The 143,530-nt window shown below is 43.8% G+C and overlaps 9 protein-coding genes and 4 pseudogenes across 9 annotated transcripts; 4 read left to right on the forward strand and 9 right to left on the reverse strand.

Annotated features, from left to right (window-relative positions):
* Positions 1-17,988: 17,988 nt before the first annotated feature.
* Positions 17,989-18,918, reverse strand: LOC134471233 (olfactory receptor 7A17-like). The gene has a single exon (XM_063229302.1). The coding sequence runs from the start codon at positions 18,916-18,918 to the stop codon at positions 17,989-17,991; it is 930 nt and encodes a 309-aa protein (XP_063085372.1).
* An 8,379-nt stretch (positions 18,919-27,297) lies between these two features.
* On the forward strand, positions 27,298-30,552 carry LOC134471025 (olfactory receptor 7A17-like). The gene has a single exon (XM_063228534.1). It carries the CDS (start codon positions 29,079-29,081, stop codon positions 30,096-30,098), a length of 1,020 nt encoding a protein of 339 aa, XP_063084604.1. The 5' UTR covers positions 27,298-29,078; the 3' UTR covers positions 30,099-30,552.
* Positions 30,553-34,056: 3,504 nt separating this feature from the next.
* On the reverse strand, positions 34,057-40,640 carry LOC134471146 (olfactory receptor 7A17-like; annotated as a pseudogene).
* A 773-nt stretch (positions 40,641-41,413) lies between these two features.
* On the reverse strand, positions 41,414-42,343 carry LOC134471234 (olfactory receptor 7A10-like). The gene has a single exon (XM_063229303.1). The coding sequence runs from the start codon at positions 42,341-42,343 to the stop codon at positions 41,414-41,416; it is 930 nt and encodes a 309-aa protein (XP_063085373.1).
* Positions 42,344-58,286: 15,943 nt separating this feature from the next.
* Positions 58,287-59,337, forward strand: LOC134471235 (olfactory receptor 7A17-like). Its single transcript, XM_063229304.1, has one exon. The coding sequence runs from the start codon at positions 58,299-58,301 to the stop codon at positions 59,253-59,255; it is 957 nt and encodes a 318-aa protein (XP_063085374.1). The 5' UTR covers positions 58,287-58,298; the 3' UTR covers positions 59,256-59,337.
* Positions 59,338-63,243: 3,906 nt separating this feature from the next.
* Positions 63,244-65,057, reverse strand: LOC134471147 (olfactory receptor 7A10-like; annotated as a pseudogene).
* Positions 65,058-77,565: 12,508 nt separating this feature from the next.
* Positions 77,566-78,495, reverse strand: LOC134471236 (olfactory receptor 7A17-like). The gene has a single exon (XM_063229305.1). It carries the CDS (start codon positions 78,493-78,495, stop codon positions 77,566-77,568), a length of 930 nt encoding a protein of 309 aa, XP_063085375.1.
* An 8,379-nt stretch (positions 78,496-86,874) lies between these two features.
* Positions 86,875-90,129, forward strand: LOC134471026 (olfactory receptor 7A17-like). The gene has a single exon (XM_063228535.1). It carries the CDS (start codon positions 88,656-88,658, stop codon positions 89,673-89,675), a length of 1,020 nt encoding a protein of 339 aa, XP_063084605.1. The 5' UTR covers positions 86,875-88,655; the 3' UTR covers positions 89,676-90,129.
* A 3,504-nt stretch (positions 90,130-93,633) lies between these two features.
* On the reverse strand, positions 93,634-100,217 carry LOC134471148 (olfactory receptor 7A17-like; annotated as a pseudogene).
* Positions 100,218-100,990: 773 nt separating this feature from the next.
* LOC134471237 (olfactory receptor 7A10-like) lies at positions 100,991-101,920 on the reverse strand. The gene has a single exon (XM_063229306.1). The coding sequence runs from the start codon at positions 101,918-101,920 to the stop codon at positions 100,991-100,993; it is 930 nt and encodes a 309-aa protein (XP_063085376.1).
* Positions 101,921-117,876: 15,956 nt separating this feature from the next.
* On the forward strand, positions 117,877-118,915 carry LOC134471238 (olfactory receptor 7A17-like). Its single transcript, XM_063229308.1, has one exon. The coding sequence runs from the start codon at positions 117,877-117,879 to the stop codon at positions 118,831-118,833; it is 957 nt and encodes a 318-aa protein (XP_063085378.1). The 3' UTR covers positions 118,834-118,915.
* Positions 118,916-122,896: 3,981 nt separating this feature from the next.
* Positions 122,897-124,008, reverse strand: LOC134471149 (olfactory receptor 7A10-like; annotated as a pseudogene).
* A 13,136-nt stretch (positions 124,009-137,144) lies between these two features.
* On the reverse strand, positions 137,145-138,074 carry LOC134471239 (olfactory receptor 7A17-like). Its single transcript, XM_063229309.1, has one exon. It carries the CDS (start codon positions 138,072-138,074, stop codon positions 137,145-137,147), a length of 930 nt encoding a protein of 309 aa, XP_063085379.1.
* Positions 138,075-143,530: the final 5,456 nt, after the last annotated feature.

Raw genomic sequence — 143,530 nt, forward strand, 5'->3', positions numbered from 1 at the left:
GGCTTTCATAAAGGAATGGGCAGGAATAGGGGCTCTGGCTACCATGACTACATTTGCCGCATTCGGCAGTCTACTTCTGCTCTGTCGGATTCGCAGACAAAGGAATAGGGACAAAGTAATTATCAAGCAAGCATTGCTGGCCGTAGAATCTGGTCAAAGCCCTGCAGCATGGCTCGCCATGCTGTGACGCAGGTGTGGAGCAAAGCATCGCAGGGGGTGTCATCCTTGGCCAGGAGACACACCGGTCTCCAAGTCGATGAGCATGCGGGTTGGGCTCATAAAACAATACTCCCACCCCCTCCAAAAGAGCACCAACGAGTAGTGAGGCACTGTCATGACTGCAGCGTGACACCTCACGAGGGGCACCGACCCCTGGAGACCCTGCATCAGTTATAAAGAAAGGGGGAGATGTCGGGTGCAGGCGCTCAACACACCCCGCCCGGGACGATAAGACCACATCAGCTTCCGCAATGCGCTACGTCCCTCTCTAAATTAGCCAACCCGTGCGCACCTCGTGCTCACTCCATATTCGCCCCATGCTGACTCTGTGGCAACCCCTGATTGGCCACAGCTGGATATATTAGCCAGAGCCTGCGTCCCATTCCTGCCCTGCTTCCTCGTGGCAGCCTGTGATTGGTCACGGCCAAATATATAAACCAGAGCCTGCGTAAATAAAGCAGCAGTTAACTGTCACCCACAAGAGCATCTCCTGTCTCATTGGGGGGCTGCGCCGGTCAAGTTATTTTTTTTTTTATTTTGAAGAGAATAAAACCAAATGAGACAAAGCAGACAGAGTCAGTCAAAACAAAAGGATGGACATAGTACATGACTTAAAAAAAATACAATGGCTACCATGATACCTCTTGTTATCTTCAATAGAATTGCCCACATCGTCAGGCATAATAAAATTGAACAAAACAGTACAGAACAAAACCAATAAAAACAAAACATTGGAGACATTATAGGACTTCAAAAGAAGATTATAGTCAAACCAAAACGGGTATCATAGTGAATCTTTTTGTCTTCAAAGTAGTTGCCTACACCCTCAGACTTGATACTGTCAAACAGAACAGAATAGAGTAAAATCAGTCAAAACAAGACAGTGAAATCAATACAGGGCTTCAAATCAAGTTAATAGGAAATCAAAACTGGTTACCGTAGTATATCCTGCTATCTGGACTTGACTGTGCAAGATCCAGGCCAGACTGGGCTACACAGAGAGACCCTGTGGAATAACAAAAACAAAACAAAACAAAACAAAATAAAAGAAATGCACTGTGGTTTCCAAAAGCAATTTTCCCCACATCTAAACAATTTAAGAATATTTTAGGAAATGCACAGGGAACGCTCGTGACCTCAAAGTGCCCCGAGGAGAGACACAGCAGTGGGAGGAGGAGGAGAGGCACTGGACCACGGTGCCGGGGGGCTGAGCTCAGGCGTCCCCCAGGCCGGGTGACTGACCAGTAGCCACCTTTGGGAGGGTCAGCCGAGCGCAGAACCCAGAGCAGCTGTGGGTCAGGTGCTGAGTGCAAGTCGGCAGGACGCTCATGGACTGCTGGAGGCTGAGCACATCTTTTTGCCACCTCACAGCCAGAAAGCAGCCTGAACTTCAGAGGAACGGAAGGTGCAGGCGTGCTGGGGTTACCCGCTACCCCGCTGTGAAGCTGTGACTGGCTTTCGGGGTAATCAGCTCAGACCCAACTCTGTCTGCTCACATTGTCTAGCGCAGACAGGCCAGGAAGTGGACTTTTTCCTCTCTCTCTCTCTCTTGTTGCTGTTGCTTGTTTTGTTTCTTTTCTTTTTCTATGAGTGTGAACACTTTCTGGTTTTTGCTGCTGTTGTGTTGTGTTCCTGTTGGTATTTTTCCTCCTTCCTTGTCCTGCTGTCTTCTGCACCAAGTTCCCCAAGTTCCCATGACCTCCCTGGTCCTCCAGCCGTGCTTCTAACATTTCCTCTTCTCCTAGTTCTCCATATTTTCCCCCAACCCTTTTTACATTTTACCCCTGGAGAGCAAAACTGCCATTTTGAGGGCTTATGTATTGCATACGACTTTCTGATTCATCTCAGATTTTTTAATACAACCACAAATCTAATTCATGTGATGAAAGGTGGCAAATTAATAGCCACTGCGGCCTGTCATTTTTGAGACTGTTGGATGTCATTGGTGTTGGTCATTGTACACTTCAACTAAGTGACATAATTGTTGTATCAGTTGCTCTTCCTACTATAACAAGACTGAGATTTCCAAGGGTCATAAAAATGCTACAGGCCGGTGGTGAAGAACCAGGGGCGGGGCCAAATTGGCAGCGACTTCTCATCCCCAATAAATTAAAGAATTAGGATCGTGCAACCCTCTCAAAACACAAGAGTCCTCTACACCTGGAAGACACACCTGAGAAGCAGTCATGTCGTAAGGGTTGTAAGTACTGGCGATAAACCTATTTGCCACACCGATTTGCAAGGATCGACCAGGAAATAAACTAGAAAGTGAGAAGGCGACTAACAAGCTGTGACCCCAAACCTCCAGCTCCCCAGTGCAAACCCAGGGGGCAGTGTGGTGGGACAACCTAAAAGCCCCCTGCCTGGGCTCTCTGAAGAGGGAGCAGTGGAAGTGACCAGGCAGATGAACAAAGCTGCAGGAAAGCAATCACCAGAAATCGTGTTTCAGAGAACCACAAAGATGGCGGCCACAATGAAGGCCATAAGCACCTGCAGTTACAAGGTACAGGAGCTTAGGAAAACGACGGAAACCGTGAACACCCAAAATAGTAAATATGGAGTGTGTGAAAGAGAGTCAAACAGATACCAAGACAGCAGACATTCCATTGGAAGTGTGAGCAGTGGCATGAGCTAGTCCAAGAGCAAAATCTCAGACACAGACGGCAGGATTGAGGTTAGTGGTCACTAAAGGAGGGATTTCTTCAAGGTAGCAAGGAACTGTGCAGAGTCTCCAGTGTGCATGATGATGCCTACCTGAAAACTAAGGCTCACTATAGTTTTGTTTTGGAAGGTGTCTGATACCAACATTTTCCCTCTCGTGATTTTCATTTCTTCACGTAGTGCTTTCTTGACTTCTCTTCCCAATGATGTTGACCTTAACGTGAAACAAAAGCAAAGAAGTCACCACAATCCCAAATACCAAACTATACTGCAAAGCTACGGTGATAAAAACAGTGTGTTATTGGCACCAAAAATGTCATGAAACAGATTAATGAAATAGAATGTAAAATGCATTTTTAAAACCCCTAGGCACAACTTCTCAGTGGGAGATTTTTGTATTTGTTCAGTCTTGCATGCCTGTATCTGGTAACATGAGCAATTACTCTGAGGATAACAATAAGCAAGATAACAACCATGGCTAAACTCCTATCACTTTGTTTTGAAACCCTGTATTGTCATTGTGTTGCCTGTTGGTTGTTGTTGTTATTGTCACTTTGCTTTTGCTGGTGTTTTTCAATTTTTGCATCTTGATTTTTCTGTTTTTTTTTAAAATTTTTTAAATAAAAGATAATTTTAAGAAACCCGGGCACATTCAGTCATCTGATCTTAGCAAAGAGGCCAGAAGCGCAGGGAAAAAGTACTGGAAAAACTGGCTGTTTACACGCAGAAGATTGCAGCGAGGCCCATGTCTTGTATAAACTAAAATCAAATAGATTAAGTTCTAAAAGTTAAAACAGAAACATTTAAGCCACTGGAAGCTAACGTAGGTAAAAAGGATTGCAGACATAGGAAGAGGTAAGGACTGTTTGAATAAAGCCCAAATTGTACAAGAAATGACATCAACAATCAGAAACTAGAATCAGCATCAAATTAAATAGATTCTGTGCAGTGAGATAACTAGCCAACAGAGTGATGTGATGGTTGACAGGATGGCAAAAACATTTTGCCAGCCAGCTGTCAGACAAAGCACCAATAGCTGGGGTATATAAAGAAGTCAAAGAAGAAAACCTTCAAAATGAACGACTCAGTTAACAAAATGAGGGATGAAATGCACAGCCACTGCTCAGGACAAGCACAAATGGTGAATAAGCTCAGGAAAATAAAGACTTCAACCTCACTAGCCGTTGCAGAAATGCAAATCAAAACAAGCCGAAGTTCTGTCTTGCTCCAGGGAAATGGCCACCATCTAGAAATCAAATAATAACAATTGGTTAGTATGGCAAGGCTCCAGGGAGAAAGGGATCTTTCTATATTGTTAGGGAAAATGCACACTAGTGCCACCGCTATGGAAATCGGGGTGGACAGCTTAAAATAGGTAAAAGCAGAAATTCCACTCAGGTCTGCTATTCGCCTTGTTGGTATCCTAGAGACATCATATTGCAGTAACATATCTATACTCACGTTCATAGTAGTACAGTTCATAATCACCAAATTTTGACAGTAGCCCACAGTCCATCGGCGATTGATAAATAAAGAAAATGTGATATTTGTCTGCAGTGGAGTATTACTCTGCCATGAAGAAAGATAAAACTTCAGTTATTTGAAGAAAAATGGACCCGGATACCATAATGTTCAGTGAAATAAATCAGACACAGAAGCATAAATATTGGATGATTTCTCTTATCTAAAAAGCCCAAAATATAAACAAGGAACAACTTAAAATATGAAAAATAAGAAAAAGGGGCAGAGATCTTCAAAGGAAAGGGAACCAAAGGATGAAGTGAAGGTGAAGAGAGAGGAAGTAAAGGGGTACAAAGGGAATTAAGGTGAGTGATGTTTATGTAATGACACCCCACAAGGAATGGAAATAATTATGTACAGCAAAGTGCACTAATAAAAAATAAAAATTGAAAGACAATAAAAAGTAAATAAAGAAAAAAAGAAATAGAATCCAATGGCCAGAGGTAAAACACCTTCATATGTTAGGTTCCCTCATCAGGAAGCTGAGACAAGGACATGGAAGGAATTATAAACACACCTGAAACACTGTGGTCTCAAAGTTTCTTCCACAAACAATCTTAGTTTTCAAGTACAGCTTCACCCAGAGTTATAAAATTTAAGATTATTTTTAGTAAAAGCAAAAGAAATGCCTCTTAGCAGAGCATGTGTCATTTATGAGAAAACGTTCTTATTTAGGAGTTATTGCTTAAAAAGCTATGCACCATAAGAGAAAGGGGTATTTCCAGGTATTTGTGATCCACAGATGTCAATACTTTGGGAAAATTGCAAAATGACAAAGTCGGAGAACACCTGGTCCAATAGAATGCACCAAAAACAATCAACTCAGCATATTTAGCAAATAGATTGCATGGAGAAACTAACAATCAAAGAAATGTACACCTCAGGCTCAAAATGCAAGAACCCAGTCCCTGGTTCCCAATCCAGTTAAAGAAGTCAAGGTTCAGCCGCTGAGGTGCTGAGCTGTGCAACTATGGGCGTTTCTTCTGCTTCAGGACAATAGTCACTTTCACATTTCTCCCTCAAGGAGCCACTTCACAGGACTCTGCTCCACGCACTTGTTCCTGAGGCTGTGCACGCAGGAGCTCAGCTCTGCGATGAGTGTGAATTTTAGCAGAAGTGAGACCCACACACCAGCTTGTGCAGTAACATAGGAGTCAGCTGGGCGGTGGGAAACGCCTGACCTCCCCTGAGCGGAGGAACTGATGGTCTTGAAGTGAATGATTCCAGCAAGGGGAAGAGGAGCAGGTGTCGATGTCCGCTCCCGGCCGGCAGGAAAGACACACGACAAGGTCTGGCGGTGGTCAGGCTTTTCTTTATTCTCTCCTTATACAGTCTGCCCCGAAGCCTCTACCGGTCCGCTCTCCGCGACTCCTTCCGTGCTTCAGTCTGCCCCGAAGCCTCTACCGGTCCGCTCCCCGCGGCTCCTTTTGTGCTTCAGTCTCTCTCTCGAAGCCTCTACCGGTCCGCTCCCCGCGGCTCCTTTTGTGCTTCTCTCTCTCTCGGGGGTGGAGGCACTGGCTATATATAGGATTAATAGCTAGGCAGACTACCCTGTGAGGCGGGAACTTAGTGGGGTGATAAGAAACAGGTGCCACACAGGCGGGCTCGATGAGAGGGGCAATCCAGCCCAGGCTTTTGTACTTTCCCACAGGCCTCGCAATCACCGCGTCTGATGACTTGACAGTGCCACGGCTCCCAACATCTCCCCCTATTTTATTTTAAATGATGGCTACGCGCATCGCAGCCCGTCCTGGATAGAGTGCAGAGGCCTATGCCCCGAACTGAGGCCCACCGTAGGCCCTTAGCGTAGACCCTGGTCGGCCGTCCCAGGGTCCACCAAGGCCCTGAGGCCCTCGTCCTTTTTTCTAGGGCCAGGAATGAACCGGACGGAACCTGGTTGCACATAGGCATGCACTCATTTCTCTCCACGAATCCCCTCGGAGAGAAATTTATCTAACAATCCAGCGGCTTTCGAGCGGAACGGGGTAGGGCCTGGCTTAGGTTGAGTCGTGCTGGGGAGGCACGCTCTTACCCGTCATTGACTCACCCACCCTGCTACATGTTGTTGTCTAGGGAGGAGAATGTGGGAAGCCTGTCACTTTTAAACGCGGTCGTAGGCCATGCGAGCGAGCCATGCGTATACAAGGGTAGCACATAGGGGAGCAAGCCGTTCCAGGCCCCCAAAAAGGGATTGTCCTGCAGTTCTTTTAGGGCTCATCTTGTTGTTGGGTCTGCGGTTGGCCTCTGGTGGAACAGGCCTGATCTTCAGTCGAGGGACTTGTCGCGTCAACCTCTCTGGGACCCACATTGGTTCTCGTCCCGATTCCTGCGGAAAGACACAAACCGCGCCTCGGCTTCCTCTTTTGTATCTCTGCCCTCCTTGACGGACCCTTCTCGGTCGGGAGCTTCCTGACTGTGCCTGTTCAAACACCTCGCGTACTTCTACAAGTTCTTGAGAGCTCCCCCCGTAACTACCCTCACTCTTTAGGCACGTGTGTATCATTTCCCACAATGGACGAGCAGAGACTGAAGCTCTACCCTCCCGCTCTGCTAGGGAAAGGTCTCTGCCCAACTTTTCCCAGGAGGGCAGGTTTACATGCCCTGTAGGCAGAAACCAGGGAGCAAAGCTGTCAATCTCTGCAAGGAAATTTTCTAAAGTCTTACGCCCCACCTTGAGGTCCTTGGACTTTAGGAGTCTCCGAAGGACCAACACCAAGGCTGTGTATCTTTACTTGGCATGTTTCCCATTTTTAATATATCTTCTGTTATTTTTACTTCTATGTTTATGTTTTACACTCTTTTATTACCTTAAGTTCTGGTGTTATGTTTCATACTCACCGCGTGAGGCCCAAGAAACCCGCCACTTACGCGTGAGGTTGAGAGGAGTCTACAAACCCTGTAGGTGCGCGCCACCCAGGGCCCAGGCTTATCCTCTACTCACCTGTCCTGCAGCTGCAGCACTGTGTAGGAGAATGCAGTCCACCGCCGCGTCTCGGGGTTGATCAATCCCCGTGCGGGCCTCCAAATGTCGATGTCCGCTCCCGGCCGGCAGGAAAGACACACGACAAGGTCTGGCGGTGGTCAGGCTTTTCTTTATTCTCTCCTTATACAGTCTGCCCCGAAGCCTCTACCGGTCCGCTCTCCGCGACTCCTTCCGTGCTTCAGTCTGCCCCGAAGCCTCTACCGGTCCGCTCCCCGCGGCTCCTTTTGTGCTTCAGTCTCTCTCTCGAAGCCTCTACCGGTCCGCTCCCCGCGGCTCCTTTTGTGCTTCTCTCTCTCTCGGGGGTGGAGGCACTGGCTATATATAGGATTAATAGCTAGGCAGACTACCCTGTGAGGCGGGAACTTAGTGGGGTGATAAGAAACAGGTGCCACACAGGCGGGCTCGATGAGAGGGGCAATCCAGCCCAGGCTTTTGTACTTTCCCACAGGCCTCGCAATCACCGCGTCTGATGACTTGACAGTGCCACGGCTCCCAACAAGCAGGCAGCACCATTAAATAAATCTCCACCTCGTTATGGAGGATGTGAAGGCAGGCAGATGGCTCACCTGGCTAACTCACAGCAAAATGGGGGATTTCCAAATAAGCACAGAAGGGCCTCCCAGGGAGACCCACATCAGGCTTCTGACCTCCAGAAAAATGAGAAATAAATGATTGGAAGCAATTTAATGTCAATTTGTGATAGCATCAATAGGCATCAAATGCTGTGTAGCCATTACCAATAAAAATTATTTGGAAGAACCAAATTTTAGGCTTTCAAGTCAGTTTAGCCCTGATCGTGCAAGGGTGTTTTGTGCTGGCGGGCGCTATGCAAAATTTCCTGCTACAGAGAATTTCCCGTTTAATAAATATCCGTGTGCTTCTGCTCTAGACGCCTTGATACTGAACGAAAAAACATAATCCTCTGTTAACACTGGCAATGTCCGCTCCACTTTAAACTCTTACCTAAATTTCTACATTCTTTTCCATTTGTTTTCATTCATGATCTTTTAATTTTTATTCTCTTTCAAGTTTTCTCTCCCTGCAAAGGGTAGAATTGAACATGGTTCTGTGGATATATGTGGGAGGTGTGCCTATTTGGGTGAAAAAATGATTACAAACACACACAGGAGTTGGTGTTCCCTCTACTCACTACATACATTTTCTTAAGCTCAGGAAAACCATCTTACGTATTTCATTTATTTCTGGCAACATCTAAATTATATGCATTTTCCCCCACACCACCTTCCGAAAAGAAGTTAGCTGAGGCTCCAGGGTGTAAGCAAAAGAAGGGGAAAGCACCATTTTTAAGACAAAGTACTTAACGCTGAGTGGGAAATTAGTAGCAGTTAACGTTGCCTAGAAAGTCTTGGGGATGTGGCACAGGTCAGGCAGCTAGGAGGTGCCTAAGCAAACAGGACCTTAGACGGAGACAAACAGGGGTGGGAAATGTGTCCTCTTTTATCTCAATCTCCCCCTTTTTAAAAATTTATTTATTTTATTATTTTTTTAATTAAGGGGAAAATTTTGTAACTTTTTTGATTTCCTATTAACTAGATTTGAAGCCCTGTATTGCTCCCACCATCTTGTTTTGACTGATTTTACTCTCTTGCATTTTGTTTGATAGTATCAATTTTGAGGAGATAGGCAACTACTTTGAAGGCAATAAGATTCACTATGACGCCCATGCTGGTTTGACCATTGTCTTCTTTTGAAGTCTAGTAATGTCTCCAAAGTTTAGGTTTTATTGGGTTTGTTCTGTACTGTTTTGTTCAATTTTATTATACCTGATGATATAGACAACTCTTTTTAAGGTAGCAAGGGGCATTATGGTAACCATTGTTGATCACCTTGTATTCTGTTTTTACATCATGTACTATGCCCATCCTTTGTTTTCACTGACTGCTTTGTTTTGTCACATTTGGTTTTATTCTCTTCCAAAAAAAAAAACCTAATAAGAGCTGTGGGAGTAATAAAACCCAAAATGTGTAAATGTTATTGTAAAAAAGAGAAGAAAAGGAAGTGCTCTAAAGGACACAACTGCAGGTGTATTTACGTGTGTAAGATAGATGACCATATTACTGTTTTTGTTAGATCATTGAACACAACTGTTTGCAGTCTCACTGTTTGAATGTCCACTTTGTATGTTCAATTTTGTAAGCTGAACAACTATTTCTAGGATGACAATATGTAATCTATTAACTAGTGATTTCTTACTGTTTATTTTTGTTTGAAGTTCTGTATTACTTGTACCCTTTTACTGTTTTGTTTTCTTTCTTTAAATAAAATTTTTATAAAAGAGAGAAATGTAGGCAGCAGCAGGAAGGGGAAAAGGAAAGCAGAGACATTCCATCTGCATGAAAACTAGCTAAGGTTAGTGGGGAGCAGGCAGCAAGATGGCACACAGCTTCTCAGTCAGCTTCTGAGGAGCGCCAGCTTCTGAGAAAGTCTAAGAGAAGAAAACTCAGATGTTATTCTGAGGAAATCTAATCATGCGCTAGGGAAGTAGTTTGCAAAGAGACAAAGAAACCTCAGCCGCCTCTGGGAAGGCTGTGGGCTCACAGTACCTGGCCATAAGGCCTTGGGGGGACCCGCTGAGCTGCAGGCTGTGACCGCCCAGGGTGCCCCAGCCCTGTGAGACTGATTCCAGAGCCCCTGTGCCTGCAGCTTGTGCTGTGCGTCCATTCCTTGCTGCATCCGTGAACACCTTTCCCACAGGGACATGATGCTTTTGAAGGGAATGATTAAAGCAATTAAACGAACGCATAAAAATTACATCCATTGGGGCTGGGGATTTAGCTCAGCGGCATAAGTGCCTGCCTTGCAAGCAGGCAGTCGTGAGTTCAATCCCTGGTACCGATAAAAATAAAATAAAATAATAAAAAAAATTTAAAAATTACATTCAGCCATGGCCGACCATCTGAGGTTGTAATGCAACGTGGAAGTTTCTAATCAGAGAAATGCGTATCTACCTCCTCACATGCAAGTTATTCCTTTGTGGTGAAAGGTAAGTCTTTCTTCTAGATTCTTAAAAAATGGACAGCATGGTGTTATTGCCGAGCGTTGTGTCACAAGCAGCAGCAGACTATTAGAAAAGGGGACCAAGCCCGTTAAGTTTCCAGCAATTGTATTAAAAATCCGTTAAACTTTATTGGACACTTTCTCAGATGGGGCAAAAACCACACCATGCCGTGTGCTCACTTCCGTGTGGCTCTTCAGTTCAGCACACTGAGCTCTTTAAATCTGTATAATTATCCTTTGTCACTATTCTCTCACTATTCTAACCTAGTTAAAATTTTAAACATTGAGTGGTGAGGGTCACAGAGCCAGTTGCATTTAATAAAGATACAGCTATCTTCTCTAACCGGGTTAGAAAACAAATATGACTGTAGGAATAAAAAATATAATCAACAGTAATCAATTCTTCCTTCGATATAGTCCATAAAGTTAATCTTAGTGTAGAAACAAAGTAAACCGAGTGAGCCAGCAGAAGCCACAAGGGCCAGGAGGAAACCCAACAAGTTAACCCGAAAAGGAACGCTCCTGCACTGTTGGTGGGCGTGCAGACTGGTGCAACCACTGTGGAGGTCAGTCTGGAGATTGCTCAGAAACCTGGGATTGGAAGTGAAGTCCCATTCGACCCACCTATCCCACTTCTGGGCATATTTCCAGAACTGAAAACATCATACCACAGTGATATATGTGCACCTATGTTTATAGCAGCACCATTTGTAATAGCCAGATCTTAGAAACAAACTAAGTGTCCATCTACTGAGGGATGGATAAAAAAGTTGTATTTTTATACAATGGAGTACTACTCAGCTATAAAGAATGATCACACTGAGATATTTACAAATAAATGGATGCAACTTGAGACCATATTCATAAGTGAAATAAATCAAACTCACATGTATAAATACCGTATAGTCTCCCTTGTGTAAGAATGGTAAGAGTACTCAATATTTTATGGTAATCATGGTTTCCCATTATATTGTTTGAAGTCTTACAATGTTTTCATTCATTGGTTGGAATGGTTTTATTTGATCTTGTTATGTGTGATGGTATGAACAGCCACTTTGAAGAAAACAAGACATTATGGCAGCTTTGCTGTTTTAATATAATCTTGCTTTGAAGTCCTACCATGCTTTTGTTCTTCTGTTTCAATTGGTTCTATCATATTGTATCTTATTGGATTTTAATATGTGTGATAGTATAAACAAAATTATCATGGAAAATTAGATATTACTGTAGCCATTGTTCTTTTCCAGTTATTTAGTTCTGAATGCCCTGTAATACTTTCATTCTCTTGAATGGTTTATATACTATTTTGTTATGTTTGATATTATTGTGTGTGAAGGTATGCTCAACTATTTCAAAGAAAGAGACATTATGGTAGCGTCTGTTGATATCTGGTTGTCTTGTTGAAGAAGAGCTGTGTTGCTTGCATTGCTCTGTTCTGATTTGCTTTTTTGTGTTCTCTTTTGTTTTATTATCTTTAAAATAGAATTAAAAAAAAGAAGTTAACCTACCCGTCCCAACAACAAGGTAACACGAGGACTGGGATGCAAGAGGCTTGACCCCCTCCCACCAGGCAGGCAACTGGCTGAACACAGGAACACAGGTAGAGCTGACAGCAACCGAGGCACAAAAAGAGTTCGGTGCTTGTCTTGTTGGATTGACTTTCTAGGCCTACAGCCAATAGTCTGAGCATCTAGAGGATAACAGTATGCAAATAGCAGCCACGGGGGATTTCTTTCTGTCTTGTTTTTGAAATGCAATATTGTTTTCACTGTTGGTTCCATTCTCTTTTATTAGAATTCCTATTTTTTTTTCTGGAGTATGTTTTTCATAGTTATTTGTTTAAGGAGGTTTAAAAACCATTGTACTTTGGTCAGAAAAATAATAAGTGTATCTTATAAAGTTAAAAAAAAAACCCTTGATGTTTTGTTGGCTATTTCGTGACTGCGTTCGTCATTACCCTGCTATTCAGCTATTTGACATAACTATTGCAAGGTGACCGCAGTGAGATTGCACACCAGACGTGTGGGAAGGACACGCATGCGTGCACCGGAAGTTGCTGATTGAGTGACGTGGCTGGGCCGGAAGTCACACTCCCCTCTGGACCAGCAACAGAGCAAAGACTGAACTGATTCCTGGGGGTAAAAGAGATGTACAGGGCTCCGGATCTAGCTGAGTCATACAGTATTTGCAAGCGCACAGAAAGCTCTTGGTTTGATCATTGCCTACTGGTAAGGAAAAAAATGATACATATGCAAGATGATATGGATGAGACTAGATTTGGGGGGTGGGGTAATATTTTAATGTAGAGCTAGACATTCTGAACAACCTTGTCAACAAGATAAGTCAATGAAAGAAGACAGTGTATCAACCAAGATACCAATTCTCAAACCAAATCAATAAATTCTCTTCAAATGGACAACTCTTCACAATACACTGGGTAGGAACAGAATACAGAAAGAAAATAATTTTCCAAAGCAATAAACTTACTGATTTCAAAACTAAATTGGTCATATTAAAGGTCATTCCTGACTCTAAGGTCACATGGAATCAACCTATTTATTCAAATTTGTAGCTGACTTTAATTGCCAATATAATTGTCCTATACCAACAGTATAACCAAAGTAAAACCTTGGACTCTTTTATTAGCACATAAATGAAAAATAAGTCAATGTGACATGTTACCCTACAATACTTATTAATACAAAATCTGATTGTTCCATGGGAGAAATGAGAATTTCCAAACACTTCCTGTCCAAGGACGGGAACAAGTTTGGGGGAGTAATAAATGACAAAAAAAAACCTGAAATCACTAGAAAGAAGAGACAATCCAATAAAGTGACTTAAGTAAATTATTTAGAGAACTACATCAAAGAAGGGGAAATGGAAGACAGTAAAGGAAAAAACATCTTGTTGTACAATCTGATCAAAGAATCAAAATTCTGAATCCAAAATTTCGGCCCCGAAATGAGAAGCATTTCTACCGAGGCGGGCCAGCTGGTCCTCTGCTCGTTGCCCTCCCGAGAAGTCCTCTCAGCGCTCTCTTGATGTCTTCATTCCTCAGACTGTAGATGAAGGGGTTCAGCATGGGGGTGACCACGGTGTACATCAGCGAGGCTACTGCAGTAGAGCACCAGTCTTGGGTGACAGCAGAACTCAGGTACACGCCCAGCCCTAAGGTATATTTCTTCTTTAGCAAAATACAGTTACAGACTTTATCTGCAATCAAACAAATAGAGTTTGACCTCAGGGCTGTCTGCATTCTAGGCAAATACTCTGTCCCTCAGATCAGTCCTGGCTTTTTAATAAAACATCATGACCGTACATGACAATGAGGGGCGGAGTCACAGCACAGCATACATGTGCAGTATTTAATCAACAACATTGGAACACTGGGAAATCTTTTGTGTCGAGAAAGTTAGTGTCTTGTCTTCTAATTCCTTATTAGAATATGTGCAATTAAAAACCCAAGAGAGCACTTTGGAAGACCTTTAGTGTGATTCTTAAGATTATGAATATCATGTGGTAAAAATACACAGATACTTGGGTGAGCTGTAACCCCTGAATCATGCTGTGACACATAAACATGTCTTCCTCCTGTGAAATTGTGCTTGGTTCCCATTCATCAACAAACCCTATCTCCCCTCCCTTACCATTCCAGCAAACATTATTCTACCTCTGGCAGTGACTTTTTAATTTTTAAATTTTGATATGCGTGTCTTCATTCTTTGATATGGTTTTAATATTAGTGTGTGCTTGGAATGCATAATGATTACATTCATCTGCAGAAATTTATCCACCTACAATCAAATCCAGTCAGCTTATTTCCGTGTCCCCTTCCTGTCCTCCAGGCTCCCCTGATGCCCAGACACCACCCTATATCCACAGTGTCACCCTCATTTCTTATCATCTTTTATTTGCTATTCAGATCATATATATTTCAGATTTAACATGATATCTATATGGATAAATATAGTACACACTGATTGAAACAGTTGAAAAGATAATCTGAAACATGAATCAGAAAAGACACAGAATATAAAGTATTTTGCAGGTTATCAGTTCACGGTAAAATTGTCACACGCTTGTGGAAGCAGCAGAATGTGACGGGAAGTCTTCAAAAATCACACAAGGAACAGTCTCTAAATTTTTAGCTTGTTTTATATAAACAAATGACCTTAATGCAGATTAAATGTGTCTTAATCAAATCAAAAGGAATGAAGCCTTCCAGATCCTGGCTGAATGGAGGAATTGTATAAAAATGTATCAAATCATAGCAAGCCAAGGACAATCAAAAAGCACAGAATTGCATAAAGGAGCTGGAAATCCACGTGTTTAAGTGTGTGAAATGCTTTGCTGAGCAAAGATGCGGAATCTCACTTTATATTGCTTATTTAAAGCAAAGACTTGCAGGTGGATAATGTGAATTAGACCATTCTTCCAAAAGGAAGAGAGCATACAGGGCGCACTCTGATGGCTTCTCTGCTTCCCCTCACAGGGGCGTCTGTGACTTCGGCTCCCTGAGGGCAGGCGCCTGGGCTTCTCCTTCAGGCTCCTGCTGCGCTGTCTCTCGTCCTCCCTCTGGTCAGCAGCAAACCCCGGGGCACTGGGCGCACTGTTCACCGCTCCTGCCAGCAGCAGGAGTAAACAGAGCATAGTGGATAATCTCAGGGCTGTGGCTGGGTGGCTGGGAGACAGCAGCCAGGTCACCACCTGCTCCCGCTGGGCACACTGGCTCTCGGGGGACCTCGGGCCCAGCGCTCTGCCACCTTGTGCTGCAGCATCTGCTGAGCTCCCAGACACACCTGGATGCCATCACGGGAAAGGAGGTCCTGTGTCACCGTGCAGATGCCCCTTCACTGGGTACTGCTGGACACTCAGCTGTGAGGGAGGAAAGCCGGTGGGCAGGAGCTGGGCGTCAGTCTCCAGGCAGAGTTCAGATCTCAGTAACCGCCGTGTCCTTCTACGCAGGCTGCACAGCTGAGGGCCACCCGGGGGGCATTCGGGCACCCATATGGGCTCGGTGGCCCTATGTCCCTCTCCTTAACGGTGGTTTAGGCACCAGTAAATCTGCTTTCTATTCCCGTTCTCCGTTCTCCCTCCTGCCTTTCAGGAGTAAAACCTTTTAGCGCTTTATCTTTCCTATAAATTAGAGAGCTTTTATTTTTTTTTTATTTAAAGAAAGCCAGAAAAAAAACAAAATAGAAAAGAAGGATAGTACAATACAGAATTCAATAAAAAATTTTTAAAATTTAATACTAAGGAATCAGTAGTTGATACTGACATATTATCATCTTAGAAATTGTTTTTCAAGTTAAAAATCAAAGCATAAAAACTGGCCAAACATTCAGACATTGACAGTGTGAGTGTAAGTGTGTAAGATAGATGACCTTATGACTATTTTTGTCAGACCATTGAACAGAATGGTTTTTTAAAAAGTCCAGCACTGATGAGTTATTCTGATGAGGTCTCCTACTGAGATATCTGTTCTGATCACACTGCCTGGTATAAAAATCATGCCATGCCTGTGCCATAGCTCAGAGGGCCAGTACACACGCAGAGCTCCTGAACCGACCAGGAGGAGCCGCTGGGAGCCGCTCGTACTGCACAGCAGCTGAAGGCCTGGGCCGGTGACGGGGAGGGCTGGACACAAGGATCTTCTGCAAGGCTGACTGGGGGGGTTCTTGGGTGAATAAGGTTCTCTGTTTTCGTTCTATCAAATGCCCTTCCTCTTCTCGCAAAGGCCATCACAGCAGCACCAGAGAAGTGGAGGGAAGTGACGCTGAAGCCTGCACTCAGGCTGATGGTCATCAGGACACTGCTGGGCAGCCAGGGGACACGGAAGCAGAGCGTCCCAGGGCCTGGAGGCAGAGAGGGAGCAAAGAGGGGCCCAAGGAAGGAGCCCAGCCACCCCCTCCAGCTGGTGCTGTGGAAGGGGAGTCAGATGCTCCTGGCCTTTCTCTGTTCCTGTAAATCAGTTTCCAGTTTTAATACAATGGCACAAAATGGCTCTGCACAGCGGGGCAGACAGGGCACCCCGGAAATAGAGAAGAGGACATGGAAATAATCCCACGCCACTAAAGCCCTCCGGGTTCCTGGTGAAGATTGCAAAAGTGAACTTGGGAGAAAAGAGAGCCTTTGAACAGCTGCTGCGGGGCACACTGGAATTCACAGGCAGAAGCAACCACGTGTGGGGCTGGGGATTTAGATCAGCGACCTAAGTGCCTGCCTTGCAAGCGCAAGTCCTGAGTTTGATCCCTGTTACCGATTAAAAAGAATAAGAAGAAGAAACCATGTGTACTAAAATTATCTTTAAAATGTCAAAGACCTCAGTGTAAGACCGGAAGCTTTGAAATTAGTAGCAAAAATGTAGGAAAAGCCTTTCAGGTTATGAGCTCAGGGAGGGACGTCTCCAAAGAGTTCCAGCAGCACAAAAATATCAGCAAGAGTCAGCAAGTGGGAATCCATGAAATTAAAGGGTTTATGCACAGCCAAGACATGGCGGAAACATTCCACAAAACAGCACGCCGGCTACGCTGGTGAAAGAATACATAAAGATCCCCGAAAATTAACATCAAATCTAATAATGAACAGGCACTGAGCAGGACAAGTGCAAATGGGCAAGAACTGTACAGAATGTGGTTGATATTTTCGCTATTACAAAATGCAAATCTATAGTATGTTGAGGTTCATTTTACCCCCGTCATCATAGCAGAATCAAGAGCACACATGTGGGTGAAGAAGAAAATAATTTTATTTTAATCGGAGGGAACGTTCGGCAGCACATCTACTGTGAAAGTCAGTGCAGAGGTTCCAGAAAAACTACCACATGGCCGCCATGGGAACCAACGGCAAACATCCTCAGTGTATAATCAGAGCATGAAAATTATTCTGCTCCACAGGCACCCGTGTAACCGTGCTTGTCGGGGTGCCCAGTACCCAGGAATGGGACTAGCCAAGGCTCCAATCAGAAGACGTGATGTGGATGAAATGCATACTCAGGGAGGTCAGTGACAGACAGATGGACAGGGAGACACAAAGATTACACAGACAGACTGATGGCAGGTATACTGATTAGCTGACTGACATATAAAATGAATAAAATGATGTCATTTGGAGAAAAATGGGTGGAACAGGAGAGATTATGTTATGCAAACTAAACTGGACTCAGAAGAAAACTGTGTCATGTTTTCCTCTCCTCAATGGAACTGCAAATAGAAACGGATGACGTGAGAGGAGAAAGGAGACCAGGAGCGGAACAGGAATAGGAAGGAATCGGGGGGAAAGAGCGGGGTCAGGACATGGAGAGTAATAAGAACAGTAACGCAGAGCAAAGCACATCGCTGCTGGGACGATTGTGCAGAAGGAAATGCCTTACGGTGTGTAACTGATCTGCATTGATAAAGGTAATTAATTAAAACTTAGCTGCTTATATCTTCAGAAACATTGAAATCAGAGGAACGGGAATTCCAAGTAAACCAGGGCAATGGTGAGTTTCATTCTCAGCTGGGCAAAGCATCCCAGCCTGAGGCCCGAGGTTTGGGTCCCGTGATGGCAGACACCCCTCCAGCCTGAGACAGCAGATTCTTTCAGAGTTTTCTTCCAAAGAGTCTCAGCAGAGCCCTCTTGACATCTCTGTTCCTCAGGCTGTAGATGAAGGGGTTCAGCATGGGGGTGACCACGGTGTACATCACAGAGGCTGTGGCGCTCGCGTGTGAGCTGTGGGCTGAGACAGAACCGATGTACACGCCCAGGCCTGTGCCATACAATACAGAGACAGCCAAGAGGTGGGACGCACAGGTGGAGAGGGCTTTCTTCTTGCCCCCAGCTGAGGACAGCCCACGGATGGAGGAAGCAATCTTAGCATAAGAACAAAGGATGCCAGTGAGGCAAACCGTAGCCAGCAGCACGGGGGCGAAATACATCACGAGGTCATTCAGAAGGTTTTTGGAGCAGGCAATCTGGGCCACTTGATTGAGTTCACAGAAGAAGTGAGGGATTTGGGGGTCAGTAGAGAAAGACAGGTGCAGAGCCATTAAGCTTTGCAGCAAAGCATGCAGAACACTCAGAATCCAGGACCCCAGAATGAGGAAGCCACACCGCCAGGGGTTCAGAATGACCGTGTAGCGGAGGGGGTGACAGATGGCCACGAAGCGGTCGTAGGCCATGACAGCCAGGAGGAAGTTGTCCAGCTCTCCAAAGAGCAAGAAAAAGGACATCTGGGTGATGCAGCCTGCGTAGGTAATGAGCTGGCTGTGGGTCTGGATGTTCACCAGCATCTTGGGCACAGTGGTGGAGGTGAAGCCCACGTCCACAAAGGACAGGTTGGAGAGGAAGAAGTACATGGGCGTGTGCAGGTGGGGGTCGGAGACGATGGCCAGGAGGATGAGCAGGTTCCCGAGCACCGTGGTCAGGTACATGGAGAGGAAGAGCCCGTAGACCAGGGGCTGCAGCTCTGGGTCCTCTGAGAGTCCCAGAAGGAGAAATTCTGAAATTCTGGTGCTGTTTTCTGCTTCCATATGGTGGATGCAACTATCAGTGAAAAAGAAAAGTCACATAAGTCCTCTTTGAGCAAAAGGACATTACTAGTTTTGTCGAATTTCCACAAATTAAGTTTTGCAGTCTATAAATTGCAGTCATTGTATAACTTAAGGTCCCCTGGGGAAATTCCTCGTGCCATTCCTGATTGGAAATTTCTGTGCCTCTCTGAGGTTTCTCCCCTAAAATCGTGTCTTTTGTAGATTTCCTATGAAATTATTTCTCACAATTGAGAAATATATATGGGGCGATGACCATGTTGTATGAACTGTTTGGAAAATGATGAGCAGAAGCTGAAAACTAAAATTTCTACCTCCCAATGGTTGAGAAAGAATATATTCAAAAAAGAACATCATATATTATTGCTAGTTTTTGGTGAGGGATTGTGTAGACTTGCAAATGCATACTCACAGAAATCAACGTATAGAATATGTGTAACCGTTTAGATATCAATTATACCTCAATAAGTGAACCTCTGTTGGAAAACAGAGATGATCATGTAACATCCAATGGGATCAAGGCTCCATAAAGAAAATAAAAGTTTTGAAAGAGAGAACAGTCAGGAGATTGTATGTGTGTGCCTGTGTGTGTGGGTATTGGCACACACAAGTGTGAATATTATGCTGGGCATGGAATCCTGGACCTTATTCATGCTAACTACATTCTCTGCCCACAAGTGCAAGGCTGTGAGTTCAAACCCTGGTTCCAAAAAACCCAAGATCCCAATGCATGTGTTACCCTCAAGTCTACATTCTGATCATTCTCAATTAGCAAATGTTTCCTGCTGTTCTATATAAATTCTGTAGGGTAACACCCGGGAGTCTGCTCTCCTACACTGAAAAATATCCTCTGTGTGACTGATCCAGAGAGCACTAGGTCACACACACACACCTCACCTACACGGACTTTACCCTTAGATTTCATGACTCAGGTGAAGAGATTTCACATTCCTTGTTCACTTTTATGCTTGCACAACAGTGTGTAAATACATGTACTTCGTATAGAGTCGGATTTAAAGAAAATAAGAAGCTATCAGATAAAAGGTGTGGTGGGGAAGAGACTGAAACCAGGCTAGATAGAACAATCTGAGAGGTGTTAGTAAAAAATCAAAAGCAGCCTAACAAAGACTCGAAATAGGATGCGAGACAGGAATGATTTAATGACTTCAACAGGGAATAATAACTCAATTTACAAAGATCTATAAGAGATTAACATATAATTGAGGTAAAACATCTGCATATATCCTTTTAGACAGGGATGGAGTTCAGGTGCACAGAAGGCATACACGGGGCTCTGGTTCAATCTCCAGCATCACAAAAAAATAAACTCTTTCTAAATATGTATGTGTGAAATACATTCAAGAAAATAAAAGGCGATCTTCAGTCAGATGAATATAGTATGTTCTAAGTGATGACCAGAAATAATGTGCTTTGTAGAACTAGATCAGAAAAGATAAAATAATGTATATTCCCCAACATACTTACATACAAATTTTTAAAAACTACATGCAATAGTGAATGTGGATAATAACTGTAATTCTTATATCTGGAAAAAATGCCATCTGTTAATATCTCTTCATTCCTTTTGTGTAAGTATCTAGTTCATGTCTTGTACTCTGAGTAACAACTAGAAATAATGATACATGGCATATTAGTTATTGTCTTATGTTTTGTTATGAAATTTTGTTTTCTTATAAAGTAAGAAGAGAAAAGTCTAATTAAAAACAATACTCTGACCACATTGCATAAATGCAAAGAACTACATAGGCAATGTAAAAAAAACAATTATTGAAAACAATAACACAAATACATTCGGATGCACTGGTAAGAAAAAAATTGCAAGCAAACTTCATTACAGTAATACCCTTTTTAATCTATCAAAGGTTTTCATCTGCGTGTCTCCATGAGGGGAAATAACTGAAAATGTGTGCAGTACCTCCTGTACTGGTACTGCAAGGTCGTATATTCAGGAAATACTCGGGTCCAGAACTCTCCGATGTAAAGATGCTGCAAATGGAAACACACCCTACAGTGTGCATCATCAAGAAGAGGAGACACAGCCCACATCAGCGTCTGTCCCCTCACAGCTGAGGTCCTGTGTCTGTGCTCCAGGTTCGCAGAAACATATTCTCACAGTAACCTGGAGCCACTCTGGTCCTATTGCTTCCTCTTGTAGCTAAGTTTCCACTGTCCCTCAGCTGTGAGCTGTGGCAGTGCTGAGCTCCAGGGATGCCTCTGTGTTTACCATGTAACTGAACACTGAAGTTAACTGAGCAGGAAGAGTCTGCAGCATTGCCTGCTCTCTACCCTAAAGCAAATTCGCCCTGAAGTGAGCAAATTCAAGCAAGTCCCTCAAGCAAACTCTGCTAGCTTTCAGTCCCTCTGAGCCTTTCCTTCAGCACCCCCGGAATTCTTGGGGTCACCTGGATGGAATCTTTCAAAAAAAGGTCTCTGTGTAAGCACCTCGAACACAGGCTGGAGACTTGGTGATGGGAGCTCTATCCCAGACAGGACAGCAGCCTTAATGAAGCCTCAGACCCCAACCCAGGGCAATTTATTTAGAAAAGCACCTTGCCCAGCTCAGCACTGCACATTCTGAAAGACAATTAGTGCAGGACACATTCGCATCTCCCAGTAGATTCTCCCTCAGGCATTAGTCCCTCCCTCTTGCCTTTCCAAACCTTATGGGACTCTGCTCTCCACAGAAAATTTTTCCTGCTGATTCCTTGTTATACAGCTCAGATTAAAAATCCAGGGGAATCCAGGATCAGAATTCCTTCCCAGTAAAGCTGCACAAAGTACAAATATGTACTAATAAAATGAATAATATCTAAAAATCATCAAATAAATTATCTGACTCAGAAAATCCCAAAAAGAATGAAAGACAAATTGGGAACATAGGAAGATTCTGGGTCGCTTTACATATTCTGTATTTGGGTCAGTGTTCTGATTATGTGGAGAAATTTTCAGATCTGAAACTTCACTGAACCTTTGAAATGGTGCTTGGCCTGTGTATTTTCCAATTCATTTGTACTTTTAGCAAAGTTTCCTCTAGTATCTTCTCCCCACTATCCTTCACCCTTGAGAAACTGGTAACAAAAGCAAAATCCTTGGGCTCACCCCAGCACCTAGCAAGTGGACACAAATGAAATTAAAAGGCTATTTAAAGAAGTCATAGAAAAAAACTTTCCAAACATTGGGAAATGGATCTGGCATGCTTATAAGTGAGGCATATAGGACTTCACCTGGCCATAACCAAAGTAAATCTACATCCTGACATATAATAATCAAGATCCCAGAAATTCAGCCCAAGAACAGAATATTAAAAGCTGCTAGAGAAAAGAGACAGATCACCTATAAAGGAAAACCCATCAGAATCACGGCAGACTTGTCAGCACAAAGCATCCAGTCAAGGAGAGGTTGGAGGGAAGTGTTTCAAACCCTCAAAGAAAACAACTTCCAACCCAGATTGATGTACCTTGAAAAACTATCTTTCAAAGTTGATGGAAAAAAGATACTTCCATGATAAAGAACACCTGAAGGAATTCATGACTACCAAACCAACCCTACAGAGAGTGCTGAAGAATATTCTAGAGGGAGATAAAGCATGATTCAAGGAACAGCAGCAGAGGAGGATCCCTAGACAAGACAGGCAACTGAATGAAGGGAAAAGTGGGGGGCCAATAGCAGGAGGACAGCAGGGCAGAGGCAGACCAGTGTGTGCTGGTTGTAACCATTAATGTAGATGGCCTCAGATCAGCAATAAAAAGAAACACAGGGAGAGGGCATCAGGAATCAAGATCCATTGATATGCTCTATATAAGAAACACATCTAACTGGAAAGGAAATTCATAGACTGAAAATCAAAGGAGAGAAAACAATTGTTCCATGTGACAGGAGACCAAAACAAACAAACAAAAAAAAAACACAAACAAAAACCAAGAGTAACTTTCCCATTAACTACAGAATGCATAAGAAAGATATGGTATTATTAGGCAGTGGAAAGCTTCCCAGCAATAAAGTAGAATAATCTCAGGGCTCCTGTAGGTAAATGGACGCAACTGGAGATCATGTTCATGGCCAAAACAGTTCGAACTCACACGCGTGACCCCGAGCATAAGAAACAGAAGGAGGTGGTGGTATCCAAAAGCAAATGGAGGAAACCCCTGGGAGGGAAACGTGCAAACTACTGGTAATTTCTTACTGTCTTGTCTTGAACTCTTGCATTGTTTACACCATTTTGCTAGGTTTGGCTTTGTTCTGTCTTGTTTTGTTAGGCTTTACACTGTGTGATGGTAGGGGCAGCTATTTTAAATATAAAGGGATAAAGTACGGTAATCTTAGTTTCCTATTATTATGCTGTGAAGCCTGATAACACTTTCATTCATTTGTTTAATTGGTTTTATTCTGTTTTGTTTGATTTTTTTATGTGTGATGGTATGAACACCTATTCTGAAGAAAATGAGACATTTTGACAGCCACTGCTGATTTCCTGTCATCTTATTTCAAAGTCCTACCATGCTTTGTACTTTTGTTTTGATTGGTTCTATCTTGTTGTGTTTGATTTTATTATGTGTGACGGTATGGACAACTTTTAAGGAAAATGAGATATTGTAGTAACCATTGTTCATTTCCTGTTATCTGGTTTTGCAGTCCTGTAATGCTTTCATCCTTTTGAATGGTTTTATACTATTTTGTTTGCTATTATTGTGTGTGAAGGCATGGTCAACTATTTCAAAGAAACCAAAAGACATTATAGTAGCCACTGTTGGTGACCTGTTGTCTGGTTGTGAAGCTTGGTATTGCTTGCATTGTTCTGTTCTGATTTGTTTTCTTTTATTTTATTCTCTTTAAAATAAAAAAATGAGAATCTGCATTTAAACAAAATTCCCACACAAATCCTCTGCACACTGAACCTGGAAGAGTCTTGATTAGTACGGGATCTCCTGGGGTCCTTTCTCCTTCTGCTTGTGCTGGGCGTTGGTGGGGGACACTGTCCTGTGCTCTGTCCAATGCTGAGCAGCGTCCTTGGTCTCCACTCTCATGGCGCCAGATGGACCTCCCTCCAGGGGACAAGGGGGTTTCTCAAAGTATTCCCAAGTGTTCTTTGGAGAGAAAATCATTCTGGTCATGGAGCACAGTTTAGGGCATGAGAGCTGGGAATATCTGGAGAGGTTCCAATGAGAGCCCATCGGTTTACCATTTGTTACTTTTGACAGATCCACATAGACCCTGTAAGCCCAAGAGCTGCAAAGTTAGAAAAAGGTTCTTAGTGGTAGTGGCCACTAGAATGGACATTTATAAAACTTAAATGATGTCATGATCAATTGCATTATCAAGGAAGTGTGGCTAAAAGTCTGAAAATTGCTTATAATTGCCACACACTTGATAAGCGATTTTCTTCTCTACTGAATATGTTGTAAGCTGTGGAAGACATGAACTTGTCCTTGGGAAAAATGGAAGCTTCGGTGATGTCGGACAGGCTCCTTGATTTTAGACTTTGACTGGAACCCACACACAGGATTGGGACAAGATGTAACTTTAGACCTCTCAAAAGCGAGAGAGTTTACGGCAAAGGGGGAGTGAAGTCTGCATTCACCTCGATTTTACACCTGAGCTCTTGTCACAAAGCATCTTCAGAGAACATTTTCTGTGCGGAGCAGCATCCCACGGGGGTTGGAATGACTAGAGGGAATTTGCTGATGCCCAAGGGAGAATCTGCTGGGAGACAGGAACATCTCCTGCGCTGACCGTCTTGCAGAATGTGCAGCCCTGAGCGGGCAGGGTGCTTTTCTAAACGGATTGTCCTGGTTTGGGGATCTAGGCTTCACTTTTGTGTCTTTCTTGTCTGGGGCCAGAGCTTCAGTCTCCATCTCCAGGTCTCCAGCCTGTGTCCGAAGTAAAGGGTAATTGCTGACCTTTAAGAATAGGCGTGGAAGCTGAATTAAAAGTGGGATGGAAGAAATAAGGAGGCTCCAGTTTACTGTGAGAATATGTCCGGAGGTCCCTGCCATCCCTGGAGTGTAGACACAGGCCATCAGCTGTGCCGGGACAGAGTCTGACGTGTGCTGTGTCTCCTCGTGTTTATGATGGACACTGTAGGCTGTGTTTCTATTTGCAGCAGCTTTGCATCAGAGAGTTCTGGACCAGAGTTATCCTTGAAGATCCAACCTGGCAGTACCAGTACAGGAGGTACTGTCCACATTTTCAGTTATTTCCCTCATGTGAGAAGTCAGATGAGAACCTTTAGTAGATTAAAAAGGATATTGTAGTAATAAACTTTGCTGGAAGTTATTTTCTTGCTGCTGACTCTGAATGTATTTGTGGGTTTGTTAGCAATTCCCTGTATAGCAGACTGTCCATGTAAAATCTTCGCTTTTGCACAGTGAGGTGTGTGTGGGGGGGGGTGAGTACTCTTTTTAATGACGCTTCTGTTTTTATTTTATGAAAAACTAAAATTCATAACAAAATGATTTTAGGATAACAATAGTCAGTATACTACGTGCTATATTTTCAGTTATTCAGGGCAGAAGGTGTAAACCAAAGAGAGTCTTACAAAAAAAGGAACAAACAGAGAATACCACAACTACATTTCTCTACACATAGGAATTGGGGATTTTTACCACCTTCACTGTTTGCCATTTAGCTTTTAAATTTGTGTGTAAGTTGCTGGTGGAAATATATACATATTTGAATTTTTACAAGGCACATTATTCTGGTCATCACCTAGAAGACATTGCATTCATTTGAATAAAGCTTATGTTTGTTTCTGAAATACATTTAACACATACACAGAAAGAATTTAGCTATTGATTTTTGTGGTGTTGGAGATTGAATCAGAGCCTGTGTACCCCTGAAATACATCCGCCTAAAATGATATATGCAGATACTTTAACTCAGCTGTATGTTAGTTTCTTACAGGTCTTTGGTTACTGTGGTTCTTATCCATAACCATTTTGCATCTTTAATAGCAATGTTTTTACACTGCTCTGTGTGACCTGCTTTAGTCTCCCCGTCTCACTGTTTCTCTCATAGCTTCTCCTTTTCCTTAAATTTGCTTTGTACACAGCACCTGTATTCCTGGCACCCAGGAGTTACTTGTGGAAATACAAAACAGAACATGTGTGTAAAATTCTCTCATTTGAATCTAGAAGTGTAAAGGCAGAGCCACTCTGTGAGGGGATGGGTGTGTGTGCCCTGATGTCCTCCGGGCTTAATCACACTGAGGAAGGTTTTCAGTGTGAAGGAACAGACTCCAGGGTGCCACCACATAGAAGTTATGCAGAACACGGGGAAACACATGCTCTTTGGGAATGATCAGAATGCAGACTTCAGTGCAGCACATCGATGAGCATTTGCAAAAATAGAGACAGAGACAGAAAGAGAGCGAGACAGAGACATAGAGAGAGGAAGACAGACAGATCAAAACCCAAAGCCTCACAAGGACAGGGAGTAAATGCTGGAAGTAAAAATTCACAGATGGGATTCTTGAGTTACAATGGGACCAGATACACACGAGTCCTCCAGACAAACGCGGAACGGACAGAGGAGCTCTGTCTTCATTTCTTATGAAATGCTTAAAACCAGAAGCTCTTCGTCCGTTTTCTCTTCTGAATGGTTGGCTTATTCCTTTTGCCCACTTTTCTCCTGAGCTGTTCAGTCTGTAGACGCTGGACACTAAAAGCACAGTAGAACCGTTTCTCCTGGAAGCCTTTGTTGCTGCCCTTTGTCTCTGGTCCTGGGTTAAGGCGAGCGGGAAGGTTGCACAGCTGAGGAAGAGGCTTCCTGCTCCCGCCCTCCCAGGAGTCCCCTGAATCTTAACACCGTTTTAATCCCTCAGGTTCATTCCGTTCTGTGTGCTCTGTTGGTTGAGTGGATGTTTTATGCTTTTAAAATGTTTCTGTAGACAGAGGGCAAACCACAGCCCTCTGGAATGGAAAATGAATGGAAATTCATCTGATGGCAACAGCTTGCTGAATGTCTGTCCCTCTGTAATATGTAATATGTGCCCGGTGTGAGAAAACCGTGTTATTTACACAGGAGTCCTCACTGTGATTCCTGCATCTAAGCCTGATGTGCTCAGTGTGTGTGTGTGTGTGTGTGTGTGTGTGTGTGTGTGTGTGTGTGAACTAGTAACTCAGGAGTGAGTGCAGGCTTCCGAGGAGAGGGGCTGGTCCCCCCTTCACAACACAGAAGCCAGAACTGAAGGCAGCACAGGAGGTAACCAAGGGCGTATGTCAGAGCCTGGGGGATTTTGACTCTACCAATCAAAGCAAACATTACAGCAGCTGGAAAGAGAGCCGCCTCTTGTCCTGAACATTCAGCAGCAATAAGGCTGCACACTGTTCTGGGTGCCAGGAGTCAAAAGCAGGAGTTGGGTGCAGGAGTGAAGGCCTCAGGCACCCCAATAAACACCAGCACAGACCCACACCTGCGACCTTTTTCTCTCCCAGAGACGAGGTCTCGCTTGCAGCAGAGCTGGCCTCTCACCCTGGAATCAGTGACCTTTCCACTTCCACGTCCAGTGGAGGAGCAGACGCCTCTGCACACAGGTCAGTCCTCGTTCTGTGTCACAGGTGGCCCCTCTCACTCCCTGGTCACAGGGCTTCCTTGTTAGTGATGAGCTCCTGAGAGAAGCATCTTCTCCAGCGCCTTTGACCCTCTGCTCCTCCTGGGAGCAGTGCACAGCCCCCGAAGCCCTCCTGCTCCCCACCTGTCTTTCTGGGTGTTTCTGTGCAAATGTCACTTTGTCCCTGGTCTTCTGGGAATAATCAGCAAACACAGAACCCCACCAACTCTCCTTTCCATCTGTTTTCACCACATTTTCTACAATTGGATCTTGAAGCGTCCTGTAACCAACATGCATTACAGGGGTGATCCCCACGGTAGAGCTACTGGGAGGTGGTACAGTGGGTGGAGATGGGCTTCGGGAGAGGTCTTTATACTCCTAGGGGGGCACATCCTTGAAGGAGACTTCAGACCTGCAGCCCACTTTCCACTTTCTTTTCCCTCCTGCTCATGATGTGGTGTGGATATTCTCTCCCATTCACTCCTGCTGAGAATTCTGTGCTTCCCAGTGTTGTGGGGCCAGCGCGTCATTCAAAACCCTAGCCAGCATCATCTTCTCTCTTTACAAGCTGACTGTTCCTGGGAAAAGGTCAGGAAAACAGCACTTAGCATCATCAGACATAAGAGTTTTACAAAACTGTTTATACCCCGTCTATCATTTTACTGTAGAGATTTTGCTTTCCTTCATTGTTTTTTTAACCTTCTCTTATTTTGAAGGGAGTAAAATACAACAGGAAAAGACAGAATAAAGCCAATTGAGACAATGCAGTGAAATTGTTCCACAACTTTAGAGCAGGATACGGGGATAACAGGAATAGGTACCATAGTATATCTCCTTATCTTCACAATAGTTGTTCTTTCAATCAGGTACAACAAAATCATACCAAATACAGAACATTATAAAACCTATCAAAACAGAGTATTGAATAGAGCCATGCAATTAATCAAAACAAAGCAAAACACTGATAACAATATTTGCATTCAAAGAGATAATAGAAGGAAATCCCCCGTGTTTGCTGTATTGCATGTGGTCAACCTCCCAAGAGGTGCGCAGACCTCTGGCTCTTGTTTGCTAACCTGGCGGGGATGTTTGATTCTCAGCCCACACACCAGTAGGTTCACGGCTGCCTACCAGGGAGGCGAGCAGGTTCCTTTGTTTCCCAGCACCCTAAGTACCAACATAGTGTGGATCTTGGGAGACGCTGGCTGTTCTCTCCCTGGGGCATGCACCTCTTGCTGGAGCCATGGCTCCTTCATTGTTCATTGATTTTCGACACAATGCCTTGAACATGGGCCATTGTCAATTTATATTCCTCAAACATATGTTTTTTTCAATAAATTCTTACAATATTGACACTTTGCTCATGAGATAGAACTTCTTAATGAGACATTATACTGTAGCTGGAATCTGCTAAAGGGTAAAAATCTATGCAAAACACAGAAATTATTTTCCTGACTCTAGGAGATCTGGATGGAAGTGTAGCTCAGTAGCAAGAGCCCCTAACTTGCAAGTGAGAGGCCCTGAGTTCTACCCACCTTAGTGCAAAAAGGCTAACATTCATGTCAGGTGAGTCATGCATCCTTTGGTAATGCTGCTTTTCTCACTCCATTCTTATTTTGGAAGTTATACCCAAAGCATGGAACCAGGAAATGTTACGTGGCCTTCAGAATTTCTCCTTCTGGGACTCTCAGAGGACCCAGAGCTGCAGCCCCTCCTCTACGGGCTCTTCCTCTCCATGTACCTGACCACGGTGCTCGGGAACCTGCTCATCCTCCTGGCCATCGTCTCCGACCCCCACCTGCACACGCCCATGTACTTCTTCCTCTCCAACCTGTCCTCTGTGGATGTGGGCTTCACCTCCACCACTGTGCCCAAGATGCTGGTGAACACCCAGACCCACAGCCAGCTCATTTCCTACGCAGGCTGCATCACCCAGATGTACTTTTGGATGCTTTTTTCAGGGCTGGACATCTTTCTGCTGACGGTGATGGCCTATGACCGCTACGTGGCCATCTGCTACCCCCTGCACTACACGGTTATCATGCACCGCTGGCTCTGTTTGTTGTTGGTTCTAGCCTGCTGGATCATGGGTGTCCTGATTTCCCTGTTACACACCCTCATGGCTTTGCGTCTGTCCTTCTGCAGCCACTTGGAAATCCCACACTTCTTCTGTGAACTGGATCAGGTGGTCCACCGTGCCTGTTCTGACACCTTTCTCAATGACATGGCCATATATGTTACTGCAGTGCTGCTGGCTATCTGTCCCCTCGCTGGCATCCTGTTCTCTTACTCTAAGATAATTTCCTCCATACGTGCAGTTCCGTCAGCTCGGGGGAAGAACAAAGCGTTTTCCACCTGCACCTCTCACCTCTCGGTGGTCTCCCTGTTTTACTGCACGCTCCTGGGCGTGTACCTGAGTTCTGCTGTCACCCAAGACTGGCGCTCTACTGCAGTCCCCTCGCTGATGTACACCGTGGTCACCCCCATGCTGAACCCCTTCATCTACAGTCTGAGGAACGAAGACATCAAGAGAGCGCTGAGAGGACTTCTTGGGAGGGCAACGAGCAGAGGACCAGCTGGCCCACCTCGGTAGAAATGCTTCTCATTTCGGGCCTCAAATTTTGGAGTCAGAATTTTGATCCTTTGATCAGATTGTGCAAGACGTTTTTCCCTTTACCGCCTGTAATTTCCATTTCTTTGATGTAGTTCTCTAGATAATTTAATTAAATCACTTTATTAAGTGTTCTCTTCTTTCTAGTGCCTTTTATTACTCCCCCAAACTTGTTCCCCTTCTTGGATCGGAAGTGTTTGGAAATTCTCATGTCTGCCCTGGAACAAAGCAGACTGCTTATGAAAAATTGTTATACAATAGCGTATCATGTTCAATTTATATCTTTTGTGTTCTACAGCAACTTTGAAGGATTTTGCTGTTAGTAGAGGACAATTATACTTGGCAATTAAAGTCAGCTACAAATTTGAATAAATTGATTGATTCCATATGACTTTAGAGTCTGGAATGACCTCTAATATGACCAATAAATTTTTGAAGTCGGTGAGTGTATTGCTTTGGAAAATGATTTTGAGTCTGTATTCTGTTCCTTCCCGGTGTATTGTGAAGCATTGTCCAGGTGAAGAGAATTTAATAATCTGACTTCACAGTTGGTTGGTACACATTATTGTTACACTGAGTTACCTTCTTTGTTCTGTTGGTCAGAATGTCTAGATCTGAATACAGATACTGTCCCTCACTCTAAATGAGAACCCTCATCAATATTATCCTGTATATATTCTTTTTTTCCCCCTTTCCAGTGCTGGTGATCAAACCCAGGGCTTCATGCATGCTAGCAGTGCCCTGTCACTGAGCTAACCCCGGCCCTGTGCATCTCCTTTCCCCCAGGAATAGTCCAGTCTTTATGTTCTGGCTGACACAGGACTGTGTCTTCAGCCCAGTCGTGGGACTCAGAGTCACCCACTCCCTGTGCACACAGGCGTGTCCTTCCACCGTGTCTGGGGTGGAATCTCACTGCAGTCACCATGTAGTACAGTTACTTTAAATAAGCTGCATAGCAGGGTCATTATGAATCTTGTCACTAAATATACAAATAAATTTCAAGATTATTGGCGTATGGTTTTAATTATCCTCAGTTCCTTTTTCTTTTGATTATTGTATCACTTGACTATTGCTGTACAGGAAGCTGTGCTAAAATTCAGTAGTTAGGTGTGACACCATTTTCATCAAAAATGCAAGCGCACAGTTGGGGGCTCCTCTGACCACTGCTGGGCACCGCCCAAGTCTGAATCCAGGTGTGAGTTGCTACTTGGTGTTTTCAGGATCCTCCATGACATGGCAGGCAAATCTAGCGTTTCCCCTGAGCAAATGACTTCTGGCCAGTTTTTGACATTTCTGCACTGAGATTTGCTTTCAGGGCAGGCCTTCCCGGGATTCTGGTGCAGAGGTAAGTTTGGGGAGCCCTGTCCCAGGGCTTCGTTGCATCCCACACACTGTCCTTCCTTTTGCACAATCTCTGATGCCTGCTTTTGCAGTTTCTGTTCAAGGTCCACAAGAAGGAGAAGGCTCGAGACAGAAATTTGTGTGTATATACATATGAGAGCTAAGAGGAGTGCACCACAGACGGTGTTAGTTCTTGGAAGAGAACAGTTGGTGCTCCCAGGATTAGCCTTACTTTACGTGTCTGCATCTGGTAATCTAAGAACCCATTTGGAGGTCACAATATGCAATATTACACCTGTTATTAAATTCCCATCATCTGGATTTGAAAATCTATACTGTGACTGTTTAGGGTTTGTTGTTATTGTTGCTTGTCTGTTTTGCTTTTTGTCTCTCTTTTCCAAGTATTTTTTCTATTAAATATGTAAATGAGGAAACTTTAAACAGAGAAAAAGAATGAAAAGTTTCTAACTCAAGAAAAATCTTTCAAGGCTTTGGCTCAAGCCAGATCTCCAGAGAAACACCGTGTTACTTAACCAGTTTTCCATCTCAGTTTATTTAGGGTGCTCCTGCATGGGTTGTCAAACAAATCTGGGGTGTGTGTGAGTGTGGGTGTGATGGCCCCTGGGAACGTCTATGATTAGTCAGAATGTCACCTTAACACACATAATCAGTTTCAAAACACAATTAGTTGAATGTTCCAGGCAAAATTGTGCAGACAGGATGGATTGCGGTCTTTATGAACCTAGCATTGTTTGACCTTCATAAAGAAGGGAAAGTACTCAGTGTCCTAAAAGAAAGCGACTGGGAATATGAAGTAATCTCAGTGGAGGAGAAAAGGAGGTAATTCCCACAGTGCAGTGGCATCCAGAGGGAGCTGACGAGATGAAGGGCGGAGGGGGAGGTGCTCGGTTACTGCAGAAGTCTCCCTTCTACAGTTCTCATGTGTGCCATTTCCCTCTTTGCCTCCCCAAAACAGAAAAAGCGGTAACAATGGAATACCAGAAGTCACTGTTTTCTCAGTTGTCGAAATTCTGTTTATTTTATCGCCCAGTATTCTAACACAGATGAGATAAACAAGCTCCATCGTAAGGACCTGTATTGTACCACACTGTCTAGAAGGACACAAGGTACAACATCATTTTTAGTGGATGAAATCATTCACTTTTCCTTCTTTGCTTTAACTATAATAAAATATGTGAATATTAATTTAAACATAAGGTAGGTTAGTCTCTGTGTCTTAAAATATATAAAAGAAATAAGTTCAAAGGGGAAAAGAAAGATGTCGTAATCTCTATATGTCAAGAAAACCTTCGTGAATGTTTACTGTATCATTGATAATTCTTATTAAACTTTAATTTGGGGATCATTGTAGGTTAACATGCATATGTACAAACTAAGCCTGAGAGATCCATGAATGGTTTACTCAGTTTTCCCAACAGTAACATCTCATAACACTGTGGTACAATGTCACACCCAAGGTACAGACGCTGATTACAGTCACCACACAGGACAGCTCTGCAGAGAGGCTCAGCGCTGGCCTTTGGAGAGCCTCCCTGCCTTCTTCCCTTTCCTGTCCTTGACCTAAAAGAACCACCAATCCACTCCCTGTTCCCACACTGTTATGAGGGCAGAAATGTCATCTAGCATTCAAAGCCCTCTGCCCCAGAAAAATGGAGGAGTCGGTGTCTCTAGAGGCTTGTTTTGCTCATGGCTCTGGTCAGCGCTTTGGACATGGAGCTGAAAAACTAGCCAGGTCCTGAGTGTGAGAACCATGGGACGGTCAGATGGAAGGCAGAATTCTGGTGCTCCACTGCGCCCTGGGGTGACCACAGTCAGCAGTAAAGCACTGTATGTATCAAAATCGTTAGACAGAGGACCCTAGAACTAACTCACTATAAAGACATGATTAAGACTGAAAGTGACAGATATGTCAACAAGCCGGGCTCACCGCTCTTTAACATATGCATGAGTCATACGCCGTGTTGTCTCTCATAAATATGCATTGATACTATGTAGTGTTCTAAAACTAAAAAGTGTAAAGCCCCAAACGAGTACCCATACAATGCACTAACATGTTGAAGTCCACATTATCAAAAAGAGCAATTAAAGCCCTGATACACACAGGCATGACTCCCGAAGAAGCAAAGTACTGACCTCAGCTTTAGATAAATTGCACCAGTTTCCAAGGTAACTTTTTCCAGATGTGAAGCAAATCCCATCACGAGCTCTTCAGTAAAATGAAAGAAACATTATGCAATAAGAGATGCAATACAGGAAGAAGTTGCCTCTAAGACATCCTTGCTGATTACTCAGGTATGTGAGAATTTCCAAATACTTCTGGTGCAATGCTTGGAATAATGCTGGGAATCTGGAAAAGCAAAAGGAAAAAACCATGAGCTTTTAGAAAATCTGAAAGCACTAGTTGACTAAGTCACACGGGGACGTTGGAATTGTAGCAGTCGAAGTCCTGGGAGAAATACCTTGAGCGATTCCTGTGCTCATGATCTGATCCGTGAATCAGGTTTAGACTTGGAAGCTTCCAAAGTCCTGCAGCCAAGAGCATTGCTCAGGCTCTGGGCAGCATCTTCTTTTACAGGTTTTATTCAGAAAGTCTTTTCAGAGCTCTCTTGACATCCTTATTCCTCAAGCTGTAGATGAAGGGATTCAGCATGGGGCTGACCACAGTGTACATCTCCGAGGCTGTTGCACTTGAGTGTGAGCTCCTGTGTGCAGAGCTAAGGTACACACCTAGACCTGAGCAATAACATAAGGAGACCACTGCGAGGTGAGATGTGCAGGTGGAAAAGGCTTTATGCCCCCCTGAGCTGAAGTGACAGCACATATGGAGGAGACGATCTTAGGGTAAGAGTACAGGATGCCAGCCGGGGAGCCAGTCCCCAACAGCACAGGTACCAAGTGCACCACAAGGTCACTGAGAACATTCTCAGCACAGGCAAGCTGGGCCACCTGGTTGAGTTCACAGGAGAAGTGTGGGACTTCCAGCTCTGTGCAGAAGGACAGATGCAGCACCACGAGGCTTTTCCATGAGGTGTGCAAGAAGCTCGCCATCCAGGACACCAGCACCAGCACCACACAGAGCAATGGGTGCATGACGACCGTGTAACTCAGGGGATGACAGATGGCTACGAACCTGTAATAGCCATGACACCCAGGAAGAAGTTGTCCAGCTCTGCAAAGAGAAATACAAAGTATATCTGGGCGATGCAACCTGCATAGGTAATGACCTGGCTGTGGGTCTGGATGCTCACCAACGTTCTGGGCACATGGGTGCACATGAAGCTGATGTCCACAGAGGACAGGTTGGAGAGGAAGAAGGATATGGGCATATACAGTTGAGGTTTGGAGATGATGGCCAGGAGGATGAGCAGGTTCCCGAGCACTGTGGTCAGGAACCCGGAGAGAAAGAGCCCACAGATGAGGGGCTGCAGCTCTGGGTCCTCTGAGTGCCCCAGAAGAAGAAATTCTGAAATTCTGGTGCTGTTTCCTGCTTCCTCATTGGGGATGCAATACTGTAAATACAAATCGACTTAGTAGGTGCCGTTGCGTGGATGGGTGGTAGTTTCAGGGAAAGCAGGTCGCATCAGTGCTCTGTACACAGATGCATGCTACCCGTATAGTTGAAGTGCTCTTATTTACATGCTTGTGTTTACAGATAATTCTTATGCTTTGATATCTCATACCCACAGGATTTGGAATTTCTGCTCTGCTCTACACCTTTTCCTGTGAGGTCATGCGTTTCACAGTTTTAATGAGAAAGTACTTGTTACATTTGTGTACTGGCCATGTTCAGACCCCTGTCTGTACAATGATTCACTCCCGCAGATGAAGAAACATTCCTACTTCCCAGTCATGGACACAGAATCCAGGGAGAGAAGAAAACCACATGTCTATGACCTGTTTTCCTTGAAACTATCACCAATCCACACAATGGCACATACTAAGTGGACTTTTATTATCAATTACACCTCAGTAAAACCGCTTGAAAAAGAAATAGTCACAGAAGACCCCACGGGGTGAACACATCATGAAAACAAGGTATGGATAGGAGGTGTGTGTACGTGTGTGTGTCTGTGTGTTGCTAGCAATGAAAGCTGGAATCTGGGGCATGCTAGGCAGGTGCTCTGCCAGTAAGCTACACCCTCAAGCCCACAGTCAGGCAGGAATAGGCGACATGTGAACAGAAGCCAGGAGGTCACCTGTTGGAATTTTACCTGGCAGAGAGAACAGCCAGTGCAAATGCCCTGAGACAGGTTCAGATTTTCCAGGCCATCAAGGAACCAGTGTGTGGAGGTCAGCAAGAAGGGCAGGGTGCTGGGAGACAGCAGACAGATGCGCTGAAGAGTGAGGTGCTGAGAATGCTGGACCCCAGGAACCCCTCTTTTGTGGTGTGCACTTCTTGCACATTGTTCATGTTTGTTGCAAAGGCATCCTGTGGACTCAGAGGGAAACTGCTCCCTGCCCTTCCTGGTTGAGTTTTCCTCTGTGTTGTGAGAGTGACTCCAGGTCCTCAGCTCTGAGGCATGTGCTCCTGGGTGTGCACCGCCACAGCACCCCGACACACCCAGCACACCCACAGGGCCAGCACTGTGCACACTGGGAGCCCAGGGGACCAGGTAACTGCCCCTTTGCTGTGCCAGGCTGAGAATCTGCGCTCTGTAACTGTGCAGAATAATAAATAAGCAGGGAGACAAACTTTGTTGCCTTTTTGTTCTAGTTTGCATTTGAAGAAACAAACGTCAAGAGACACAGAAATGAAAGGGAAGAAAGAAAGCCAGTGAGATAACAGACTCATACGGAGCCCGAGGAAGCGGAAGGAAGCCAGTGTGTCTACCTTTCCAAAAACAAGAAAAAAGCCAAAAGAAATAAAAGTATCCACAGTCAAAGGCAGTGATGCCATCAGGCTTTCAAACGCCTCATGGAAAGGTAGTCCCGAGACCAAAGGGACTCAAGGGACTCAAGAAACAATCAACCACGGGGTACACAGACACCCCAGTAACAGCTAAGCGCGTTTAATGTGAGAGAGAAGCATTCCCTCTGCTTAGTCCATAGTTTCTGGCCGGTCTGTGTCGCCGTGGTCCAGCGACAGCAGAGGCCTCTGTGTACCTCGGAGCCCTCTGAGGGCAGCTGGCAACGAGCAGTGCAGGTGCCTCTGCTCAGGGTTTGCACTTTGCCCCTGACCCTCTGCACCCAAGGGCTCAGTCCAGGGAGGGCTGCCTCCTGGTGAGGGATGAGACCCCTCCTGGTGTGGCAGCCTGCTCTGTTCCCTGGACACCTCTCAGTGGGACCAGGGGGCTAAGCGGCTCCTGGGTGAGTAGCGTTTCACAGCAACATGCGAGCTTCACAGGCGAGCGAGGAAGAATATAATAGTCACCCACAGCGTGCAAGCTCAGCCCCATGGGGAGAGGAGAGGCATGCTGTGAAATATTTCATCTGCTGTGCTAAGGGATTAGAGGGGAGTCTGGAAGGAATTACGGAGGGGGAGAGAGAGAGATTAGGGAGATGCGCTACCAGAGAATTCTGCAGTATGCGTAATAGCATTCACAGGGTCTGATTCTGCACACGAAGTGTGCGAGCTTGCAGACATGCAAAATGCAGAAAGAACTTTTAAACAAGCGACACTTAGAAATGAAAGAGTTACAGTGTTGCATTGGTAAAGGTATATTTCTTCTTTAGCGAAATATAGTTACAGATTTGCAGATTTTATTTATCTGCAATCAAACAAATAGAGATTGACCTCACGGCTGTCTGCATTCTAGGCAAATACTCTGTCCCTCAGATCAGTCCTGGATTTTTAATAAAACATCATGACTGTACATGATAATGAGGGACCGTGTCATAGCACAACACACACGTGCAGTATTTAATCAGTAAAATTGAAACACTGGTAAATCTTTTCTCTTGAAAAACATAGATTCTTGTCTTCTAATGTCTTATTAGCACATGTGCAATTAAAAACCCAGGATAGCACTTTGGAAGCCCTTTAGTGTGATTCTTATGATTATGAATATCATGTGGTAAAAATTCACAGCTAGTGGAGTGAGCTTTAATCCCTGAATCATGCTGTGACACATAAACATGTCTTCCTCCTGTGAAGTTGTATTTGGTTCCCATTCATCAACAAACCAGGTCTCCTCTCCCTTATACTTACAACAAACATTATTCTACCTCTGGCAGTGACTTTTTAATTTTGATGGACGTGTCTTCATTCTTTGATATGGTTTTAATATTACTGTGTGCTTGGGATGCATAATGATTACCTTCATCTGGAGAAATATATCCACCTACAGTCACACCCAGTCAGCTTATTTCCCTGTCCCCTTCCTGTCCTCCAGGCTCCCCTGATGCCCAGACATCACCCCATATCCACAGTGTCACCATCATTTCTTATCATTTTTTCTTTGCTGTTCAGATCATTTAAAATTTGGATTTAATGTGATATCTATATGCATGAATATAGTACACACTGATTGAAAAAAGTTGAAAAGATAATCTGAAACATGAGTCAGACAAGACACAAAACACAAATTATTTTACAGATTATCAGTTCACGGTAAAATTGTCAAAGACTTTTGTAAGCAGCAGAATGTGACGGGAAGTCTTCAAAAATCATACAAGTAACAGTCTCTAATTTTTTATGTGGTTTTATATAAACAAATGAGCTTAATTCAGATTAAATCAGTTTTAATCAAATCAAAAAGAATCAAGTCTTCCAGTTCCTGGCTGAACACAGGAATTGTATAAAAATGTATGAAGTCACAGCAATCCAAGGACAATCAAAAAGCACAGAAATGCGGGAAGAGCTGGAAATCCACGTGTTTAAGGGCCTGCAATGCTTTGCTGAGCAAAGATGCGGACCCTCACTTTGTATTTCTTATTTAAAGCAAGGACTTGCAGGTGGATAATGTGAATTAGAGCATTCTTCCAAAAGGAAGAGAGCATACAGGGCGCACTCTGATGGCTTCTCTGCTTCCCCTCACAGGGGCGTCTGTGACTCAGGCTCCCTGAGTGCAGGCGCCTGGGCTTCTCCTTCAGGCTCCTGCTGCGCTGGCTCTCGTCCTCCCTCTGGTCAGCAGCAAACCCGGGCACTGGGCGCACTGTTCACCACTCCTGCCAGCAGCAGGAGTAAACAGAGCATAGTGGATAATCTCAGGACTGTGTCTGGATGGCTGGGAGACAGCAGCCAGGTCACCGCCTGCTCCCACGGGGCACACTGGCTCTCGGGGGACCTCGGGCCCAGCCTCTGCCACCTTGTGCTGCAGCATCTGCTGAGCCCCCAGACACACCTGGACACAATCACGAGAAAGGAGGTCCTGTGTCACCGTGCAGATGCCCCTTCACTGGGTAGCGCTGGACACTCAGCTGTGAGGGAGGAAAGCCGGTGGGCAGGAGCTGAGCATCAGTCTCCCAGGCAGAGTTCAGATCTCAGTAACCGCCGTGTCCTTCTACGCAGGCTGCACAGCTGAGGGCCACCCGAGGGCGGGCATTCGGGCACCTATATGGGCTCGGTGGCCCTATGTCCCTCTCCTTACCTCTTGGGCTCCTCACTTTGCTGTCCTGTGGGACACTGGCCTGCTGTGACAAGATACTCTTCCTGCTGATTCTTTTACTGAGACGGTGGTTTATGCAGCAGTAAATCTGCTTTCTATTCTCCTTCTCCATTCTCCCTCCTGCCTTTCAGGAGTAAAACTTTTTAGCGCTTTATCTTTCCTATAAGTTACAGAGCTTTTATTATTTTTTTTTATTTAAAGAAAGCAAGAAAAAACAAAATAGAAAAGAAGGGTAGTACAATACACAATTCAATGAAAAACTTTTAAAAATTTAATACTAAGAAATCGCTAGTTGACACATTACATATTGTCATTTTAGAAATTGTTGTTCAAGTTACAAAATCAAAGCATAAAATGTGGACAGACATTCAAACACGGACAGTGCGAGCATAAGTGTGTAAGATTGATGACCATCTTACTATTTTTCTTGTGCCATTCAATGGAATGTTTTTTTTCTGGAAGGCTGACTGGGGGGTTCCGTGTGTAAATAAGGGGCCCTGTTTTAGTTCTATCAAATGCCCTTCCTCTGCTCACAAAGGCCATCGCAGCAGCACCAGAGAAGCGGAGGGAAGTGACCATGAAGCCTGCACTCAGGCTGATGGCCAGCAGGGCACGGAAGGAGAGCGTCCCAGGGCCTGGAGGCAGAGAGGGAGCAAAGAGGGGCCGAGGGAAGGAGCCCAGCCACCCCTCCAGCTGGTGCTGGGGAAGGGGAGTCAGATGCTCCTGGCCTTTCTCTGTTCCTGTAAATCAGTTTCCAGTTTTACTACAATGGCACAAAACAGCTCTGCACAGCGGGGCAGACAGGGCACCCCGGAAATAGAGAAGAGGACATGGAAATAATCTCACGCCACTAAAGCCCTCCGGGTTCCTGGTGAAGATTGCAAAAGTGAACTTGGGAGAAAAGAGAGCCTTTGAAGAGCTGCTGCGGGGCACACTGGAATTCACAGGCAGAAGAAACCACGTGTGGGGCTGGGGATTTAGCTCAGCGGCATTAGTGCCTGCCTTGCAAGCACAGAGTCGTGAGTTCAATCCCTGGTATTGATTTAGAAAAAAAAAGAAGAAGAAGGAGCAACCACGTGTACGAAAATTATCTTTAAACACTTCAAAGTCATCAATGTAAGACTGGACGCTTTGAAATTAGCAGGAAAAATGTAGGAAAAGCCTTTCTGGGTATGAGTCAGGGAGGGACGTCTCAAAAAGAGTTCCAGCAGCACAAAAATAACAGCAAGAGTCAGCAAGTGGGAATCCATGAAATTAAAGGGTTTATGCACAGCCAAGACATGGCGGAAACATTCCACAAAACAGCACGCCGGCTACGCTGGTGAAATAATACATCAAGATCCCCGAAAATGAACATCAAATCTAATAATGAACAGGCACTGAGCAGAATAAGTGCAAATGGGCGTACTGAACGTGGTGGATATTTTCACTATTACAAAATGCAAATCTAAAGTATATTGAGGTTCGTTTTACCCCCGGTTTCATAGGAGCATCGAGAGCACACAGGTGGGCGTGGGAGAAAATAATTTTATTTTCTTTGGAGGGAACGTACAGAATCATGGCTACTGTGGGAATCAGTGCAGAGGTTCCAGAAAAAGTACCACGCGGCCGCCATGGGAACCAACCGCAAACATCCTCAGTATATAATCAAAGGCATGAAAATTATTCTATTCCACAGGCACCCGAGTAACAGAGTGCTTGTCGGGGTGCAACTCTCAGTAGCCAGGAATGGAATGAGCCAAGGCTCCAATCAGAAGGCCTGATGTGGATGAAATGCATACTCAGGGAGGTGGGTGACAGACAGATGGATAGAGAGGCAGATGAAACACGGGCAGTCACAATGATTAGACAGACAGACCGATGGCAGGTATATTGATTAACTGAATGACAAATATAACAAACAAAATGATGTCATTTGGAGAAAAATGGATAGAACGGGAGAGATTATGTTAAGCAAACTAAACCAGACTCTAAAAAACACTACGTCATGTTTTCCTCTCCTCAAAGGAACTTCAAAAAGAAACAGATGTCATGAGAGGAGAAAGGAGACCAGGAGCGGAACAGGAATAGGAAGGAATCGGGGAAAGAGCGGGGTCAGGACATGGAGAGTAATAAGAACAGTAACGCAGAGCAAACCACAACGCTGCTCCGACGATTGTGCAGAAGGAAATGCCTTACAGTGTGTAACTGATCTGCACTGATAAAGGTAATTAATTAAACGGAGCTGCTTATATCTTCAGAAACATTGAAATCAGAGGAACGGGAATTCCAAGTAAACCAGGGCAACAGTGAGTTTCATTCTCAGCTGCACAAAGCATCCCAGCCTGAGGCCCGAGGTTTGGGTCCCGTGATGGCAGACACCCCTCCAGCCTGAGACAGCGGATTCTTTCAGAGTTTCCTTCCAAAGAGGCTCAGCAGAGCCCTCTTGACATCTCTGTTCCTCAGGCTGTAGATGAAGGGGTTCAGCATGGGGGTGACCACGGTGTAAATCACAGAGGCTGTGGCACTGTCGTGGGAGCTGTGGGCTGAGACAGAACCGATGTACACGCCCAGGCCTGTGCCATAAAACACACAGACAGCAGAGAGGTGGGATGCACAGGTGGAGAGGGCTTTCTTCTTCCCCCCAGCTGAGGACAGTTCACAAATGGAGGAAGCGATCTTAGCATAAGAATAAAGGATGCCAGTGAGGGAAGCCTTACCCAGTAACACCGGGGCCAAATACATCACGAGGTCATTCAGAAGGTTTTTGGAGCAGGCAATCTGGGCCACTTGATTGAGTTCACAGAAGAAGTGAGGGATTTGGGGGTCAGTAGAGAAAGACAGCTGCAGAGCCATTAAGCTTTGCAACAAAGTATGCAGGACACTCAGAATCCAGGACCCCAGAATGAGGAAGCCACACCGCCAGGGGTTCAGAATGACCGTGTAGCGGAGGGGGTGACAGATGGCCACGAAGCGGTCATAGGCCATGTTGGCCAGAAGGAAGTTGTCCAGCTCTCCAAAGAGCAAGAAAAAGGACATCTGGGTGATGCAGCCTGCGTAGGTAATGACCTGGCTGTGGGTCTGGATGTTCACCAGCATCTTGGGCACAGTGGTGGAGGTGAAGCCGACGTCCACAGAGGACAGGTTGGAGAGGAAGAAGTACATGGGCGTGTGCAGGTGGGGGTCGGAGACGATGGCCAGGAGGATGAGCAGGTTCCCGAGCACCGTGGTCAGGTACATGGAGAGGAAGAGCCCGTAGACCAGGGGCTGCAGCTCTGGGTCCTCTGAGAGTCCCAGAAGGAGAAATTCTGAAATTCTGGTGCTGTTTTCTGCTTCCATATGGTGGATGCAACTATCAGGGAAAAAGAAAAGTCACATGAGTCCTCTTTGAGCAAAAGGACATTACTAGTTTGGTTGAATTTCCGCAAATTAAGTTTTGCAGTCTATAAATTGCAGTCATTGTATAACTTAAGGTCCCCTGGGGAAATCCTCCTGCCATTCCTGATTGGAAATTTCTATGCCTCTCTGAGGTTTCGCCCTTAAAATCGTGTCTTTTGTAGATTTCCTATGAAATTATTTCTCACAATTGAGAAATATATATGGGGTGATGACCATGTTGTATGAACTGTTTGGAAAATGATGAGCAGAAGCTGAAAACTAAAATTTCTACCTCCCAATGGTTGAGAAAGAATATATTCAAAAAAGAACATCATATATTATTACTAGTTTTTGGTGAGGGATTGTGTAGATTTGCAAATGCATACTCACAGAAATCAACGTATAGAATATGTGTAACCGTTTAGATATCAATTATACCTCAACAAGTGAACCTCTGTTGGAAAACAGAGATGATCATGTAACATGCAATGGGGTCAAGGCTCCATAAAGAAAATAAAAGTTTTGAAAGAGAGAACAGACAGGAGTTGTATGTGTGTGCCTGTGTGTGGGTATTGGCACACACAAGTGTGAATATTATGCTGGGCATGGAATCCTGGACCTTATTCATGCTAACTAGGTTCTCTGCCCCAACCTACAAAAATTACTCCTAACCAAGAACTACAGTGTGAACCTAACAAGAAGGGAATATTCTTGTCGTGATGATAGAAGATGTAAGATGTTCCCTGTACAAGAACTTAACAGTCACAATAAATGTGCAATTGTAACAAGTTCTATTCATATGCTCATTTAATAAGTGTGTTAGCATGGGTGAATATATAATGTAAAAAACAATTCCTAAGCTAAGAACTCACACAATAATGACTGTGTTATTTAAAGTAGTAAAAGCACCCTGATTTTCAGTTAAATTTTACTCACAGATAAAACAGAATGCACCTGAGTCATTTGCAGGATGCTGGGTGATCTTGAGAACACAATAGAAAGAGGAATAGGTCTGATCTAGAAAGGTAAATGTCTTATAGGGTAAGCCCAATTAGAAATAAACTGTGAAATAAGGCAGAATTCTTGGAATAGGAGAAGGGGTGAAAAGGTATGGAGAGGGGAAAGAGGGAAAACCATCAAGATAGGATTTCTGTTAACCTCCAGGGACAGTATTCCACCCTGTACCTCAGTGATTTCTAATTTTTGCTTTTTTCTGACTATGCATCGATTGCCCGTGTTAATCAAGTTCCCTGTGTTGTTGAACACATGCATGAAGTATGCACTGCTTAACACAAATGAGAATCTAAAATATGTAAAGGAGACATAAAATCCTAAGAACTTTATGATAGGAATCTGGGTTTCTAAGTCAAGATTATATTACCAGAGAGCTGGAAATGATTTACTACCAGAAGAAGTCTTCCAAAATACGTAGAAGGAACATCACGTAGCGTTACAATTTTTCCCTTAGGAAGTTTTGGATCCAAACACATTCTCCCCTGAAATGGTGACACAGAGGGACAGCCTTCCAGACGGTGATGACCCTGACACCGCAGAAGTGTGTCCACTCAGGGAAAGTCAGGGGCGCAATAAGGCAGAACAGAGAGGGGAAAAAAGTTGGGCTCATGTGCAAACTAGGATTTCCTACTCAGAAACATACAGAAGAATCTTCACTAGGTTTTTATTAAAATGAAGGACTCACAACTATTGAATTAGTTCTTTCAGAAAAATAGGCAATGTGGGAATAATGTATATGACCCAAGATACATCCAATCCCAAAAAGTATAAATTTTCATGCCCCGCAAATGCATCTGTACATACACAAAAGAAGTGAAGATCAAAAGGTTTGTGAAGGGCAATTTTAAAACTCCAATGCTTCACTGGAAAACAAATCAAAATCCTCCCACAGAGTACGGGAGGGAACGGCTGGCAGGGATGTTTTGTAATAATAGAGAGGAGACTTCACCACCAAACTCTCAGCACGTTCAGCCTCACAAGTGTTACAGTCACTGCAAAGAAGGCTCTAGGCAAACCTTCCCCCTGGCTAAACGGTTTCTATGCGAGTGCCCAGTGATGGAGATAAAGCTTGAAAAATGGGGTCCCACGAACTGCTACTGCAAGATGTGACAGGGACAGGTATTTCCTCTGCATCTTTCTCAACAATGCAGAAACAAAGTCCACTCCATTTCAACTTAAGCATAAGGCCAACCAGGTTCCCTTTCATTTCCCTCCTAACCTACACCCCACTCACCTGTGCCCCTAACTGTCAGGTCCTTGGATTTACATTCCTTTCCTGGAAACACTGTTAGGGACCTGTCTCTCTTCTCTTTGTGTTCCTGTTGCCTCCAAGTCATTGTTGACAATGAACCCAACTTAGTCAGATCTGTTTTAAGATCAGGAATTAACACCGCAGTGTTAATTGTTCAGCAGAGCAGCTAACAGCCACAGCAGGATCCACTCCAGTTTAGGTCAGGATGAATCTCAGGTGCCTTTACAGACCCACTTTTGGGTCCTGTATCTTCCCCCGCAATCCCTACTGTAATCCCAGACTCACCTGGATGCAGTCTTTAGGAGAAGTTCTCAGGTTGAAAGTACAAGTCCTTCTCTGGATGACTGAGTTGGGGACAGAAGCTCTGTCTCCCAAAAAGATGCAGCCAAACCAAAAGGGTGATTCCCCTACAGAAACCTGAGATCTCAGAAAGAAACCACTAGTGTCCTTGTCGGCTCGGATCTGTAGACTCTGAGGAGCAACCCAGGGAAGGTCTCGGCTGCCTGTACCTGCTTGCGGGCCCTCACCTCCTGGTTACACCCCCTCTAAATCCCTGATTGCCCGTGGGCAACTGGCCTGGAAAGACAGGCGATTATTCCCGCTGAGTCTGTGTCCCGTGTCCCTGGTCTGTGGTCCAGGAGGACTACTTAGTGTTTCCCTCTCCGATAAGCCTCACGCCTTCCAGAGGAATGATCTCCTAGTGCATTATCCTCCTTAGGGGTAGAGTGTGTTTAAGGTGGACACTGGGGGATCCTCTTGCCTGGCGCTTCCTGGGTCTTCAAAGCCCTGACCTGTGATGTGTAGAAATCTCCTGACACCTCCAGAAACTCCAGTGCTGAGCTGAGCTGGCAGGGTTCCTTCACTCTCAGTCTCCTGACTGATAGGTTAAATAGGCCTCTATCTTCTCAAAGGCTGTGGTATCTCTGTGCTTTCCCCCAACAAGTAAAAAGGACTTCAAGACAAAAATTTTCAAGGAGAATAAACAATTCAAAAAAAAATCTATACAAATGAAAGCAAAAGTTGAGCACATTTTTGTGTGAATGAAACTTTTTTTTTTTTTTTTTTTTTGGCCCTGGGAATTGAACCCACAACCTCACACTTTCCAGGCAGGAGCTGTGACCCTGAGCTTTATCCCCGGCCCTGAAACATTTTTTCTTACACGTATTCTTTATGTATCTGACCGTTCAGTTTTGATACGGTCCACTGGTGACTGAGGCAGGTCTTTGTCTCAATTTTTATTCGTACGTATTTGCGATGCAGAGTGAATGGAATCAGCAAGGCCTGCGGGGCGTCTCCTGAGGCATCTGTTCTTTGTGATTTTAGGGCTTTCAGTTCTCTTTTTAAGCCTATCCTGCTGTGTACCTGTGCCATCTTCAGGGTCTCTGCCCAACATTCAGCTCTCTTCCCATGACAGTCTTTACGATGTCACGCACACATCACGCCCGTGACACCGTGACCTTCTAGTTTCTGCCTGGGCTTTGGGGTCGTTCACAAATGCTTCAAAGTGCTCCATCTATGCCATTATGTTACAGCACCCCAATGGCTGGAGCGGTCACCCGTGTCCTTCAGTTCTGTGTTTTCACAAAGCAATGGAAATGTGAGACTCTCACACAGAAACAAGCTTAAGGCGATGAACAGAGACGTGAAAGAGCCAGGTTAGAGCTGATTCAGAACAAGTGTGCCACATAAACTGTCTGCAGCCTCAAACCCGCTGAGATGGGGCCGTGAGTACAGAGCGCCTTCCTAGTATAAGGGAGGCTCTGGGTTCTCTCAGTGCCACAGCTCTTCTTAAAAAACAACGTGAAACACATTAGAAAATATTAATGCAAACTAACAATGACATTAATTCAAGCTGTAAAATATGAATATATTTTATATTTAAATATATTTATTTAATCTATTAACATATTTAATATATTATACTATATTATTATATACATATTTTATATTTAAATATCTTTATATATTAATGTGATGATCCTATGATTCTGGCTTGTCATAAATAGTGCTCTTATTTATTGAAAATAGCACCAGTTGAATCTCCATCTGCCAGGCTTTTACCATGTGAAAGGTTTACATTTCAGTGTAAGAAAAACAAACAGAGAGGCCTGTAAGCCTTGAATGAGTGCTTTGAAAAATATGACTCATCCATTTTTGTTGCAAGATAAAATTTCCAAAGACTTCTTTCTCTGCATCTTTCTCATTAATACGGAAACACCGGAGAATATGATGTTGGCTCGGGTTTTGAATGACGCTCTGGCCCCCCAACACTGGGAGTGACGTAATGCCACATGTCATGGCAGGAGTGCATGGCAGAGAATATCGACACCCCATCATGACCAGGAGGCAGAAGAAAGAGGAAAGTGGGCTGCAGGTCCCAAGTCTCCTTCAAGAATGTGCGCCCCAGTAGTCTGAAGACCTCTCCCGAAGCCCGTCTCCACCCACTCTACCACCTCCCAGTAGCTCTACCTTGGGGACCACCGCTGTAATGCATGTTGCTTACAGGACGCTTCAAGATCTAGTTGTAGAAAATGTGTGAAAAAAGATGGAAAGGAGAGAGTTGGTGGGGTGCTGAGTCTGCTGGTTATGCCCAGAAGACCAGGGACAAAGCGCAAGAAAAACGCAGAAAGACAGGTGGGAGCAGGAGGTGTCGGGGCGGTGCGCAGCTCCCAGGAGGAGCAGGGGGTCAAAGGCCCTGGAGAAGATGCTTCTCTCAGGAGCTCAGCACTAACAAGGAAGCCCTGTGACCAGGGGTAAGAGGGGCCACGTGTGATACAGAACGATGAGCAAATGTGTGCAGAGGTGTCTGCTCCTCCGCTGCACATTGAAGTGGAAAGGACACTGATTCCAAGGTGAGAGGCCAGCTCTGCTGCAAGCGAGACCTTGTCTCTGGGAGAGAATAAGGTCGCAGGTGTGGGTCTGTGCTGGTGTTTATTGGGGAGCCTGAGGCCTTCACTCCTGTACCTAACTCCTGCTTTTGACTCCTGGCACCCAGAACAGTGTGCAGCCTTAGTGCTGCTGAAAGTTCAGGACAAGAGGCGTCTCTCTTTCCAGCTGCTGTAATGTTTGCTTTAATCAGTTGAGTCAAAATCCCCCAGGCTCTGACATACGCCCTTGGTTACCTCCTGTGCTGCCTTCAGTTCTGGCTTCTGTGCTGTGTAGGGGGGACCAGCCCCTCTCCTCGGAAGCCTGCACTCACTCCTGAGTTACTTGTTCACACACACACACACACACACACTGAGCACATCAGGCTTAGATGCAGGAATCACAGTGAGGACTCCTGGGACCGTGTAAATAACACGGTTTTCTCACACCGTGTACACATTAGAGAGGGACGGACACACAGCAAGCTGTCTCCATCAGATTAATTTCCATTTTGGTCCGGCTGTGGTCTGCCCTCCGTCTACAGAAACATTTTAGAAGCATAAAACATCCACTCATGCAGCAGAGCACACAGAACAGAATGAACCTGAGGGATTAAAAACGTGTAAAGATTCAGGGGACTCCCGGGAGGGCGGGAGCAGGAAGCCCCTCCTCAGCTGTGCAACCTTCCCGCTCGCCTTAACCCAGGACCAGAGACAAAGGGCAGCAGCAAAGGCTTCCAGGAGAAAAGGTGCTACTGTCCTTTTAGTGTCCAACATCTACAGAGGGAACAGCTCAGGAGAAAAGTGGGCAAAAGGAATAAGCCAACCATTCAGAAGAGAAAATGGACAAAGAGCTCCTGGTTTTAGGCATTTTACAGGAAAAAATGAAGCATTGTTTCTTCTGTCCATTCCAAATTTATCTGGAGTACTGGTTTTTATACTGTCTTATTGTAGATCAAGAACAATTCCCTTAGATTATTTTCCTTCTGGTATTCCTTGTTATTCAGAAGTTTTGGGTTTTCATTTCTCTCTCTCTCTCTCTCTCTCTCTCTCTCTCTCTCTCTCTTTCTCCCCTTCTGTCTCTATGTCTCTGCCTCTCTGTGTGTCTCTATGTCTCTCTCTGTGTCTCTGTCTGTGTCTCTCTCTATGTCTCTGTCTCTTTGTGTCTCTGTCTCTGTCTGTGTCTCTCTGTAATCCTGAAGGGGCTGGGGATGTAGCTCAGCAATATACTGCCTGCCCACAAGTGCAAGGCTGTGAGTTCAAACCCTGGTTCCAAAAAACCCAAGATCCCAATGCATGTGTTACCCTCAAGTCTACATTCTGATCATTCTCAATTAGCAAATATTTCCTGCTGTTCTATATAAATTCTGTAGGGTAACACCCCGGGAGTCTGCTCTCCTACACTGAGAAATATCCTCTGTGTAATTGATCCAGAGAGCACTAGGTCACACACACACACTTCACCTACACGGACTTTACCCTTAGATTTCATGACTCAGGTGAAGAGATTTCACATTCCTTGTTCAGTTTTATGCTTGCACAACAGTGTGTACATACACGTACTTTGTATAGAGTCGGATTTAAAGAAAATAAGAAGCGATCAGATAAAAGGTGTGGTGGGGAAGAGACTGAAACCAGGCTGGATAGAACAGTCTGAGAGGTGTTAGTAAAAAATCCAAAAGGAGCCTAACAAAGACTCGAAATAGGATGCGAGACAGGAATGATTTAATGATTTCAACAGGGAATAATAACTCAGTTTACAAAGATCTACAAGAGATTAACATATAATTGAGATAAAGCATCTGCATATCCTTTTAGACAGGGATGGAGTTCAGGTGCACACAAGGCATACACGGGGCTCTGGGTCAATCTCCAGCATCACAAAAAAATAAACTCTTTCTAAATATGTATGTGTGAAATACATTCAAGAAAATAAAAGGTGATCTTCAGTCAGATGAATATAGTATGTTCTAAGTGATGACCAGAAATAATGTGCTTTGTAGAACTACATCAGAAAAGATAAAATAATGTATATTCCCCAACATACTTACATACAAAGTTTTAAAAACTACATGGCAATAGTGAATGTGGATAATAACTCTAATTCTTATATTTGGAAACAATGCCATCTGTTAATATCTCTTCATTCCTTTTGTGTAAGTATCTAGTTCATGTCTTGTACTCTGAGTAACAACTGAAAGTAATGATACATGGCATATTCGTTATTGTCTTATGTTTTGTTATGAAATTTTGTTTTCTTATAAAGTAAGAAGAGAAAAGTCTAATTAAAAACAATACTCTGACCACATTGCATAAATGCAAAGAACTACATAGGCAATGTAAAAACAAAATTATTGAAAACAATAACACAAATACATTCGGATGCACCAGTAAGAAAAAAATTGCAAGCAAACTTCATTACAGTAATACCCTTTTTAATCTATCAAAGGTTTTCATCTGCGTGTCTCCCATGAGGGGAAATAACTGAACATGTGTACAGTGTCTCCTGTACTGATACTGCAAGGTCGGATATTCAGGAAGTACTCGGGTCCAGAACTCTCTGATGGAAAGATGCTGCAAATGGAAACACACGCTACAGTGTCCATCATCAAGAAGAGGAGACACAGCCCACATCAGAGTGTGTCCCCTCACAGCTGAGGTCCTGTGTCTGTGCTCCAGGTTCGCAGAAACATATTCTCACAGTAACCTGGAGCCACTCTGGTCCTATTGCTTCCTCTTGTAGCTAAGCTTCCACTGTCCCTCAGCTGTGAGCTGTGGCAGTGCTGAGCTCCAGGGATGCCTCTGTGTTTACCATGTAACTGAACACTGAAGTTAACTGAGCAGGAAGAGTCTGCAGCATTGTCTGCTCTCTACCCTAAAGCAAATTCGCCCTGAAGTGAGCAAATTCAAGCGAGTCCCTCAAGCAAAGTCTGCTAGCTTTCAGTCCCTCTGAGCCTTTTCTTCAGCACCCCCAGAATTCTTGGGGTCACCTGGATGGAATCTTTAAAAAAAAGGTCTCTGTCTAAGCACCTCGAACACAGGCTGGAGACTTGGTCATGGAGATGGGAGTTCTGTCCCCAGACAAGACAGCAGCCTTAATGAAGCCTCAGACCCCAACCTAGGGCAATTTATTTAGAAAAGCACCTTGCCCAGATCAGTACTGCACGTTCTGAAAGACAATTAGTGCAGGACACATTCACATCTCCTAGTACATTCTCCCTTAGGCATTAGTGCCTCCCTCTTGCCTTTCCAAACCTTATGGGACTCTGCTCTCCACAGAAAATTTTTCCTGCGGATTCCTTGTTATACAGCTCAGATTAAAAATCCAGGGGAATCCAGGCTTCAGAACTCCTTCCCAGTAAAGCTGCACAAAGTACAAATATGTACTAATAAAAAGAAAAATATCTAAAAATCATCAAATAAATTATCTGACTCAGAAAATCCCGAAAAGAATGAAAGACAAATTGGGAACATAGGAAGATTCTGGGTCGCTTTACATATTCTGTATTTGGGTCAGTGTTCTAATTATGTGGAGAAATTTTCAGATCTGAAACTTCACTGAACCTTTGAAATGGTGCTTGGCCTGTGTATTTTCCAATTCATTTGTACTTTTAGCAAAGTTTCCTCTAGTATCTTCTCCCCACTATCCTTCACCCTTGAGAAACTGGTAACAAAAGCAAAATTCTTGGGCTTACCCCAGCACCTAGCAAGTGGACACAAATGAAATTAAAAGGCTATTTAAAGAAGTCATAGAAAAAAACTTTCCAAACATTGGGAAATGGATCTGGCATGCTTATAAGTAAGGCATATAGGACTTCACCTGGCCATAACCAAAGTAAATCTACATCCTGACATATAATAATCAAGATCCCAGAAATTCAGCCCAAGAACAGAATATTAAAAGCTGCTAGAGAAAAGAGACAGATCACCTATAAAGGAAAACCCATCAGAATCACGGCAGACTTGTCAGCACAAAGCATCCAGTCAAGGAGAGGTTGGCGGGAAGTGTTTCAAACCCTCAAAGAAAACAACTTCCAACCCAGATTGATGTACCTTTAAAAACTATCTTTCAAAGTTGATGGAAAAAAGATACTTCCATGATAAAGAACACCTGAAGGAATTCATGACTACCAAACCAACCCTACAGAGAGTGCTGAAGAATATTCTAGAGAGAGATAAAGATGACCATGATTCAAGGAACAGCAGCGGAGGAGGATCGGCAAACCAGACAGGCAACTGAATGAAGGGAAAAGTGGGGGGCCAACAGCAGGAGGACAGCAGGGCGGAGACAGACCAGTGTGTGCTGGTGGTAACCATTAATGTAGATGTTCCCAGGTCAGCAATAAAAAGAAACACAGGGAGAGGGCATCAGGAATCAAGATCCACTGATATGCTCTATACAAGAAACACATCTAACTGGAAAGGAAATTCGTAGACTGAAAATTAAAGGAGAGAAAACAATTGTTCCATGTGATAGGAGACCAAAACAAACAAACAAACAAAAAAAACACAAACAAAAACCAAGAGTAACTTTCCCATTAACTACAGAATGCATAAGAAAGATACGGCATTATTATGCAGTGGAAAGCTACCCAGCTATAAAGTAGAATAATCTCAGGGCTCCTGTAGGTAAATGGACGCAACTGGAGATCATGTTCATGGCCAAAAGAGTTCGAACTCACACGCGTGACCCCGAGCATAAGAAACAGAAGGAGTTGGTGGGATCCAAAAGCAAAGGGAGGAAACACCTGGGAGGGAAACGTGCAAACTACCGGTAATTTCTTATTGTCTTGTCTTGAACTCTTGCATTGTTTACACAATTTTGCTAGATTTGGCTTTGTTCTGTCTGTTTTGTTAGACTTTACACTGTGTGATGGTAGGGGCAGCTATTTTAAATATAAAGGGATAAAGTACGGTAATCTTAGTTTCCTAGTATTATGCTGTGAAGCCTCATAACACTTTCATTCATTTGTTTAATTGGTTTTATTTGGTTTTGTTTGATTTTTTTATGTGTGATGGTATGAACACCTATTCTGAAGAAAATGAGACATTTTGACAGCCACTGCTGATTTCCTATCATCTTATTTCAAAGTCCTACCATGCTTTGTACTTTTGTTTTGATTGGTTCTATCTTGTTCTGTTTGATTTTATTATGTGTGATGGTATGGACAACTTTTAAGGAAAATGAGATATTGTAGTAACCATTTTTCATTTCCTATTATCTGGTTTTGCAGTCCTGTAATGCTTTCATCTTTTTGAACGGTTTTATACTATTTTGTTTGCTATTATTGTGTGTGAGGGCATGGTCTACTATTTCCAAGAAACCAAGAGACATTATAGTAGCCACTGTTGGTGACCTGTTGTCTGGTTGTGAGGCTCGGTGTTGCTTGCATTGTTCTGTTCTGATTTGTTTTCTTTTGTTTTATTCTCTTTAAAATAAAAAAAGAATCTGCATTTAAACAAAATTCCCACACAAATCCTCTGCACACTGAACCTGGAAGAGTCTTGAATAGTACGGGATCTCCTGAGGTCCTTTCTCCTTCTGCTTGTGCTGGGCGTTGGTGGGGGACATTGTCCTGTGCTCTCTACCATGCTGAGCAGCGTCCTTGGTCTCCACTCTCATGGCGCCAGATGCACCTCCCTCCAGGGGACAAGGGGGTTTCTCAAAGTATTCCCAAGTGTTCTTTGGAGAGAAAATCATTCTGGTCATGGAGCACAGTTTAGGGCATGAGAGCTGGGAATATCTGGAGGGGTTCCAGTGAGAGCCCATCGGTTTACCATTTGTTACTTTCCACAGATCCACATAGATCGTGTAAGCCCAAGAGCTGCAAAGTTAGAAAAAGGTTCTTAGTGGTATTGGCCACTAGAATGGACATTTATAAAACTTAAATGATGTCATTATCAGTTGCAATATCAAGGAAGTGTGGCTAAAAGTCTGAAAATTGCTTATAATTGCCACACACTTGATAAGCGATTTTCTTCTCTACTGAATATGTTGTAAGCTGTGGAAGACATGAACGTGTCCATGGCAAAAATGGAAGCTTCAGTGATGTCGGACAGGCTCCTTGATTTTAGACTTTGACTGGAACCCGCACACAGGATTGGGACAAGGTGTTAGTTTAGACCTCTCAAAAGTGAGAGAGTTTACTGCAAAGGGGCAGTGAAGTCTATATTCACCTCGATTTTTTTTTTCACCTGAGCTCTTGTCACAAAGAATCTTCAGAGAACATTTTCTGTATGGAGCAGCGTCTCACGGGGGTTGGAAGGACAAGAGGGAGCTGCTGATGCCCAAGGGAGAATCTGCTGGGAGACATGAACATCTCCTGCGCTGACCGTCTTGCAGAATGTGCAGCCCTGAGCGGGCAGGGTGCTTTTCTAAACGGATTGTCCTGGTTTGGGGACCTTGGCTTCACTTTTGCTGCCGTCTTGTCTGGGGCCAGAGCTTCAGTCTCCATCTCCAGGTCTCCAGCCTGTGTCCAAGGTGAAGGGTAATCGCTCACCTTTAAGTGGTAGACGCGGAAGCTGAATTAAAAGTGGGATGGAAGAAATAACGATGCTCCAGTTAACTCTGAGAATATGTCCAGGGATCCCTGCCATCCCTGGAGTGTAGACACAGGCCGTCCCCTGTGCGGGGACAGAGTCTGACGTGTGCTGTTTCTCCTCGTCTTTATGATGTGCACTGTAGGCTGTGTTTCATTTGTAGCAGCTTTGCATCGGAGAGTTCTGGACCAGAGTTATCCTTGAAGATCCAACCTTGCAGTATCGGTACAGCAGGTACTGTCCACATTTTCAGTTATTTCCCTCATGTGAGAAGTCAGATGAGAACCTTTAGTAGATTAAAAAGGATATTGTGGTAATAAACTTTGCTGGAAGTTATTTTCTCGCTGCTGACCCTGAATGTATCTGTGGGTTTGTTAGCAATTCCCTGTATAGCAGACTGTCCCTGTAAAATCTTCGCTTTTGCACAGTGGGGGGGGAGTACTCTTTTTAATGACACTTCTGGTTTTATTTTATGAAAAACTAAAATTCATAACAAAATGATTTTAGGATAACAATACTCAGTATACTACGTATTATATTTTCAGTTATTCAGGGGAGAAGGTGTAAACCAAAGAGAGTCTTACAAAAAAAGGAAGAAACACACAATACCACAACTGCTTTTCTCCACACATATGAATTGGGGATTTTTACCACCTTCACTGTTTGCCTTTTAGCTTTTAAAATTGTGTGTAAGTTGCTGGTGGAAATATATACATATTTGAATTTTTCCTGATCTATTTTTACAAGGCACATTATTCTGGTCATCACCTAGAAGACATTGCATTCATTTGAATAAAGCTTGTGTTTGTTTCTGAAATACATTTAACACATACACAGTTAGAAAGAATTATTGATTTTTCTGGTGTTGGAGATTGAATCGGAGCCTGTGTACCCCTGAAATACATCCGCCTAAAATGATATATGCAGATACTTTAACTCAGCTGTATGTTAGTTTCTTACAGGTCTTTGGTTACTGTGGTTCTTATCCATAACCATTTTGCATCTTTAATAGCAATGTTTTTACACTGCTCTGTGTGACCTGCTTTAGTCTCCCCGTCTCACTGTTTCTCTCATAGCTTCTCCTTTTCCTTAAATTTGCTTTGTACACAGCACCTGTATTCCTGGCACCCAGGAGTTACTTGTGGAAATACAAAACAGAACATGTGTGTAAAATTCTCTCATTTGAATCTAGAAGTGTAAAGGCAGAGCCACTGTGTGAGGGGATGGGTGTGTGTGCCCTGATGTCCTCCGGGCTTAATCACACTGAGGAAGGTTTTCAGTGTGAAGGAACAGACTCCAGGGTGCCACCACATAGAAGTTATGCAGAACACGGGGAAACACATGCTCTTTGGGAATGATCAGAATGCAGACTTCAGTGCAGCACATCGATGAGCATTTGCAAAAATAGAGACAGAGACAGAAAGAGAGCGAGACAGAGACATAGAGAGAGGAAGACAGACAGATCAAAACCCAAAGCCTCACAAGGACAGGGAGTAAATGCTGGAAGTAAAAATTCACAGATGGGATTCTTGAGTTACAATGGGACCAGATACACACGAGTCCTCCAGACAAACGCGGAACGGACAGAGGAGCTCTGTCTTCATTTCTTATGAAATGCTTAAAACCAGAAGCTCTTCGTCCGTTTTTCCCTTGTGAATGCTTGGCTTATTCCTTTTGCCCACTTTTCTCCTGAGCTGTTCAGTCTGTAGACGCTGGACACTAAAAGCACAGTAGAACCGTTTCTCCTGGAAACCTTTGTTGCTGCCCTTTGTCTCTGGTCCTGGGTTAAGGCGAGCGGGAAGGTTGCACAGCTGAGGAAGAGGCTTCCTGCTCCTGCCCTCCCATAAGTCACCTGAATCTTTACACCGTTTTAATCCCTCAGGTTCATTCCGTTCTGTGTGCTCTGTTGGTTGAGTGGATGTTTTATGCTTTTAAAATGTTTCTGTAGACAGAGGGCAAACCACAGCCCTCTGGAATGGAAAATGAATGGAAATTCATCTGATGGCGACAGCTTGCTGAATGTCAGTCCCTCTGTAATATGTAATATGTGCCCGGTGTGAGAAAACCGTGTTATTTACACAGGAGTCCTCACTGTGATTCCTGCATCTAAGCCTGATGTGCTCAGTGTGTGTGTGTGTGTGTGTGTGTGTGTGTGTGTGTGTGTGTGTGAACTAGTAACTCAGGAGTGAGTGCAGGCTTCCGAGGAGAGGGGCTGGTCCACCCTTCACAAACAGAAGCCAGAACTGAAGGCAGCACGGGAGGTAACCAAGGGCGTATGTCAGAGCCTGGGGGATTTTGACTCTACCAATCAAAGCAAACATTACAGCAGCTGGAAAGAGAGCCGCCTCTTGTCCTGAACTTTCAGCAGCAATAAGGCTGCACACTGTTCTGGGTGCCAGGAGTCAAAAGCAGGAGTTGGGTGCAGGAGTGAAGGCCTCAGGCACCCCAATAAACACCAGCACAGACCCACACCTGCGACCTTTTTCTCTCCCAGAGACGAGGTCTCGCTTGCAGCAGAGCTGGCCTCTCACCCTGGAATCAGTGACCTTTCCACTTCCACGTCCAGTGGAGGAGCAGACGCCTCTGCACACAGGTCAGTCCTCGTTCTGTGTCACAGGTGGCCCCTCTCACTCCCTGGTCACAGGGCTTTCTTGTTAGTGATGAGCTCCTGAGAGAAGCATCTTCTCCAGCGCCTTTGACCCTCTGCTCCTCCTGGGAGCAGTGCACAGCCCCCGAAGCCCTCCTGCTCCCCACCTGTCTTTCTGGGTGTTTCTGTGCAAATGTCACTTTGTCCCTGGTCTTCTGGGAATAACCAGCAAACACAGAACCCCACCAACTCTCCTTTCCATCTGTTTTCACCACATTTTCTACAATTGGATCTTGAAGCGTCCTGTAACCAACATGCATTACAGGGGTGATCCCCAAGGTAGAGCTACTGGGAGGTAGTACAGTGGGTGGAGATGGGCTTCGGGAGAGGTCTTTATACTCCTAGGGGGGCACATCCTTGAAGGAGACTTCAGACCTGCAGCCCACTTTCCACTTTCTTTTCCCTCCTGCTCATGATGTGGTGTGGATATTCTCTCCCATTCACTCCTGCTGAGAATTCTGTGCTTCCCAGTGTTGTGGGGCCAGCGCGTCATTCAAAACCCGAGCCAACATCATCTTCTCTCTTTACAAGCTGACTGTTCCTGGGAAAAGGTCAGGAAAACAGCACTTAGCATCATCAGACATAAGAGTTTTACAAAACTGTTTATACCCCGTCTATCATTTTACTGTAGAGATTTTGCTTTCCTTCATTGTTTTTTTAACCTTCTCTTATTTTGAAGGGAGTAAAATACAACAGGAAAAGACAGAATAAAGCCAATTGAGACAATGCAGTGAAATTGTTCCACAACTTTAGAGCAGGATACGGGGATAACAGGAATAGGTACCATAGTATATCTCCTTATCTTCACAATAGTTGTTCTTTCAATCAGGTACAACAAAATCATACCAAATACAGAACATTATAAAACCTATCAAAACAGAGTATTGAATAGAGCCATGCAATTAATCAAAACAAAGCAAAACAGTGATAACAATATTTGCCTTCAAAGAGATGGTAGAAGGAAATCCCCCGTGTTTGCTGTATTGCATGTGGTCAACCTCCAAAGAGGTGCGCAGACCTCTGGCTCTTGTTTGCTAACCTGGCGGGGATGTTTGATTCTCAGCCCACACACCGGTAGGTTCACGGCTGCCTACCAGGGAGGCGAGCAGGTTCCTTTGTTTCCCAGCACCCTAAGTTCCAACATAGTGTGGATCTTGGGAGATGCTGGCTGTTCTCTCCCTGGGGCATGCACCTCTTGCTGGAGCCATGGCTCCTTCATTGTTCATTGATTTTCGACACAATGCCTTGAACATGGGCCATTGTCAATTTATATTCCTCAAACATATGTTTTTTTCAATAAATTCTTACAATATTGACACTTTACTCATGAGATAGAACTTCTTAATGAGACATTATACTGTAGCTGGAATCTGCTAAAGGGTAAAAATCTATGCAAAACACAGAAATTATTTTCCTGACTCTAGGAGATCTGGATGGAAGTGTAGCTCAGTAGCAAGAGCCCCTAACTTGCAAGTGAGAGGCCCTGAGTTCTACCCACCTTAGTGCAAAAAGGCTAACATTCATGGGAGGTGAGTCATGCATCCTTTGGTAATGCTGCTTTTCTCACTCCATTCTTATTTTGGAAGTTATACCCAAAGCATGGAACCAGGAAATGTTACGTGGCCTTCAGAATTTCTCCTTCTGGGACTCTCAGAGGACCCAGAGCTGCAGCCCCTGGTCTACGGGCTCTTCCTCTCCATGTACCTGACCACGGTGCTCGGGAACCTGCTCATCCTCCTGGCCATCGTCTCCGACCCCCACCTGCACACGCCCATGTACTTCTTCCTCTCCAACCTGTCCTCTGTGGATGTGGGCTTCACCTCCACCACTGTGCCCAAGATGCTGGTGAACACCCAGACCCACAGCCAGCTCATTTCCTACGCAGGCTGCATCACCCAGATGTACTTTTGGATGCTTTTTTCAGGGCTGGACATCTTTCTGCTGACGGTGATGGCCTATGACCGCTACGTGGCCATCTGCTACCCCCTGCACTACACGGTTATCATGCACCGCTGGCTCTGTTTGTTGTCGGTTCTAGCCTGCTGGATCGTGGGTGTCCTGATTTCCCTGTTACACACCCTCATGGCTTTGCGTCTGTCCTTCTGCAGCCACTTGGAAATCCCACACTTCTTCTGTGAACTGGATCAGGTGGTCCACCGTGCCTGTTCTGACACCTTTCTCAATGACATGGCCATATATGTTACTGCAGTGCTGCTGGCTATCTGTCCCCTCGCTGGCATCCTGTTCTCTTACTCTAAGATAATTTCCTCCATACGTGCAGTTCCGTCAGCTCGGGGGAAGAACAAAGCATTTTCCACCTGCACCTCTCACCTCTCGGTGGTCTCCCTGTTTTACTGCATGCTCCTGGGCGTGTACCTGAGTTCTGCTGTCACCCAAGACTGGCGCTCTACTGCAGTCCCCTCGCTGATGTACACCGTGGTCACCCCCATGCTGAACCCCTTCATCTACAGTCTGAGGAACGAAGACATCAAGAGAGCGCTGAGAGGACTTCTTGGGAGGGCAACGAGCAGAGGACCAGCTGGCCCACCTCGGTAGAAATGCTTCTCATTTCGGGCCTCAAATTTTGGAGTCAGAATTTTGATCCTTTGATCAGATTGTGCAAGACGTTTTTCCCTTTACCGCCTGTAATTTCCATTTCTTTGATGTAGTTCTCTAGATAATTTAATTAAATCAATTTATTAAGTGTTCTCTTCTTTCTAGTGCCTTTTATTACTCCCCCAAACTTGTTCCCCTTCTTGGATCGGAAGTGTTTGGAAATTCTCATGTCTGCCCTGGAACAAAGCAGACTGCTTATGAAAAATTGTTATACAATAGCGTATCATGTTCAATTTATATCTTTTGTGTTCTACAGCAACTTTGAAGGATTTTGCTGTTAGTAGAGGACAATTATACTTGGCAATTAAAGTCAGCTACAAATTTGAATAAATTGATTGATTCCATATGACTTTAGAGTCTGGAATGACCTCTAATATGACCAATAAATTTTTGAAGTCGGTGAGTGTATTGCTTTGGAAAATGATTTTGAGTCTGTATTCTGTTCCTTCCCGGTGTATTGTGAAGCATTGTCCAGGTGAAGAGAATTTAATAATCTGACTTCACAGTTGGTTGGTACACATTATTGTTACACTGAGTTACCTTCTTTGTTCTGTTGGTCAGAATGTCTAGATCTGAATACAGATACTGTCCCTCACTCTAAATGAGAACCCTCATCAATATTATCCTGTATATATTCTTTTTTTCCCCCTTTCCAGTGCTGGTGATCAAACCCAGGGCTTCATGCATGCTAGCAGTGCCCTGTCACTGAGCTAACCCCGGCCCTATGCATCTCCTTTCCCCCAGGAATAGTCCAGTCTTTATGTTCTGGCTGACACAGGACTGTGTCTTCAGCCCAGTCGTGGGACTCAGAGTCACCCACTCCCTGTGCACACAGGCGTGTCCTTCCACCGTGTCTGGGGTGGAATCTCACTGCAGTCACCATGTAGTACAGTTACTTTAAATAAGCTGCATAGCAGGGTCATTATGAATCTTGTCACTAAATATACAAATAAATTTCAAGATTATTGGCGTATGGTTTTAATTATCCTCAGTTCCTTTTTCTTTTGATTATTGTATCACTTGACTATTGCTGTACAGGAAGCTGTGCTAAAATTCAGTAGTTAGGTGTGACACCATTTTCATCAAAAATGCAAGCGCACAGTTGGGGGCTCCTCTGACCACTGCTGGGCACCGCCCAAGTCTGAATCCAGGTGTGAGTTGCTACTTGGTGTTTTCAGGATCCTCCATGACATGGCAGGCAAATCTAGCGTTTCCCCTGAGCAAATGACTTCTGGCCAGTTTTTGACATTTCTGCACTGAGATTTGCTTTCAGGGCAGGCCTTCCCGGGATTCTGGTGCAGAGGTAAGTTTGGGGAGCCCTGTCCCAGGGCTTCGTTGCATCCCACACACTGTCCTTCCTTTTGCACAATCTCTGATGCCTGCTTTTGCAGTTTCTGTTCAAGGTCCACAAGAAGGAGAAGGCTCGAGACAGAAATTTGTGTGTATATACATATGAGAGCTAAGAGGAGTGCACCACAGACGGTGTTAGTTCTTGGAAGAGAACAGTTGGTGCTCCCAGGATTAGCCTTACTTTACGTGTCTGCATCTGGTAATCTAAGAACCCATTTGGAGGTCACAATATGCAATATTACACCTGTTATTAAATTCCCATCATCTGGATTTGAAAATCTATACTGTGACTGTTTAGGGTTTGTTGTTATTGTTGCTTATTTGTCTGTTTTGCTTTTTGTCTCTCTTTTCCAAGTATTTTTTCTATTAAATATGTAAATGAGGAAACTTTAAACAGAGAAAAAGAATGAAAAGTTTCTAACTCAAGAAAAATCTTTCAAGGCTTTGGCTCAAGCCAGATCTCCAGAGAAACACCGTGTTACTTAACCAGTTTTCCATCTCAGTTTATTTAGGGTGCTCCTGCATGGGTTGTCAAACAAATCTGGGGTGTGTGTGAGTGTGGGTGTGATGGCCCCTGGGAACGTCTATGATTAGTCAGAATGTCACCTTAACACACATAATCAGTTTCAAAACACAATTAGTTGAATGTTCCAGGCAAAATTGTGCAGACAGGATGGATTGCGGTCTTTATGAACCTAGCATAGTTTGACCATCATAAAGAAAGGAAAGTACCCAGTGTCCTAAAAGAAAGCGACTGGGAATACAAAATAATCTCAGAGAAAGAGAAAAGGAGGTAATTCGCACAGTGCAGTGGCATCCAGAGGGAGCTGGCGAGATGAAGGGCGGAGGGGGAGGTGCTCGGTTACTGCAGAAGTCTCCCTTCTACAGTTCTCATGTGTGCCATTTCCCTCTTTGCCTCCCCAAAACAGAAAAAGCGGTAACAATGGAATCCAGAGGGTACTGTTTTCTTAGTAGTCCAAATTCCATTTATTTTATCACCCAGTATTTTAACATAGATGAGAAAAACAAACTCCATTGTAAGGACCTATATTGTACCACACTGTCTAGAAGGACGCAAGGGTACAGCACCATTTTTAATGGATGAAATCATTCACTTTTCCTTATTTGCTTTAACTGTAATAAAATATGTGAAGATTACTTTAAGCATAAGATAGGACAGTCTCTGTGTCTTAAAATATATAAAGGAAATAAGTTCAAAGGGGAAAAGAATGATGTCATAATCTCTACATGTCAAGAAAATCTTGTTCATGAATGTTTAATGTATCATTGATAATTCCTATGAAACTTTAATTTGGGGATAATTGTAGGTTAACATGCATATGGAAGAAATAAGCCAGACAGATCCATGAATCCTTTATTCAGTTTTCCCAACAGTAACATCTCATAACACTGTGGTACAATGTCACACCCAAGGTACAGACGCTGGTTACAGTCAACACACAGGACAGCTCTGCAGAGATGCTCAGCGCTGGCCTTTGGAGAGCCTCCCTGCTTTCTTCCCTTTCCTGTCCTTGACCTAAAAGAATCACCAATCTACTCCCCGTTCCCACACTGTTATGACAGCAGAAATGTCATCTAGCATTCAAAGCCCTCTGCCCCAGAGAAATGCAGGAGTCAGTATCTCTAGAGGCTTGTTTTGCTCATGGCTCTGGTCAGCGCTTTGGACATGAGCTGAAATAAAAGCCAGGTTCTGACTGTGAGAATCATGAGTTGGTCAGATCAAAGGCAGAATTCTGGTGCTCGATTGGGCCCTGGGGTGACCACAGTCAGCAGGAAAGCACTGTACGTATCACAATTGTTAGACAGAGGACTCTAGAACTAGCTCACCATAAAGACATGATTAAGACTGAAAGTCACAGATATGTCAACAAGCCGGGCTCACGGCTCTCTAACATATGCATGAGTCAAACACCATGTTGTCTCTCATAAATATGCATTGATATTAGGTAGTGCTATAAAAATAAAAATTATAAAAATTGTAAAAATTATAAAAACCCAAGTGACTAGGCATAAAATGCACTAGCATGTTGAAGTCCACATTATCAAAAAGAGCAGTTGAGGCACTGATACACACAGGCATGACTCCCGAAGAAGCAAAGTATTGACCTCAGCTTTAGATAAATTGCACCGGTTTCCAAGGTAACTTTTTCCATATATGAAGCAAATCCCGTCACGAGCTCTTCAGTAAAATGAAAGAAACATTATGCAATAAGAGATGCAATACAGGAAGAAGCTATCTTTAAGACATTCTTGCTGATGGGTCAGGTAAGTGAGAATTTCCAAATATTTCTGGTGCAATGTTGGGAATAACATTGGGAATTTCGAAAAGCAAAAGGAAAAAACCGTGAGCTATCAGAGCAGAAAATCTAAAAGCTCGAGTTGACTAAGTCACATGGGGGGGTTGGAATCGTAGAAAAGGCAAGTCTCGGGAGTAAATACTGTGAGCAGTTCCTATGCTCATGATCTGATCTGTGAATCAGGTTTACACTTGAAGGCTTTCAAAGTCCTGCAGCCAAGAGCGTTGTCAGGCTCTGGGCAGAGTCTTCTTTTACAGGTTTTATCCAGAAAGTCTTTTTAGAGCTCTCTTGACCTCTTTATTCCTCAAGCTGTAGATGAAGGGATTCAGTGTACATCACCGAGGCTGATGCACATGAGTATGACTCCTGTGTGCAGAGCTAAGGTACACACCTAAGGCCGTGCAATAAAATAAGGAGACCACTGCGAGGTAAGATGCGCAGGTGGAAAAGGCTTTATGCCCCGCTGAGCTGAAGAGATGGCACACATGGAGGAGACGATCTTAGGGTAAGAGTACAGGATGCCAGCCGGGGAGCCAGTCCCCAACAGCACAGGTGCCAAGTGCACCACAAGGTCATTGAGTACATTCTCAGCACAGGCAAGCTGGGCCACCTGACTGTTCACAGGAGAAGTGTGGCCCTTCCAGCTCCGTGCAAAAGGACAGACACAGCACCAAGAGGCTTTGGAATGAGGTGTGCAGGATGCTCGCCATCCAGGACACCAGCACCAGCACCACACAGAGCAATGGGTACATGACGACCATGTAACTCAGGGGGTGACAGATAGCCATGAGATGGTCATAGACCATGACACCCAGGCAGAAGTTGTCCAGCTCTGCAAAGAGCAAGAGAAAGCACATCTGGGCGATGCAGCCTGGGTAGCTGATAGCCTTGCTGTGGGTCTGGATGTTCACCAGCATCCTGGGGACGCTCGTGGAGGTGAAGCCGACGTCCACAGAGGACAGGTTGGAGAGGAAGAAGTAATGGGCGTGTGCAGGTGGGGGTCGGAGACGATGGCCAGGAGGATGAGCAGGTTCCCGAGCACCGTGGTCAGGTACATGGAGAGGAAGAGCCCGTAGAGGAGGGGCTGCAGCTCTGGGTCCTCTGAGAGTCCCAGAAGGAGAAATTCTGAAGTTCTGGTGCTGTTTCCTGCTTCCTCATGGTGGGTGCAACACTGTAAGTAAAAGTCCACTTAGTAGGTGCCGTTGTGTGGATGGGTGGTAGTTTCAGGGAAAGCAGGTCGCATCAGTGCTCTGCACACAGATGCATGCTACCCATATAGTTGAAGTGCTCTTATTTACATGCTTATGTTTAGAGATAATTCTGTATGCTTTAATATCTCATACCCACAGGATTTGAAATTTCTGCTCAGCTCTACACCTTTCCCTATGAGGCCATGCGTTTCACAGTTTTAATGAGAAAGTACTTAATACATTTGTGTACTGGCCATGTTCCGACCCCTGTCTGTAAAATGATTCGCTCCTGCGGATAAACAAACATTCCTACTTCCCAGTCATGGACATAGAACACAGGGAGAGAAGAAAACCACATATCTATGACCTGTTTTCCGTGAAACTACCACCCAGCCATGCAATGGCATGTACTAAGTGGATTTTATTATCAATTACGCCTCAATAAAACTGCTTGAAAAAGAAATAGTCACAGAAGACCCCACGGGGTGAACACATCATGAAAACAATGCAGGTAGGTGTGGATAGGAGGTGTGTGTATGTGTGTGTGTCTGTGTGTTGCTCTCGATGAAACCTAGAATCTGGGGCATGCTAGGCTGTTCTTCTGCCACTGAGCTACACCTGAAAGTTCACAGTCAGGCAGGAATAGGTGACATGTGAACAGAAGCCAGGAGGCCACCTGTGGGAATTTTACCTGGCAGAGAGCAAAACCAGTGCAAATGCCCTGAGACACGTTCAGATTCTCGAGGCCATCAAGGAACCAGTGTGTGGAGGTCAGCGAGAGGGGCAGGGTGCTGAGAGACAGCAGACAGGGGCACTGAAGAGTGAGGTGCTGAGAATGCTGGACCCCAGGAACCCCTGTTTTGTGGTGCGCACTTCTTGCACATTGTTAATGTTTGTTGCAAAGGCATCCTGTGGACTCAGAGGGAAACTGCTCCCTGCCCTTCCTGGTTGACTTTTCCTCTGTGTTGTGAGAGTAACTCCAGGTCCTCCGCTCTGAGGCTTGTGCTCTTGGGGGTGCACACTGCCACAGCACCCCGACATTCCCAGCACACCCACGGGGCCAGCACTGTGCACACTGGGAGCCCAGGGGACCAGGTAACTGCCCCTTTGCTGTGCCAGGCTGAGAATCTGCGCTCTGTAACTGTGCAGAATAATAAATAAGCAGGGAGACAAAGTTTGTTGCTTTTTTTTTCTAGTTTGCATTTGAAGAAACAAACGTCAAGAGACACAGAAATGAAAGGGAAGAGAGAAAGCCAGTGAGATAATAAACTCAGACGGAGCCCGAGGAAGCGGAAGGAAGCCAGTGTGTCTACGTTTCCAAAAACAAAAAAAGCCAAAAGACATAAAAGTATCCACGGTCACAGGCAGTGATGCCATCAGGCTTACAAAAGCCACATGGAAAGGTAGTCCCCAGACCAAAGGGACTCAAGGGACTCAACAAACAATCAACCATGGGGTACACAGACACCCCAGTAACAGCTAAGCGCGTTTAATGTGAGAGAGAAGCATTCCCTCCGCTTAGTCCATAGTTTCTGGCCGGTCTGTCTCGCTGTGCTCCAGGGCAGCAGAGGCCTCTGTGCACCTCGGAGCCCTCTGAGGGCAGCTGGCAATGAGCAGCGCAGGTGCCTCTGCTCAGGGCTTGCACGTTGCCCCTGACCCTCTGCACCCAAGGGCTCAGTCCAGGGAGGGCTGCCTCCTCGCGTGTGGTGAGACCCCTCCGGGTGTGCAGCCTGTTGCGGTCCCTGGACACCTCTCGGTGTGACCTGAGGTGCTAAGGGTCTCCTGGGTGAGGAGCGCGGTTTGAGCTTCACAGCAGCACGCGAGCGAGGAAGAATATAAAAGTCACCCGCAGCGGGCGAGCACAGCCCCATGGGGTGAGGAGAGGGGTGCTGTGAAATAGTTCATCTGGGGAGTATTACAGGACTTCAAAACAAGTTAATAGGAAATCAAAAAAAGTTACTATTATACCTCCTGCTAATTTTTAAAAATTTTCCCCTTAATTAAAACTACCATAAGAAATAACTAAATAATTTGTTTTTAAAGAATAAGGGAGAGATTGAGATAAAACAGGACATAACAATATAACAATACGGGTCAAAGCATGACTGTTTCAGCAACCTAGTGCTTCACCACCACATAACCCGACTTAATAGTAGTTACCATAGTGTCTGTCTTTTTCCTTGAAATATTTGAATAAAACTTCATATACTATAGCTTCAAATATTTCCATATCAAGAAGCCCAGAATAAAGACTTTCCAATTAATAAGTGAAAACTTTATAAGGCTTCAAGGCCACATAATGGGGAATCATGATTACCACATATTTTTATATATTTGAATCATTACTTACATTAGGGAAACTATTCGGTATTCACACATGCGAGATTGATTTATTTCACTTATGAGTATGGTCTCAAGCTGCGCCCATTTATTGATAAATATCTCAATGTGATCCTTCTTTATAGCTGAATAATACTCCATTGTATAGAAATACCACAACTTTTTTATCCATTCCTCAGTTGATGGACACTTGGATTGTTTCCAAGATCTGGCGATTACAAATTGTGCTGCTATAAACATAGGTGCACATATATCCCTGTGGTATGATGCTTTCAGTTCTTCTGGGAATATGCCTAGAAGTGGAATAGCTGGAATAAACGGGATTTCCAATCCCAACTTTTTGAGAAATCTCCAGACAGACCTCCACAAAGGCTGTACCAGTCTACACTCCCACCAACAGTGCAGGAGAGTTCCTTTTTCCCCACATCCTCTCCAGCATTTGTTGTTGTTGGTTTTCTTGATCCTGGCCATTCTTTCAGGAGTGAGATGGTATCTCAGTGTGGTTTTAATTTGCATTTCTCTAAGGACCAAAGATGATGAACATTTTTTCATGTCTTTATTTGCCATTTGTATTTCTTCATCTGGGAAGTGCGTATTCATCTCAGATGCCCATTTTTGGATTGGATCTTTGAATTTTGGAGGTCTGAGTTTCTTTAATTCTTTATATGTTTTAGACAAGAGGCCCTTGTCTGAGAGAGAGTTCACTAAAATCTTTTCCCATTTTGTGGGTTTTCTTTTCACTATGCTAGAGATTTCTTTTGACATGCAGAAACTTTTTAATAAGAAGTGGTCCCAGTTATTGATTCTGGGAAGTATTTCCCGTGCGATTTGAGTCCTGTTCATGAATTCTCTACCTACTCCTATGTCTTCAAGGTTTCTACCTAATTTGTCTTCCAATAGATTTAATGTTTCTGTTTTAATATTCAGATCTTTGACCCATTTAGATTTTAATTTAGTACATGGTGATAGACATGGGTCTAGCTTTAGTTTTCGGCAAATGGAGAGCCAGTTTTTCCAGCACCATTTATTAAAGAGACTGTCGTTCTTCCAGTGAACCTGCTTGGCTCCTTTATCAAAGATAAGGTGGTTGAGTGTGTTTGTAGTTGTGGTTGTATCTTCTAATCTATTCCATTGATCTTCAGCTCTGTTTTGATTCCAATACCATGTTGATTTTACTACTGTTGCTTTGTAGTATAACTTCAAGTCAGGGATTTTGATGCCTCCTGCTTTGTCTTTGCTGCTTAGAATTGCCTTTGCGATTCTAGGTCTCTTCTGGTTCCAGATGAAATTTAGGAGTGATTTCTCTAGATCTATAAGGTATGTTGACAGTATTTTTATTGGGATTGCATTGAATCTGTATAACAGTTTTGGGAGAATGGCCATTTTCAAATGTTTGTTCTTCCTATCCATGAGCAAGGGATGTCTTTCCATTTTCTGAGATCATCTTCAATTTCGTTTTTCAGTGTATTATAATTTTCACTGTATAAGTCTTTCACTTGCTTCGTAAGAGTAATTCCTAAATATTTCATTTTTTTGCTTGCTAATATGAAGAGTGTATTTTCTCTTATTTTCCTCTCTGTGATTTTGTTGTTCGTGTATAGGAATGCTATTGATTTCTGAGTATTGATTTTGTATCCAGCCACATTACTGAATTTATTTATTGTATCTAAGAGTCTTTCCATGGAGTTTAGGGGGTCTTCTATGTAGAGAATCATGTCATCTGCAAACAATGATAATTTAACTTCTTCTTTTCTTATCTTTACCCCTTTTATTTCTCTCTCTCTTGCTTAATTGCTCTGGCTAGTACTTCCAGTACTATATTAAATAGGAGTAGTGATAAAGGACATCCTTGTCTTGTGCCTGATTTTAAAGTAAAGGCTTTCAATTTTTGGCCATTTAGTATGATGCTGGCTGTTGGTTTGTCATAAATGGCCTTTATTATATTGAGGTAAAGACCATCTATTCCAACTTTCTGTAAAGTTCTTATCATGAATAAATGTTGGACCTTATCGAAGGCTTTTTCTGCATCTATAGAAATGATCATGTGATTCATATTTTTGGCTTTATTGATATGGTGGATTACATTTATTGATTTGCGTATGTTGAACCATCCTTGAATTCCTGGGATGAATCCCACTTGGTCATGGTGTATAATCTTCTTGATGATTTGCTGGATCCTATTTGCCAATATTTTATTGAGGATTTTTGCATCTGTGTTCATTAGGGAGATCGGTCTATAGTTCTCTTTTTTAGTTGGGTCTTTCTCAGGTTTTGGTACTAGAGTAATATTTCCTTCCAGGAATGACTTAGGAAGGATTGCTTCCCTTTCAATTTCATTGAATTGTTTGAGGAGTGTCAGCATTAGGTCTTCTTTGTATTTCTTGTAGAATTCTGCAGTGAATCCATCTGGGCCTGGGCTCTTCTTGGTGGGTAAGGACTTAATTACATTTTCAATTTCATTAACAGAGATTGGGTTATTCAACAGTTTTACATCCTCTTGATCTAGCTTTGGTACTTCATATGTTTCTAAGAATCTGTCTATTTCTTCTGTGTTATCAAACTTTTGAGAGTAGAGGTTTTCGAAATAGGTGTTGATGATCTTCTGTATTTCTATTGGGTCTGTAGTGATTTCACCTTTTCATTTCTTATTGCATGAATTTGAGCTTTTTCTTCCCTTTTTTAATAAGGTTGACTAGGGGCTTATCAATTTTATTTATTCTTTCAAAGAACCAACTCTTTGATTCATTGATTCTTTGGATGGTTTTCTTAGTCTCTATTGCATTGATTTCTGCTCTGATTTTTATAATTTCCTCTCTTCTTTTGGCTTTGGGCTTGACTTGCTCTTCTTTTTCTAGCTGTTTGAGGTGTAGCATCAAGTTATTTATTTGTATTCATTCTGTTTTCCTGATGTGGGAACTCAGTGCAATAAATTTTCCTCTCAGAACAGCTTTCATTGCATCCCACAGATTCCAGTAAGTTGTATCTGCATTTTCATTTTCTTTTAGGCATTGTTTAATCTCTTCTTTAATTTCTTCTGTGACCCACTGGTTACTCAAGAGTGTGTTATTCAGTTTCCATGTGTTTGCGGGATTTTTGCAGTATCTTTTATCATTAATTTCTAATTTCAGAGCACTATGATCCGATAACATGTAAGGGATGATTGCAACTCTTTTGCATTTGTTTAAATATGTTCTGTGAGCTAATATATGGTCTGTTTTAGAGAATGATCCATGTACTGCTGAGAAGAATATGTATTCTGATGTTGTTGGGTGGAACATTCTGTATATGTCTATCAAATCCATTTGTTCGCAGGTGTGATTCAGTTCTGTTATTTCTTTGCTCAGTTTCTGTCTGGTTGATCTGTCCCTTGGTGTCAATGGCGTATTAAGGTCTCCTGTTACAATTGTGTTACTGATAATTTGACTTTTCATTTCTGTTAATAGTTGTTTTATATAACTGGGTGCTCTGGAGTTTGGTGCATATATATTTAAGATAGTTATCTCTTCCTCTTGGAGTTTTCCCCTTACGAGTATGTAGTGACCTTCTTTGTCCTTTATGGTCATTGTTGGTTTAAAGTTCACGTTGTCTGCAAACAGAATGGCTACTCCTGCCTTTTTTTGGATTCCTGCTGCATGAAGAATTGTTTTCCATCCTTTGACTTTCAGTCTGTGAATATCTTTCTGGGTTAGATGGGTTTCCTGTAAACAGCATATGGTTGGATTTTGTTTCTTGATCCATTCTGCTAGTCTGTTTCTTTTGATTGGTGCATTGAGACCATTTACATTAATGGTTATTACTGTTAAATGCTGGTTTATTATTGACATGTTATCTCTCTGCTGTTGCATCTTTATCTTTCTGTTCTGTTTAATTATCTGCTTTGCTTAGTGGTTTTTTCCTTTGTGTATCTAAACTGTCTTTCAATATTTTTTGCAGGGTTGGTTTGGTGTTCATGAAGTTCTTCATCTGTTCTTTGTCATGGAAGTATCGTATTTCCCTTCAATTTTGAATGATAGTTTTGCAGGATACATCAGTCTAGGTTGGAAATCATTTTGCTTTAGGATCTGGAATACTTCACTCCATGCTCTTCTTGACTTTATCGTTTGTGCTGAGAAGTCTGCTGTGATTCTGATAGGTTTTCCTTTATAAGTGATCTGTCTTTTCTCTCTGACAGCTTTTAATAATCTATTCTTGTGTTGGATTTCTGGGATGGTGATTATTATATGTCTGGGTGTAGTTTTATTTTGGTTATGACTATTTGGAGTTCTATGTGCTTCACTGATCCTGATGTCAGTTTCTGATCTCATGCTTGGGAAATTTTCAGCTATTACTTCTCTAAATATCCTCTTGACATCCTTTATGTTGTCTCCTTCTTTTTCATTAATCCCTATCATTCTTATGTTATTCTTCTTTGCATCGTCTTGCAATTGTTGAATTGTTGTTTCCTGATTCCTTGTTATTTTTAAAAGATCTTTCCTTTCCTGTTCACTAGCTGCAATCCTGTCTTCAAGGTCTGAAATTCTATCTTCACTTTCATTAAGGCAGTTTTTACAACTTTCAGTGGAGTTTTTCATTTCCTGTATATCTCTGTGCATCTGCATTATGTATTCTGTTTGTTTCTTATATTGCTCGTCTAGGGATTCTATCTTTTTGTTTAGTTCCTCCAAATTTTTATCTGTGTTTTCTTTAGATATATTCAGAATCTCTTTCATTTCTTTTATCTGGGAGATTATTTCGAGTTTGAATTTCTTTAAAGCTTCCTGGAGTTGCTTGTCAATTTCAGTAGCTATTGTGTCTGATATTTGAGGTGAATGGCATATATTTTCTTCTATATACATTGCTCCTAGAGTTTCTTGAGATGGGCTGGAGGTTTGAGGTTGTAATTTGGTCTTTCGTTTTGTCATTTTCCTATATTTCTGTGTTTCAAGTGTTATTTGAAAGCTTCCTCAGGATCTGTTGAAAATCCCCTTGTATGTTTGCAGCTACTGAGACTCTGGCACCACGCTACCCCAAGCCACTGGGCCTGCAGAACCAATGGCCCTCCTCTGCCTGCTCAGAACTCCGCAGTTCCAGACAAGCTGGGCCTCAGGGACACTGTGCACCCACCTGCCCCTTGGAAGCTCCACAGCTCTCCAATTGCTGCCGGGATGTGGAGGCGGATGTAGATGCCTCAAGCCCACCTCTCCACTTCACTGCACCGAGAAGCCTGGAGGGACCCAAACAGTCCGGGCTGAGATATCCACAGTCCTCCAGACACACAGGGAGGCCAACGCAGGCACCTCAGATCCGCCCTGCCCCTCCTCTGCACACCGATGGCCAGGCGCGGCAGCGAAACAGGCTGGGCTCCGGGGATAGTGTGGGCCCGCCCACCTGTCGGAAGCTCAGCAGTTCTCCAAGTGCAACCGGGATGGGGAGGCGGATGTAGAGGCCTCAAACCCAGCTCTCCACTTCACTGCACCTGGAAGCCTGGAGGGACCCAAACAGTCCGGCGGAGATATCCACAGTCCTCCAGACACACAGGGAGGCCGATGCAGGCACCTTAGATCTGCCCAGCCCCTTTGACTGATTAGACTCTGTTGCATTCTGTATGATAGTATCAAGTTTGAGGGTATAGGCAACTACTTTGAAGGCAATAAGATTCACTAAGAAGCCCATGCTGGTTTGACTATTGTCTCCTTTGGACGTCCTGTAATGTTTACAATGCCTAAGTTTTATTGGTCTTTTTCTCTACTGTTTTGTTCAACTTTATAATATCTAATGAGATAGACAATTCTTTTTAAGGAAACAAGAGACATCGTTGATAACCATTGTTGATAACCTTGTACTCTGTTTTACATCATGTGCTATGTCTATCCTTGGTTTTGACTGACAGCTTTGTTTTGCCATATTTGACTTTATTCTCTCCCCCCCCCCAAAAAGTAATAAGAACTAAGGAGTAATAAAACCCAAAATGTGTAAATTTTGTTGTAAAAAAGAGAGGGAAAAAAAGAGCTCTAAAGATACAACAGCAAGTGTGTTTAGGGGTGTTAAATAGCTGACCATATTAATGTTTTTGGTTGGATCATTGAACACAACTGTTTGTAGTCTCACTGTTTGAATGTCCACTTTGTATTCTTTGATACTGTGATTTGAGCAACTATTTCTAAGATGATAATATGTAATCTATTAACTGGTGATTTCTTACTGTCTTTTTTTTTCTTTTTTCTTTTTTTTTTTTTTTTTTTTTTTTTTTTTGTAGTTCTGTATTAGGTGTACCCTTACACCGCTTTGTTTTGTTTTGTGCTTTTCTCTTTTTCCTTTTAAATAAAATTTTAAAAAAAAGAAATATTTAATCTGATGTGCTAAGGGATTAGAGGGGAGTCTGGAAGGAATTACGGAGGGGGAGAGAGAGAGATTAGGGAGATGCGCTACCAGACAATTCTGTAGTATAGGTAAAAAGCGTTTATAGCATTCACAGGGTCTGATTCTGCACTCGAAGTGTGCGAGCTTGCAGACACACAAAACGCGGAAAGAACTTTTAAACAAGCTACACTTAAAAATCAACGAGTTACAGTGTTGCATTGGTAAAGGTATATTTCTTCTTTAGCAAAATATAGTTACAGATTTTATTTATCTGCAATCAAACAGAGTTTGACCTCAGGGCTGTCAGCATTCTAGGCAAATACTCTGTCCCTCAGATCAGTCCTGGATTTTTAATAAAACATCATGACAGTACATGACAATGAGGGGCGGAGTCACAGCACAGCACACATGTGCAGTATTTAATCAACAACATTGAAACACTGGGAAATCTTTTGTGTTGAGAAAGATAGTGTCTTCTCTTCTAATTCCTTATTAGAATATGTGCAATTAAAAACCCAAGATAGCACTTTGGAAGCCCTTTAGTGTGATTCTTAAGATTTATGAATATCATGTGGTAAAAATACACAGCTACTTGGGTGAGCTGTAATCCCTGAATCATGCTGTGACACATAAACATGTCTTCCTCCTGGGAAGTTGTGCTTGGTTCCCATTCATCAACAAACCCTATCTCCCCTCCCTTACCATTCCAGCAAACATTATTCTACCTCTGGCAGTGACTTCTTAATTTTTTAAATTTTGATGTGCGTGTCTTCATTCTTTGATATGGTTTTAATATTAGTGTGTGCTTGGGATGCATAATGATTACCTTCATGTGGAGAAATTTATCCAACTACAGTTACATCCAGTCAGCTTATTTCCCTGTCCCCTTCCTGTCCTCCAGGCTCCCCTGATGCCCAGACATCACCCCATATCCACAGTGTCACCCTCATTTCTTATCATCTTTTATTTGCTATTCAGATCATTTATATTTCAGATTTAACATGATATCTATATGGATGAATATAGTACACACTGATTGAAACAGTTGAAAAGATAATCTGAAACATGAATCAGAAAAGACACAGAACACGAATTATTTCACAGGTTATCAGTTCACAGTAAAATTGTCAAAGGCTTGTGGGAGCAGCAGAATGTGACGGGAAGTCTTCAAAAATCACACAAGTAACAGTCTCTAAATTTTTAGCTTGTTTTACATAAACAAATGAACTTAATGCAGATTAAATGTGTCTTAATCAAAGTGAAAAGAATGAAGCCTTCCAGATCCTGGCTGAATGGAGGAATTGTACAAAAATGTATCAAATCACAGCAAGCCAAGGACAATCAAAAAGCACAGAAATGCGGGAAGAGCTGGAAATCCACGTGTTTAAGTGTCTGAAATGCTTTGCTGAGCAAAGATGCAGAATCTCACTTTATATTGCTTATTTAAAGCAAAGACTTGCAGGTGGATAATGTGAATTAGACCATTCTTCCAAAAGGAAAGGAAGAGAGCATACAGGGCGCACTCTGATGGCTTCTCTGCTTCCCCTCACAGGGGCGTCTGTGACTCAGGCTCCCTGAGTGCAGGCGCCTGGGCTTCTCCTTCAGGCTCCTGCTGCGCTGTCTCTCGTCCTCCCTCTGGTCAGCAGCAAACCCGGGCGCTGGGCGCACTGTTCACCGCTCCTGCCAGCATCAGGAGTAAACAGAGCATAGTGGATAATCTCAGGGCTGTGGCTGGATGGCTGGGAGCCTGCAGCCAGGTCACCGCCTGCTGCCGCTGGGCACACTGGTTCTCGGGGGACCTCGGACCCAGCCTCTGCCACCTTGTGCTGCAGCATCTGCTGAGCTCCCAGACACACCTGGATGCCGGGAAAGGAGGTCCTGTGTCACCGTGCAGATGCCCCTTGACTGGGTACTGCTGGACACTCAGCTGTGAGGGAGGAAAGCCGGTGGGCAGGAGCTGAGCGTCAGTCTCCAGGCAGAGTTCAGATCTCAGTAACCGCCGTGTCCTTCTACCCAGGCTGCACAGCTGAGGGCCACCCAGGGGGCATTCGGGCACCTATATGGGCTCGGTGGCCCTATGTCCCTCTCCTTACCTCGTGGGCTCCTCACTTTGCTGTCCCATGGGACACTGGCCTGCTGTGACAAGATACTCTTCGTGCGGATTCTGCTCCTGAGACGGTGTTTTAGGCACCAGTAAATCTGCTTTCTATTCCCGTTCTCCATTCTCCCTCCTGCCTTTCAGGAGTAAAACCTTTTAGCGCATTATCTTTCTTATAAATTACAGAGCTTTTATTTTTTATTTAAAGAAAGCAAGAAAAAAAACAAAATACAAAAGAAGGGCAGTACAATACAGAATTCAATAAAAAAATTTTTAAAATTTAATACTAAGGAATCAGTAGTTGATACTGACATATTATCATCTTAGAAATTGTTTTTCAAGTTAAAAATCAAAGCATAAAAACTGGCCAAACATTCAGACATTGACAGTGTGAGTGTAAGTGTGTAAGATAGATGACCTTATGACTATTTTTGTCAGACCATTGAATAGAATGGTTATTTAAAAAGTCCAGCACTGATGAGTTATTCTGATGAGGTCTCCTACTGAGATGTCCGTTCTGATCACACTGCCTGGTATAAAAATCATGCCATGCCTGTGCCGCAGCTCAGAGGGTCAGTACACACGCAGAGCTCCTGAACTGAGCAGGAGGAGCCGCTGGGAGCCGCTCTTGCTACACAGCAGCTGAAGGCCTGGGCTGGTGACGGGGAGGGCTGGAAACAAGGATCTTCTGCAAGGCTGACTGGGGGGGTTCTTGGGTGAATAAGGGTCTCTGTTTTCGTTCTATCAAATGCCCTTCCTCTTCTCGCAAAGGCCATCACAGCAGCACCAGAGAAGCGGAGGGAAGTGACGCGGCAGCCTGCACTCAGGCTGATGGCCAGCAGGACACTGCTGGGCAGCCAGGGGACACGGAGGCAGAGCGTCCCAGGGCCTGGAGGCAGAGAGGGAGCAAAGAGGGGCCGAGGGAAGGAGCCTAGCCACCCCTCCAGCTGGTGCTGGGGAAGGGGAGTCAGATGCTCATGGCCGTTCTCTGTTCCCTGTGACTCATTTTCCAGTTTTAATACAATGGCACAAAACGGCTCTGCACAGCGGGGCAGACAGGGCACCCCGGAAATAGAGAAGAGGACATGGAAATAATCCCACGCCACTAAAGCCCTCCGGGTTCCTGGTGAAGATTGCAAAAGTGAACTTGGGAGAAAAGAGAGCCATTGAACAGCTGCTGCTGGGCACACTGGAATTCACACGCAGAAGCAACCACCTGTGGGGCTGGGGATTTAGCTCAGCGACCTAAGTGCCTGCCTTGCAAGCGCAAGTCCTGAGTTTGATCCCTGTTACCGATTAAAAAGAATAAGAAGAAGAAACCACGTGTACTAAAATTATCTTTAAAATGTCAAAGTCCTCAGTGTAAGACCGGAAGCTTTGAAATTAGTAGCAAAAATGTAGGAAAAGCCTTTCAGGTTATGAGCTCAGGGAGGGACGTCTCCAAAGAGTTCCAGCAGCACAAAAATATCAGCAAGAGTCAGCAAGTGGGAATCCATGAAATTAAAGGGTTTATGCACAGCCAAGACATGGCGGAAACATTCCACAAAACAGCACGCCGGCTACACTAGTGAAAGAATACATAAAGATCCCCGAAAATTAACATCAGATTTAATAATGAACAGGCACTGAGCAGGACGAGTGCAAATAGGCAGGAATTGCAAAGAACGTGGTCGATATTTTCGCTATTAAAAAATGCAAATCTAAAGTATACTGAGGTTTGTTTCACCCTGTCATCATAGGAGCATCGAGAGCACACATGTGGGCGTGGGAGAAAATAATTTTATTTTCATCGGCGGGAACGTTCGGCAGCATAGCTGCTGTGCGAATCAGTGCAGAGGTTCCAGAAAAACTACCACATGGCCGCCATGGGAACCAACGGCAAACATCCTCAGTGTATAATCAGAGCATGAAAATTATTCTGCTCCACAGGCACCCGTGTAACCGTGCTTGTCGGGGTGCCCAGTACCCAGGAATGGGACTAGCCAAGGCTCCAATCAGAAGACGTGATGTGGATGAAATGCATACTCAGGGAGGTCAGTGACAGACAGATGGACAGGGAGACACAAAGATTACACAGACAGACTGATGGCAGGTATACTGATTAGGTGACTGACATATAAAATGAATAAAATGATGTCATTTGGAGAAAAATGGGTGGAACAGGAGAGATTATGTTATGCAAACTAAACTGGACTCAGAAGAAAACTGTGTCATGTTTTCCTCTCCTCAATGGAACTGCAAATAGAAACGGATGACGTGAGAGGAGAAAGGAGACCAGGAGCAGAACAGGAATAGGAAGGAATCGGGGGAAAGAGCGGGGTCAGGACATGGAGAGTAATAAGAACAGTAACGCAGAGCAAAGCACATCGCTGCTCCGACGATTGTGCAGAAGGAAATGCCTTACAGTGTGTAACTGATCTGCATTGATAAAGGTAATTAATTAAAACTTAGCTGCTTATATCTTCAGAAACATTGAAATCAGAGGAACGGGAATTCCAAGTAAACCAGGGCAATGGTGAGTTTCATTCTCAGCTGGGCAAAGCATCCCAGCCTGAGGCCCGAGGTTTGGGTCCCGTGATGGCAGACACCCCTCCAGCCTGAGACAGCAGATTCTTTCAGAGTTTTCTTCCAAAGAGTCTCAGCAGAGCCCTCTTGACATCTCTGTTCCTCAGGCTGTAGATGAAGGGGTTCAGCATGGGGGTGACCACGGTGTACATCACAGAGGCTGTGGCGCTCGCGTGTGAGCTGTGGGCTGAGACAGAACCGATGTACACGCCCAGGCCTGTGCCATACAATACAGAGACAGCCAAGAGGTGGGACGCACAGGTGGAGAGGGCTTTCTTCTTGCCCCCAGCTGAGGACAGCCCACGGATGGAGGAAGCAATCTTAGCATAAGAACAAAGGATGCCAGTGAGGCAAACCGTAGCCAGCAGCACGGGGGCGAAATACATCACGAGGTCATTCAGAAGGTTTTTGGAGCAGGCAATCTGGGCCACTTGATTGAGTTCACAGAAGAAGTGAGGGATTTGGGGGTCAGTAGAGAAAGACAGGTGCAGAGCCATTAAGCTTTGCAGCAAAGCATGCAGAACACTCAGAATCCAGGACCCCAGAATGAGGAAGCCACACCGCCAGGGGTTCAGAATGACCGTGTAGCGGAGGGGGTGACAGATGGCCACGAAGCGGTCGTAGGCCATGACAGCCAGGAGGAAGTTGTCCAGCTCTCCAAAGAGCAAGAAAAAGGACATCTGGGTGATGCAGCCTGCGTAGGTAATGAGCTGGCTGTGGGTCTGGATGTTCACCAGCATCTTGGGCACAGTGGTGGAGGTGAAGCCCACGTCCACAAAGGACAGGTTGGAGAGGAAGAAGTACATGGGCGTGTGCAGGTGGGGGTCGGAGACGATGGCCAGGAGGATGAGCAGGTTCCCGAGCACCGTGGTCAGGTACATGGAGAGGAAGAGCCCGTAGACCAGGGGCTGCAGCTCTGGGTCCTCTGAGAGTCCCAGAAGGAGAAATTCTGAAATTCTGGTGCTGTTTTCTGCTTCCATATGGTGGATGCAACTATCAGTGAAAAAGAAAAGTCACATAAGTCCTCTTTGAGCAAAAGGACATTACTAGTTTTGTCGAATTTCCACAAATTAAGTTTTGCAGTCTATAAATTGCAGTCATTGTATAACTTAAGGTCCCCTGGGGAAATTCCTCGTGCCATTCCTGATTGGAAATTTCTGTGCCTCTCTGAGGTTTCTCCCCTAAAATCGTGTCTTTTGTAGATTTCCTATGAAATTATTTCTCACAATTGAGAAATATATATGGGGCGATGACCATGTTGTATGAACTGTTTGGAAAATGATGAGCAGAAGCTGAAAACTAAAATTTCTACCTCCCAATGGTTGAGAAAGAATATATTCAAAAAAGAACATCATATATTATTGCTAGTTTTTGGTGAGGGATTGTGTAGACTTGCAAATGCATACTCACAGAAATCAACGTATAGAATATGTGTAACCGTTTAGATATCAATTATACCTCAATAAGTGAACCTCTGTTGGAAAACAGAGATGATCATGTAACATCCAATGGGATCAAGGCTCCATAAAGAAAATAAAAGTTTTGAAAGAGAGAACAGTCAGGAGATTGTATGTGTGTGCCTGTGTGTGTGGGTATTGGCACACACAAGTGTGAATATTATGCTGGGCATGGAATCCTGGACCTTATTCATGCTAACTACATTCTCTGCCCACAAGTGCAAGGCTGTGAGTTCAAACCCTGGTTCCAAAAAACCCAAGATCCCAATGCATGTGTTACCCTCAAGTCTACATTCTGATCATTCTCAATTAGCAAATGTTTCCTGCTGTTCTATATAAATTCTGTAGGGTAACACCCGGGAGTCTGCTCTCCTACACTGAAAAATATCCTCTGTGTGACTGATCCAGAGAGCACTAGGTCACACACACACACCTCACCTACACGGACTTTACCCTTAGATTTCATGACTCAGGTGAAGAGATTTCACATTCCTTGTTCACTTTTATGCTTGCACAACAGTGTGTAAATACATGTACTTCGTATAGAGTCGGATTTAAAGAAAATAAGAAGCTATCAGATAAAAGGTGTGGTGGGGAAGAGACTGAAACCAGGCTAGATAGAACAATCTGAGAGGTGTTAGTAAAAAATCAAAAGCAGCCTAACAAAGACTCGAAATAGGATGCGAGACAGGAATGATTTAATGACTTCAACAGGGAATAATAACTCAATTTACAAAGATCTATAAGAGATTAACATATAATTGAGGTAAAACATCTGCATATATCCTTTTAGACAGGGATGGAGTTCAGGTGCACAGAAGGCATACACGGGGCTCTGGTTCAATCTCCAGCATCACAAAAAAATAAACTCTTTCTAAATATGTATGTGTGAAATACATTCAAGAAAATAAAAGGCGATCTTCAGTCAGATGAATATAGTATGTTCTAAGTGATGACCAGAAATAATGTGCTTTGTAGAACTAGATCAGAAAAGATAAAATAATGTATATTCCCCAACATACTTACATACAAATTTTTAAAAACTACATGCAATAGTGAATGTGGATAATAACTGTAATTCTTATATCTGGAAAAAATGCCATCTGTTAATATCTCTTCATTCCTTTTGTGTAAGTATCTAGTTCATGTCTTGTACTCTGAGTAACAACTAGAAATAATGATACATGGCATATTAGTTATTGTCTTATGTTTTGTTATGAAATTTTGTTTTCTTATAAAGTAAGAAGAGAAAAGTCTAATTAAAAACAATACTCTGACCACATTGCATAAATGCAAAGAACTACATAGGCAATGTAAAAAAAACAATTATTGAAAACAATAACACAAATACATTCGGATGCACTGGTAAGAAAAAAATTGCAAGCAAACTTCATTACAGTAATACCCTTTTTAATCTATCAAAGGTTTTCATCTGCGTGTCTCCATGAGGGGAAATAACTGAAAATGTGTGCAGTACCTCCTGTACTGGTACTGCAAGGTCGTATATTCAGGAAATACTCGGGTCCAGAACTCTCCGATGTAAAGATGCTGCAAATGGAAACACACCCTACAGTGTGCATCATCAAGAAGAGGAGACACAGCCCACATCAGCGTCTGTCCCCTCACAGCTGAGGTCCTGTGTCTGTGCTCCAGGTTCGCAGAAACATATTCTCACAGTAACCTGGAGCCACTCTGGTCCTATTGCTTCCTCTTGTAGCTAAGTTTCCACTGTCCCTCAGCTGTGAGCTGTGGCAGTGCTGAGCTCCAGGGATGCCTCTGTGTTTACCATGTAACTGAACACTGAAGTTAACTGAGCAGGAAGAGTCTGCAGCATTGCCTGCTCTCTACCCTAAAGCAAATTCGCCCTGAAGTGAGCAAATTCAAGCAAGTCCCTCAAGCAAACTCTGCTAGCTTTCAGTCCCTCTGAGCCTTTCCTTCAGCACCCCCGGAATTCTTGGGGTCACCTGGATGGAATCTTTCAAAAAAAGGTCTCTGTGTAAGCACCTCGAACACAGGCTGGAGACTTGGTGATGGGAGCTCTATCCCAGACAGGACAGCAGCCTTAATGAAGCCTCAGACCCCAACCCAGGGCAATTTATTTAGAAAAGCACCTTGCCCAGCTCAGCACTGCACATTCTGAAAGACAATTAGTGCAGGACACATTCGCATCTCCCAGTAGATTCTCCCTCAGGCATTAGTCCCTCCCTCTTGCCTTTCCAAACCTTATGGGACTCTGCTCTCCACAGAAAATTTTTCCTGCTGATTCCTTGTTATACAGCTCAGATTAAAAATCCAGGGGAATCCAGGATCAGAATTCCTTCCCAGTAAAGCTGCACAAAGTACAAATATGTACTAATAAAATGAATAATATCTAAAAATCATCAAATAAATTATCTGACTCAGAAAATCCCAAAAAGAATGAAAGACAAATTGGGAACATAGGAAGATTCTGGGTCGCTTTACATATTCTGTATTTGGGTCAGTGTTCTGATTATGTGGAGAAATTTTCAGATCTGAAACTTCACTGAACCTTTGAAATGGTGCTTGGCCTGTGTATTTTCCAATTCATTTGTACTTTTAGCAAAGTTTCCTCTAGTATCTTCTCCCCACTATCCTTCACCCTTGAGAAACTGGTAACAAAAGCAAAATCCTTGGGCTCACCCCAGCACCTAGCAAGTGGACACAAATGAAATTAAAAGGCTATTTAAAGAAGTCATAGAAAAAAACTTTCCAAACATTGGGAAATGGATCTGGCATGCTTATAAGTGAGGCATATAGGACTTCACCTGGCCATAACCAAAGTAAATCTACATCCTGACATATAATAATCAAGATCCCAGAAATTCAGCCCAAGAACAGAATATTAAAAGCTGCTAGAGAAAAGAGACAGATCACCTATAAAGGAAAACCCATCAGAATCACGGCAGACTTGTCAGCACAAAGCATCCAGTCAAGGAGAGGTTGGAGGGAAGTGTTTCAAACCCTCAAAGAAAACAACTTCCAACCCAGATTGATGTACCTTGAAAAACTATCTTTCAAAGTTGATGGAAAAAAGATACTTCCATGATAAAGAACACCTGAAGGAATTCATGACTACCAAACCAACCCTACAGAGAGTGCTGAAGAATATTCTAGAGGGAGATAAAGCATGATTCAAGGAACAGCAGCAGAGGAGGATCCCTAGACAAGACAGGCAACTGAATGAAGGGAAAAGTGGGGGGCCAATAGCAGGAGGACAGCAGGGCAGAGGCAGACCAGTGTGTGCTGGTTGTAACCATTAATGTAGATGGCCTCAGATCAGCAATAAAAAGAAACACAGGGAGAGGGCATCAGGAATCAAGATCCATTGATATGCTCTATATAAGAAACACATCTAACTGGAAAGGAAATTCATAGACTGAAAATCAAAGGAGAGAAAACAATTGTTCCATGTGACAGGAGACCAAAACAAACAAACAAAAAAAAAACACAAACAAAAACCAAGAGTAACTTTCCCATTAACTACAGAATGCATAAGAAAGATATGGTATTATTAGGCAGTGGAAAGCTTCCCAGCAATAAAGTAGAATAATCTCAGGGCTCCTGTAGGTAAATGGACGCAACTGGAGATCATGTTCATGGCCAAAACAGTTCGAACTCACACGCGTGACCCCGAGCATAAGAAACAGAAGGAGGTGGTGGTATCCAAAAGCAAATGGAGGAAACCCCTGGGAGGGAAACGTGCAAACTACTGGTAATTTCTTACTGTCTTGTCTTGAACTCTTGCATTGTTTACACCATTTTGCTAGGTTTGGCTTTGTTCTGTCTTGTTTTGTTAGGCTTTACACTGTGTGATGGTAGGGGCAGCTATTTTAAATATAAAGGGATAAAGTACGGTAATCTTAGTTTCCTATTATTATGCTGTGAAGCCTGATAACACTTTCATTCATTTGTTTAATTGGTTTTATTCTGTTTTGTTTGATTTTTTTATGTGTGATGGTATGAACACCTATTCTGAAGAAAATGAGACATTTTGACAGCCACTGCTGATTTCCTGTCATCTTATTTCAAAGTCCTACCATGCTTTGTACTTTTGTTTTGATTGGTTCTATCTTGTTGTGTTTGATTTTATTATGTGTGACGGTATGGACAACTTTTAAGGAAAATGAGATATTGTAGTAACCATTGTTCATTTCCTGTTATCTGGTTTTGCAGTCCTGTAATGCTTTCATCCTTTTGAATGGTTTTATACTATTTTGTTTGCTATTATTGTGTGTGAAGGCATGGTCAACTATTTCAAAGAAACCAAAAGACATTATAGTAGCCACTGTTGGTGACCTGTTGTCTGGTTGTGAAGCTTGGTATTGCTTGCATTGTTCTGTTCTGATTTGTTTTCTTTTATTTTATTCTCTTTAAAATAAAAAAATGAGAATCTGCATTTAAACAAAATTCCCACACAAATCCTCTGCACACTGAACCTGGAAGAGTCTTGATTAGTACGGGATCTCCTGGGGTCCTTTCTCCTTCTGCTTGTGCTGGGCGTTGGTGGGGGACACTGTCCTGTGCTCTGTCCAATGCTGAGCAGCGTCCTTGGTCTCCACTCTCATGGCGCCAGATGGACCTCCCTCCAGGGGACAAGGGGGTTTCTCAAAGTATTCCCAAGTGTTCTTTGGAGAGAAAATCATTCTGGTCATGGAGCACAGTTTAGGGCATGAGAGCTGGGAATATCTGGAGAGGTTCCAATGAGAGCCCATCGGTTTACCATTTGTTACTTTTGACAGATCCACATAGACCCTGTAAGCCCAAGAGCTGCAAAGTTAGAAAAAGGTTCTTAGTGGTAGTGGCCACTAGAATGGACATTTATAAAACTTAAATGATGTCATGATCAATTGCATTATCAAGGAAGTGTGGCTAAAAGTCTGAAAATTGCTTATAATTGCCACACACTTGATAAGCGATTTTCTTCTCTACTGAATATGTTGTAAGCTGTGGAAGACATGAACTTGTCCTTGGGAAAAATGGAAGCTTCGGTGATGTCGGACAGGCTCCTTGATTTTAGACTTTGACTGGAACCCACACACAGGATTGGGACAAGATGTAACTTTAGACCTCTCAAAAGCGAGAGAGTTTACGGCAAAGGGGGAGTGAAGTCTGCATTCACCTCGATTTTACACCTGAGCTCTTGTCACAAAGCATCTTCAGAGAACATTTTCTGTGCGGAGCAGCATCCCACGGGGGTTGGAATGACTAGAGGGAATTTGCTGATGCCCAAGGGAGAATCTGCTGGGAGACAGGAACATCTCCTGCGCTGACCGTCTTGCAGAATGTGCAGCCCTGAGCGGGCAGGGTGCTTTTCTAAACGGATTGTCCTGGTTTGGGGATCTAGGCTTCACTTTTGTGTCTTTCTTGTCTGGGGCCAGAGCTTCAGTCTCCATCTCCAGGTCTCCAGCCTGTGTCCGAAGTAAAGGGTAATTGCTGACCTTTAAGAATAGGCGTGGAAGCTGAATTAAAAGTGGGATGGAAGAAATAAGGAGGCTCCAGTTTACTGTGAGAATATGTCCGGAGGTCCCTGCCATCCCTGGAGTGTAGACACAGGCCATCAGCTGTGCCGGGACAGAGTCTGACGTGTGCTGTGTCTCCTCGTGTTTATGATGGACACTGTAGGCTGTGTTTCTATTTGCAGCAGCTTTGCATCAGAGAGTTCTGGACCAGAGTTATCCTTGAAGATCCAACCTGGCAGTACCAGTACAGGAGGTACTGTCCACATTTTCAGTTATTTCCCTCATGTGAGAAGTCAGATGAGAACCTTTAGTAGATTAAAAAGGATATTGTAGTAATAAACTTTGCTGGAAGTTATTTTCTTGCTGCTGACTCTGAATGTATTTGTGGGTTTGTTAGCAATTCCCTGTATAGCAGACTGTCCATGTAAAATCTTCGCTTTTGCACAGTGAGGTGTGTGTGGGGGGGGGTGAGTACTCTTTTTAATGACGCTTCTGTTTTTATTTTATGAAAAACTAAAATTCATAACAAAATGATTTTAGGATAACAATAGTCAGTATACTACGTGCTATATTTTCAGTTATTCAGGGCAGAAGGTGTAAACCAAAGAGAGTCTTACAAAAAAAGGAACAAACAGAGAATACCACAACTACATTTCTCTACACATAGGAATTGGGGATTTTTACCACCTTCACTGTTTGCCATTTAGCTTTTAAATTTGTGTGTAAGTTGCTGGTGGAAATATATACATATTTGAATTTTTACAAGGCACATTATTCTGGTCATCACCTAGAAGACATTGCATTCATTTGAATAAAGCTTATGTTTGTTTCTGAAATACATTTAACACATACACAGAAAGAATTTAGCTATTGATTTTTGTGGTGTTGGAGATTGAATCAGAGCCTGTGTACCCCTGAAATACATCCGCCTAAAATGATATATGCAGATACTTTAACTCAGCTGTATGTTAGTTTCTTACAGGTCTTTGGTTACTGTGGTTCTTATCCATAACCATTTTGCATCTTTAATAGCAATGTTTTTACACTGCTCTGTGTGACCTGCTTTAGTCTCCCCGTCTCACTGTTTCTCTCATAGCTTCTCCTTTTCCTTAAATTTGCTTTGTACACAGCACCTGTATTCCTGGCACCCAGGAGTTACTTGTGGAAATACAAAACAGAACATGTGTGTAAAATTCTCTCATTTGAATCTAGAAGTGTAAAGGCAGAGCCACTCTGTGAGGGGATGGGTGTGTGTGCCCTGATGTCCTCCGGGCTTAATCACACTGAGGAAGGTTTTCAGTGTGAAGGAACAGACTCCAGGGTGCCACCACATAGAAGTTATGCAGAACACGGGGAAACACATGCTCTTTGGGAATGATCAGAATGCAGACTTCAGTGCAGCACATCGATGAGCATTTGCAAAAATAGAGACAGAGACAGAAAGAGAGCGAGACAGAGACATAGAGAGAGGAAGACAGACAGATCAAAACCCAAAGCCTCACAAGGACAGGGAGTAAATGCTGGAAGTAAAAATTCACAGATGGGATTCTTGAGTTACAATGGGACCAGATACACACGAGTCCTCCAGACAAACGCGGAACGGACAGAGGAGCTCTGTCTTCATTTCTTATGAAATGCTTAAAACCAGAAGCTCTTCGTCCGTTTTCTCTTCTGAATGGTTGGCTTATTCCTTTTGCCCACTTTTCTCCTGAGCTGTTCAGTCTGTAGACGCTGGACACTAAAAGCACAGTAGAACCGTTTCTCCTGGAAGCCTTTGTTGCTGCCCTTTGTCTCTGGTCCTGGGTTAAGGCGAGCGGGAAGGTTGCACAGCTGAGGAAGAGGCTTCCTGCTCCCGCCCTCCCAGGAGTCCCCTGAATCTTAACACCGTTTTAATCCCTCAGGTTCATTCCGTTCTGTGTGCTCTGTTGGTTGAGTGGATGTTTTATGCTTTTAAAATGTTTCTGTAGACAGAGGGCAAACCACAGCCCTCTGGAATGGAAAATGAATGGAAATTCATCTGATGGCAACAGCTTGCTGAATGTCTGTCCCTCTGTAATATGTAATATGTGCCCGGTGTGAGAAAACCGTGTTATTTACACAGGAGTCCTCACTGTGATTCCTGCATCTAAGCCTGATGTGCTCAGTGTGTGTGTGTGTGTGTGTGTGTGTGTGTGTGTGTGTGTGTGTGAACTAGTAACTCAGGAGTGAGTGCAGGCTTCCGAGGAGAGGGGCTGGTCCCCCCTTCACAACACAGAAGCCAGAACTGAAGGCAGCACAGGAGGTAACCAAGGGCGTATGTCAGAGCCTGGGGGATTTTGACTCTACCAATCAAAGCAAACATTACAGCAGCTGGAAAGAGAGCCGCCTCTTGTCCTGAACATTCAGCAGCAATAAGGCTGCACACTGTTCTGGGTGCCAGGAGTCAAAAGCAGGAGTTGGGTGCAGGAGTGAAGGCCTCAGGCACCCCAATAAACACCAGCACAGACCCACACCTGCGACCTTTTTCTCTCCCAGAGACGAGGTCTCGCTTGCAGCAGAGCTGGCCTCTCACCCTGGAATCAGTGACCTTTCCACTTCCACGTCCAGTGGAGGAGCAGACGCCTCTGCACACAGGTCAGTCCTCGTTCTGTGTCACAGGTGGCCCCTCTCACTCCCTGGTCACAGGGCTTCCTTGTTAGTGATGAGCTCCTGAGAGAAGCATCTTCTCCAGCGCCTTTGACCCTCTGCTCCTCCTGGGAGCAGTGCACAGCCCCCGAAGCCCTCCTGCTCCCCACCTGTCTTTCTGGGTGTTTCTGTGCAAATGTCACTTTGTCCCTGGTCTTCTGGGAATAATCAGCAAACACAGAACCCCACCAACTCTCCTTTCCATCTGTTTTCACCACATTTTCTACAATTGGATCTTGAAGCGTCCTGTAACCAACATGCATTACAGGGGTGATCCCCACGGTAGAGCTACTGGGAGGTGGTACAGTGGGTGGAGATGGGCTTCGGGAGAGGTCTTTATACTCCTAGGGGGGCACATCCTTGAAGGAGACTTCAGACCTGCAGCCCACTTTCCACTTTCTTTTCCCTCCTGCTCATGATGTGGTGTGGATATTCTCTCCCATTCACTCCTGCTGAGAATTCTGTGCTTCCCAGTGTTGTGGGGCCAGCGCGTCATTCAAAACCCTAGCCAGCATCATCTTCTCTCTTTACAAGCTGACTGTTCCTGGGAAAAGGTCAGGAAAACAGCACTTAGCATCATCAGACATAAGAGTTTTACAAAACTGTTTATACCCCGTCTATCATTTTACTGTAGAGATTTTGCTTTCCTTCATTGTTTTTTTAACCTTCTCTTATTTTGAAGGGAGTAAAATACAACAGGAAAAGACAGAATAAAGCCAATTGAGACAATGCAGTGAAATTGTTCCACAACTTTAGAGCAGGATACGGGGATAACAGGAATAGGTACCATAGTATATCTCCTTATCTTCACAATAGTTGTTCTTTCAATCAGGTACAACAAAATCATACCAAATACAGAACATTATAAAACCTATCAAAACAGAGTATTGAATAGAGCCATGCAATTAATCAAAACAAAGCAAAACACTGATAACAATATTTGCATTCAAAGAGATAATAGAAGGAAATCCCCCGTGTTTGCTGTATTGCATGTGGTCAACCTCCCAAGAGGTGCGCAGACCTCTGGCTCTTGTTTGCTAACCTGGCGGGGATGTTTGATTCTCAGCCCACACACCAGTAGGTTCACGGCTGCCTACCAGGGAGGCGAGCAGGTTCCTTTGTTTCCCAGCACCCTAAGTACCAACATAGTGTGGATCTTGGGAGACGCTGGCTGTTCTCTCCCTGGGGCATGCACCTCTTGCTGGAGCCATGGCTCCTTCATTGTTCATTGATTTTCGACACAATGCCTTGAACATGGGCCATTGTCAATTTATATTCCTCAAACATATGTTTTTTTCAATAAATTCTTACAATATTGACACTTTGCTCATGAGATAGAACTTCTTAATGAGACATTATACTGTAGCTGGAATCTGCTAAAGGGTAAAAATCTATGCAAAACACAGAAATTATTTTCCTGACTCTAGGAGATCTGGATGGAAGTGTAGCTCAGTAGCAAGAGCCCCTAACTTGCAAGTGAGAGGCCCTGAGTTCTACCCACCTTAGTGCAAAAAGGCTAACATTCATGTCAGGTGAGTCATGCATCCTTTGGTAATGCTGCTTTTCTCACTCCATTCTTATTTTGGAAGTTATACCCAAAGCATGGAACCAGGAAATGTTACGTGGCCTTCAGAATTTCTCCTTCTGGGACTCTCAGAGGACCCAGAGCTGCAGCCCCTCCTCTACGGGCTCTTCCTCTCCATGTACCTGACCACGGTGCTCGGGAACCTGCTCATCCTCCTGGCCATCGTCTCCGACCCCCACCTGCACACGCCCATGTACTTCTTCCTCTCCAACCTGTCCTCTGTGGATGTGGGCTTCACCTCCACCACTGTGCCCAAGATGCTGGTGAACACCCAGACCCACAGCCAGCTCATTTCCTACGCAGGCTGCATCACCCAGATGTACTTTTGGATGCTTTTTTCAGGGCTGGACATCTTTCTGCTGACGGTGATGGCCTATGACCGCTACGTGGCCATCTGCTACCCCCTGCACTACACGGTTATCATGCACCGCTGGCTCTGTTTGTTGTTGGTTCTAGCCTGCTGGATCATGGGTGTCCTGATTTCCCTGTTACACACCCTCATGGCTTTGCGTCTGTCCTTCTGCAGCCACTTGGAAATCCCACACTTCTTCTGTGAACTGGATCAGGTGGTCCACCGTGCCTGTTCTGACACCTTTCTCAATGACATGGCCATATATGTTACTGCAGTGCTGCTGGCTATCTGTCCCCTCGCTGGCATCCTGTTCTCTTACTCTAAGATAATTTCCTCCATACGTGCAGTTCCGTCAGCTCGGGGGAAGAACAAAGCGTTTTCCACCTGCACCTCTCACCTCTCGGTGGTCTCCCTGTTTTACTGCACGCTCCTGGGCGTGTACCTGAGTTCTGCTGTCACCCAAGACTGGCGCTCTACTGCAGTCCCCTCGCTGATGTACACCGTGGTCACCCCCATGCTGAACCCCTTCATCTACAGTCTGAGGAACGAAGACATCAAGAGAGCGCTGAGAGGACTTCTTGGGAGGGCAACGAGCAGAGGACCAGCTGGCCCACCTCGGTAGAAATGCTTCTCATTTCGGGCCTCAAATTTTGGAGTCAGAATTTTGATCCTTTGATCAGATTGTGCAAGACGTTTTTCCCTTTACCGCCTGTAATTTCCATTTCTTTGATGTAGTTCTCTAGATAATTTAATTAAATCACTTTATTAAGTGTTCTCTTCTTTCTAGTGCCTTTTATTACTCCCCCAAACTTGTTCCCCTTCTTGGATCGGAAGTGTTTGGAAATTCTCATGTCTGCCCTGGAACAAAGCAGACTGCTTATGAAAAATTGTTATACAATAGCGTATCATGTTCAATTTATATCTTTTGTGTTCTACAGCAACTTTGAAGGATTTTGCTGTTAGTAGAGGACAATTATACTTGGCAATTAAAGTCAGCTACAAATTTGAATAAATTGATTGATTCCATATGACTTTAGAGTCTGGAATGACCTCTAATATGACCAATAAATTTTTGAAGTCGGTGAGTGTATTGCTTTGGAAAATGATTTTGAGTCTGTATTCTGTTCCTTCCCGGTGTATTGTGAAGCATTGTCCAGGTGAAGAGAATTTAATAATCTGACTTCACAGTTGGTTGGTACACATTATTGTTACACTGAGTTACCTTCTTTGTTCTGTTGGTCAGAATGTCTAGATCTGAATACAGATACTGTCCCTCACTCTAAATGAGAACCCTCATCAATATTATCCTGTATATATTCTTTTTTTCCCCCTTTCCAGTGCTGGTGATCAAACCCAGGGCTTCATGCATGCTAGCAGTGCCCTGTCACTGAGCTAACCCCGGCCCTGTGCATCTCCTTTCCCCCAGGAATAGTCCAGTCTTTATGTTCTGGCTGACACAGGACTGTGTCTTCAGCCCAGTCGTGGGACTCAGAGTCACCCACTCCCTGTGCACACAGGCGTGTCCTTCCACCGTGTCTGGGGTGGAATCTCACTGCAGTCACCATGTAGTACAGTTACTTTAAATAAGCTGCATAGCAGGGTCATTATGAATCTTGTCACTAAATATACAAATAAATTTCAAGATTATTGGCGTATGGTTTTAATTATCCTCAGTTCCTTTTTCTTTTGATTATTGTATCACTTGACTATTGCTGTACAGGAAGCTGTGCTAAAATTCAGTAGTTAGGTGTGACACCATTTTCATCAAAAATGCAAGCGCACAGTTGGGGGCTCCTCTGACCACTGCTGGGCACCGCCCAAGTCTGAATCCAGGTGTGAGTTGCTACTTGGTGTTTTCAGGATCCTCCATGACATGGCAGGCAAATCTAGCGTTTCCCCTGAGCAAATGACTTCTGGCCAGTTTTTGACATTTCTGCACTGAGATTTGCTTTCAGGGCAGGCCTTCCCGGGATTCTGGTGCAGAGGTAAGTTTGGGGAGCCCTGTCCCAGGGCTTCGTTGCATCCCACACACTGTCCTTCCTTTTGCACAATCTCTGATGCCTGCTTTTGCAGTTTCTGTTCAAGGTCCACAAGAAGGAGAAGGCTCGAGACAGAAATTTGTGTGTATATACATATGAGAGCTAAGAGGAGTGCACCACAGACGGTGTTAGTTCTTGGAAGAGAACAGTTGGTGCTCCCAGGATTAGCCTTACTTTACGTGTCTGCATCTGGTAATCTAAGAACCCATTTGGAGGTCACAATATGCAATATTACACCTGTTATTAAATTCCCATCATCTGGATTTGAAAATCTATACTGTGACTGTTTAGGGTTTGTTGTTATTGTTGCTTGTCTGTTTTGCTTTTTGTCTCTCTTTTCCAAGTATTTTTTCTATTAAATATGTAAATGAGGAAACTTTAAACAGAGAAAAAGAATGAAAAGTTTCTAACTCAAGAAAAATCTTTCAAGGCTTTGGCTCAAGCCAGATCTCCAGAGAAACACCGTGTTACTTAACCAGTTTTCCATCTCAGTTTATTTAGGGTGCTCCTGCATGGGTTGTCAAACAAATCTGGGGTGTGTGTGAGTGTGGGTGTGATGGCCCCTGGGAACGTCTATGATTAGTCAGAATGTCACCTTAACACACATAATCAGTTTCAAAACACAATTAGTTGAATGTTCCAGGCAAAATTGTGCAGACAGGATGGATTGCGGTCTTTATGAACCTAGCATTGTTTGACCTTCATAAAGAAGGGAAAGTACTCAGTGTCCTAAAAGAAAGCGACTGGGAATATGAAGTAATCTCAGTGGAGGAGAAAAGGAGGTAATTCCCACAGTGCAGTGGCATCCAGAGGGAGCTGACGAGATGAAGGGCGGAGGGGGAGGTGCTCGGTTACTGCAGAAGTCTCCCTTCTACAGTTCTCATGTGTGCCATTTCCCTCTTTGCCTCCCCAAAACAGAAAAAGCGGTAACAATGGAATACCAGAAGTCACTGTTTTCTCAGTTGTCGAAATTCTGTTTATTTTATCGCCCAGTATTCTAACACAGATGAGATAAACAAGCTCCATCGTAAGGACCTGTATTGTACCACACTGTCTAGAAGGACACAAGGTACAACATCATTTTTAGTGGATGAAATCATTCACTTTTCCTTCTTTGCTTTAACTATAATAAAATATGTGAATATTAATTTAAACATAAGGTAGGTTAGTCTCTGTGTCTTAAAATATATAAAAGAAATAAGTTCAAAGGGGAAAAGAAAGATGTCGTAATCTCTATATGTCAAGAAAACCTTCGTGAATGTTTACTGTATCATTGATAATTCTTATTAAACTTTAATTTGGGGATCATTGTAGGTTAACATGCATATGTACAAACTAAGCCTGAGAGATCCATGAATGGTTTACTCAGTTTTCCCAACAGTAACATCTCATAACACTGTGGTACAATGTCACACCCAAGGTACAGACGCTGATTACAGTCACCACACAGGACAGCTCTGCAGAGAGGCTCAGCGCTGGCCTTTGGAGAGCCTCCCTGCCTTCTTCCCTTTCCTGTCCTTGACCTAAAAGAACCACCAATCCACTCCCTGTTCCCACACTGTTATGAGGGCAGAAATGTCATCTAGCATTCAAAGCCCTCTGCCCCAGAAAAATGGAGGAGTCGGTGTCTCTAGAGGCTTGTTTTGCTCATGGCTCTGGTCAGCGCTTTGGACATGGAGCTGAAAAACTAGCCAGGTCCTGAGTGTGAGAACCATGGGACGGTCAGATGGAAGGCAGAATTCTGGTGCTCCACTGCGCCCTGGGGTGACCACAGTCAGCAGTAAAGCACTGTATGTATCAAAATCGTTAGACAGAGGACCCTAGAACTAACTCACTATAAAGACATGATTAAGACTGAAAGTGACAGATATGTCAACAAGCCGGGCTCACCGCTCTTTAACATATGCATGAGTCATACGCCGTGTTGTCTCTCATAAATATGCATTGATACTATGTAGTGTTCTAAAACTAAAAAGTGTAAAGCCCCAAACGAGTACCCATACAATGCACTAACATGTTGAAGTCCACATTATCAAAAAGAGCAATTAAAGCCCTGATACACACAGGCATGACTCCCGAAGAAGCAAAGTACTGACCTCAGCTTTAGATAAATTGCACCAGTTTCCAAGGTAACTTTTTCCAGATGTGAAGCAAATCCCATCACGAGCTCTTCAGTAAAATGAAAGAAACATTATGCAATAAGAGATGCAATACAGGAAGAAGTTGCCTCTAAGACATCCTTGCTGATTACTCAGGTATGTGAGAATTTCCAAATACTTCTGGTGCAATGCTTGGAATAATGCTGGGAATCTGGAAAAGCAAAAGGAAAAAACCATGAGCTTTTAGAAAATCTGAAAGCACTAGTTGACTAAGTCACACGGGGACGTTGGAATTGTAGCAGTCGAAGTCCTGGGAGAAATACCTTGAGCGATTCCTGTGCTCATGATCTGATCCGTGAATCAGGTTTAGACTTGGAAGCTTCCAAAGTCCTGCAGCCAAGAGCATTGCTCAGGCTCTGGGCAGCATCTTCTTTTACAGGTTTTATTCAGAAAGTCTTTTCAGAGCTCTCTTGACATCCTTATTCCTCAAGCTGTAGATGAAGGGATTCAGCATGGGGCTGACCACAGTGTACATCTCCGAGGCTGTTGCACTTGAGTGTGAGCTCCTGTGTGCAGAGCTAAGGTACACACCTAGACCTGAGCAATAACATAAGGAGACCACTGCGAGGTGAGATGTGCAGGTGGAAAAGGCTTTATGCCCCCCTGAGCTGAAGTGACAGCACATATGGAGGAGACGATCTTAGGGTAAGAGTACAGGATGCCAGCCGGGGAGCCAGTCCCCAACAGCACAGGTACCAAGTGCACCACAAGGTCACTGAGAACATTCTCAGCACAGGCAAGCTGGGCCACCTGGTTGAGTTCACAGGAGAAGTGTGGGACTTCCAGCTCTGTGCAGAAGGACAGATGCAGCACCACGAGGCTTTTCCATGAGGTGTGCAAGAAGCTCGCCATCCAGGACACCAGCACCAGCACCACACAGAGCAATGGGTGCATGACGACCGTGTAACTCAGGGGATGACAGATGGCTACGAACCTGTAATAGCCATGACACCCAGGAAGAAGTTGTCCAGCTCTGCAAAGAGAAATACAAAGTATATCTGGGCGATGCAACCTGCATAGGTAATGACCTGGCTGTGGGTCTGGATGCTCACCAACGTTCTGGGCACATGGGTGCACATGAAGCTGATGTCCACAGAGGACAGGTTGGAGAGGAAGAAGGATATGGGCATATACAGTTGAGGTTTGGAGATGATGGCCAGGAGGATGAGCAGGTTCCCGAGCACTGTGGTCAGGAACCCGGAGAGAAAGAGCCCACAGATGAGGGGCTGCAGCTCTGGGTCCTCTGAGTGCCCCAGAAGAAGAAATTCTGAAATTCTGGTGCTGTTTCCTGCTTCCTCATTGGGGATGCAATACTGTAAATACAAATCGACTTAGTAGGTGCCGTTGCGTGGATGGGTGGTAGTTTCAGGGAAAGCAGGTCGCATCAGTGCTCTGTACACAGATGCATGCTACCCGTATAGTTGAAGTGCTCTTATTTACATGCTTGTGTTTACAGATAATTCTTATGCTTTGATATCTCATACCCACAGGATTTGGAATTTCTGCTCTGCTCTACACCTTTTCCTGTGAGGTCATGCGTTTCACAGTTTTAATGAGAAAGTACTTGTTACATTTGTGTACTGGCCATGTTCAGACCCCTGTCTGTACAATGATTCACTCCCGCAGATGAAGAAACATTCCTACTTCCCAGTCATGGACACAGAATCCAGGGAGAGAAGAAAACCACATGTCTATGACCTGTTTTCCTTGAAACTATCACCAATCCACACAATGGCACATACTAAGTGGACTTTTATTATCAATTACACCTCAGTAAAACCGCTTGAAAAAGAAATAGTCACAGAAGACCCCACGGGGTGAACACATCATGAAAACAAGGTATGGATAGGAGGTGTGTGTACGTGTGTGTGTCTGTGTGTTGCTAGCAATGAAAGCTGGAATCTGGGGCATGCTAGGCAGGTGCTCTGCCAGTAAGCTACACCCTCAAGCCCACAGTCAGGCAGGAATAGGCGACATGTGAACAGAAGCCAGGAGGTCACCTGTTGGAATTTTACCTGGCAGAGAGAACAGCCAGTGCAAATGCCCTGAGACAGGTTCAGATTTTCCAGGCCATCAAGGAACCAGTGTGTGGAGGTCAGCAAGAAGGGCAGGGTGCTGGGAGACAGCAGACAGATGCGCTGAAGAGTGAGGTGCTGAGAATGCTGGACCCCAGGAACCCCTCTTTTGTGGTGTGCACTTCTTGCACATTGTTCATGTTTGTTGCAAAGGCATCCTGTGGACTCAGAGGGAAACTGCTCCCTGCCCTTCCTGGTTGAGTTTTCCTCTGTGTTGTGAGAGTGACTCCAGGTCCTCAGCTCTGAGGCATGTGCTCCTGGGTGTGCACCGCCACAGCACCCCGACACACCCAGCACACCCACAGGGCCAGCACTGTGCACACTGGGAGCCCAGGGGACCAGGTAACTGCCCCTTTGCTGTGCCAGGCTGAGAATCTGCGCTCTGTAACTGTGCAGAATAATAAATAAGCAGGGAGACAAACTTTGTTGCCTTTTTGTTCTAGTTTGCATTTGAAGAAACAAACGTCAAGAGACACAGAAATGAAAGGGAAGAAAGAAAGCCAGTGAGATAACAGACTCATACGGAGCCCGAGGAAGCGGAAGGAAGCCAGTGTGTCTACCTTTCCAAAAACAAGAAAAAAGCCAAAAGAAATAAAAGTATCCACAGTCAAAGGCAGTGATGCCATCAGGCTTTCAAACGCCTCATGGAAAGGTAGTCCCGAGACCAAAGGGACTCAAGGGACTCAAGAAACAATCAACCACGGGGTACACAGACACCCCAGTAACAGCTAAGCGCGTTTAATGTGAGAGAGAAGCATTCCCTCTGCTTAGTCCATAGTTTCTGGCCGGTCTGTGTCGCCGTGGTCCAGCGACAGCAGAGGCCTCTGTGTACCTCGGAGCCCTCTGAGGGCAGCTGGCAACGAGCAGTGCAGGTGCCTCTGCTCAGGGTTTGCACTTTGCCCCTGACCCTCTGCACCCAAGGGCTCAGTCCAGGGAGGGCTGCCTCCTGGTGAGGGATGAGACCCCTCCTGGTGTGGCAGCCTGCTCTGTTCCCTGGACACCTCTCAGTGGGACCAGGGGGCTAAGCGGCTCCTGGGTGAGTAGCGTTTCACAGCAACATGCGAGCTTCACAGGCGAGCGAGGAAGAATATAATAGTCACCCACAGCGTGCAAGCTCAGCCCCATGGGGAGAGGAGAGGCATGCTGTGAAATATTTCATCTGCTGTGCTAAGGGATTAGAGGGGAGTCTGGAAGGAATTACGGAGGGGGAGAGAGAGAGATTAGGGAGATGCGCTACCAGAGAATTCTGCAGTATGCGTAATAGCATTCACAGGGTCTGATTCTGCACACGAAGTGTGCGAGCTTGCAGACATGCAAAATGCAGAAAGAACTTTTAAACAAGCGACACTTAGAAATGAAAGAGTTACAGTGTTGCATTGGTAAAGGTATATTTCTTCTTTAGCGAAATATAGTTACAGATTTGCAGATTTTATTTATCTGCAATCAAACAAATAGAGATTGACCTCACGGCTGTCTGCATTCTAGGCAAATACTCTGTCCCTCAGATCAGTCCTGGATTTTTAATAAAACATCATGACTGTACATGATAATGAGGGACCGTGTCATAGCACAACACACACGTGCAGTATTTAATCAGTAAAATTGAAACACTGGTAAATCTTTTCTCTTGAAAAACATAGATTCTTGTCTTCTAATGTCTTATTAGCACATGTGCAATTAAAAACCCAGGATAGCACTTTGGAAGCCCTTTAGTGTGATTCTTATGATTATGAATATCATGTGGTAAAAATTCACAGCTAGTGGAGTGAGCTTTAATCCCTGAATCATGCTGTGACACATAAACATGTCTTCCTCCTGTGAAGTTGTATTTGGTTCCCATTCATCAACAAACCAGGTCTCCTCTCCCTTATACTTACAACAAACATTATTCTACCTCTGGCAGTGACTTTTTAATTTTGATGGACGTGTCTTCATTCTTTGATATGGTTTTAATATTACTGTGTGCTTGGGATGCATAATGATTACCTTCATCTGGAGAAATATATCCACCTACAGTCACACCCAGTCAGCTTATTTCCCTGTCCCCTTCCTGTCCTCCAGGCTCCCCTGATGCCCAGACATCACCCCATATCCACAGTGTCACCATCATTTCTTATCATTTTTTCTTTGCTGTTCAGATCATTTAAAATTTGGATTTAATGTGATATCTATATGCATGAATATAGTACACACTGATTGAAAAAAGTTGAAAAGATAATCTGAAACATGAGTCAGACAAGACACAAAACACAAATTATTTTACAGATTATCAGTTCACGGTAAAATTGTCAAAGACTTTTGTAAGCAGCAGAATGTGACGGGAAGTCTTCAAAAATCATACAAGTAACAGTCTCTAATTTTTTATGTGGTTTTATATAAACAAATGAGCTTAATTCAGATTAAATCAGTTTTAATCAAATCAAAAAGAATCAAGTCTTCCAGTTCCTGGCTGAACACAGGAATTGTATAAAAATGTATGAAGTCACAGCAATCCAAGGACAATCAAAAAGCACAGAAATGCGGGAAGAGCTGGAAATCCACGTGTTTAAGGGCCTGCAATGCTTTGCTGAGCAAAGATGCGGACCCTCACTTTGTATTTCTTATTTAAAGCAAGGACTTGCAGGTGGATAATGTGAATTAGAGCATTCTTCCAAAAGGAAGAGAGCATACAGGGCGCACTCTGATGGCTTCTCTGCTTCCCCTCACAGGGGCGTCTGTGACTCAGGCTCCCTGAGTGCAGGCGCCTGGGCTTCTCCTTCAGGCTCCTGCTGCGCTGGCTCTCGTCCTCCCTCTGGTCAGCAGCAAACCCGGGCACTGGGCGCACTGTTCACCACTCCTGCCAGCAGCAGGAGTAAACAGAGCATAGTGGATAATCTCAGGACTGTGTCTGGATGGCTGGGAGACAGCAGCCAGGTCACCGCCTGCTCCCACGGGGCACACTGGCTCTCGGGGGACCTCGGGCCCAGCCTCTGCCACCTTGTGCTGCAGCATCTGCTGAGCCCCCAGACACACCTGGACACAATCACGAGAAAGGAGGTCCTGTGTCACCGTGCAGATGCCCCTTCACTGGGTAGCGCTGGACACTCAGCTGTGAGGGAGGAAAGCCGGTGGGCAGGAGCTGAGCATCAGTCTCCCAGGCAGAGTTCAGATCTCAGTAACCGCCGTGTCCTTCTACGCAGGCTGCACAGCTGAGGGCCACCCGAGGGCGGGCATTCGGGCACCTATATGGGCTCGGTGGCCCTATGTCCCTCTCCTTACCTCTTGGGCTCCTCACTTTGCTGTCCTGTGGGACACTGGCCTGCTGTGACAAGATACTCTTCCTGCTGATTCTTTTACTGAGACGGTGGTTTATGCAGCAGTAAATCTGCTTTCTATTCTCCTTCTCCATTCTCCCTCCTGCCTTTCAGGAGTAAAACTTTTTAGCGCTTTATCTTTCCTATAAGTTACAGAGCTTTTATTATTTTTTTTTATTTAAAGAAAGCAAGAAAAAACAAAATAGAAAAGAAGGGTAGTACAATACACAATTCAATGAAAAACTTTTAAAAATTTAATACTAAGAAATCGCTAGTTGACACATTACATATTGTCATTTTAGAAATTGTTGTTCAAGTTACAAAATCAAAGCATAAAATGTGGACAGACATTCAAACACGGACAGTGCGAGCATAAGTGTGTAAGATTGATGACCATCTTACTATTTTTCTTGTGCCATTCAATGGAATGTTTTTTTTCTGGAAGGCTGACTGGGGGGTTCCGTGTGTAAATAAGGGGCCCTGTTTTAGTTCTATCAAATGCCCTTCCTCTGCTCACAAAGGCCATCGCAGCAGCACCAGAGAAGCGGAGGGAAGTGACCATGAAGCCTGCACTCAGGCTGATGGCCAGCAGGGCACGGAAGGAGAGCGTCCCAGGGCCTGGAGGCAGAGAGGGAGCAAAGAGGGGCCGAGGGAAGGAGCCCAGCCACCCCTCCAGCTGGTGCTGGGGAAGGGGAGTCAGATGCTCCTGGCCTTTCTCTGTTCCTGTAAATCAGTTTCCAGTTTTACTACAATGGCACAAAACAGCTCTGCACAGCGGGGCAGACAGGGCACCCCGGAAATAGAGAAGAGGACATGGAAATAATCTCACGCCACTAAAGCCCTCCGGGTTCCTGGTGAAGATTGCAAAAGTGAACTTGGGAGAAAAGAGAGCCTTTGAAGAGCTGCTGCGGGGCACACTGGAATTCACAGGCAGAAGAAACCACGTGTGGGGCTGGGGATTTAGCTCAGCGGCATTAGTGCCTGCCTTGCAAGCACAGAGTCGTGAGTTCAATCCCTGGTATTGATTTAGAAAAAAAAAGAAGAAGAAGGAGCAACCACGTGTACGAAAATTATCTTTAAACACTTCAAAGTCATCAATGTAAGACTGGACGCTTTGAAATTAGCAGGAAAAATGTAGGAAAAGCCTTTCTGGGTATGAGTCAGGGAGGGACGTCTCAAAAAGAGTTCCAGCAGCACAAAAATAACAGCAAGAGTCAGCAAGTGGGAATCCATGAAATTAAAGGGTTTATGCACAGCCAAGACATGGCGGAAACATTCCACAAAACAGCACGCCGGCTACGCTGGTGAAATAATACATCAAGATCCCCGAAAATGAACATCAAATCTAATAATGAACAGGCACTGAGCAGAATAAGTGCAAATGGGCGTACTGAACGTGGTGGATATTTTCACTATTACAAAATGCAAATCTAAAGTATATTGAGGTTCGTTTTACCCCCGGTTTCATAGGAGCATCGAGAGCACACAGGTGGGCGTGGGAGAAAATAATTTTATTTTCTTTGGAGGGAACGTACAGAATCATGGCTACTGTGGGAATCAGTGCAGAGGTTCCAGAAAAAGTACCACGCGGCCGCCATGGGAACCAACCGCAAACATCCTCAGTATATAATCAAAGGCATGAAAATTATTCTATTCCACAGGCACCCGAGTAACAGAGTGCTTGTCGGGGTGCAACTCTCAGTAGCCAGGAATGGAATGAGCCAAGGCTCCAATCAGAAGGCCTGATGTGGATGAAATGCATACTCAGGGAGGTGGGTGACAGACAGATGGATAGAGAGGCAGATGAAACACGGGCAGTCACAATGATTAGACAGACAGACCGATGGCAGGTATATTGATTAACTGAATGACAAATATAACAAACAAAATGATGTCATTTGGAGAAAAATGGATAGAACGGGAGAGATTATGTTAAGCAAACTAAACCAGACTCTAAAAAACACTACGTCATGTTTTCCTCTCCTCAAAGGAACTTCAAAAAGAAACAGATGTCATGAGAGGAGAAAGGAGACCAGGAGCGGAACAGGAATAGGAAGGAATCGGGGAAAGAGCGGGGTCAGGACATGGAGAGTAATAAGAACAGTAACGCAGAGCAAACCACAACGCTGCTCCGACGATTGTGCAGAAGGAAATGCCTTACAGTGTGTAACTGATCTGCACTGATAAAGGTAATTAATTAAACGGAGCTGCTTATATCTTCAGAAACATTGAAATCAGAGGAACGGGAATTCCAAGTAAACCAGGGCAACAGTGAGTTTCATTCTCAGCTGCACAAAGCATCCCAGCCTGAGGCCCGAGGTTTGGGTCCCGTGATGGCAGACACCCCTCCAGCCTGAGACAGCGGATTCTTTCAGAGTTTCCTTCCAAAGAGGCTCAGCAGAGCCCTCTTGACATCTCTGTTCCTCAGGCTGTAGATGAAGGGGTTCAGCATGGGGGTGACCACGGTGTAAATCACAGAGGCTGTGGCACTGTCGTGGGAGCTGTGGGCTGAGACAGAACCGATGTACACGCCCAGGCCTGTGCCATAAAACACACAGACAGCAGAGAGGTGGGATGCACAGGTGGAGAGGGCTTTCTTCTTCCCCCCAGCTGAGGACAGTTCACAAATGGAGGAAGCGATCTTAGCATAAGAATAAAGGATGCCAGTGAGGGAAGCCTTACCCAGTAACACCGGGGCCAAATACATCACGAGGTCATTCAGAAGGTTTTTGGAGCAGGCAATCTGGGCCACTTGATTGAGTTCACAGAAGAAGTGAGGGATTTGGGGGTCAGTAGAGAAAGACAGCTGCAGAGCCATTAAGCTTTGCAACAAAGTATGCAGGACACTCAGAATCCAGGACCCCAGAATGAGGAAGCCACACCGCCAGGGGTTCAGAATGACCGTGTAGCGGAGGGGGTGACAGATGGCCACGAAGCGGTCATAGGCCATGTTGGCCAGAAGGAAGTTGTCCAGCTCTCCAAAGAGCAAGAAAAAGGACATCTGGGTGATGCAGCCTGCGTAGGTAATGACCTGGCTGTGGGTCTGGATGTTCACCAGCATCTTGGGCACAGTGGTGGAGGTGAAGCCGACGTCCACAGAGGACAGGTTGGAGAGGAAGAAGTACATGGGCGTGTGCAGGTGGGGGTCGGAGACGATGGCCAGGAGGATGAGCAGGTTCCCGAGCACCGTGGTCAGGTACATGGAGAGGAAGAGCCCGTAGACCAGGGGCTGCAGCTCTGGGTCCTCTGAGAGTCCCAGAAGGAGAAATTCTGAAATTCTGGTGCTGTTTTCTGCTTCCATATGGTGGATGCAACTATCAGGGAAAAAGAAAAGTCACATGAGTCCTCTTTGAGCAAAAGGACATTACTAGTTTGGTTGAATTTCCGCAAATTAAGTTTTGCAGTCTATAAATTGCAGTCATTGTATAACTTAAGGTCCCCTGGGGAAATCCTCCTGCCATTCCTGATTGGAAATTTCTATGCCTCTCTGAGGTTTCGCCCTTAAAATCGTGTCTTTTGTAGATTTCCTATGAAATTATTTCTCACAATTGAGAAATATATATGGGGTGATGACCATGTTGTATGAACTGTTTGGAAAATGATGAGCAGAAGCTGAAAACTAAAATTTCTACCTCCCAATGGTTGAGAAAGAATATATTCAAAAAAGAACATCATATATTATTACTAGTTTTTGGTGAGGGATTGTGTAGATTTGCAAATGCATACTCACAGAAATCAACGTATAGAATATGTGTAACCGTTTAGATATCAATTATACCTCAACAAGTGAACCTCTGTTGGAAAACAGAGATGATCATGTAACATGCAATGGGGTCAAGGCTCCATAAAGAAAATAAAAGTTTTGAAAGAGAGAACAGACAGGAGTTGTATGTGTGTGCCTGTGTGTGGGTATTGGCACACACAAGTGTGAATATTATGCTGGGCATGGAATCCTGGACCTTATTCATGCTAACTAGGTTCTCTGCCCCAACCTACAAAAATTACTCCTAACCAAGAACTACAGTGTGAACCTAACAAGAAGGGAATATTCTTGTCGTGATGATAGAAGATGTAAGATGTTCCCTGTACAAGAACTTAACAGTCACAATAAATGTGCAATTGTAACAAGTTCTATTCATATGCTCATTTAATAAGTGTGTTAGCATGGGTGAATATATAATGTAAAAAACAATTCCTAAGCTAAGAACTCACACAATAATGACTGTGTTATTTAAAGTAGTAAAAGCACCCTGATTTTCAGTTAAATTTTACTCACAGATAAAACAGAATGCACCTGAGTCATTTGCAGGATGCTGGGTGATCTTGAGAACACAATAGAAAGAGGAATAGGTCTGATCTAGAAAGGTAAATGTCTTATAGGGTAAGCCCAATTAGAAATAAACTGTGAAATAAGGCAGAATTCTTGGAATAGGAGAAGGGGTGAAAAGGTATGGAGAGGGGAAAGAGGGAAAACCATCAAGATAGGATTTCTGTTAACCTCCAGGGACAGTATTCCACCCTGTACCTCAGTGATTTCTAATTTTTGCTTTTTTCTGACTATGCATCGATTGCCCGTGTTAATCAAGTTCCCTGTGTTGTTGAACACATGCATGAAGTATGCACTGCTTAACACAAATGAGAATCTAAAATATGTAAAGGAGACATAAAATCCTAAGAACTTTATGATAGGAATCTGGGTTTCTAAGTCAAGATTATATTACCAGAGAGCTGGAAATGATTTACTACCAGAAGAAGTCTTCCAAAATACGTAGAAGGAACATCACGTAGCGTTACAATTTTTCCCTTAGGAAGTTTTGGATCCAAACACATTCTCCCCTGAAATGGTGACACAGAGGGACAGCCTTCCAGACGGTGATGACCCTGACACCGCAGAAGTGTGTCCACTCAGGGAAAGTCAGGGGCGCAATAAGGCAGAACAGAGAGGGGAAAAAAGTTGGGCTCATGTGCAAACTAGGATTTCCTACTCAGAAACATACAGAAGAATCTTCACTAGGTTTTTATTAAAATGAAGGACTCACAACTATTGAATTAGTTCTTTCAGAAAAATAGGCAATGTGGGAATAATGTATATGACCCAAGATACATCCAATCCCAAAAAGTATAAATTTTCATGCCCCGCAAATGCATCTGTACATACACAAAAGAAGTGAAGATCAAAAGGTTTGTGAAGGGCAATTTTAAAACTCCAATGCTTCACTGGAAAACAAATCAAAATCCTCCCACAGAGTACGGGAGGGAACGGCTGGCAGGGATGTTTTGTAATAATAGAGAGGAGACTTCACCACCAAACTCTCAGCACGTTCAGCCTCACAAGTGTTACAGTCACTGCAAAGAAGGCTCTAGGCAAACCTTCCCCCTGGCTAAACGGTTTCTATGCGAGTGCCCAGTGATGGAGATAAAGCTTGAAAAATGGGGTCCCACGAACTGCTACTGCAAGATGTGACAGGGACAGGTATTTCCTCTGCATCTTTCTCAACAATGCAGAAACAAAGTCCACTCCATTTCAACTTAAGCATAAGGCCAACCAGGTTCCCTTTCATTTCCCTCCTAACCTACACCCCACTCACCTGTGCCCCTAACTGTCAGGTCCTTGGATTTACATTCCTTTCCTGGAAACACTGTTAGGGACCTGTCTCTCTTCTCTTTGTGTTCCTGTTGCCTCCAAGTCATTGTTGACAATGAACCCAACTTAGTCAGATCTGTTTTAAGATCAGGAATTAACACCGCAGTGTTAATTGTTCAGCAGAGCAGCTAACAGCCACAGCAGGATCCACTCCAGTTTAGGTCAGGATGAATCTCAGGTGCCTTTACAGACCCACTTTTGGGTCCTGTATCTTCCCCCGCAATCCCTACTGTAATCCCAGACTCACCTGGATGCAGTCTTTAGGAGAAGTTCTCAGGTTGAAAGTACAAGTCCTTCTCTGGATGACTGAGTTGGGGACAGAAGCTCTGTCTCCCAAAAAGATGCAGCCAAACCAAAAGGGTGATTCCCCTACAGAAACCTGAGATCTCAGAAAGAAACCACTAGTGTCCTTGTCGGCTCGGATCTGTAGACTCTGAGGAGCAACCCAGGGAAGGTCTCGGCTGCCTGTACCTGCTTGCGGGCCCTCACCTCCTGGTTACACCCCCTCTAAATCCCTGATTGCCCGTGGGCAACTGGCCTGGAAAGACAGGCGATTATTCCCGCTGAGTCTGTGTCCCGTGTCCCTGGTCTGTGGTCCAGGAGGACTACTTAGTGTTTCCCTCTCCGATAAGCCTCACGCCTTCCAGAGGAATGATCTCCTAGTGCATTATCCTCCTTAGGGGTAGAGTGTGTTTAAGGTGGACACTGGGGGATCCTCTTGCCTGGCGCTTCCTGGGTCTTCAAAGCCCTGACCTGTGATGTGTAGAAATCTCCTGACACCTCCAGAAACTCCAGTGCTGAGCTGAGCTGGCAGGGTTCCTTCACTCTCAGTCTCCTGACTGATAGGTTAAATAGGCCTCTATCTTCTCAAAGGCTGTGGTATCTCTGTGCTTTCCCCCAACAAGTAAAAAGGACTTCAAGACAAAAATTTTCAAGGAGAATAAACAATTCAAAAAAAAATCTATACAAATGAAAGCAAAAGTTGAGCACATTTTTGTGTGAATGAAACTTTTTTTTTTTTTTTTTTTTTGGCCCTGGGAATTGAACCCACAACCTCACACTTTCCAGGCAGGAGCTGTGACCCTGAGCTTTATCCCCGGCCCTGAAACATTTTTTCTTACACGTATTCTTTATGTATCTGACCGTTCAGTTTTGATACGGTCCACTGGTGACTGAGGCAGGTCTTTGTCTCAATTTTTATTCGTACGTATTTGCGATGCAGAGTGAATGGAATCAGCAAGGCCTGCGGGGCGTCTCCTGAGGCATCTGTTCTTTGTGATTTTAGGGCTTTCAGTTCTCTTTTTAAGCCTATCCTGCTGTGTACCTGTGCCATCTTCAGGGTCTCTGCCCAACATTCAGCTCTCTTCCCATGACAGTCTTTACGATGTCACGCACACATCACGCCCGTGACACCGTGACCTTCTAGTTTCTGCCTGGGCTTTGGGGTCGTTCACAAATGCTTCAAAGTGCTCCATCTATGCCATTATGTTACAGCACCCCAATGGCTGGAGCGGTCACCCGTGTCCTTCAGTTCTGTGTTTTCACAAAGCAATGGAAATGTGAGACTCTCACACAGAAACAAGCTTAAGGCGATGAACAGAGACGTGAAAGAGCCAGGTTAGAGCTGATTCAGAACAAGTGTGCCACATAAACTGTCTGCAGCCTCAAACCCGCTGAGATGGGGCCGTGAGTACAGAGCGCCTTCCTAGTATAAGGGAGGCTCTGGGTTCTCTCAGTGCCACAGCTCTTCTTAAAAAACAACGTGAAACACATTAGAAAATATTAATGCAAACTAACAATGACATTAATTCAAGCTGTAAAATATGAATATATTTTATATTTAAATATATTTATTTAATCTATTAACATATTTAATATATTATACTATATTATTATATACATATTTTATATTTAAATATCTTTATATATTAATGTGATGATCCTATGATTCTGGCTTGTCATAAATAGTGCTCTTATTTATTGAAAATAGCACCAGTTGAATCTCCATCTGCCAGGCTTTTACCATGTGAAAGGTTTACATTTCAGTGTAAGAAAAACAAACAGAGAGGCCTGTAAGCCTTGAATGAGTGCTTTGAAAAATATGACTCATCCATTTTTGTTGCAAGATAAAATTTCCAAAGACTTCTTTCTCTGCATCTTTCTCATTAATACGGAAACACCGGAGAATATGATGTTGGCTCGGGTTTTGAATGACGCTCTGGCCCCCCAACACTGGGAGTGACGTAATGCCACATGTCATGGCAGGAGTGCATGGCAGAGAATATCGACACCCCATCATGACCAGGAGGCAGAAGAAAGAGGAAAGTGGGCTGCAGGTCCCAAGTCTCCTTCAAGAATGTGCGCCCCAGTAGTCTGAAGACCTCTCCCGAAGCCCGTCTCCACCCACTCTACCACCTCCCAGTAGCTCTACCTTGGGGACCACCGCTGTAATGCATGTTGCTTACAGGACGCTTCAAGATCTAGTTGTAGAAAATGTGTGAAAAAAGATGGAAAGGAGAGAGTTGGTGGGGTGCTGAGTCTGCTGGTTATGCCCAGAAGACCAGGGACAAAGCGCAAGAAAAACGCAGAAAGACAGGTGGGAGCAGGAGGTGTCGGGGCGGTGCGCAGCTCCCAGGAGGAGCAGGGGGTCAAAGGCCCTGGAGAAGATGCTTCTCTCAGGAGCTCAGCACTAACAAGGAAGCCCTGTGACCAGGGGTAAGAGGGGCCACGTGTGATACAGAACGATGAGCAAATGTGTGCAGAGGTGTCTGCTCCTCCGCTGCACATTGAAGTGGAAAGGACACTGATTCCAAGGTGAGAGGCCAGCTCTGCTGCAAGCGAGACCTTGTCTCTGGGAGAGAATAAGGTCGCAGGTGTGGGTCTGTGCTGGTGTTTATTGGGGAGCCTGAGGCCTTCACTCCTGTACCTAACTCCTGCTTTTGACTCCTGGCACCCAGAACAGTGTGCAGCCTTAGTGCTGCTGAAAGTTCAGGACAAGAGGCGTCTCTCTTTCCAGCTGCTGTAATGTTTGCTTTAATCAGTTGAGTCAAAATCCCCCAGGCTCTGACATACGCCCTTGGTTACCTCCTGTGCTGCCTTCAGTTCTGGCTTCTGTGCTGTGTAGGGGGGACCAGCCCCTCTCCTCGGAAGCCTGCACTCACTCCTGAGTTACTTGTTCACACACACACACACACACACACTGAGCACATCAGGCTTAGATGCAGGAATCACAGTGAGGACTCCTGGGACCGTGTAAATAACACGGTTTTCTCACACCGTGTACACATTAGAGAGGGACGGACACACAGCAAGCTGTCTCCATCAGATTAATTTCCATTTTGGTCCGGCTGTGGTCTGCCCTCCGTCTACAGAAACATTTTAGAAGCATAAAACATCCACTCATGCAGCAGAGCACACAGAACAGAATGAACCTGAGGGATTAAAAACGTGTAAAGATTCAGGGGACTCCCGGGAGGGCGGGAGCAGGAAGCCCCTCCTCAGCTGTGCAACCTTCCCGCTCGCCTTAACCCAGGACCAGAGACAAAGGGCAGCAGCAAAGGCTTCCAGGAGAAAAGGTGCTACTGTCCTTTTAGTGTCCAACATCTACAGAGGGAACAGCTCAGGAGAAAAGTGGGCAAAAGGAATAAGCCAACCATTCAGAAGAGAAAATGGACAAAGAGCTCCTGGTTTTAGGCATTTTACAGGAAAAAATGAAGCATTGTTTCTTCTGTCCATTCCAAATTTATCTGGAGTACTGGTTTTTATACTGTCTTATTGTAGATCAAGAACAATTCCCTTAGATTATTTTCCTTCTGGTATTCCTTGTTATTCAGAAGTTTTGGGTTTTCATTTCTCTCTCTCTCTCTCTCTCTCTCTCTCTCTCTCTCTCTCTCTCTCTCCCTTCTGTCTCTATGTCTCTGCCTCTCTGTGTGTCTCTATGTCTCTCTCTGTGTCTCTGTCTGTGTCTCTCTCTATGTCTCTGTCTCTTTGTGTCTCTGTCTCTGTCTGTGTCTCTCTGTAATCCTGAAGGGGCTGGGGATGTAGCTCAGCAATATACTGCCTGCCCACAAGTGCAAGGCTGTGAGTTCAAACCCTGGTTCCAAAAAACCCAAGATCCCAATGCATGTGTTACCCTCAAGTCTACATTCTGATCATTCTCAATTAGCAAATATTTCCTGCTGTTCTATATAAATTCTGTAGGGTAACACCCCGGGAGTCTGCTCTCCTACACTGAGAAATATCCTCTGTGTAATTGATCCAGAGAGCACTAGGTCACACACACACACTTCACCTACACGGACTTTACCCTTAGATTTCATGACTCAGGTGAAGAGATTTCACATTCCTTGTTCAGTTTTATGCTTGCACAACAGTGTGTACATACACGTACTTTGTATAGAGTCGGATTTAAAGAAAATAAGAAGCGATCAGATAAAAGGTGTGGTGGGGAAGAGACTGAAACCAGGCTGGATAGAACAGTCTGAGAGGTGTTAGTAAAAAATCCAAAAGGAGCCTAACAAAGACTCGAAATAGGATGCGAGACAGGAATGATTTAATGATTTCAACAGGGAATAATAACTCAGTTTACAAAGATCTACAAGAGATTAACATATAATTGAGATAAAGCATCTGCATATCCTTTTAGACAGGGATGGAGTTCAGGTGCACACAAGGCATACACGGGGCTCTGGGTCAATCTCCAGCATCACAAAAAAATAAACTCTTTCTAAATATGTATGTGTGAAATACATTCAAGAAAATAAAAGGTGATCTTCAGTCAGATGAATATAGTATGTTCTAAGTGATGACCAGAAATAATGTGCTTTGTAGAACTACATCAGAAAAGATAAAATAATGTATATTCCCCAACATACTTACATACAAAGTTTTAAAAACTACATGGCAATAGTGAATGTGGATAATAACTCTAATTCTTATATTTGGAAACAATGCCATCTGTTAATATCTCTTCATTCCTTTTGTGTAAGTATCTAGTTCATGTCTTGTACTCTGAGTAACAACTGAAAGTAATGATACATGGCATATTCGTTATTGTCTTATGTTTTGTTATGAAATTTTGTTTTCTTATAAAGTAAGAAGAGAAAAGTCTAATTAAAAACAATACTCTGACCACATTGCATAAATGCAAAGAACTACATAGGCAATGTAAAAACAAAATTATTGAAAACAATAACACAAATACATTCGGATGCACCAGTAAGAAAAAAATTGCAAGCAAACTTCATTACAGTAATACCCTTTTTAATCTATCAAAGGTTTTCATCTGCGTGTCTCCCATGAGGGGAAATAACTGAACATGTGTACAGTGTCTCCTGTACTGATACTGCAAGGTCGGATATTCAGGAAGTACTCGGGTCCAGAACTCTCTGATGGAAAGATGCTGCAAATGGAAACACACGCTACAGTGTCCATCATCAAGAAGAGGAGACACAGCCCACATCAGAGTGTGTCCCCTCACAGCTGAGGTCCTGTGTCTGTGCTCCAGGTTCGCAGAAACATATTCTCACAGTAACCTGGAGCCACTCTGGTCCTATTGCTTCCTCTTGTAGCTAAGCTTCCACTGTCCCTCAGCTGTGAGCTGTGGCAGTGCTGAGCTCCAGGGATGCCTCTGTGTTTACCATGTAACTGAACACTGAAGTTAACTGAGCAGGAAGAGTCTGCAGCATTGTCTGCTCTCTACCCTAAAGCAAATTCGCCCTGAAGTGAGCAAATTCAAGCGAGTCCCTCAAGCAAAGTCTGCTAGCTTTCAGTCCCTCTGAGCCTTTTCTTCAGCACCCCCAGAATTCTTGGGGTCACCTGGATGGAATCTTTAAAAAAAAGGTCTCTGTCTAAGCACCTCGAACACAGGCTGGAGACTTGGTCATGGAGATGGGAGTTCTGTCCCCAGACAAGACAGCAGCCTTAATGAAGCCTCAGACCCCAACCTAGGGCAATTTATTTAGAAAAGCACCTTGCCCAGATCAGTACTGCACGTTCTGAAAGACAATTAGTGCAGGACACATTCACATCTCCTAGTACATTCTCCCTTAGGCATTAGTGCCTCCCTCTTGCCTTTCCAAACCTTATGGGACTCTGCTCTCCACAGAAAATTTTTCCTGCGGATTCCTTGTTATACAGCTCAGATTAAAAATCCAGGGGAATCCAGGCTTCAGAACTCCTTCCCAGTAAAGCTGCACAAAGTACAAATATGTACTAATAAAAAGAAAAATATCTAAAAATCATCAAATAAATTATCTGACTCAGAAAATCCCGAAAAGAATGAAAGACAAATTGGGAACATAGGAAGATTCTGGGTCGCTTTACATATTCTGTATTTGGGTCAGTGTTCTAATTATGTGGAGAAATTTTCAGATCTGAAACTTCACTGAACCTTTGAAATGGTGCTTGGCCTGTGTATTTTCCAATTCATTTGTACTTTTAGCAAAGTTTCCTCTAGTATCTTCTCCCCACTATCCTTCACCCTTGAGAAACTGGTAACAAAAGCAAAATTCTTGGGCTTACCCCAGCACCTAGCAAGTGGACACAAATGAAATTAAAAGGCTATTTAAAGAAGTCATAGAAAAAAACTTTCCAAACATTGGGAAATGGATCTGGCATGCTTATAAGTAAGGCATATAGGACTTCACCTGGCCATAACCAAAGTAAATCTACATCCTGACATATAATAATCAAGATCCCAGAAATTCAGCCCAAGAACAGAATATTAAAAGCTGCTAGAGAAAAGAGACAGATCACCTATAAAGGAAAACCCATCAGAATCACGGCAGACTTGTCAGCACAAAGCATCCAGTCAAGGAGAGGTTGGCGGGAAGTGTTTCAAACCCTCAAAGAAAACAACTTCCAACCCAGATTGATGTACCTTTAAAAACTATCTTTCAAAGTTGATGGAAAAAAGATACTTCCATGATAAAGAACACCTGAAGGAATTCATGACTACCAAACCAACCCTACAGAGAGTGCTGAAGAATATTCTAGAGAGAGATAAAGATGACCATGATTCAAGGAACAGCAGCGGAGGAGGATCGGCAAACCAGACAGGCAACTGAATGAAGGGAAAAGTGGGGGGCCAACAGCAGGAGGACAGCAGGGCGGAGACAGACCAGTGTGTGCTGGTGGTAACCATTAATGTAGATGTTCCCAGGTCAGCAATAAAAAGAAACACAGGGAGAGGGCATCAGGAATCAAGATCCACTGATATGCTCTATACAAGAAACACATCTAACTGGAAAGGAAATTCGTAGACTGAAAATTAAAGGAGAGAAAACAATTGTTCCATGTGATAGGAGACCAAAACAAACAAACAAACAAAAAAAACACAAACAAAAACCAAGAGTAACTTTCCCATTAACTACAGAATGCATAAGAAAGATACGGCATTATTATGCAGTGGAAAGCTACCCAGCTATAAAGTAGAATAATCTCAGGGCTCCTGTAGGTAAATGGACGCAACTGGAGATCATGTTCATGGCCAAAAGAGTTCGAACTCACACGCGTGACCCCGAGCATAAGAAACAGAAGGAGTTGGTGGGATCCAAAAGCAAAGGGAGGAAACACCTGGGAGGGAAACGTGCAAACTACCGGTAATTTCTTATTGTCTTGTCTTGAACTCTTGCATTGTTTACACAATTTTGCTAGATTTGGCTTTGTTCTGTCTGTTTTGTTAGACTTTACACTGTGTGATGGTAGGGGCAGCTATTTTAAATATAAAGGGATAAAGTACGGTAATCTTAGTTTCCTAGTATTATGCTGTGAAGCCTCATAACACTTTCATTCATTTGTTTAATTGGTTTTATTTGGTTTTGTTTGATTTTTTTATGTGTGATGGTATGAACACCTATTCTGAAGAAAATGAGACATTTTGACAGCCACTGCTGATTTCCTATCATCTTATTTCAAAGTCCTACCATGCTTTGTACTTTTGTTTTGATTGGTTCTATCTTGTTCTGTTTGATTTTATTATGTGTGATGGTATGGACAACTTTTAAGGAAAATGAGATATTGTAGTAACCATTTTTCATTTCCTATTATCTGGTTTTGCAGTCCTGTAATGCTTTCATCTTTTTGAACGGTTTTATACTATTTTGTTTGCTATTATTGTGTGTGAGGGCATGGTCTACTATTTCCAAGAAACCAAGAGACATTATAGTAGCCACTGTTGGTGACCTGTTGTCTGGTTGTGAGGCTCGGTGTTGCTTGCATTGTTCTGTTCTGATTTGTTTTCTTTTGTTTTATTCTCTTTAAAATAAAAAAAGAATCTGCATTTAAACAAAATTCCCACACAAATCCTCTGCACACTGAACCTGGAAGAGTCTTGAATAGTACGGGATCTCCTGAGGTCCTTTCTCCTTCTGCTTGTGCTGGGCGTTGGTGGGGGACATTGTCCTGTGCTCTCTACCATGCTGAGCAGCGTCCTTGGTCTCCACTCTCATGGCGCCAGATGCACCTCCCTCCAGGGGACAAGGGGGTTTCTCAAAGTATTCCCAAGTGTTCTTTGGAGAGAAAATCATTCTGGTCATGGAGCACAGTTTAGGGCATGAGAGCTGGGAATATCTGGAGGGGTTCCAGTGAGAGCCCATCGGTTTACCATTTGTTACTTTCCACAGATCCACATAGATCGTGTAAGCCCAAGAGCTGCAAAGTTAGAAAAAGGTTCTTAGTGGTATTGGCCACTAGAATGGACATTTATAAAACTTAAATGATGTCATTATCAGTTGCAATATCAAGGAAGTGTGGCTAAAAGTCTGAAAATTGCTTATAATTGCCACACACTTGATAAGCGATTTTCTTCTCTACTGAATATGTTGTAAGCTGTGGAAGACATGAACGTGTCCATGGCAAAAATGGAAGCTTCAGTGATGTCGGACAGGCTCCTTGATTTTAGACTTTGACTGGAACCCGCACACAGGATTGGGACAAGGTGTTAGTTTAGACCTCTCAAAAGTGAGAGAGTTTACTGCAAAGGGGCAGTGAAGTCTATATTCACCTCGATTTTTTTTTTCACCTGAGCTCTTGTCACAAAGAATCTTCAGAGAACATTTTCTGTATGGAGCAGCGTCTCACGGGGGTTGGAAGGACAAGAGGGAGCTGCTGATGCCCAAGGGAGAATCTGCTGGGAGACATGAACATCTCCTGCGCTGACCGTCTTGCAGAATGTGCAGCCCTGAGCGGGCAGGGTGCTTTTCTAAACGGATTGTCCTGGTTTGGGGACCTTGGCTTCACTTTTGCTGCCGTCTTGTCTGGGGCCAGAGCTTCAGTCTCCATCTCCAGGTCTCCAGCCTGTGTCCAAGGTGAAGGGTAATCGCTCACCTTTAAGTGGTAGACGCGGAAGCTGAATTAAAAGTGGGATGGAAGAAATAACGATGCTCCAGTTAACTCTGAGAATATGTCCAGGGATCCCTGCCATCCCTGGAGTGTAGACACAGGCCGTCCCCTGTGCGGGGACAGAGTCTGACGTGTGCTGTTTCTCCTCGTCTTTATGATGTGCACTGTAGGCTGTGTTTCATTTGTAGCAGCTTTGCATCGGAGAGTTCTGGACCAGAGTTATCCTTGAAGATCCAACCTTGCAGTATCGGTACAGCAGGTACTGTCCACATTTTCAGTTATTTCCCTCATGTGAGAAGTCAGATGAGAACCTTTAGTAGATTAAAAAGGATATTGTGGTAATAAACTTTGCTGGAAGTTATTTTCTCGCTGCTGACCCTGAATGTATCTGTGGGTTTGTTAGCAATTCCCTGTATAGCAGACTGTCCCTGTAAAATCTTCGCTTTTGCACAGTGGGGGGGGAGTACTCTTTTTAATGACACTTCTGGTTTTATTTTATGAAAAACTAAAATTCATAACAAAATGATTTTAGGATAACAATACTCAGTATACTACGTATTATATTTTCAGTTATTCAGGGGAGAAGGTGTAAACCAAAGAGAGTCTTACAAAAAAAGGAAGAAACACACAATACCACAACTGCTTTTCTCCACACATATGAATTGGGGATTTTTACCACCTTCACTGTTTGCCTTTTAGCTTTTAAAATTGTGTGTAAGTTGCTGGTGGAAATATATACATATTTGAATTTTTCCTGATCTATTTTTACAAGGCACATTATTCTGGTCATCACCTAGAAGACATTGCATTCATTTGAATAAAGCTTGTGTTTGTTTCTGAAATACATTTAACACATACACAGTTAGAAAGAATTATTGATTTTTCTGGTGTTGGAGATTGAATCGGAGCCTGTGTACCCCTGAAATACATCCGCCTAAAATGATATATGCAGATACTTTAACTCAGCTGTATGTTAGTTTCTTACAGGTCTTTGGTTACTGTGGTTCTTATCCATAACCATTTTGCATCTTTAATAGCAATGTTTTTACACTGCTCTGTGTGACCTGCTTTAGTCTCCCCGTCTCACTGTTTCTCTCATAGCTTCTCCTTTTCCTTAAATTTGCTTTGTACACAGCACCTGTATTCCTGGCACCCAGGAGTTACTTGTGGAAATACAAAACAGAACATGTGTGTAAAATTCTCTCATTTGAATCTAGAAGTGTAAAGGCAGAGCCACTGTGTGAGGGGATGGGTGTGTGTGCCCTGATGTCCTCCGGGCTTAATCACACTGAGGAAGGTTTTCAGTGTGAAGGAACAGACTCCAGGGTGCCACCACATAGAAGTTATGCAGAACACGGGGAAACACATGCTCTTTGGGAATGATCAGAATGCAGACTTCAGTGCAGCACATCGATGAGCATTTGCAAAAATAGAGACAGAGACAGAAAGAGAGCGAGACAGAGACATAGAGAGAGGAAGACAGACAGATCAAAACCCAAAGCCTCACAAGGACAGGGAGTAAATGCTGGAAGTAAAAATTCACAGATGGGATTCTTGAGTTACAATGGGACCAGATACACACGAGTCCTCCAGACAAACGCGGAACGGACAGAGGAGCTCTGTCTTCATTTCTTATGAAATGCTTAAAACCAGAAGCTCTTCGTCCGTTTTTCCCTTGTGAATGCTTGGCTTATTCCTTTTGCCCACTTTTCTCCTGAGCTGTTCAGTCTGTAGACGCTGGACACTAAAAGCACAGTAGAACCGTTTCTCCTGGAAACCTTTGTTGCTGCCCTTTGTCTCTGGTCCTGGGTTAAGGCGAGCGGGAAGGTTGCACAGCTGAGGAAGAGGCTTCCTGCTCCTGCCCTCCCATAAGTCACCTGAATCTTTACACCGTTTTAATCCCTCAGGTTCATTCCGTTCTGTGTGCTCTGTTGGTTGAGTGGATGTTTTATGCTTTTAAAATGTTTCTGTAGACAGAGGGCAAACCACAGCCCTCTGGAATGGAAAATGAATGGAAATTCATCTGATGGCGACAGCTTGCTGAATGTCAGTCCCTCTGTAATATGTAATATGTGCCCGGTGTGAGAAAACCGTGTTATTTACACAGGAGTCCTCACTGTGATTCCTGCATCTAAGCCTGATGTGCTCAGTGTGTGTGTGTGTGTGTGTGTGTGTGTGTGTGTGTGTGTGTGTGAACTAGTAACTCAGGAGTGAGTGCAGGCTTCCGAGGAGAGGGGCTGGTCCACCCTTCACAAACAGAAGCCAGAACTGAAGGCAGCACGGGAGGTAACCAAGGGCGTATGTCAGAGCCTGGGGGATTTTGACTCTACCAATCAAAGCAAACATTACAGCAGCTGGAAAGAGAGCCGCCTCTTGTCCTGAACTTTCAGCAGCAATAAGGCTGCACACTGTTCTGGGTGCCAGGAGTCAAAAGCAGGAGTTGGGTGCAGGAGTGAAGGCCTCAGGCACCCCAATAAACACCAGCACAGACCCACACCTGCGACCTTTTTCTCTCCCAGAGACGAGGTCTCGCTTGCAGCAGAGCTGGCCTCTCACCCTGGAATCAGTGACCTTTCCACTTCCACGTCCAGTGGAGGAGCAGACGCCTCTGCACACAGGTCAGTCCTCGTTCTGTGTCACAGGTGGCCCCTCTCACTCCCTGGTCACAGGGCTTTCTTGTTAGTGATGAGCTCCTGAGAGAAGCATCTTCTCCAGCGCCTTTGACCCTCTGCTCCTCCTGGGAGCAGTGCACAGCCCCCGAAGCCCTCCTGCTCCCCACCTGTCTTTCTGGGTGTTTCTGTGCAAATGTCACTTTGTCCCTGGTCTTCTGGGAATAACCAGCAAACACAGAACCCCACCAACTCTCCTTTCCATCTGTTTTCACCACATTTTCTACAATTGGATCTTGAAGCGTCCTGTAACCAACATGCATTACAGGGGTGATCCCCAAGGTAGAGCTACTGGGAGGTAGTACAGTGGGTGGAGATGGGCTTCGGGAGAGGTCTTTATACTCCTAGGGGGGCACATCCTTGAAGGAGACTTCAGACCTGCAGCCCACTTTCCACTTTCTTTTCCCTCCTGCTCATGATGTGGTGTGGATATTCTCTCCCATTCACTCCTGCTGAGAATTCTGTGCTTCCCAGTGTTGTGGGGCCAGCGCGTCATTCAAAACCCGAGCCAACATCATCTTCTCTCTTTACAAGCTGACTGTTCCTGGGAAAAGGTCAGGAAAACAGCACTTAGCATCATCAGACATAAGAGTTTTACAAAACTGTTTATACCCCGTCTATCATTTTACTGTAGAGATTTTGCTTTCCTTCATTGTTTTTTTAACCTTCTCTTATTTTGAAGGGAGTAAAATACAACAGGAAAAGACAGAATAAAGCCAATTGAGACAATGCAGTGAAATTGTTCCACAACTTTAGAGCAGGATACGGGGATAACAGGAATAGGTACCATAGTATATCTCCTTATCTTCACAATAGTTGTTCTTTCAATCAGGTACAACAAAATCATACCAAATACAGAACATTATAAAACCTATCAAAACAGAGTATTGAATAGAGCCATGCAATTAATCAAAACAAAGCAAAACAGTGATAACAATATTTGCCTTCAAAGAGATGGTAGAAGGAAATCCCCCGTGTTTGCTGTATTGCATGTGGTCAACCTCCAAAGAGGTGCGCAGACCTCTGGCTCTTGTTTGCTAACCTGGCGGGGATGTTTGATTCTCAGCCCACACACCGGTAGGTTCACGGCTGCCTACCAGGGAGGCGAGCAGGTTCCTTTGTTTCCCAGCACCCTAAGTTCCAACATAGTGTGGATCTTGGGAGATGCTGGCTGTTCTCTCCCTGGGGCATGCACCTCTTGCTGGAGCCATGGCTCCTTCATTGTTCATTGATTTTCGACACAATGCCTTGAACATGGGCCATTGTCAATTTATATTCCTCAAACATATGTTTTTTTCAATAAATTCTTACAATATTGACACTTTACTCATGAGATAGAACTTCTTAATGAGACATTATACTGTAGCTGGAATCTGCTAAAGGGTAAAAATCTATGCAAAACACAGAAATTATTTTCCTGACTCTAGGAGATCTGGATGGAAGTGTAGCTCAGTAGCAAGAGCCCCTAACTTGCAAGTGAGAGGCCCTGAGTTCTACCCACCTTAGTGCAAAAAGGCTAACATTCATGGGAGGTGAGTCATGCATCCTTTGGTAATGCTGCTTTTCTCACTCCATTCTTATTTTGGAAGTTATACCCAAAGCATGGAACCAGGAAATGTTACGTGGCCTTCAGAATTTCTCCTTCTGGGACTCTCAGAGGACCCAGAGCTGCAGCCCCTGGTCTACGGGCTCTTCCTCTCCATGTACCTGACCACGGTGCTCGGGAACCTGCTCATCCTCCTGGCCATCGTCTCCGACCCCCACCTGCACACGCCCATGTACTTCTTCCTCTCCAACCTGTCCTCTGTGGATGTGGGCTTCACCTCCACCACTGTGCCCAAGATGCTGGTGAACACCCAGACCCACAGCCAGCTCATTTCCTACGCAGGCTGCATCACCCAGATGTACTTTTGGATGCTTTTTTCAGGGCTGGACATCTTTCTGCTGACGGTGATGGCCTATGACCGCTACGTGGCCATCTGCTACCCCCTGCACTACACGGTTATCATGCACCGCTGGCTCTGTTTGTTGTCGGTTCTAGCCTGCTGGATCGTGGGTGTCCTGATTTCCCTGTTACACACCCTCATGGCTTTGCGTCTGTCCTTCTGCAGCCACTTGGAAATCCCACACTTCTTCTGTGAACTGGATCAGGTGGTCCACCGTGCCTGTTCTGACACCTTTCTCAATGACATGGCCATATATGTTACTGCAGTGCTGCTGGCTATCTGTCCCCTCGCTGGCATCCTGTTCTCTTACTCTAAGATAATTTCCTCCATACGTGCAGTTCCGTCAGCTCGGGGGAAGAACAAAGCATTTTCCACCTGCACCTCTCACCTCTCGGTGGTCTCCCTGTTTTACTGCATGCTCCTGGGCGTGTACCTGAGTTCTGCTGTCACCCAAGACTGGCGCTCTACTGCAGTCCCCTCGCTGATGTACACCGTGGTCACCCCCATGCTGAACCCCTTCATCTACAGTCTGAGGAACGAAGACATCAAGAGAGCGCTGAGAGGACTTCTTGGGAGGGCAACGAGCAGAGGACCAGCTGGCCCACCTCGGTAGAAATGCTTCTCATTTCGGGCCTCAAATTTTGGAGTCAGAATTTTGATCCTTTGATCAGATTGTGCAAGACGTTTTTCCCTTTACCGCCTGTAATTTCCATTTCTTTGATGTAGTTCTCTAGATAATTTAATTAAATCAATTTATTAAGTGTTCTCTTCTTTCTAGTGCCTTTTATTACTCCCCCAAACTTGTTCCCCTTCTTGGATCGGAAGTGTTTGGAAATTCTCATGTCTGCCCTGGAACAAAGCAGACTGCTTATGAAAAATTGTTATACAATAGCGTATCATGTTCAATTTATATCTTTTGTGTTCTACAGCAACTTTGAAGGATTTTGCTGTTAGTAGAGGACAATTATACTTGGCAATTAAAGTCAGCTACAAATTTGAATAAATTGATTGATTCCATATGACTTTAGAGTCTGGAATGACCTCTAATATGACCAATAAATTTTTGAAGTCGGTGAGTGTATTGCTTTGGAAAATGATTTTGAGTCTGTATTCTGTTCCTTCCCGGTGTATTGTGAAGCATTGTCCAGGTGAAGAGAATTTAATAATCTGACTTCACAGTTGGTTGGTACACATTATTGTTACACTGAGTTACCTTCTTTGTTCTGTTGGTCAGAATGTCTAGATCTGAATACAGATACTGTCCCTCACTCTAAATGAGAACCCTCATCAATATTATCCTGTATATATTCTTTTTTTCCCCCTTTCCAGTGCTGGTGATCAAACCCAGGGCTTCATGCATGCTAGCAGTGCCCTGTCACTGAGCTAACCCCGGCCCTATGCATCTCCTTTCCCCCAGGAATAGTCCAGTCTTTATGTTCTGGCTGACACAGGACTGTGTCTTCAGCCCAGTCGTGGGACTCAGAGTCACCCACTCCCTGTGCACACAGGCGTGTCCTTCCACCGTGTCTGGGGTGGAATCTCACTGCAGTCACCATGTAGTACAGTTACTTTAAATAAGCTGCATAGCAGGGTCATTATGAATCTTGTCACTAAATATACAAATAAATTTCAAGATTATTGGCGTATGGTTTTAATTATCCTCAGTTCCTTTTTCTTTTGATTATTGTATCACTTGACTATTGCTGTACAGGAAGCTGTGCTAAAATTCAGTAGTTAGGTGTGACACCATTTTCATCAAAAATGCAAGCGCACAGTTGGGGGCTCCTCTGACCACTGCTGGGCACCGCCCAAGTCTGAATCCAGGTGTGAGTTGCTACTTGGTGTTTTCAGGATCCTCCATGACATGGCAGGCAAATCTAGCGTTTCCCCTGAGCAAATGACTTCTGGCCAGTTTTTGACATTTCTGCACTGAGATTTGCTTTCAGGGCAGGCCTTCCCGGGATTCTGGTGCAGAGGTAAGTTTGGGGAGCCCTGTCCCAGGGCTTCGTTGCATCCCACACACTGTCCTTCCTTTTGCACAATCTCTGATGCCTGCTTTTGCAGTTTCTGTTCAAGGTCCACAAGAAGGAGAAGGCTCGAGACAGAAATTTGTGTGTATATACATATGAGAGCTAAGAGGAGTGCACCACAGACGGTGTTAGTTCTTGGAAGAGAACAGTTGGTGCTCCCAGGATTAGCCTTACTTTACGTGTCTGCATCTGGTAATCTAAGAACCCATTTGGAGGTCACAATATGCAATATTACACCTGTTATTAAATTCCCATCATCTGGATTTGAAAATCTATACTGTGACTGTTTAGGGTTTGTTGTTATTGTTGCTTATTTGTCTGTTTTGCTTTTTGTCTCTCTTTTCCAAGTATTTTTTCTATTAAATATGTAAATGAGGAAACTTTAAACAGAGAAAAAGAATGAAAAGTTTCTAACTCAAGAAAAATCTTTCAAGGCTTTGGCTCAAGCCAGATCTCCAGAGAAACACCGTGTTACTTAACCAGTTTTCCATCTCAGTTTATTTAGGGTGCTCCTGCATGGGTTGTCAAACAAATCTGGGGTGTGTGTGAGTGTGGGTGTGATGGCCCCTGGGAACGTCTATGATTAGTCAGAATGTCACCTTAACACACATAATCAGTTTCAAAACACAATTAGTTGAATGTTCCAGGCAAAATTGTGCAGACAGGATGGATTGCGGTCTTTATGAACCTAGCATAGTTTGACCATCATAAAGAAAGGAAAGTACCCAGTGTCCTAAAAGAAAGCGACTGGGAATACAAAATAATCTCAGAGAAAGAGAAAAGGAGGTAATTCGCACAGTGCAGTGGCATCCAGAGGGAGCTGGCGAGATGAAGGGCGGAGGGGGAGGTGCTCGGTTACTGCAGAAGTCTCCCTTCTACAGTTCTCATGTGTGCCATTTCCCTCTTTGCCTCCCCAAAACAGAAAAAGCGGTAACAATGGAATCCAGAGGGTACTGTTTTCTTAGTAGTCCAAATTCCATTTATTTTATCACCCAGTATTTTAACATAGATGAGAAAAACAAACTCCATTGTAAGGACCTATATTGTACCACACTGTCTAGAAGGACGCAAGGGTACAGCACCATTTTTAATGGATGAAATCATTCACTTTTCCTTATTTGCTTTAACTGTAATAAAATATGTGAAGATTACTTTAAGCATAAGATAGGACAGTCTCTGTGTCTTAAAATATATAAAGGAAATAAGTTCAAAGGGGAAAAGAATGATGTCATAATCTCTACATGTCAAGAAAATCTTGTTCATGAATGTTTAATGTATCATTGATAATTCCTATGAAACTTTAATTTGGGGATAATTGTAGGTTAACATGCATATGGAAGAAATAAGCCAGACAGATCCATGAATCCTTTATTCAGTTTTCCCAACAGTAACATCTCATAACACTGTGGTACAATGTCACACCCAAGGTACAGACGCTGGTTACAGTCAACACACAGGACAGCTCTGCAGAGATGCTCAGCGCTGGCCTTTGGAGAGCCTCCCTGCTTTCTTCCCTTTCCTGTCCTTGACCTAAAAGAATCACCAATCTACTCCCCGTTCCCACACTGTTATGACAGCAGAAATGTCATCTAGCATTCAAAGCCCTCTGCCCCAGAGAAATGCAGGAGTCAGTATCTCTAGAGGCTTGTTTTGCTCATGGCTCTGGTCAGCGCTTTGGACATGAGCTGAAATAAAAGCCAGGTTCTGACTGTGAGAATCATGAGTTGGTCAGATCAAAGGCAGAATTCTGGTGCTCGATTGGGCCCTGGGGTGACCACAGTCAGCAGGAAAGCACTGTACGTATCACAATTGTTAGACAGAGGACTCTAGAACTAGCTCACCATAAAGACATGATTAAGACTGAAAGTCACAGATATGTCAACAAGCCGGGCTCACGGCTCTCTAACATATGCATGAGTCAAACACCATGTTGTCTCTCATAAATATGCATTGATATTAGGTAGTGCTATAAAAATAAAAATTATAAAAATTGTAAAAATTATAAAAACCCAAGTGACTAGGCATAAAATGCACTAGCATGTTGAAGTCCACATTATCAAAAAGAGCAGTTGAGGCACTGATACACACAGGCATGACTCCCGAAGAAGCAAAGTATTGACCTCAGCTTTAGATAAATTGCACCGGTTTCCAAGGTAACTTTTTCCATATATGAAGCAAATCCCGTCACGAGCTCTTCAGTAAAATGAAAGAAACATTATGCAATAAGAGATGCAATACAGGAAGAAGCTATCTTTAAGACATTCTTGCTGATGGGTCAGGTAAGTGAGAATTTCCAAATATTTCTGGTGCAATGTTGGGAATAACATTGGGAATTTCGAAAAGCAAAAGGAAAAAACCGTGAGCTATCAGAGCAGAAAATCTAAAAGCTCGAGTTGACTAAGTCACATGGGGGGGTTGGAATCGTAGAAAAGGCAAGTCTCGGGAGTAAATACTGTGAGCAGTTCCTATGCTCATGATCTGATCTGTGAATCAGGTTTACACTTGAAGGCTTTCAAAGTCCTGCAGCCAAGAGCGTTGTCAGGCTCTGGGCAGAGTCTTCTTTTACAGGTTTTATCCAGAAAGTCTTTTTAGAGCTCTCTTGACCTCTTTATTCCTCAAGCTGTAGATGAAGGGATTCAGTGTACATCACCGAGGCTGATGCACATGAGTATGACTCCTGTGTGCAGAGCTAAGGTACACACCTAAGGCCGTGCAATAAAATAAGGAGACCACTGCGAGGTAAGATGCGCAGGTGGAAAAGGCTTTATGCCCCGCTGAGCTGAAGAGATGGCACACATGGAGGAGACGATCTTAGGGTAAGAGTACAGGATGCCAGCCGGGGAGCCAGTCCCCAACAGCACAGGTGCCAAGTGCACCACAAGGTCATTGAGTACATTCTCAGCACAGGCAAGCTGGGCCACCTGACTGTTCACAGGAGAAGTGTGGCCCTTCCAGCTCCGTGCAAAAGGACAGACACAGCACCAAGAGGCTTTGGAATGAGGTGTGCAGGATGCTCGCCATCCAGGACACCAGCACCAGCACCACACAGAGCAATGGGTACATGACGACCATGTAACTCAGGGGGTGACAGATAGCCATGAGATGGTCATAGACCATGACACCCAGGCAGAAGTTGTCCAGCTCTGCAAAGAGCAAGAGAAAGCACATCTGGGCGATGCAGCCTGGGTAGCTGATAGCCTTGCTGTGGGTCTGGATGTTCACCAGCATCCTGGGGACGCTCGTGGAGGTGAAGCCGACGTCCACAGAGGACAGGTTGGAGAGGAAGAAGTAATGGGCGTGTGCAGGTGGGGGTCGGAGACGATGGCCAGGAGGATGAGCAGGTTCCCGAGCACCGTGGTCAGGTACATGGAGAGGAAGAGCCCGTAGAGGAGGGGCTGCAGCTCTGGGTCCTCTGAGAGTCCCAGAAGGAGAAATTCTGAAGTTCTGGTGCTGTTTCCTGCTTCCTCATGGTGGGTGCAACACTGTAAGTAAAAGTCCACTTAGTAGGTGCCGTTGTGTGGATGGGTGGTAGTTTCAGGGAAAGCAGGTCGCATCAGTGCTCTGCACACAGATGCATGCTACCCATATAGTTGAAGTGCTCTTATTTACATGCTTATGTTTAGAGATAATTCTGTATGCTTTAATATCTCATACCCACAGGATTTGAAATTTCTGCTCAGCTCTACACCTTTCCCTATGAGGCCATGCGTTTCACAGTTTTAATGAGAAAGTACTTAATACATTTGTGTACTGGCCATGTTCCGACCCCTGTCTGTAAAATGATTCGCTCCTGCGGATAAACAAACATTCCTACTTCCCAGTCATGGACATAGAACACAGGGAGAGAAGAAAACCACATATCTATGACCTGTTTTCCGTGAAACTACCACCCAGCCATGCAATGGCATGTACTAAGTGGATTTTATTATCAATTACGCCTCAATAAAACTGCTTGAAAAAGAAATAGTCACAGAAGACCCCACGGGGTGAACACATCATGAAAACAATGCAGGTAGGTGTGGATAGGAGGTGTGTGTATGTGTGTGTGTCTGTGTGTTGCTCTCGATGAAACCTAGAATCTGGGGCATGCTAGGCTGTTCTTCTGCCACTGAGCTACACCTGAAAGTTCACAGTCAGGCAGGAATAGGTGACATGTGAACAGAAGCCAGGAGGCCACCTGTGGGAATTTTACCTGGCAGAGAGCAAAACCAGTGCAAATGCCCTGAGACACGTTCAGATTCTCGAGGCCATCAAGGAACCAGTGTGTGGAGGTCAGCGAGAGGGGCAGGGTGCTGAGAGACAGCAGACAGGGGCACTGAAGAGTGAGGTGCTGAGAATGCTGGACCCCAGGAACCCCTGTTTTGTGGTGCGCACTTCTTGCACATTGTTAATGTTTGTTGCAAAGGCATCCTGTGGACTCAGAGGGAAACTGCTCCCTGCCCTTCCTGGTTGACTTTTCCTCTGTGTTGTGAGAGTAACTCCAGGTCCTCCGCTCTGAGGCTTGTGCTCTTGGGGGTGCACACTGCCACAGCACCCCGACATTCCCAGCACACCCACGGGGCCAGCACTGTGCACACTGGGAGCCCAGGGGACCAGGTAACTGCCCCTTTGCTGTGCCAGGCTGAGAATCTGCGCTCTGTAACTGTGCAGAATAATAAATAAGCAGGGAGACAAAGTTTGTTGCTTTTTTTTTCTAGTTTGCATTTGAAGAAACAAACGTCAAGAGACACAGAAATGAAAGGGAAGAGAGAAAGCCAGTGAGATAATAAACTCAGACGGAGCCCGAGGAAGCGGAAGGAAGCCAGTGTGTCTACGTTTCCAAAAACAAAAAAAGCCAAAAGACATAAAAGTATCCACGGTCACAGGCAGTGATGCCATCAGGCTTACAAAAGCCACATGGAAAGGTAGTCCCCAGACCAAAGGGACTCAAGGGACTCAACAAACAATCAACCATGGGGTACACAGACACCCCAGTAACAGCTAAGCGCGTTTAATGTGAGAGAGAAGCATTCCCTCCGCTTAGTCCATAGTTTCTGGCCGGTCTGTCTCGCTGTGCTCCAGGGCAGCAGAGGCCTCTGTGCACCTCGGAGCCCTCTGAGGGCAGCTGGCAATGAGCAGCGCAGGTGCCTCTGCTCAGGGCTTGCACGTTGCCCCTGACCCTCTGCACCCAAGGGCTCAGTCCAGGGAGGGCTGCCTCCTCGCGTGTGGTGAGACCCCTCCGGGTGTGCAGCCTGTTGCGGTCCCTGGACACCTCTCGGTGTGACCTGAGGTGCTAAGGGTCTCCTGGGTGAGGAGCGCGGTTTGAGCTTCACAGCAGCACGCGAGCGAGGAAGAATATAAAAGTCACCCGCAGCGGGCGAGCACAGCCCCATGGGGTGAGGAGAGGGGTGCTGTGAAATAGTTCATCTGGGGAGTATTACAGGACTTCAAAACAAGTTAATAGGAAATCAAAAAAAGTTACTATTATACCTCCTGCTAATTTTTAAAAATTTTCCCCTTAATTAAAACTACCATAAGAAATAACTAAATAATTTGTTTTTAAAGAATAAGGGAGAGATTGAGATAAAACAGGACATAACAATATAACAATACGGGTCAAAGCATGACTGTTTCAGCAACCTAGTGCTTCACCACCACATAACCCGACTTAATAGTAGTTACCATAGTGTCTGTCTTTTTCCTTGAAATATTTGAATAAAACTTCATATACTATAGCTTCAAATATTTCCATATCAAGAAGCCCAGAATAAAGACTTTCCAATTAATAAGTGAAAACTTTATAAGGCTTCAAGGCCACATAATGGGGAATCATGATTACCACATATTTTTATATATTTGAATCATTACTTACATTAGGGAAACTATTCGGTATTCACACATGCGAGATTGATTTATTTCACTTATGAGTATGGTCTCAAGCTGCGCCCATTTATTGATAAATATCTCAATGTGATCCTTCTTTATAGCTGAATAATACTCCATTGTATAGAAATACCACAACTTTTTTATCCATTCCTCAGTTGATGGACACTTGGATTGTTTCCAAGATCTGGCGATTACAAATTGTGCTGCTATAAACATAGGTGCACATATATCCCTGTGGTATGATGCTTTCAGTTCTTCTGGGAATATGCCTAGAAGTGGAATAGCTGGAATAAACGGGATTTCCAATCCCAACTTTTTGAGAAATCTCCAGACAGACCTCCACAAAGGCTGTACCAGTCTACACTCCCACCAACAGTGCAGGAGAGTTCCTTTTTCCCCACATCCTCTCCAGCATTTGTTGTTGTTGGTTTTCTTGATCCTGGCCATTCTTTCAGGAGTGAGATGGTATCTCAGTGTGGTTTTAATTTGCATTTCTCTAAGGACCAAAGATGATGAACATTTTTTCATGTCTTTATTTGCCATTTGTATTTCTTCATCTGGGAAGTGCGTATTCATCTCAGATGCCCATTTTTGGATTGGATCTTTGAATTTTGGAGGTCTGAGTTTCTTTAATTCTTTATATGTTTTAGACAAGAGGCCCTTGTCTGAGAGAGAGTTCACTAAAATCTTTTCCCATTTTGTGGGTTTTCTTTTCACTATGCTAGAGATTTCTTTTGACATGCAGAAACTTTTTAATAAGAAGTGGTCCCAGTTATTGATTCTGGGAAGTATTTCCCGTGCGATTTGAGTCCTGTTCATGAATTCTCTACCTACTCCTATGTCTTCAAGGTTTCTACCTAATTTGTCTTCCAATAGATTTAATGTTTCTGTTTTAATATTCAGATCTTTGACCCATTTAGATTTTAATTTAGTACATGGTGATAGACATGGGTCTAGCTTTAGTTTTCGGCAAATGGAGAGCCAGTTTTTCCAGCACCATTTATTAAAGAGACTGTCGTTCTTCCAGTGAACCTGCTTGGCTCCTTTATCAAAGATAAGGTGGTTGAGTGTGTTTGTAGTTGTGGTTGTATCTTCTAATCTATTCCATTGATCTTCAGCTCTGTTTTGATTCCAATACCATGTTGATTTTACTACTGTTGCTTTGTAGTATAACTTCAAGTCAGGGATTTTGATGCCTCCTGCTTTGTCTTTGCTGCTTAGAATTGCCTTTGCGATTCTAGGTCTCTTCTGGTTCCAGATGAAATTTAGGAGTGATTTCTCTAGATCTATAAGGTATGTTGACAGTATTTTTATTGGGATTGCATTGAATCTGTATAACAGTTTTGGGAGAATGGCCATTTTCAAATGTTTGTTCTTCCTATCCATGAGCAAGGGATGTCTTTCCATTTTCTGAGATCATCTTCAATTTCGTTTTTCAGTGTATTATAATTTTCACTGTATAAGTCTTTCACTTGCTTCGTAAGAGTAATTCCTAAATATTTCATTTTTTTGCTTGCTAATATGAAGAGTGTATTTTCTCTTATTTTCCTCTCTGTGATTTTGTTGTTCGTGTATAGGAATGCTATTGATTTCTGAGTATTGATTTTGTATCCAGCCACATTACTGAATTTATTTATTGTATCTAAGAGTCTTTCCATGGAGTTTAGGGGGTCTTCTATGTAGAGAATCATGTCATCTGCAAACAATGATAATTTAACTTCTTCTTTTCTTATCTTTACCCCTTTTATTTCTCTCTCTCTTGCTTAATTGCTCTGGCTAGTACTTCCAGTACTATATTAAATAGGAGTAGTGATAAAGGACATCCTTGTCTTGTGCCTGATTTTAAAGTAAAGGCTTTCAATTTTTGGCCATTTAGTATGATGCTGGCTGTTGGTTTGTCATAAATGGCCTTTATTATATTGAGGTAAAGACCATCTATTCCAACTTTCTGTAAAGTTCTTATCATGAATAAATGTTGGACCTTATCGAAGGCTTTTTCTGCATCTATAGAAATGATCATGTGATTCATATTTTTGGCTTTATTGATATGGTGGATTACATTTATTGATTTGCGTATGTTGAACCATCCTTGAATTCCTGGGATGAATCCCACTTGGTCATGGTGTATAATCTTCTTGATGATTTGCTGGATCCTATTTGCCAATATTTTATTGAGGATTTTTGCATCTGTGTTCATTAGGGAGATCGGTCTATAGTTCTCTTTTTTAGTTGGGTCTTTCTCAGGTTTTGGTACTAGAGTAATATTTCCTTCCAGGAATGACTTAGGAAGGATTGCTTCCCTTTCAATTTCATTGAATTGTTTGAGGAGTGTCAGCATTAGGTCTTCTTTGTATTTCTTGTAGAATTCTGCAGTGAATCCATCTGGGCCTGGGCTCTTCTTGGTGGGTAAGGACTTAATTACATTTTCAATTTCATTAACAGAGATTGGGTTATTCAACAGTTTTACATCCTCTTGATCTAGCTTTGGTACTTCATATGTTTCTAAGAATCTGTCTATTTCTTCTGTGTTATCAAACTTTTGAGAGTAGAGGTTTTCGAAATAGGTGTTGATGATCTTCTGTATTTCTATTGGGTCTGTAGTGATTTCACCTTTTCATTTCTTATTGCATGAATTTGAGCTTTTTCTTCCCTTTTTTAATAAGGTTGACTAGGGGCTTATCAATTTTATTTATTCTTTCAAAGAACCAACTCTTTGATTCATTGATTCTTTGGATGGTTTTCTTAGTCTCTATTGCATTGATTTCTGCTCTGATTTTTATAATTTCCTCTCTTCTTTTGGCTTTGGGCTTGACTTGCTCTTCTTTTTCTAGCTGTTTGAGGTGTAGCATCAAGTTATTTATTTGTATTCATTCTGTTTTCCTGATGTGGGAACTCAGTGCAATAAATTTTCCTCTCAGAACAGCTTTCATTGCATCCCACAGATTCCAGTAAGTTGTATCTGCATTTTCATTTTCTTTTAGGCATTGTTTAATCTCTTCTTTAATTTCTTCTGTGACCCACTGGTTACTCAAGAGTGTGTTATTCAGTTTCCATGTGTTTGCGGGATTTTTGCAGTATCTTTTATCATTAATTTCTAATTTCAGAGCACTATGATCCGATAACATGTAAGGGATGATTGCAACTCTTTTGCATTTGTTTAAATATGTTCTGTGAGCTAATATATGGTCTGTTTTAGAGAATGATCCATGTACTGCTGAGAAGAATATGTATTCTGATGTTGTTGGGTGGAACATTCTGTATATGTCTATCAAATCCATTTGTTCGCAGGTGTGATTCAGTTCTGTTATTTCTTTGCTCAGTTTCTGTCTGGTTGATCTGTCCCTTGGTGTCAATGGCGTATTAAGGTCTCCTGTTACAATTGTGTTACTGATAATTTGACTTTTCATTTCTGTTAATAGTTGTTTTATATAACTGGGTGCTCTGGAGTTTGGTGCATATATATTTAAGATAGTTATCTCTTCCTCTTGGAGTTTTCCCCTTACGAGTATGTAGTGACCTTCTTTGTCCTTTATGGTCATTGTTGGTTTAAAGTTCACGTTGTCTGCAAACAGAATGGCTACTCCTGCCTTTTTTTGGATTCCTGCTGCATGAAGAATTGTTTTCCATCCTTTGACTTTCAGTCTGTGAATATCTTTCTGGGTTAGATGGGTTTCCTGTAAACAGCATATGGTTGGATTTTGTTTCTTGATCCATTCTGCTAGTCTGTTTCTTTTGATTGGTGCATTGAGACCATTTACATTAATGGTTATTACTGTTAAATGCTGGTTTATTATTGACATGTTATCTCTCTGCTGTTGCATCTTTATCTTTCTGTTCTGTTTAATTATCTGCTTTGCTTAGTGGTTTTTTCCTTTGTGTATCTAAACTGTCTTTCAATATTTTTTGCAGGGTTGGTTTGGTGTTCATGAAGTTCTTCATCTGTTCTTTGTCATGGAAGTATCGTATTTCCCTTCAATTTTGAATGATAGTTTTGCAGGATACATCAGTCTAGGTTGGAAATCATTTTGCTTTAGGATCTGGAATACTTCACTCCATGCTCTTCTTGACTTTATCGTTTGTGCTGAGAAGTCTGCTGTGATTCTGATAGGTTTTCCTTTATAAGTGATCTGTCTTTTCTCTCTGACAGCTTTTAATAATCTATTCTTGTGTTGGATTTCTGGGATGGTGATTATTATATGTCTGGGTGTAGTTTTATTTTGGTTATGACTATTTGGAGTTCTATGTGCTTCACTGATCCTGATGTCAGTTTCTGATCTCATGCTTGGGAAATTTTCAGCTATTACTTCTCTAAATATCCTCTTGACATCCTTTATGTTGTCTCCTTCTTTTTCATTAATCCCTATCATTCTTATGTTATTCTTCTTTGCATCGTCTTGCAATTGTTGAATTGTTGTTTCCTGATTCCTTGTTATTTTTAAAAGATCTTTCCTTTCCTGTTCACTAGCTGCAATCCTGTCTTCAAGGTCTGAAATTCTATCTTCACTTTCATTAAGGCAGTTTTTACAACTTTCAGTGGAGTTTTTCATTTCCTGTATATCTCTGTGCATCTGCATTATGTATTCTGTTTGTTTCTTATATTGCTCGTCTAGGGATTCTATCTTTTTGTTTAGTTCCTCCAAATTTTTATCTGTGTTTTCTTTAGATATATTCAGAATCTCTTTCATTTCTTTTATCTGGGAGATTATTTCGAGTTTGAATTTCTTTAAAGCTTCCTGGAGTTGCTTGTCAATTTCAGTAGCTATTGTGTCTGATATTTGAGGTGAATGGCATATATTTTCTTCTATATACATTGCTCCTAGAGTTTCTTGAGATGGGCTGGAGGTTTGAGGTTGTAATTTGGTCTTTCGTTTTGTCATTTTCCTATATTTCTGTGTTTCAAGTGTTATTTGAAAGCTTCCTCAGGATCTGTTGAAAATCCCCTTGTATGTTTGCAGCTACTGAGACTCTGGCACCACGCTACCCCAAGCCACTGGGCCTGCAGAACCAATGGCCCTCCTCTGCCTGCTCAGAACTCCGCAGTTCCAGACAAGCTGGGCCTCAGGGACACTGTGCACCCACCTGCCCCTTGGAAGCTCCACAGCTCTCCAATTGCTGCCGGGATGTGGAGGCGGATGTAGATGCCTCAAGCCCACCTCTCCACTTCACTGCACCGAGAAGCCTGGAGGGACCCAAACAGTCCGGGCTGAGATATCCACAGTCCTCCAGACACACAGGGAGGCCAACGCAGGCACCTCAGATCCGCCCTGCCCCTCCTCTGCACACCGATGGCCAGGCGCGGCAGCGAAACAGGCTGGGCTCCGGGGATAGTGTGGGCCCGCCCACCTGTCGGAAGCTCAGCAGTTCTCCAAGTGCAACCGGGATGGGGAGGCGGATGTAGAGGCCTCAAACCCAGCTCTCCACTTCACTGCACCTGGAAGCCTGGAGGGACCCAAACAGTCCGGCGGAGATATCCACAGTCCTCCAGACACACAGGGAGGCCGATGCAGGCACCTTAGATCTGCCCAGCCCCTTTGACTGATTAGACTCTGTTGCATTCTGTATGATAGTATCAAGTTTGAGGGTATAGGCAACTACTTTGAAGGCAATAAGATTCACTAAGAAGCCCATGCTGGTTTGACTATTGTCTCCTTTGGACGTCCTGTAATGTTTACAATGCCTAAGTTTTATTGGTCTTTTTCTCTACTGTTTTGTTCAACTTTATAATATCTAATGAGATAGACAATTCTTTTTAAGGAAACAAGAGACATCGTTGATAACCATTGTTGATAACCTTGTACTCTGTTTTACATCATGTGCTATGTCTATCCTTGGTTTTGACTGACAGCTTTGTTTTGCCATATTTGACTTTATTCTCTCCCCCCCCCCAAAAAGTAATAAGAACTAAGGAGTAATAAAACCCAAAATGTGTAAATTTTGTTGTAAAAAAGAGAGGGAAAAAAAGAGCTCTAAAGATACAACAGCAAGTGTGTTTAGGGGTGTTAAATAGCTGACCATATTAATGTTTTTGGTTGGATCATTGAACACAACTGTTTGTAGTCTCACTGTTTGAATGTCCACTTTGTATTCTTTGATACTGTGATTTGAGCAACTATTTCTAAGATGATAATATGTAATCTATTAACTGGTGATTTCTTACTGTCTTTTTTTTTCTTTTTTCTTTTTTTTTTTTTTTTTTTTTTTTTTTTTGTAGTTCTGTATTAGGTGTACCCTTACACCGCTTTGTTTTGTTTTGTGCTTTTCTCTTTTTCCTTTTAAATAAAATTTTAAAAAAAAGAAATATTTAATCTGATGTGCTAAGGGATTAGAGGGGAGTCTGGAAGGAATTACGGAGGGGGAGAGAGAGAGATTAGGGAGATGCGCTACCAGACAATTCTGTAGTATAGGTAAAAAGCGTTTATAGCATTCACAGGGTCTGATTCTGCACTCGAAGTGTGCGAGCTTGCAGACACACAAAACGCGGAAAGAACTTTTAAACAAGCTACACTTAAAAATCAACGAGTTACAGTGTTGCATTGGTAAAGGTATATTTCTTCTTTAGCAAAATATAGTTACAGATTTTATTTATCTGCAATCAAACAGAGTTTGACCTCAGGGCTGTCAGCATTCTAGGCAAATACTCTGTCCCTCAGATCAGTCCTGGATTTTTAATAAAACATCATGACAGTACATGACAATGAGGGGCGGAGTCACAGCACAGCACACATGTGCAGTATTTAATCAACAACATTGAAACACTGGGAAATCTTTTGTGTTGAGAAAGATAGTGTCTTCTCTTCTAATTCCTTATTAGAATATGTGCAATTAAAAACCCAAGATAGCACTTTGGAAGCCCTTTAGTGTGATTCTTAAGATTTATGAATATCATGTGGTAAAAATACACAGCTACTTGGGTGAGCTGTAATCCCTGAATCATGCTGTGACACATAAACATGTCTTCCTCCTGGGAAGTTGTGCTTGGTTCCCATTCATCAACAAACCCTATCTCCCCTCCCTTACCATTCCAGCAAACATTATTCTACCTCTGGCAGTGACTTCTTAATTTTTTAAATTTTGATGTGCGTGTCTTCATTCTTTGATATGGTTTTAATATTAGTGTGTGCTTGGGATGCATAATGATTACCTTCATGTGGAGAAATTTATCCAACTACAGTTACATCCAGTCAGCTTATTTCCCTGTCCCCTTCCTGTCCTCCAGGCTCCCCTGATGCCCAGACATCACCCCATATCCACAGTGTCACCCTCATTTCTTATCATCTTTTATTTGCTATTCAGATCATTTATATTTCAGATTTAACATGATATCTATATGGATGAATATAGTACACACTGATTGAAACAGTTGAAAAGATAATCTGAAACATGAATCAGAAAAGACACAGAACACGAATTATTTCACAGGTTATCAGTTCACAGTAAAATTGTCAAAGGCTTGTGGGAGCAGCAGAATGTGACGGGAAGTCTTCAAAAATCACACAAGTAACAGTCTCTAAATTTTTAGCTTGTTTTACATAAACAAATGAACTTAATGCAGATTAAATGTGTCTTAATCAAAGTGAAAAGAATGAAGCCTTCCAGATCCTGGCTGAATGGAGGAATTGTACAAAAATGTATCAAATCACAGCAAGCCAAGGACAATCAAAAAGCACAGAAATGCGGGAAGAGCTGGAAATCCACGTGTTTAAGTGTCTGAAATGCTTTGCTGAGCAAAGATGCAGAATCTCACTTTATATTGCTTATTTAAAGCAAAGACTTGCAGGTGGATAATGTGAATTAGACCATTCTTCCAAAAGGAAAGGAAGAGAGCATACAGGGCGCACTCTGATGGCTTCTCTGCTTCCCCTCACAGGGGCGTCTGTGACTCAGGCTCCCTGAGTGCAGGCGCCTGGGCTTCTCCTTCAGGCTCCTGCTGCGCTGTCTCTCGTCCTCCCTCTGGTCAGCAGCAAACCCGGGCGCTGGGCGCACTGTTCACCGCTCCTGCCAGCATCAGGAGTAAACAGAGCATAGTGGATAATCTCAGGGCTGTGGCTGGATGGCTGGGAGCCTGCAGCCAGGTCACCGCCTGCTGCCGCTGGGCACACTGGTTCTCGGGGGACCTCGGACCCAGCCTCTGCCACCTTGTGCTGCAGCATCTGCTGAGCTCCCAGACACACCTGGATGCCGGGAAAGGAGGTCCTGTGTCACCGTGCAGATGCCCCTTGACTGGGTACTGCTGGACACTCAGCTGTGAGGGAGGAAAGCCGGTGGGCAGGAGCTGAGCGTCAGTCTCCAGGCAGAGTTCAGATCTCAGTAACCGCCGTGTCCTTCTACCCAGGCTGCACAGCTGAGGGCCACCCAGGGGGCATTCGGGCACCTATATGGGCTCGGTGGCCCTATGTCCCTCTCCTTACCTCGTGGGCTCCTCACTTTGCTGTCCCATGGGACACTGGCCTGCTGTGACAAGATACTCTTCGTGCGGATTCTGCTCCTGAGACGGTGTTTTAGGCACCAGTAAATCTGCTTTCTATTCCCGTTCTCCATTCTCCCTCCTGCCTTTCAGGAGTAAAACCTTTTAGCGCATTATCTTTCTTATAAATTACAGAGCTTTTATTTTTTATTTAAAGAAAGCAAGAAAAAAAACAAAATACAAAAGAAGGGCAGTACAATACAGAATTCAATAAAAAAATTTTTAAAATTTAATACTAAGGAATCAGTAGTTGATACTGACATATTATCATCTTAGAAATTGTTTTTCAAGTTAAAAATCAAAGCATAAAAACTGGCCAAACATTCAGACATTGACAGTGTGAGTGTAAGTGTGTAAGATAGATGACCTTATGACTATTTTTGTCAGACCATTGAATAGAATGGTTATTTAAAAAGTCCAGCACTGATGAGTTATTCTGATGAGGTCTCCTACTGAGATGTCCGTTCTGATCACACTGCCTGGTATAAAAATCATGCCATGCCTGTGCCGCAGCTCAGAGGGTCAGTACACACGCAGAGCTCCTGAACTGAGCAGGAGGAGCCGCTGGGAGCCGCTCTTGCTACACAGCAGCTGAAGGCCTGGGCTGGTGACGGGGAGGGCTGGAAACAAGGATCTTCTGCAAGGCTGACTGGGGGGGTTCTTGGGTGAATAAGGGTCTCTGTTTTCGTTCTATCAAATGCCCTTCCTCTTCTCGCAAAGGCCATCACAGCAGCACCAGAGAAGCGGAGGGAAGTGACGCGGCAGCCTGCACTCAGGCTGATGGCCAGCAGGACACTGCTGGGCAGCCAGGGGACACGGAGGCAGAGCGTCCCAGGGCCTGGAGGCAGAGAGGGAGCAAAGAGGGGCCGAGGGAAGGAGCCTAGCCACCCCTCCAGCTGGTGCTGGGGAAGGGGAGTCAGATGCTCATGGCCGTTCTCTGTTCCCTGTGACTCATTTTCCAGTTTTAATACAATGGCACAAAACGGCTCTGCACAGCGGGGCAGACAGGGCACCCCGGAAATAGAGAAGAGGACATGGAAATAATCCCACGCCACTAAAGCCCTCCGGGTTCCTGGTGAAGATTGCAAAAGTGAACTTGGGAGAAAAGAGAGCCATTGAACAGCTGCTGCTGGGCACACTGGAATTCACACGCAGAAGCAACCACCTGTGGGGCTGGGGATTTAGCTCAGCGACCTAAGTGCCTGCCTTGCAAGCGCAAGTCCTGAGTTTGATCCCTGTTACCGATTAAAAAGAATAAGAAGAAGAAACCACGTGTACTAAAATTATCTTTAAAATGTCAAAGTCCTCAGTGTAAGACCGGAAGCTTTGAAATTAGTAGCAAAAATGTAGGAAAAGCCTTTCAGGTTATGAGCTCAGGGAGGGACGTCTCCAAAGAGTTCCAGCAGCACAAAAATATCAGCAAGAGTCAGCAAGTGGGAATCCATGAAATTAAAGGGTTTATGCACAGCCAAGACATGGCGGAAACATTCCACAAAACAGCACGCCGGCTACACTAGTGAAAGAATACATAAAGATCCCCGAAAATTAACATCAGATTTAATAATGAACAGGCACTGAGCAGGACGAGTGCAAATAGGCAGGAATTGCAAAGAACGTGGTCGATATTTTCGCTATTAAAAAATGCAAATCTAAAGTATACTGAGGTTTGTTTCACCCTGTCATCATAGGAGCATCGAGAGCACACATGTGGGCGTGGGAGAAAATAATTTTATTTTCATCGGCGGGAACGTTCGGCAGCATAGCTGCTGTGCGAATCAGTGCAGAGGTTCCAGAAAAACTACCACATGGCCGCCATGGGAACCAACGGCAAACATCCTCAGTGTATAATCAGAGCATGAAAATTATTCTGCTCCACAGGCACCCGTGTAACCGTGCTTGTCGGGGTGCCCAGTACCCAGGAATGGGACTAGCCAAGGCTCCAATCAGAAGACGTGATGTGGATGAAATGCATACTCAGGGAGGTCAGTGACAGACAGATGGACAGGGAGACACAAAGATTACACAGACAGACTGATGGCAGGTATACTGATTAGCTGACTGACATATAAAATGAATAAAATGATGTCATTTGGAGAAAAATGGGTGGAACAGGAGAGATTATGTTATGCAAACTAAACTGGACTCAGAAGAAAACTGTGTCATGTTTTCCTCTCCTCAATGGAACTGCAAATAGAAACGGATGACGTGAGAGGAGAAAGGAGACCAGGAGCAGAACAGGAATAGGAAGGAATCGGGGGGAAAGAGCGGGGTCAGGACATGGAGAGTAATAAGAACAGTAACGCAGAGCAAAGCACGTCGCTGCTGGGACGATTGTGCAGAAGGAAATGCCTTACAGTGTGTAACTGATCTGCATTGATAAAGGTAATTAATTAAAACTTAGCTGCTTATATCTTCAGAAACATTGAAATCAGAGGAACGGGAATTCCAAGTAAACCAGGGCAATGGTGAGTTTCATTCTCAGCTGGGCAAAGCATCCCAGCCTGAGGCCCGAGGTTTGGGTCCCGTGATGGCAGACACCCCTCCAGCCTGAGACAGCAGATTCTTTCAGAGTTTTCTTCCAAAGAGTCTCAGCAGAGCCCTCTTGACATCTCTGTTCCTCAGGCTGTAGATGAAGGGGTTCAGCATGGGGGTGACCACGGTGTACATCACAGAGGCTGTGGCGCTCGCGTGTGAGCTGTGGGCTGAGACAGAACCGATGTACACGCCCAGGCCTGTGCCATACAATACAGAGACAGCCAAGAGGTGGGACGCACAGGTGGAGAGGGCTTTCTTCTTGCCCCCAGCTGAGGACAGCCCACGGATGGAGGAAGCAATCTTAGCATAAGAACAAAGGATGCCAGTGAGGCAAACCGTAGCCAGCAGCACGGGGGCGAAATACATCACGAGGTCATTCAGAAGGTTTTTGGAGCAGGCAATCTGGGCCACTTGATTGAGTTCACAGAAGAAGTGAGGGATTTGGGGGTCAGTAGAGAAAGACAGGTGCAGAGCCATTAAGCTTTGCAGCAAAGCATGCAGAACACTCAGAATCCAGGACCCCAGAATGAGGAAGCCACACCGCCAGGGGTTCAGAATGACCGTGTAGCGGAGGGGGTGACAGATGGCCACGAAGCGGTCGTAGGCCATGACAGCCAGGAGGAAGTTGTCCAGCTCTCCAAAGAGCAAGAAAAAGGACATCTGGGTGATGCAGCCTGCGTAGGTAATGAGCTGGCTGTGGGTCTGGATGTTCACCAGCATCTTGGGCACAGTGGTGGAGGTGAAGCCCACGTCCACAAAGGACAGGTTGGAGAGGAAGAAGTACATGGGCGTGTGCAGGTGGGGGTCGGAGACGATGGCCAGGAGGATGAGCAGGTTCCCGAGCACCGTGGTCAGGTACATGGAGAGGAAGAGCCCGTAGACCAGGGGCTGCAGCTCTGGGTCCTCTGAGAGTCCCAGAAGGAGAAATTCTGAAATTCTGGTGCTGTTTTCTGCTTCCATATGGTGGATGCAACTATCAGTGAAAAAGAAAAGTCACATAAGTCCTCTTTGAGCAAAAGGACATTACTAGTTTTGTCGAATTTCCACAAATTAAGTTTTGCAGTCTATAAATTGCAGTCATTGTATAACTTAAGGTCCCCTGGGGAAATTCCTCGTGCCATTCCTGATTGGAAATTTCTGTGCCTCTCTGAGGTTTCTCCCCTAAAATCGTGTCTTTTGTAGATTTCCTATGAAATTATTTCTCACAATTGAGAAATATATATGGGGCGATGACCATGTTGTATGAACTGTTTGGAAAATGATGAGCAGAAGCTGAAAACTAAAATTTCTACCTCCCAATGGTTGAGAAAGAATATATTCAAAAAAGAACATCATATATTATTGCTAGTTTTTGGTGAGGGATTGTGTAGACTTGCAAATGCATACTCACAGAAATCAACGTATAGAATATGTGTAACCGTTTAGATATCAATTATACCTCAATAAGTGAACCTCTGTTGGAAAACAGAGATGATCATGTAACATCCAATGGGATCAAGGCTCCATAAAGAAAATAAAAGTTTTGAAAGAGAGAACAGTCAGGAGATTGTATGTGTGTGCCTGTGTGTGTGGGTATTGGCACACACAAGTGTGAATATTATGCTGGGCATGGAATCCTGGACCTTATTCATGCTAACTACATTCTCTGCCCACAAGTGCAAGGCTGTGAGTTCAAACCCTGGTTCCAAAAAACCCAAGATCCCAATGCATGTGTTACCCTCAAGTCTACATTCTGATCATTCTCAATTAGCAAATGTTTCCTGCTGTTCTATATAAATTCTGTAGGGTAACACCCGGGAGTCTGCTCTCCTACACTGAAAAATATCCTCTGTGTGACTGATCCAGAGAGCACTAGGTCACACACACACACCTCACCTACACGGACTTTACCCTTAGATTTCATGACTCAGGTGAAGAGATTTCACATTCCTTGTTCACTTTTATGCTTGCACAACAGTGTGTAAATACATGTACTTCGTATAGAGTCGGATTTAAAGAAAATAAGAAGCTATCAGATAAAAGGTGTGGTGGGGAAGAGACTGAAACCAGGCTAGATAGAACAATCTGAGAGGTGTTAGTAAAAAATCAAAAGCAGCCTAACAAAGACTCGAAATAGGATGCGAGACAGGAATGATTTAATGACTTCAACAGGGAATAATAACTCAATTTACAAAGATCTATAAGAGATTAACATATAATTGAGGTAAAACATCTGCATATATCCTTTTAGACAGGGATGGAGTTCAGGTGCACAGAAGGCATACACGGGGCTCTGGTTCAATCTCCAGCATCACAAAAAAATAAACTCTTTCTAAATATGTATGTGTGAAATACATTCAAGAAAATAAAAGGCGATCTTCAGTCAGATGAATATAGTATGTTCTAAGTGATGACCAGAAATAATGTGCTTTGTAGAACTAGATCAGAAAAGATAAAATAATGTATATTCCCCAACATACTTACATACAAATTTTTAAAAACTACATGCAATAGTGAATGTGGATAATAACTGTAATTCTTATATCTGGAAAAAATGCCATCTGTTAATATCTCTTCATTCCTTTTGTGTAAGTATCTAGTTCATGTCTTGTACTCTGAGTAACAACTAGAAATAATGATACATGGCATATTAGTTATTGTCTTATGTTTTGTTATGAAATTTTGTTTTCTTATAAAGTAAGAAGAGAAAAGTCTAATTAAAAACAATACTCTGACCACATTGCATAAATGCAAAGAACTACATAGGCAATGTAAAAAAAACAATTATTGAAAACAATAACACAAATACATTCGGATGCACTGGTAAGAAAAAAATTGCAAGCAAACTTCATTACAGTAATACCCTTTTTAATCTATCAAAGGTTTTCATCTGCGTGTCTCCATGAGGGGAAATAACTGAAAATGTGTGCAGTACCTCCTGTACTGGTACTGCAAGGTCGTATATTCAGGAAATACTCGGGTCCAGAACTCTCCGATGTAAAGATGCTGCAAATGGAAACACACCCTACAGTGTGCATCATCAAGAAGAGGAGACACAGCCCACATCAGCGTCTGTCCCCTCACAGCTGAGGTCCTGTGTCTGTGCTCCAGGTTCGCAGAAACATATTCTCACAGTAACCTGGAGCCACTCTGGTCCTATTGCTTCCTCTTGTAGCTAAGTTTCCACTGTCCCTCAGCTGTGAGCTGTGGCAGTGCTGAGCTCCAGGGATGCCTCTGTGTTTACCATGTAACTGAACACTGAAGTTAACTGAGCAGGAAGAGTCTGCAGCATTGCCTGCTCTCTACCCTAAAGCAAATTCGCCCTGAAGTGAGCAAATTCAAGCAAGTCCCTCAAGCAAACTCTGCTAGCTTTCAGTCCCTCTGAGCCTTTCCTTCAGCACCCCCGGAATTCTTGGGGTCACCTGGATGGAATCTTTCAAAAAAAGGTCTCTGTGTAAGCACCTCGAACACAGGCTGGAGACTTGGTGATGGGAGCTCTATCCCAGACAGGACAGCAGCCTTAATGAAGCCTCAGACCCCAACCCAGGGCAATTTATTTAGAAAAGCACCTTGCCCAGCTCAGCACTGCACATTCTGAAAGACAATTAGTGCAGGACACATTCGCATCTCCCAGTAGATTCTCCCTCAGGCATTAGTCCCTCCCTCTTGCCTTTCCAAACCTTATGGGACTCTGCTCTCCACAGAAAATTTTTCCTGCTGATTCCTTGTTATACAGCTCAGATTAAAAATCCAGGGGAATCCAGGATCAGAATTCCTTCCCAGTAAAGCTGCACAAAGTACAAATATGTACTAATAAAATGAATAATATCTAAAAATCATCAAATAAATTATCTGACTCAGAAAATCCCAAAAAGAATGAAAGACAAATTGGGAACATAGGAAGATTCTGGGTCGCTTTACATATTCTGTATTTGGGTCAGTGTTCTGATTATGTGGAGAAATTTTCAGATCTGAAACTTCACTGAACCTTTGAAATGGTGCTTGGCCTGTGTATTTTCCAATTCATTTGTACTTTTAGCAAAGTTTCCTCTAGTATCTTCTCCCCACTATCCTTCACCCTTGAGAAACTGGTAACAAAAGCAAAATCCTTGGGCTCACCCCAGCACCTAGCAAGTGGACACAAATGAAATTAAAAGGCTATTTAAAGAAGTCATAGAAAAAAACTTTCCAAACATTGGGAAATGGATCTGGCATGCTTATAAGTGAGGCATATAGGACTTCACCTGGCCATAACCAAAGTAAATCTACATCCTGACATATAATAATCAAGATCCCAGAAATTCAGCCCAAGAACAGAATATTAAAAGCTGCTAGAGAAAAGAGACAGATCACCTATAAAGGAAAACCCATCAGAATCACGGCAGACTTGTCAGCACAAAGCATCCAGTCAAGGAGAGGTTGGAGGGAAGTGTTTCAAACCCTCAAAGAAAACAACTTCCAACCCAGATTGATGTACCTTGAAAAACTATCTTTCAAAGTTGATGGAAAAAAGATACTTCCATGATAAAGAACACCTGAAGGAATTCATGACTACCAAACCAACCCTACAGAGAGTGCTGAAGAATATTCTAGAGGGAGATAAAGCATGATTCAAGGAACAGCAGCAGAGGAGGATCCCTAGACAAGACAGGCAACTGAATGAAGGGAAAAGTGGGGGGCCAATAGCAGGAGGACAGCAGGGCAGAGGCAGACCAGTGTGTGCTGGTTGTAACCATTAATGTAGATGGCCTCAGATCAGCAATAAAAAGAAACACAGGGAGAGGGCATCAGGAATCAAGATCCATTGATATGCTCTATATAAGAAACACATCTAACTGGAAAGGAAATTCATAGACTGAAAATCAAAGGAGAGAAAACAATTGTTCCATGTGACAGGAGACCAAAACAAACAAACAAAAAAAAAACACAAACAAAAACCAAGAGTAACTTTCCCATTAACTACAGAATGCATAAGAAAGATATGGTATTATTAGGCAGTGGAAAGCTTCCCAGCAATAAAGTAGAATAATCTCAGGGCTCCTGTAGGTAAATGGACGCAACTGGAGATCATGTTCATGGCCAAAACAGTTCGAACTCACACGCGTGACCCCGAGCATAAGAAACAGAAGGAGGTGGTGGTATCCAAAAGCAAATGGAGGAAACCCCTGGGAGGGAAACGTGCAAACTACTGGTAATTTCTTACTGTCTTGTCTTGAACTCTTGCATTGTTTACACCATTTTGCTAGGTTTGGCTTTGTTCTGTCTTGTTTTGTTAGGCTTTACACTGTGTGATGGTAGGGGCAGCTATTTTAAATATAAAGGGATAAAGTACGGTAATCTTAGTTTCCTATTATTATGCTGTGAAGCCTGATAACACTTTCATTCATTTGTTTAATTGGTTTTATTCTGTTTTGTTTGATTTTTTTATGTGTGATGGTATGAACACCTATTCTGAAGAAAATGAGACATTTTGACAGCCACTGCTGATTTCCTGTCATCTTATTTCAAAGTCCTACCATGCTTTGTACTTTTGTTTTGATTGGTTCTATCTTGTTGTGTTTGATTTTATTATGTGTGACGGTATGGACAACTTTTAAGGAAAATGAGATATTGTAGTAACCATTGTTCATTTCCTGTTATCTGGTTTTGCAGTCCTGTAATGCTTTCATCCTTTTGAATGGTTTTATACTATTTTGTTTGCTATTATTGTGTGTGAAGGCATGGTCAACTATTTCAAAGAAACCAAAAGACATTATAGTAGCCACTGTTGGTGACCTGTTGTCTGGTTGTGAAGCTTGGTATTGCTTGCATTGTTCTGTTCTGATTTGTTTTCTTTTATTTTATTCTCTTTAAAATAAAAAAATGAGAATCTGCATTTAAACAAAATTCCCACACAAATCCTCTGCACACTGAACCTGGAAGAGTCTTGATTAGTACGGGATCTCCTGGGGTCCTTTCTCCTTCTGCTTGTGCTGGGCGTTGGTGGGGGACACTGTCCTGTGCTCTGTCCAATGCTGAGCAGCGTCCTTGGTCTCCACTCTCATGGCGCCAGATGGACCTCCCTCCAGGGGACAAGGGGGTTTCTCAAAGTATTCCCAAGTGTTCTTTGGAGAGAAAATCATTCTGGTCATGGAGCACAGTTTAGGGCATGAGAGCTGGGAATATCTGGAGAGGTTCCAATGAGAGCCCATCGGTTTACCATTTGTTACTTTTGACAGATCCACATAGACCCTGTAAGCCCAAGAGCTGCAAAGTTAGAAAAAGGTTCTTAGTGGTAGTGGCCACTAGAATGGACATTTATAAAACTTAAATGATGTCATGATCAATTGCATTATCAAGGAAGTGTGGCTAAAAGTCTGAAAATTGCTTATAATTGCCACACACTTGATAAGCGATTTTCTTCTCTACTGAATATGTTGTAAGCTGTGGAAGACATG

Source organism: Cavia porcellus, unplaced genomic scaffold, assembly GCF_034190915.1.
Source record: "Cavia porcellus strain 051 isolate PalLab524CR breed Dunkin Hartley unplaced genomic scaffold, mCavPor4.1 scaffold_17, whole genome shotgun sequence".
NCBI lineage: Eukaryota > Metazoa > Chordata > Mammalia > Rodentia > Caviidae > Cavia > Cavia porcellus.

Coding starts and splice junctions, on each gene's coding strand:
- LOC134471233 (XM_063229302.1), bottom strand. CDS start 18,918: ATGGAAGCAGAAAACAGCACCAGAATTTCAGAATTTCTCCTTCTGGGA.
- LOC134471025 (XM_063228534.1), top strand. CDS start 29,079: ATGCATCCTTTGGTAATGCTGCTTTTCTCACTCCATTCTTATTTTGGA.
- LOC134471234 (XM_063229303.1), bottom strand. CDS start 42,343: ATGGAAGCAGAAAACAGCACCAGAATTTCAGAATTTCTCCTTCTGGGA.
- LOC134471235 (XM_063229304.1), top strand. CDS start 58,299: ATGGAACCAGGAAATGTTACGTGGCCTTCAGAATTTCTCCTTCTGGGA.
- LOC134471236 (XM_063229305.1), bottom strand. CDS start 78,495: ATGGAAGCAGAAAACAGCACCAGAATTTCAGAATTTCTCCTTCTGGGA.
- LOC134471026 (XM_063228535.1), top strand. CDS start 88,656: ATGCATCCTTTGGTAATGCTGCTTTTCTCACTCCATTCTTATTTTGGA.
- LOC134471237 (XM_063229306.1), bottom strand. CDS start 101,920: ATGGAAGCAGAAAACAGCACCAGAATTTCAGAATTTCTCCTTCTGGGA.
- LOC134471238 (XM_063229308.1), top strand. CDS start 117,877: ATGGAACCAGGAAATGTTACGTGGCCTTCAGAATTTCTCCTTCTGGGA.
- LOC134471239 (XM_063229309.1), bottom strand. CDS start 138,074: ATGGAAGCAGAAAACAGCACCAGAATTTCAGAATTTCTCCTTCTGGGA.